The sequence below is a fragment of the Solenopsis invicta genome, chromosome 16 (assembly GCF_016802725.1).
Source record: "Solenopsis invicta isolate M01_SB chromosome 16, UNIL_Sinv_3.0, whole genome shotgun sequence".
In the NCBI taxonomy this organism is placed as follows: domain Eukaryota; kingdom Metazoa; phylum Arthropoda; class Insecta; order Hymenoptera; family Formicidae; genus Solenopsis; species Solenopsis invicta.
The window spans coordinates 8796204-8940382 of NC_052679.1; the positions used below are offsets into that span (position 1 = coordinate 8796204).

Here is a 144179-nt window from a genome sequence, read left to right on the forward strand (position 1 = left end):
TCGTCGCGAGGAACCATCGGTGGTTCCGCGTGATGTGTGCCGGCCAATGCATTGACGTCGCAATGCAAAATTTGCACATTTCCGCCAACCAATCACAGAGTCGGTCACATGACCCCAGTTGGCGATTCTCTCTCCTAGACTGCGTTCAGATTCTCCACCCGGTGAGTGATCTCTGGGTGACTGGGTAAATGGGCGGAGCTAATGAAAAGCTCCCTAGTGGTTTATGGAATCTGAACGCACTCTCAAACATTGGGTGTGTTTAGCAAATAACGCTGAGAAATAATAACATAAATATCTCAGATTCAGAATAAATTACATAATAAATTAAGATAAACGATAAAGATAATACATAAATATTTTACTATGAATATTTTTATCAATATAACTAAAGTAGATGAAAATTAAATGTTAGTAGAATAGGACGAATCAATTTAAACAATGAAAATAAATTTTTATTTTAACAAATTAGATGAAGATATATATTGCGCATATCATCTATTATATGTATAGGCTTGTTTTCTATTCCTGCACTAGACTGCACTGGAACGTTCCTTCTTGTTTTCACTAACTTTCAAATATATATCTATTTCACTTTAAGTGCACACTAATTCAGGGAGTTCAGGAACAGAAAACAAACAGTATATTTTATTAGTATCAGAAAATATTTAATAATACTAAAAATCTTTAACATACTAATCTCAAATATAAATATTTATATAACAGTTTTGTGAGACTGTAGACCAAGAAACCTTACGTTAATAGAATAAAAGATTAATATTTATTAATCTGTAATTACATAAACAGAATAATAAACAAAACTTTACTTGGTTATTAACGTTTTTCTTTATTATATTTATATATTTTAATTTTTATTTACTATAATATTTTAAATTAAATTTATTTTTTTATTTTAAATTTGTTTTAAATATACGAGCTTTATCACAAATATATAGAAATTTTTATAGCGATACATTTTGGAACGCACCTTTACGTCACCCACCCGTTTCACCCGGCTCAAGGACCCATGTGGTTTTTCCACTCTCTCGGGATAGACAGAGTGATAAAGTGAACGACCCACCTAATGTCCGGTAGGGGCACTCTAAAGGAATCTGAACGCTCTTTAGGTGCCTGGGTGCACTCGGGTGGGGAATCTGAACACAGCTAGGGGTTCTCTAGACCACGCATAACGAAACCGTGCCGAGCCGTCGCACGCGCAAGTCGGCGCGCACGTGCACATGAGAGAGCGCACGTTTGTCCCACTCCGGCGACTTCGCCGTCAAGCGCCGAAAATGACGGAGGCAAACGGAGTCGCCGGGTTTAAATAGGACCGCGTGCCATGATAAAGATGCCTTTTTCCCATCAGCCAGCATCACCGCCTGATCCGCTGCGCCTGACATCTCGGAAAACAAAGTTGTCGAAGGTTCTTGGTCACGGCGAAGGTACTTTGCCTTTTCCGTCCCGCTCCTTCCTCCCACGCATCCTCGCGAGCGCGAGCACCAGACTCTCGTCAAGGTTCTTGGCGAGAGGAAGGCTCGCGACCAGCTCCCGAGCGGCGGGCATCTCCGCTCCTCCGCAGTACGCAAGACATCGGAATCGCCGTCTCGAGGTTTTGGTCGAGATACTCGACGCGGCCTACAGACTGTCATCGCTCCCTGCACGCACGCGGTACATTACACATTTAAGAAAATCGATGTGACCTTGACCTAGGCTTAACGACGCCATCCAAAGTCAAACCAATAGTACCTTTTTATCTCCCCCTTTGAACCTTACAACTTTTGTCTAAGTTATTTTCTTTGAAAATCACTTCCTTTGAAATTATTTGGGGTGCTTCATTAAAATGGGACACCCTGTATACTTTGAAAGCATCTTTTCATGATTCATACAAAATTGTAGTTTAAATGCTTCTTTTTTATGATTTTGTATCTTATCCTGGTACATCATAGTCTTCAAACGGCCAGATCAAAATCAAAAGAACTGATGTTTGGGACTCCGGAAGCCAATTTAGAAATCGAGATTGCTGATTCAACCGACGCATGTGAATAAAAGTGGTGCCTTGTTTTTTTGCTGAAAATGTACTGACAGTTTTCCAGTAAAATCTCTGCTCAGCAAAAACAATACAATTTTCTATTACAAATCTATAAACCCAGATAGCACAAAATATTTATAAAATATTTACTAAATATTTATAATATTTATTTTAATATTTTATAAACATTTATCAAAACATTTAATAAATGTTTTTATGGCCGTAGATTGGACTGATCATAAATATTTATCATAAATGTTTTAAAAATATTTATGATTTATGATAATTATATGAAAATGTTCAAAATATCCGCATAAATATTATATTACACCACATAATCCCAATGAGTAAAACAATATTTCTATATTTTAAAAAACAATTTTTGCAAAAAAAAATTCCATTCTTAAGAATTTTTTGTCGGAAATTCCGAAGCGGTCACTCATCCAAGTCGCAATCAATATTTTAAAAAATATTTTAACAATATTTAAAGTTTTTTATAATCTTTTTCCGTCATATATATAAAATATGTATAAAATATTTCTATAATATTTATAAAAAATATTTATATATTTATTAATATTTATCGTAAATATTGTGTGCTATCTGGGAAGTAATTTATTAAATTATTCCTCACATATAGAAACATTTCTTCTCACCTTTACAGCGAGAGAAGAAATTGAGTTAATTGAAACGCGTGTTTTTTGAGGTCGATTCAAAATCGTCAAAGTTATTAGTTATAAGGATACTCCTCAAAAAAATTTTATTAGTTTCAAACAAAGATGGCAAAAGCGCCGCTTGAGTTCCAGTTAAATCACATAGCGCCTTTTTCAAATTGGAACCTTTGGTGAGCGGGAAAGGAGACAAAACGACGAGTATCAAAATATAATCGTTTAATTGCAATTTTACTAACTTTCAGTATAAAGATCTAGAGTACAAGGTTGTCGCCCGTAGGATCATGGACGCTCAAGCAGAACAACAATTCATGATGTGTCAAAGTGACATTAAAATAAATTGTGATTGATCAAAGAGTGATTTTTAATGATCATACGGGGTGATTCGGAATCATTTTCACATCATTTTGATATCATAATTTTTTGTTCTACTCAAGCAGCGTGTCACCAAGACACGAAATTTTCACAATTAAAAGGTACTCTAACCTCTAAAGGTACGCATCACAGTTTTTCGCGACACATTGTGCAGTCACGTCATCTCCATTGTCGCATAAACACACGCGTGCACGTACACGTGCGCGTAACATATATGTATATATTCATTCGGATCGTATGTTAATCGTACGACGAACATTTAATAACATAGTACGAGTACTTTAACGATCTCGCATCTACCAAAGTGCATATGCCAGCCAACGATGTGCAAAAGGTCCAAGAAGTGCAATCAAGATTCGCTTGCCATCCTGGCAATGATGACACTGTTGACGCGACGAAATTAGATGGCAGTGGAAAAAACGGCTTGAAAATCCGCGGTGCGACGTCTCGAACGAAACACCAGCCGAGTATTCTTCCTTTCGTATTGTTACACATGTTGCGACTACGGTAGCACGTTACTTTGTAACTTTTCTCTTAGGTGTACGGAAACGGCTGCTGCCCAGAGCTCAAACGGTCGAGAGTACAAATTTTAACTCTGGATAAAATTTGAAAAAATTTTTAGAACTTATACACTACTTAAGTTAAAGCTCCTTCTATAAAGTTCTCTTGAACATTTTTAGGCTCATTTGTACACAGTAAAAAATAAAATGTAATTTTAACATTTTTGCATGTCCCAAAAAGTCCACTCTAAATTTTAAGTTAAAATAACTCAAAAGTTAAGTTAAAATAACTTAAAATAAGAGTTATTTTAACTTAACTTTTGAGTTATTTTAACTTAAAATTTAGAGTGGACTTTCTGGGACATTTTATTTTTTACTGTGTATTAACTTAGTTTAACTTTAATATTTCTCGGTTTAACTTATTTTCAATCTTTTTTAATTTTTAAAGCTAAAAAGAGATAAAAAGTTAAATTTAAGTTTAAAGTTAATCTACACGGGAGCAAATGGGCCTTAAAGTTTCGCATTGTTCGAGAACTATTGCCTAGAACAAACTCAGGCTTCATTAAAATTGACATTCAAGCGCGCTTCTTGCGCAAAAAATTCATGTCTTCTAAAATATTGTAAAATATATGTAAAATATACATCGGCCAAGTTCTAGGCAGCCCCCAAGTCTTCTTCGATTCAAAAGAAGAAAGTTAACATACAACTGCCTCGACAATATCAGGACAGGATTATACGCTATATTTCAGTGCGTTTGCTTCACTTCTAACAATTGCGGATAATTTTCCACGATGTTTAATAATATCCCATCAATGTACGTTCTCAATTGCGTGTTTACTTCTTGCTGCTCCTTCAAAGCTTGTTTTAACTGTAATATATATAATGTAAAAATTAATCGAATCATTCTCAAAATGTCGGATGTGTTCTATTCATAAAATTTCGAATTAACTTTAATACGTACTTCAGCCATCGTGCACAGTTCATTAAGCTCCCCTTGACCGTCTATCTGTAAGGCAATAACAAAAATAAATCCATGTTAATATAAGTTATTCGCTCACATTCACATTGTTATCTTAAAATAATAAATAATAAAAAATATTTAAGTAATCAAAATAATTTGTTATTTAAAAATATTTTCTTTATAAAATTAATTAATATTGATGTGGAAGAAAAAGAATTGTTTATAATAATGATTTAATCAGCAACATTTTGCTAGTAGGTATATCATCATATTTATAGAGAATTGTATAATTTATAAATGTTTCGTATTTTTATATAAAAATACGGTAAAATTTACTTTTTTAATTTTAGAATATTCTTTAAACTTTAATCTTATGATTATAATTCTCTCAAATTCTTATATTTTGTTTGCAAATTATATTACTTAAAAACTCAATATTTTAGAAAGTTGTTTCCAGAAAATTACACCCCAGACAGCAATTAACACGCAATATTTGTAACAAATTTACAAAATATTTATAATAATTATTTGAATCTATTTTATAAATATTTACCAAAATATATTTCATAAATATTTTTGTGATCTTAAATTGAACAAATCATAAAGATTTATTATAAATATCACACACATAACATATACATAACATATACAAATATTTATAAAATATGTATAAAATAATTATATATTTTTCACAAATAAATAACAATAAATACTTATGAATATTTATTATAAATATCGTGTGCCATCTAAGAAGGTTAAAAAAATTGAAAAAATTTAGAAACGCCTATGTGTTAATCATTTATTTTCAAAATGTTATCATCTCTCTTATATGAAAATTCCTTTAATTCATCAGTCTGTATATCTTAAGAAAATATACCTGATCTGGATTCATGCCGGCTAACAATTCCGCAGCGAGACTGGGGCCTTTCTCAGCGTTATTGTTACAAGGATTCAGCATTAAAAGTTCACGGCCTGCCTGCAACGCCGCAGCCGCTTGTAATTCGTCCCGAGATTCTTCCAAGTCTACAAATCGTCGAATGTCATTACAGTCTGGATAACAAGTTCATTTTAGGAAACAATTTTACATATACTGCAAGAGAATATTTTATCATTTTATTCTTATTAGAGGGTATCAACACTAATATCCCAGTGAGAAATGATAATGGAATCGATATCGAATCAACATCGAAGCGACATCAAAATGATGATTCGACATCAAAATGATGATTCGACGTCAAATTGATGTCGAAATCATCATTTTGATGTCGATTCGATATCGATTCCCTTATCATTTCTCGCTGGGATCTGTATTAACATACTTTTATTGCGAGCTTGAAGTTGAGCCACCTGCTGCACCAGTTCTTCAATCCTCTGCTGATCCTCGCTTCGTAATGAAAGTTCCTCTCTCATGGCGTCGAGCATGTGATGAGCCTCGTTAGCTCGGCTCATCGCATGACGTTCACTTTCGCGCGCGGCGTCCGCTTCCCTCCTAACCTCCCGAAGATCATTCTCCAGCCGCGTCTTATCCGCCCTCGCTCTCTCAAGCTGTTCACGAACTCGCGCGATCTCTTCTCGCAAACTGGAGCTGTCTACTTCCGCCGCTTGTAGTTTGATAGCATAATTCTCCAGCTGCAGTTGACGTTCGCGCTCCAAACGGCCCGCCCATTCCCGATGTCTCCGTTGCTCTGTCTGTGACGCAGAAAAAAAATTTTTTTTAATAAAATATAATAAGTTTATAGCGATAAGAAGAAAAAAATGTAACGTAAACAGAAATTCTATCTTTGGAAACATTTTTATCTTATCAAAGAAAACCTTTAAAAAAGAAAATAAAAATCATACTTTTCAATAGTTTTGAGTTGAGTTTAAAAATGTTTTAAAAAAAACAAATTATTAAAATTATTTCATATCTTATAAAAATAAAAAGAAAGCATTATTTCATTATGTAAAGTTATATGCGTTACGCAAGTGTATAATATTAAATATACAATTATAGTATATAATGATCGAAAATAACATTCAAATTAGTTAAATACTAAAAAAACAATTATTGAAAAAATAATTCGTATTTATAATGAACAAATTGTAAACTTTCCATTTGTCGTCCTAAATTGTTCAATTAGGAATAATTTTAGTCGATTTATATCAAGCTACTTACTTGAAGCCTCTCTTCGGCCCTTGTTTCCGCATCTTTGGCTGCTTCCTCAAGCATCAATATGCGCGCCTGTAACGTTGCATTTTCTTGCTTCGCCCGAGCGTACCTCTCCTCGCCGACCGACTTAGTATCCGCTAAGGCATCCATTTGCTCTTGGATCATTTGAACCTGTGGCATTTAAAAGGAGTTTGATGTTTTACGAAATCAAGCCAAGATAATCGCATTCACATTTCATCCCAGAGACTCTCTAGAACGAATTCCTAATCCGTTGCAATAAATTAATCTGAACAATGTGAAGCATGTTCGCATTTTAACGTTGCCCAACGATAAACTTTTCGTCACGCGGAAGATTTTATGGGAATAATACAAGTGTATTTTATAAGGCAGAGAAAATGCTGAGAAAAAATTAAGAGGGGAAAAGGATTAATATTTAATAATACGTGATATTACTTAATCTTATTCAATTTAGAACTGTGTTATGACTGAAAGTTAATTCGGTATACAGTTCATTGAAATTGAGGAAAAATATAAAATCACACGAACAATACAAGAACGAAGACCTAGCTACGACCGTAGAAGGCATTCTTGTTCAATTTGTATTGATACAGCAACGGTCAAAATATCACTCTACTACTTTAAAAGTTACACTGCCTTGGAAAGCGTTCTAACTCATAGTCGATTATTGCGAGAAATATCATCACAGCCTCAGTGGTCGAGGTGGCTAAGACACCACCCGTACCGGAGATTCGGGAGATCTCAGGTTCGAACCCTGACTGAGGTGATATTTTTCGCAATAATTTCTTTACAGTTTTTTCAGGAGGGAAAAGAGTTAATATTCAATAATACGTGATATTACTTAATCTTCAATTCAATAATTCAATTTAGAACTGTGTTAGGACTGAAAATTAATTCGGCATTCAGTTCATTGAAATTAAGGAAAGTATATAAAATCACACAGATAATACAAGCACGAAGACTTAGCTGCAACCGTAGAAAGCATTCTTGTTCAATTTGTATTAAAATATAGATTCAATAAAAATATTTATTTAAAGGATGTATTTATAAAAAATACTATTTAAAATAAGTATTGTGTGTAAAAAATAATTTAAAAAACAAATAATATTTTTAATATTCATTTAAATTTGTTAATATTTATGTTTATAGAAAAATGAGTTATTACATATATACAAATATAGATAAATTCTTTTTATTTTTATTTTCTTGTGCTTTTAAAAAATAGAAAATATTAAACAAATAATAAAAATCTATTTATCTATAGTATATCAAAATTTTAAATAAATATCTTATTTGAAATTAATGTAAATACAAATACAACTTGTTTTTTTATATTTTCTATACAAAATATTTATTTCAAATATTTTTATTTTTAAGTGTTTTTTATAGACAGATTTTAGGTAGATTTCTGGTTTAAAGAACTCATTAAGTCAGAAATCAAAGGAAATTTTCACGAAAAGTTGTGTGTTATAGAAGATTTAACAAAAGATGCATAAATTCTTCTATAGAATGAGAGAAATAAAATGTCTTTTCTTGGAGACAATATCAAAAATATGCATATAGATGAGTTCCAGAGATTTTTACAATTCATAAGAAACTGGAAATGTATTTTATCGGTTTGAATTTAAAAACATAGGAATTTATAATAAACGTGATACGTTTGTAATTTATAAATCTATTTTAAATAGGAATTTATAAATGGTAATAAAGATTTATCATTTATTTTATTTGGCAATAGACAACAAATAGATGTTTATTTCAAATCTTGTATAAAAGCAGTTCTCAAGAATTCCTGTATTTTTTTGAGTATTTTTATTAAAAATTTTAGATAAAATTAGAGGGTTTTTTATTCCAACTTTAAAACAAATTAAAGTGCAAGCAATGCGAGCAAATTATATATAGCAAAAGTAAATTAATGAAAGATAAGTTTTAAAAGATAATATCTAACGTTTTCTACAGTTTGAGTCGTAAAATTTGTAACATAGTACAGGAAAAATGCACTAACTTCTTAAATATACTATCAGTTTTATATTGTACTCTCTTTTAATGTATTGTCGTTTTAATTCCCTTTTAATAAAAACTTGTAAATCTGAAAAGAAAGAAAAAGAATATAATGCGAATATATATTAGAGGTACAAATAATTTAAATTCAAATCAAATTGAATTTGAATCACAATAGATTTGTTCTGAGTTCTCTCACGTTCGAATTCGAATAGTTCGAATCATCGATGATTCGATTTCAAATCACCAATCGTCTAATTTGATTAATTCGTCTTTTGCGTAACCTCATTATCTTTAGTGTATACTATTATTTTCATGTATGATTGTTTGTCAATTTCCAAAACTTTTCTATTGTTTCTAAATCTTATAAATTATAAAAAAATTTGGATACTCAATAGACAATCGTCTTCAAAAATATGTTACAATATTTCATAAGTTTGTATCACTGTTTTATCAAATTTAAAACAAATTCTTCATTATATTTCTGTAATGAAATGCATTAAAATATTTTCACTTTGAACACATTGTAATTGGTATGAGACATTATATATATATCCAATATTTATAATATAGTATAAGCAAAAATGGAGTTTAAACATCATTGGTGGTTTACATAAAAATCTATTTTTCAAATAATTTTATTATTTTTCAGACATTCTTTACATATACTTACTTAGTGTTTATTTAAATATGTTTTTGCATATGTAAATATGTATATTATAATAGTTGCTCATATATTGTCTAGTATCTATAATTATTAACTTTTATTTAACACATAATATTTTCGTGATTGTTTTCTAAAATTCTTGCAATAATTAATTTTAGTATTTATTTAAAAAAAAGATTTGCTACGTCATTAAAAATATTTTATTATATTTAAATTTGTATGTAATATAAATCCGTACAAGTTTTATGCAAATTCGATTCAATTCAGTTTAACATGAAGATTTGATTTTGAATATATTATTAAAAAAGATTTGACATCGCAAATACTTTACACACCTCTAATGTATGCTACATTTATTACCAATTCAACATTTTGCGTAGTCAAGAAAAAATCATTCAAAACAACTTTTTTCAAAAGAAATAGATACTAAATTTACATTTAAAAGTTAAATTCTAAAAACTTCCCAGAGTACAAATTATAAGCAGAATTCTAAGGAAAATTTTCACTGATGTAAAACATTTTCATAATATTTCATATTTTTAAAACTTTTTCATATGTTAAGTTTATAAAAATTTCTAAAAATCATCTTAAATCTCAACAGATTTTATAATTTTTTGTTTGGTATTATAAAATAAGAAATTTAAAATATTCCCTGAAAATTCCAGATTTTCCAGATTTTTCTAGATAGAGAATACCCTGGACAATAAGTAATTAAAATATCAATTATATTTTGATTAATCAGATATAAGAGAATGGCACGTTGAAGATCAACGATCCAATGGATGGCGTTAATCATAGAAAGACGTAGAGCCATCGATAGAGAGTAGATCGCTGAATCGACATTAGCAATCCACAAGTAACGCAATACGTGGGCGCGGAATGGCTCGGAGAAAGTAGTGTTGAAGAAAAACGTGTATTCCCTTTGGTAGCGCGCCCACATTGCCGCGACTATCAATGGTGCGACTATCAATGGAAATGGACTACTTACGGTCTTCTTGTCTCTTTTTAACGGGAGTGTCGCTAAAGTCCAAGAAAGTGTGATAAAGCCTCGCCTTCGCGCCTCGTAACCCGATTACATATACTAATATTTTGCAGTTATGTCGCGCGTACATAACAGCGGTGCGTTTACGATTGGAAATACTGGTTGCTACCTTGGATCGTTAGAAAGAAATATCGCTTGCGATAACGATAATCAGACTGATACGCCTATAAGGCGTTTACAATCAGAAAATATACAATATCGCATAGGTTTGTTACTATAATTTCGATTATCTGTATGTGACATTTTTTGACGTACACTGAGAAAAAAGTCTGTAATAATATTGTATTTTGCTTAGCACATTGGTATAATGTTTAATAAATATTGTCAAACATAATTAATAATAGTATCTAACCGTTTGATAATAATTAAAAAAGTAAAATCAGCATTAGTCGGTTTTGGTTACATTAATCGAGCACACGATTAAAATTATTTCACCAAAGCGTTATTAACTGTCACAGGAAAATAAAATTAGTGCCTTCAATAAAAGATATAAAAAAGACATGTTTTAACAACAAATATTTTGTTTTATATTTTAAAAAATTTAGTTGTTTCTACGTAAAATATATAAATAAGTTTTATCTATACTAACTAAATAGTTTTCTTCGGTACATTTCAACAAAATTATTTGTTGTTACGACAAGACATTTTGTCTTGTCGTAAGCGTACTAAAAAAAAAAAAAATATAGTGAAGGCAACTATTCAAGTGACGACTGTACAAGTATCGGTAAAATTAATATATAGATAAATATATTATTATTTTAATTAGTACAACTAAAGCTCTAGTAAAACAAGTTTCTTCATTGTGTTTATTAATTCCATATATAAAATTTGTACAGCTCTTTTTACACTATAATGTTTATAACCACACTGAAGAAAAGTTTAGTAATAATCAATCTTTATTTGTATTATATACAAAACGCGGTCTCGATTCAATCAATAATTATTAAATGAATAATCAAGTTTAGACGTAATAATAAAACTTTGGTGAAATAATTTTAATTACATGTTTTATTAATATAACCAAATATTTAGTAATATTTTATAATTACTTTAATAATAACCAAACATAATAATAATAACCAATTGATTACTAAATGGTTATCAAACGGTTACTAAATATTATTAAATAATTGGTTATACTAACATTTAATTAAAATTATTTCATTAAAGCTAAAGAATAACTATCACTTAAGCTTGATTATTATTACTATTATTTTAGTGTACTACCACTAGTAGTCTTTTTCTCTGAGAGTAAGCTTGATTATTATCACCGAGCTTTTTTTAGTGTATCCAAGAATGCAGCGCGAAACGTTAGGTTAGGGTTAGGTAATTGAATAATGTAGACAGATCAAATTTGAAAATCGAACGTCAAATAATTCGAAACTTTCGAATTGAAAGTTTAAACACATTTCAGTTTCGAAAAATCAAAATTATTATAATTAAAATCTAAATTCTTTTGACATATCTATTAAGGCTGCGTTCCGAAATTCACTGCGAGTATTGAAAATCTATAATATATGTAACGTGAACTACAATTTTTAATATTAGCAGTGTAATAGCAAAGAAAATTCGTGAAAAATTGCTCTTTTATTTTCAATGCATACTGTATTTCCAATCTTTCTTACTGTCCAAATTTCAGGCATAACCAATTAATATTACAGACCACTCCTTAAGTTCGAACTGTCAGAATTGTCCGAAATATTCGAACCAGATGCTTTTTTTCTTACTTCGAACTTTTCTATACAGCACAGCATAGAAAAGGCATTTCAAAATATTGCTGCAATGTTTCAACAATATTGCAGCATTGGTACAATGCCTGCTCCAGAATTATTGATACATAATGTTACAGCAACATATATAACATTGCACTAGCGTAGTTGCAACATTATATATCAATATTTCTGAAGCGGACATTTTATCATTGCTGCAATATTGCTCAAACATTGTAGCAATATTTTCTACTGTTTTTTTTTTTGCTATTCTGTCCTGTCCGAGATTCGAATATATATTCAAATATTTTATCCGAATTCTACTTGAATTCGGATGCGTCGCTAATACGCGAAATGAGATGGATATATCTGCCCGATTGGATATACGTGCCGATGATGAAGCCGCACGAGAATAGCTTCTGCGTTTGTCGGCAAGAACGGATACGCAATAATAGTCTATGATACGTAATAAGGTATGTATGTACACTGATCCGCGCGGCAGTCCAATTCGAATTCGGTGAATAAATTCGAATTGGGATTCGCGGTGAATTCGAAAATCACGGACGATCGCACGGGGCGGAAACTTCCCGTCGCGCAGGGGACTCTCTCTCTCTCTCTCTCTCTCTCTCTCGCAGTCTTCTTACTTGCTCGCTGAGCCGGTGCCCACGGCGACGAGGTGGCTGTCGATCGCTGCGTGGCGACGACAACGACGGCGGCGGAAGCGGCAGCGGCGGCGGCGGCGGCGGTGGCGCCAAGTGTTGTCCCACGAATTGGAATTGGCCTTCCCACAGGTCGTACTCGAGACCGGCGCCGGGCCCGGACGACGGCCCCTCTCCGGAGAACGATGACGCGCGACCGTCCTGGATCGTCTCCTCGCAAAAGTTGAGCTCCATCGCGGCGCGCCGCGTCGCTCTCTTTCGCTAGGGCCCCGCACGGTCCGCTCCGTGTTTATCGCGTCACGTCATCGCCTGTATCGCGAGCGCACTTCGTCATCCCCGCGCGAGCTCCTTCTTCGTCCTCGTCGTCGCCACCTTCGTCGCCGTCACCGTCACCGTCACCGTCACCGTCGCCGTCGCCCGCGTCGCGACGTGCGGCCACGCCGCGCTAACACACATCGAAAATGCGGCTACGGGCTTTCTTCCGCGCGGTCGAGCCTCGTCACGCGCACTTCCACCGCGTCCTGGGCGACTCTACGTGCCAGGAATATACTCCGAGTCCCCTATTCGTTCGCACGTATCTCTCTCTCTCTATCTCTGTCTCTCTCACTTTCTCTCTCTTTTTCTCGCTCTCTTTCTCTCTCTTTCTCGCCGCCTCTATCTGATCGCCCACTTCGTGTCGGGAGTCTGGGAAGTAGTTGGGAGTAGTCACCGCCGAGGCTATTTGCGCGCTCCATGCCGCGTGCCGGCTAACTCCACGCTAGACGGACTCGTGGCGTTAAGCCGAACGGAACCTAGCCGTCCTCTCCTCGCACTTCCTCTCCTCGCGAGGAGGAAAGCGACCAGCAAAGTATTGCCGGCACGGCAAGTCTCTGTCGGGACGGAAATCGATGTGGTGCCAATTATGTTCCGACATCGTGGACGGGAAAAAAAATATCTATATTTGCGATGACTATAATCGTCACGCGGCTCATTCTCTAGTAGCATAAACTCGTAGAAATTACACCGAGTTTGAAAAATTTACAGGCAACACAATTTACAAGCGTTTTTTTCCCTAACGAACATGATTCTTAGAACTTTTCACATAATTATTTAGACAATTTATAGTCATTTTCGATACCAACTATATATTTATAATTGTTTATCCATGCAAATTATAGTTATTATTATGTAAATAGTAAGCAAATGTTTAAAAAATATTTATATTCATTACAGTTGTAATTGCAGTTACTACATAAAAATGGTTATTTTTTTATCTTGATATTTTACTATATTAATATATAAAATGATGATAATTTACAGTAAAACTTTTTCGTAGAACTATGAAACACAAGATAATTATTACTAATATTATAGCAGTAACAAATACAAAAATGGAATTTCTAACAATAATTCATTTACCAATTATAATCACAAATATCAAAAATTCAGTATATATAAATTTCACAATTAGCATAATTTAATTATATACTAATTTTATAACTTTATAGAGAAAACTTTTCATATTTTTTTATACGAAATAAAGGGAAATTTTTCAGAAAAGTCTACGTCTCTTCCATAATTCTTTATATGTGAATTCTCTTTGAAAAATGTATTCTAAGATTGTTTCAATTTCTTGAATTTTATAACTTCCAAAAAAACAAATCTGAATAGAGAGAGAAAGAAAGGGAGATTAAGATATTCTTTTAGACATTTTCACAAATTTAAAATTTGAAAAATTTTTGGATATCTTATTATGAAAATGTTTTCACCAGAATAATAAAAACTTTTGTTAGGAGTCTCTCCACACAATATAATTTTTCAAAAGTTCTGTATAATTTTAGAATTTTTCAACAAATTTTAAAGAGCTTTAATAAATTTCTCAAATTTTTTTATTGGAACATTATTTTAATGCTGTGGTCTATATTTTTTTTTCTAGAATTCTTTATAAAGTGTGTTATAAAAAATACCACATTTAAATCTTTTCTCTAGAATAACTTTATCGTATAAAATTAAATTACGAAAAATTAATATATTTCTATTTTTCTTTTATAGTCATAGCTTCTCAACACTCTAGCGCACACTTATTATAATTAAAATAGCTATATAATTCCGAATTTATGAAGTTTGGACTTATAGGAGATTATATTTAATTTACAAAACTGTAATTAAAAGTGAAGCTTTTTCCTCAAATTGACATCTTCCCTCGATTTTTTTTGTAACATAAATTCTAAAATATTTTTAAATTTTTCGTGTTCCATAAATTCCGAAAAAAAATTTATAAAATGTAAAACAGTTTAAGGTGTTTTTTTAGACACTTTCGCCAATTTAAGATATTACAAATTTTTAAAAATATTGTGAGATAGTTTGAAATGTTTGTCATCAGAATTCTTTCTCTTTTAACAGGTTTCGTGCCGGTAATTCACGTTAAACTTTCCATTCAGACCGCATTTAATATTTTGAATATAAGCGTCATCATAAAATATTCCATAATATTGATTGATACATTACATACATTATTTACATGTGCAGAGTAGGTATTACATCGAGTGCCTTCGATGGTAAATATATATTGCGGTTTTTAATCGAAAGTCACGTAAAAACGGCGCAAACGTTCAACATTGAAACTTTTAAAACAATTTTAATATTTTTCTCTTTCCACTTTTTATCTTCTATTATTATGCCGCAACATGGTTCCTCAGTTGGACTCGTCGCGTTTGCGGAACGCGGACGCCGCGATATCACCCCGATAAGCGCGCTCACCGATAAAAAAAAAAGAAAAAAAAACGCACGTCTCTAACTGCACCGGGCGTATGTACATTCGACTCCGATTCGTGTTTCACGATGGTCATCGGCATCGATGGAAAAACCGTCCTCCGCACCAACGCGCGCTCGAGTCAACGATAACTCGTTCCGCCGCCCGTTGCATCACCGTAAGTGTGTCAGCGCGCTCGCGAGCGTGTTACACCGTCAAAGTTATACCACCGACCAACCGCCTGTGTTTCATCCTGCATTTAATATGAGAACGCGATTACGCGCGCACGCGCATACACGCACGGGGACACGTGCACTTGCAAAGGGCGCGCGTCATCGGAGGTCATCCCCCAGAGAGTTTCCACCTACTATAGATACGTTACATTCAATTGTTAAAGGAAAGTCACCAATTACTGGTAAACCGGCCATTTCGTTTTCGAATATTTCTTAAAAGCTAAAAATTTAAAAACGTGCAATGAATACAAATTAGAAAGTGTCTTTTATCAGATACTATATCTAGCAGTTTTTATAAAACTATTTCGTAATTTGTAATAATTCTTTTCGCAACATAACCTAAAAAAAGGCATCTGAGAAATTAAGCTCCAAAACTGACACAATAATAAGCAATAGTGGAACAATTCAGACACAGTTATCCAGCGAGAAATGATAATGGAATCGACATCGAATCGACATCAACATATTGATAATATCTAAGTAAATATAAAATATATTTTTATGTATTAAACAACAAATTTTATAAAATTAAAAGGTCAGAATTGAACCCTCCTACTTTATATACGTTTTTTAATATCTTATTCTTATTGGTGGACCTGTCGATTTTATGTTCCAAACCGCATTAGAAAGAGAATATAAAAGAGAATAATACAAACAAAAATTTTACAAACATGTAAAATAATCTAATATTATTAGTAATGTATTTGTTATTATTGTTTACACTATCCAAACTATAAAAGAAAAGCGTGCAAATTTTATTCTCGCTTTTCCAAAATTTTGTTTTTAGCAGATATTATATAGAAAAAAGCCATGAATGTATGAACTAGGAATTTTTATTTCTTTATTTAAGCAAATCATATTTTTATCAGTATTAATACAGTGCAATGTTTAGTTTCCGAAAAATAAAAGGGTGCCGTTTTAAAAGATGCATATATACCAATATTGATGACTGTTCTCTACGAATACAATTAATAAAGAAATATAAATTTCAAACAGATTACAAACAGTTAGCAAATATAGTATTAGCAATAAACATTCAATAATGGGAACCAAATGTACGCGCATTTATAACATTTAAATTATTTGAAATAGAGATAATTTTGTTTCATAATTTTTTCTCTATAAATATTTAATAAATAAATACTTGATTATAACTTCGATTTTAAGTTATATTTGTAAATTAAAATCGCTAGTGCGATTTAAATTCACATATAATTTCGATTTGCGATTAATAATCCAATTGTATATCGCGATTTTAGAAAAAAAATCATGATGCCAGCGATAAATCTCAAAATCGTACATCTCTAATTTTAAATTTATGAAGATGAAAGACACCTTAATTTTTTCAGATGTTATAAATTGTCTTCGAAAATTATAGAATGAGAAGTGGAGAACCAACCTTTGACTTTACACTAAATTCTTTCGCTAAATATTATACTTTTTTAGAAAACTACAATGTACAAGCTTACAAGCACACAAAAAATTACTATTTTATTAGATGCCCAAAATATGTAAAATGCATAGAAAAACATTTGATTACTACTTGCCCCAGGAAACAGAAATTTAGTGAAGTAAAATGCTGCAACTATGAAAGCGAGCATCCCGCGTGCTACAAAGGTCAAATCCGTAAGCAATCGCAATAAAAATGTTTCTAAATTAAGGGAAAAAACTACTGAAGAACAAAACATAACATCAGATCAAAAGAAAATTTAAACAAAACCGTGACAAGGACAACTTAGGCAGACTAACTTGAGTTATGCCTAGCCATAAATATTAAGAGAAAGTGCAATAACACACCAACATTACTCTGAAAATAATAATGTAAACAATAACAAACAATCTGCAAAAGTGTTTATCATTTCTGGACAACAAACTAAGATGGATATGATAATGTAGCTGATGGGAAAAATAGACGTATTGTTAAACTTGTTGACAGCAGTAATTACAAAGTTGAAATAATAATTAGTTATTACAGTTAAAATCGGAGTGCGCAACGCTAATAGTTTGGCCTAAAGAAGTAAAGAACTTGAGTATTCTTTTATCGAGTATAACATAATACCTATCTCAAAAAAACATTTTACAAAAAAGTCGCTTAAACATTTCAAGATACATCACTTACGATAACAACATCCTGATGGCACCGAGCACAGTGGTTTAGCCACAATTAAAACAGCCATAAAACAGTACAAAAACGAAAAATATGCTCTCAAGAGCAGAATCATGTTTTAATTTATCATCGAATCACTTTCTAATATTATTTATATTTAATGCGACTATAATGAAACAAATGAAACCTTCAATTTTGTATAATAGAAAAATAAATTGGAAATTATTTAAAGAATTTTTGAATGAGCAGATAACTTGTGAGATATGTATTTCTAACAACTAATGAAGAACTAAGGTTAGCAATAGATAATTTTAACACCTTAATTCAAAAAACAGCTTAAGAATCAACTCCAGAAGAACCAAACTTTGAGAATACAATGCACTGTCTTTCAAATTACAAAAAACCCAGAATTGCAGGAAAAAGAACTTCGGAAAGATTGGTAAAATTCAAGATCATCACATGACAAAGCCAAGTTAAATAAAGTGGCGAAGCAACTAACCTAATTAATAGTAAATAGAACAAAACAATAAAAGAATTTCTGACAAATCTCACACCTACAGACTATTCACTTTGTTTAATATTTTTATTTTATTTATTTATATTTATAAATTATTTATATTTATATTTATATTTATATTTAAAAAGTATTATACTCTTGATAGTCTCATATTAGGATTTATTTTTTAGGTCAAGAACGTCATTAAAACTTCGGTTACGAGTTGTGAGACGCCTTGTATATCAGACTTACATACGTAAAAATAAATTAAACTTAATCCCTAATTAATTGTAATTCATTTAATATAACTCGGAATATTTTGTGACATCATTTATTTTTTTCTTTTTTCGAAATTTTCTATTTCTTATTAAATTAATTCATATACTATACATCGATAGATCAGATCTTGTTTCTATTGGTATAAAATTAACAATGAAACATCAAAGAGATTGCATTCTAAATACCGTTCCCATAATATTTGTAAGAATTTCTCACAATTTTATTGTACACTTTTATTATAAATTTTACTATAAAATGGAAATTTCTGGAAAAATACTTTAATCTTCTTCAGATTTTATAAAATTATGTCGTATCAAATTTTAATGTAATATCGCAAAGAGTTACAAGTGTAACAAAAGTACAACTGTTACAAGTAATACTGTTATTCATTACCGTTATTTTTCATAATAATAATTTGGTGATGACGTTACAATTTTCCATAACAATAATGGTAAGACCAAAATTGAAGTAGTTACTTTTGACAATCAATTCGTTTTTTTTTTCTATTTGTTCCAACTCTGACATTACCATTATCATTATAAAAAATTGTAACGTCATCATTACCAAATCATTAGTATAAAAAAAAATAAAAGTAACGGTAACTCGTTACTTGTACGCGTTACTTCCCATCCCTAATTAATTCCATATGATTGTTATAATTAAAATTGATTATAACTTACTATTTAACGCGTCTTTTACATCCGATTTTTTATTAACTAAAATTAGTCCAAATCTGTCCAGTAGCAGTCTGATCGTTCGGCGAACTTTTCGGATCGTATTTTTGAACCAGGAATTATTTCTTTCTACGAACTGGAGATCGTCGAGTTGTGTGTGCGCGTGTGTGTGTTCACGGAAGAGATCACCTTGTTTCGAATGTCGTCCACTTCTGATATATTTTATACACCAGATAAGTGATCCATCCCGCGATCAACAGGAAGCTCACGAAAGGCCATCCTGTCCAGGCGAGTACACCCGCTTCCCGCATCAGACGGGCCATATGTGTACCACTTTTGCGTTACGTAAAACTAGGATAAATAACCCAGTTATTGACGGTGTCCTAAATATTAAAAATGCGATCTTTCATGCTTTCTTTAAGCAGGAGATTAAAATTTTACTTTAAATGAAATATTATAACAATAAGTAGAATCTTTAAGGATGTATCACATCTGTTATTATGAATGTATAAATATAAGTCTCAAATAAAAATAAAATGCTGAATACAAATAAAACCGGTGAATGTAAAGGAATATTTTTCTCTGTGAAATTTTCTTAAAACAATCTATAATTTTTTCATATCTTTTTCATTATTTTAAAAATACGTATAATACATTCTTAAAAATCCAAGTAAAATTAAATAGAATCACGTAATAATTCTATTATATTATATATTTAATTTATATATTTTTAAAAAGTATTTGAGATCGAATCTTCAGTGTTTGGAACGTTGTTGTCAGGGCCATTACCTTATATGTCGCGACAATTTGAAACGGAGAACTCGTACGCGAGGTCCGCGTTTGAAGCGTAGTTCACTTTCCACGCGATAAAATTTTGTCGGGCCTCGCGACAAAGGGCCTGCCTCCATCAAATCAGGTCGAGTTTCGAGTCTCTGCCATGCAAGCTGCACGTACGTATATTACGTGGACGGGCACGTATCTCTTGTTACGATCTGTTTCACGTTGGCACACACGCGAACTTGCCAATTTAATTGACGACTCATCGCGACAACGTCACCAATTTACGTGATGAACAACATTCTGCCAGCATGAAATTATCTGTGGAGTAAATACGTGTACGTAGAACTTTGCGTGTAGTAAAGCTATGCATCTCAGAATTAATCAGGAATTGGCACATCAGATGTCAGAATCGGTGTAATTTCGATGATATCGGCTCGAACACGCGCGAAGAAATGACCGCCGCGTTTATGTAGATCCAACGATTAACCTAGGTTCCTTCATTCACTTCTATTTTTTACATAATTATTCAGAATTTTTATGTAAATTTTACAGTGTTTTACAATTTCTACACAAGATAAAGAAAATGCATAAAATTGATAAAATATCTCGAAATTGTAACATTTGAACAAAGAATGTTTCATTTTAAAAGTTGTAGTATAGTTCTAATAAATACATCACAAAGTGCTCATTTAAGTGCAAATACGGAAAAACGCTCAAAGTCAATTTTAAAATTTTAAATAAAAATTCCAATTTTTTAATTAATATTCTTGTAGCTAACATCCATCTTTTCGAAACACTACAATGAAATTCTTTTTGGTTAAATACTTTTTGAGATATGAGTTCAAATACCATCGGATATCTGAAGGTTTGAAATCATTAAATGTTATGAGAGTGACAAATTGCATAAAATAAAATGATGTGAAGTAAAGTGAGACGGGTTTTTTGTTTGCCTTCATAAAAGTGTCAAAAAATTGAATTTTTGAACAATCACTAGAGAGCGAAAAAAACTAACTTTCTATAATTGCAGATTTTCAAAGTTTTGATTTTAAGTTGTATTTTTAGCTATTTTTTCAAAAACGAAAAATTTGAGCTTTTGAAAAATGATGGGGTGAAGTGGGACACTAAAAAAGTTCAGTCAAAACAGCCATAAAACCAACCATAAAACCAACTTAAATCGACTTCTATGTTTAATCACTTCTAGATAATAATTGAAAATAAAACAATAAAATCTTTCCCTCTTTCTATAATGACTATAGCATTTAAACTTATAATTCTTTGATGGTTCCCAGTTACTGTCACATTATAGTAATATTTAATATTAAATTTTCTCTGTGTATAAGTATAACATTCGAAATAATTAATAAAATCACTTGATTTGCACTAATTCTTCAAAAAAACATGAAAAACCCACTTTACCTCACAACGTTAATTTACACGCAATCATTCATTACCGAAATTAAATTAAGTTTCTACAACATTTTCTTTTTTATTTAGAAAAATAATAGAAAAACGATAACTGCACATAACTTTCCTTTGTTGAACACTTAAGAAACTTGCTTAAATCACGAATATTATGAACACAAGAAAAACTTTATGAAAATAACTTTTAAGATTGGTCTCGTACAGAACAAAATATTTGTACACAAACTCCAATAGCTAATTGAAACATGAGCTGTCATGATAAGCAACAGATGACAATTTTTTGTTTTGCTCTAAACTCACTTACTGCATAGAAATACCACTTTACCCCACATCTACTTATTTCTGCCGATACACACACACACACAAACGCGCGCGCGCGCGCACATAAGTCTAACCAAGCTACTTCCACACGGTATCTTATGCTAATGGTATCTGAACTTTGTCAATTCATATACGTGTCTGAGAAATTACTTAATCAAAAAAATTTTATTGTAGTGTTTTGAAAAGAACTTGATACTAAGGTACTTGAGCCGAATAAGGCCCAGTACTAAATAAGGCCCACTTTTCAATTTACCATTTAAAAACCCGTTTTATGTTTAAAATATGTGCTTAAAAGATATGTCATAGGAATAAAGGCTAAAGAATAGGAAATTAATACCGGAGGCAACACGTTTATTCAGTGCAACGAAAGCTTGTAACAAAGTGGGTAAATCAGTCGTTTTTATAAAAATGTGTTGTAAATTTAATAAGTATACATTATTTTATGGTTTATTACAACATATTATAATATTATTCAATTTTCTAACTATAGGAAAAAACAAATATGTATATCAATTTTTTGGAATAAATATATTTTTATAAATAATGTATTAGTAAATAAGGCCCACTTGTACATTTATTGTTATAGCCATTGTCATTTGTTTATTATGTATGTGACTTGCAAAAGAGAATAACAATTTTCAATGATACTAACTTTCCATAAGCTAAAATTGCACTAAAATAACCAGAATTTCTTAAAGTTAAAATATTAATTATAGACAAAATTAAAAATTCTGATGTTTTACTAGTAAAATAGATCTTAAAAGATTTCGTATTTGTGATTAATAATTATTTTAACAGTGAGTTGGAAAATAATACTTAATTTCTTTGTTATTTTCAATTTATTTTTAATTCAGGCCTTATTAAAAGCACAAGAATTTAATAAGGCTCAATGTCAGAGTTTAAAAACATTTCTTTTTTGTTTACTTAAAAATGTTTTATATAGAAAATAATTTTATTTTGGCGAGTGGTTGAAATAAACATTTTATTCTCATTTAGTTTATTTCAATATCTTTGTAAATAGAATTTATAAAAAATAAAATAAGTTAGATGGGCCTTATTCGGCTCGGGTACCTTACATGAATATCGAATAAAAATTGAAATTTTTATTATAAATTTTGAAGTTTACTTTGAGAGCTTTTCTATACTTGCATTCATGCTCAAATGAGTATCGCCTTTTGATGCATTTGTTTAAATCCTACAACTTTTATATGAAACATGTTATTCCTAAATATATTGATTTCGAGATACTTCACCGGTCTTTTCCTTGCCCTCTATAATTTTATAACTTTTAAGAAAATGTCTTAGATTTTTTTATATCAATTGAAACATTTACCAGAAATACTGTCTACATTTTTTTCAAAATTCTTTACCTACAAAAAGTCCCATTTTAATTTCTCACCTCAAATATCTCGAAAGAAATGTATAAAAAAAAATGTTTCAAAGAAAAGTTGTCCAAGGGGAACAAATAATAGTAAAAGAAATTATTAAAAGCAATTATTAAAAAAATTGACTTTGTTAAGACTTTTTGATTAATTATCGCAATTGTTATTAATGTCAAAAAGTCTTTGTTTAAGTAAAATTATATGATTTTTTTACACAAATGTGATTCTGCTGTCTTGCATGAAAAAAAGTATTCAAGTACTTTGAGTACCTTGAGTTATTAAAAAATTAATAGTTTACACGAGATATTTTATATTTTATACAAAATATGTTGATATTAAGAAAATATCTATAATTTTTTTATAACCGCACCACAATATTTTTATGTTTAGCTATAAAAATTAATCAAGATAAATCAATTAATATAAAGACCAAAACATGTACATATAATTACAATTAATTCTTAAAATATTCTTGAAATAAACTATAATGGACACCTTATACATATATAAAATCTGTGTGGAGAATATTCTAAGAATTTCAATTTTATAATTTTCCACAGAAAAACTTATTAGATTTTAAACAGTTAAAAATATTTTTTTTAAATTAATTCAGAATACAAAAAAATTCTTGAAAATATTATAAAATGAGAATTTCTTTAGTAGAATGGTGTTAACTCTGTATTATTATTTAATTAAAACTTATTAAAAGTTTACTATAATTGTAATAAATATTAAATTACTAAAAAATTATAATATTATAAAAGAATCATTGAATTATTTATAAAATATAACGTAAAGACTTTATTAAAACGTTAATTTATATCTTCGTGTGATAATTATGCTTGCGTTATTTAATTTTATTAATATTTAATTAATATTATTTTATTTATACTGTTGCAAGCTTTTATGATTTTTAGACTTCATTTGCAAAAAATTAACTCATCGAAATTGCACCGATTCAATAATCTTACAATACGAAGAAAATAGAATTTTTTTTGTCGATAAAATTATTACTTGCTCTTGCTAATTGCTCGTTATTTATTCAATCACGTCTCTCTCTCTTTGTTTTTCTTAATCTTGCTGCAGTCCTTTACCTACTTCTCAGATTTTCACTTTGCTAGGTGTCCCTCGTTATTAGCGATCACTTTTCGAAATGGAAATATCGGTGGACCGATCGAAAATATCTCTCGGTATCTCCTGCGATCTCGTTCCGCACGTTCCTACTCTCCTCACTTTCGCTCTCGTCTCGATCGTCGTCCGCGTAGACGGGATTCACGAACGTCTTCGTTACTGTATCTGTTAACGAGGAGGATTCGCCACGATCCTCGCGAGAAAGATCGTGATCTTCGTTCCGCTCGATGCTCCGGGGAAATTCCGCGAGACAATTCTGAGTTGCGTTCCGCGTCGTTCCCGTCCCTGCGGTCTGCACGAGCCGAGAAAGATGGACAGAATCAGGGCATAGGGTTCCTCGGGAAGGGATCGATCTCTTTACGGAACTCAATCCCCGCGATTATAGCTCTGCGTAATAAGGGCGAAGAAAGTACATACGACATTATGTATTATCTACTACACGAAGAGAATTTTCTCCTAAAATTTACCCTCAAAATTAGAGTCTTTATTATACCTTTAGTAAAATTTGAAGACTATTTTCGAACCACTCTACAATATAAAAATCCCTCCCCCTCTCTCTCTCTCTCTTTCTCTCTCAAGGAAAGTTCTTCATGGACTGAAGATCGTGACCTCTATTTAATGCATGCTCATGCGTACTCCATGGTGACTGTCTTGACAAGGTCTTGATAATTTACTATTGCCTTTCGAGAAGTAATCAATCAAAAAACTTATGTTGTTCTAGGTGAATTAAAATCTGGATTTTTAGCAGAGAGAGCAGACGTACAACTCTTATGCCACGATTATCACGTGTAATATATAAAATATATTATATAAAAATGGTTTGTTCGAATTTTAATCAAATTTCACTAAACTTATAGTAAAAGTCTTTGGAGTCCGTGTTGTCCCACAACTACTATAATTTTGAAGGTAAAATCTAAGAAAGAACTCTATCTTTCTGTTGAGTGGTCTCTTGGTTATCAGTAAAAGCATAGTCCTAAAAGCGTAGACTCATTACGTCTAAATAGATAAAAGCATTAGCGAGATTGTTTCGTTTCTTTTTTTCTTTACAGGGGTTCGGATTCGTATTATCGTGAAAATTATCGGTGAAACTTAAAATTCCTGGATTTGTCACCGCGGTCACTGAGTAATGATGTCAGAAACGAGAGATCTCGTGATTCATTCCCATAACATTGAAATAAGTCAACTTTTCATACGTCATCTCACTGAAATAAAAACCATTCTTGCTTTTTTAAGAACATCTTTCCTTTCGAAATATTGAAATATTGAAATAATAAAATTTAATATTGAAATGAGATTATATAGCGTTGAAAAGACATAATTTACTGACGAAGAAATTTTTATAGTATTATCAAAAAAATTATTCACTAATATTCATGTAAAGCGAAAGGAAAAAATATTGGACAGAAAATAACAATGTCTTCAATAAATTTTTTAATATTAATATTATCAAATCAATTACATTGTGCTCTTGAGACAATTATTATAATATTGAAATAAAAATATATAATTTTGCTGAAATTTATAATTATCAAATTCTTTAAAGAAAATTAAACTATATGTAAGCAAGATTCATAAATCATTTTCATAGAATTAATTCTTTGCTTACATATATGAAACAATAATTGTTAAACAAAATATATCAATTTTAATTCGATACTATTTTTCTTGTGCAGTAAAATTGTATTATTTGAAAATTGCCTATCTTTTAGAAATTGTTGTACATGATACAACTGTATTCAATTCTACAGAAAAAATATTAGCATCAAATTAAACTTAATACAGTCTAAAGGAGTATTTAAAAGATTAAAAAAAAATCGATTTTTATTTAATATTTAATTTTAACATTTAAAGCTTTTAAATACAATTCTTACCAAGTCAGTCTGTCAAATTTGGGTAGTTTCATTTAATTCTAGTTCCATCCATAGCCACACTTCTCTTAAATAAGGAAAGCTTTGATTTTTTGTTTTAGATGTCAAAAAAGCTATTGTCTATCCCATCTTTTTGCAGGCTATTAATGATCAATGTATAACACACGAGAAAGTAGCATTTTTTTAATTTAAAAAAATATTTTAATAATATTAAAATATTAAAATAACCTTTAGAGTGAAAAAAAATGTTTTCAAAATTTTTTTTTGACAGACCTAAAAACCAAATAATGTCAAACTTTGCATCTTATTTTTTTACTATAAAAAAAAATAAATACTTTAATTGTTAAACTCATAGTAAAAGAGTACGCACAATTTGACATTAATTGGTTTTTAGGTCTTTCCAAAAAAAAGTGTCTGAAAAACACTTTTTCCAGCCATTCAAACGAGAATACCTCCTTAATAATCATTGTTTCATAAGCAAGAAATTATATTCTAACAATGATGATGACTGATACGATGATATTCTTGTATACATAATTTTATATATTTTTTTTTTAATTGTATAATTTTAAATTTCAGTAAAATATATTTTTATTTCAATGTTATAATAGTCACTTAAAGAAAACAATATAATTGCTTTGATAATAATATTTAAAAAATTGTAATTCTTAGTTTGAAAATATCGTTAATGTCTATCAAATATTTTTTTCCTTTTAACTCGGAAAAATTATTATTAAAAAATGAAAACATATCTTTCTTGATGACAAATATGAAAAATATATAAAATTTTTTCATCTGTTTAACGCTGTATAATCTCATTTCAGAAATAAATATGTTGTCAAAACAAGAATGTATTTTCTATTTCTGTGCAGATAATCGAAAGCATCCTATCGTTCACAGCAGGCGGAACAATCACGTAAGATAATTGAACTGAGAGGTCAACCGCGAGCGGTCTAAATCCGCAATAGCGTGTCTTTTAATCCGATCGAATTAATTCCACGAGACCACCGCGGCTACAAAATGAAATCGAGTCACTCGATTAGGATTACCTGTGGCGTAAGCCTGGGCGAGCGCAGCCAGGCGATGATCTTTCGGCGAGTTTCGCGGGAGAAGCTACGGTAAACAATCACGATCAAACCGATGACGAGAAGGGTGAGGAGGACGACGGTAGACCAGGACCAAACCGAGGGCTCTTCCTTGGTAACTTGGTCGTAGTGTGTGCAATAGGGCGTCGGATAAAAGGAGCTCGGACAGTGGTACGCCGCGTGCGGATCGTACGGGGGGCAACGTGAATAAGACGGAGGAGGAAGGTAGTATGAATAAGGAACAGGATGAGGAGCCGCAGGATGTGGATGATGATCCCGGTCGGAATCTCGATGTGCACTGCCGTAGGATTGCCGTGAACGCGTCGCGCACATTGGCAACGCTCCTACGACAATGTTCTGAGACTCGGGGGGATACCTCGCATCCTCGATACAATAGAGATGAGGTTGCTCCTACGGGATAATTTTGATCGTTGAGAATAAACTTTCCAAATTGGGTTAGACGAGGAACTAACTGGCGGTTCTGCCGCTCGATAATTGACGAGCGGATTTTCACGTTCGTGCTGTGGCTCCGTTCGCGTCGCACCGCTTTTTTCGTATATACATACATACATTTTAAATGAGAATGATTTAACGGTGAAACGATGAAAAAATAGAAAGGCGGAAGTTTATTAACGTTCGAGCGAGCTTCTGATTTAAGGAGGTTCTAGTGTTTAATGAAATATTATAAGACAAATCTATAAGACATGCTCCTTAAATTTCATAAAGTAAAAGATTTCAAAAATTGTACAAGCTTAAGTTCTAGAGGAATGAATTTTCACTTTATAGGCATGAATTTTCACCCTATACGAGTGAATTTTGACTTTTATTAGAATGGCAAATCATTTAAAAAGCTGCACAAGCTCAATTTTCACTCTTTTAGAATGACGTTTTAGTCTACGGGATTTAGGGAATATATAAGATGGAAATTAATTATATTTATAATCTCTAGAACAAATTTCATTAACCCTTTACCGTACTCTTTTGACGATATTTAATTTTAAAAATATGAAACTTTACATTACAAAGATATGTAAAACCTTAGCCTATATTTTCTCTTAATTTGAGAGATTTGCATAAGACAGAAAATTGAAAATCAATTACAAAGCACTTAAATATTTAAGTTCATTCTGGTAAAGTTTCGTCTAAATTGACGATTAAGAGAAACGTATATTCTTTTTGTTGAAGAAAAAAAATGAATATTTGCTAAATGGGACAACGCATGTATAATGATATTGCAAGGTTGTATGACTGTCAGTTAGCTGTCAAATTTAAAATACAATTTTGATACATTAATTTTTTGTGAAACTAAAATGTTTCAAAGCAATCGAAATGGAATCAAAATCATTTATATATTAAATGCATATATTATTTATTTATATTTTGTCGTGTGCACTAGATTTTGAGAACAAAAGATATGTATGACTTGAAACAATCCTATTATTTTTTTTTAATATTAATTTAAAATTAATTGAGGAAAGGCTCCGAAGTGAATCAAAACATAAGAAAAAATGATATGAGAGCCAATACTGGAAGTTAGTATGTAATTAAATGTATATGTATATTGATAATCAATTCTTAACACTTACATTAATTTATTTAATAATAATTTTAATATGTTCAATATTAATTTTCAATATTTTTGTTATTAACGCTTAAATAATGACGTTGCAAAATTTTACAGAAACTAAAACAAAGTACATTTAATAATAAATAAAGATTTAATAAATTTATAATGAAAAATGTTAATTTATACAGAGGTTGGACAAAATAATATGAACACCTATTCTGACTCCGAAAAATAGGCGTAATTCAAGAGAGTGTAACTTTGTCAAAAATGATCGTAAAAAAATTTTAAAAAAAGCATTTTAAAGTTTGAAATCTCTAGTTTTGAAATTGATAAGTCATTAAACGATTTACAGATTGTTTACGAAGTTACGCAAATTTAAATATGGATACGTCAAATCTCAAAAAATTTTACTAACTTTGCGAAGCCCCACGACGCGAAATAAAAATTGCATCCAAATGCGGTTTACAGCATTCGAAAGCATGGATCTTTACCTTTAATTTGCATTTTTGATGAGCGGTGTACGATTTTTTTCACTGAGTTAAACAACACTGAAGCAAAAATGGCCTCTTTTGCTTCAATGTTGTATAATTCAGTGAATAAAAATCGTACGACGCTCAATAAAAACTCAAATTAAAGATAAAGATTTACACTTTCAAATACTATAAACGCATTTGTGTGTAATTTTTAATTCACGTCAAATAAACTCGCAAAATACATAATAAATTTTACCGCATTTTAATTTTTACCCGTATAGCTCCGTAAATAATCAGTATACGTTTTCAAAGTCGATATTAAAATTGTATGTAAAAACATTAAGCTATAAAATGCGTTTTAAAACATTTGATTTATCATTTTTTTATCATGTTACACATTTTTTTTAAGAATAACTGTAGGTGATCTTTTAATTTTGCTGTTGAACGCTCACTTAATCTTTGCTGAAGTCGATATTTGAACTTCATAACAAAAAAAAAAATAAAACGATCTTCCAGGGCTTATTTTAAAGGGCAAAACCTTTCGATTGTTTAAGTTAATTTTTCTCGAAGATTCTTTTGCACTTGGAAGTGAAGGAAGAAATTCCAGAAAAAGAGGTCACTTCAGTGTTGCCTAACTCATTGTCAGTAAAAAAGAATCGTACAACGCTCATTAAAAACGCAAATTAAAAGTAAAGATTCCCACTTTCGAATGTTGTAAACCGCATTTGCGTGCAATTTTTATTTCGCGTCGTGGAGATTTGCAAAGTTTGTAAAATATTTTGAGATGTGACTCATCCCCATTTAAATCCGCGTAACTTCGTAAACAATCTGTAAATCGTTTAATGACTTATCAATTTTAAAACTGATAATCAAAACTAGAGATTTCAAACTTTAAAATGCTTTTTTTAAAATTTCTTTACGATCATTTTTGACAAAGTTACACTCTCTTGAATTACGCCTATTTTTCGAAGTCAGAATAGGTGTTCATGTTATTTTGTCCAACCCCTGTATATTTTTAAAATTCCAATTATATATTATTCTTTATTTTCGAAAATATAATAGTAAATATTTTTTTTTTTTTTCTATCGGTACTTACATCAAATAAACGTTCTATAATTTTAATTTTATCATTTTTATCATATTTAATAACATGAAATTAATAATTATTATCCAGAAAGCAAAACCTGCAGCGCAGATTTTGAACAGAACATATAACATGTTACCAATTTTGGATGGTAAAAAGGAAATAAATTACAGACAGAGTCTAAAATATCTGATGATATCGGCAACCTGCCGTTAAAAATAAGACGAAGTCTATTGGCATATGCATATGTCAACAGAATGACGACAGAAATTGAGCAGAATTTGTAGCTCGTGCTTTTTTTCTACTACTAGTCTGCCGACGTCATATTGCTCGCACGCGCAGTTTCTGCCACCAATCTGCTGACATAACATGTCAGCTCAGCAAGCTTTGTCGACAGATCTGAGCTTAATGCAGACACAGATGGCTATGCTGTTAGACCTAATAAAATTTGCTGCCAATCTGCATGCAGACTACGCGCAGTTTGTCATCCGTTTATTTACAATCACATTAGTGAATTAGATATTGTTGTGATTATGTTTTTATATTTTATATTTTAATCGTTTTACATAATTTTAAGAAGAAACTGTTAAAAATAAGTTTAATGAGTCTTTTATAGCATAACCAAGTTTAAACTATTTGCAAAATAGTTTTTTATTATCTTTATTTATATATTGACTAGGACTCACTAGGACTCACTAGGACTCACTAGGAAGTAGTGTGGAATTTCCTAAATAACGAATAACGCCCGCTCGCACCAATGTATATTAATTTCAATTTTAATTTGCCTTACTTAACTTATAGCAAATTCGATTGAAAGTGCATATTAAAGCCGTCGTCGTATACAAGTGAAGATGTGATGTCACTTGTTACTTTTGAAAAAATAGATAATACCTTAGAAAGAGATAGAAGAATGCGAATTAAACCAAGTTTAAAATTAATCCACATTAGTGCAAACGGGCTTTAAAAATAGCTATGACGTAAAATATCGTGGTCAATTCTTACTCACTTTGTGGCTGAGATCCATGACGTCCTCCAAAGATACGTCGCTGTACACATCATCCGTAGCATCGTAATTTGAGCCCATTCCCGAACTGTTGAAGCTGCCGCTGCGATAAAGCTGACTGCAAATATACATCAAAAAAACTCTTTGAGCATTCCACGAAAGAATGATTAACTTCGTAGCGATATTGTTTACAAGCGTAAATATTAATCAGTAATAAGCTAAATACTAAACCGATTCATGAAAATATTAATATTACGTACGATAAAGGTTCTTTCAAAAGTTACGAATAATAAAAATGTGTAGGAAGAGAAAAAGATGTCCTCCATTAAAAAATAATTAATTACCGGCGATTATTAAGCGAATGTGACTTGTGAAAGTTTCCCCAATTAAAAGATAGATTGTGAAAGTTCTGCCGATTGAAAGATAAAGTTTTTAGATCATATTAAAAAAAAATAGCTATTTTTCAATCGCGACATTTTTTCAAAGCGACAATACGTTTCTTCTTCTCTTCGACACATCGTACGTGAGCGTTGAACGTTTCCTCCCCTCCCACCCCCGCATTTTGGCGAACGGATAAGACACGGTTGGAAGTAACGAGAGACGGTAGCGTGGAAGGAAACGCGCGAATATCGAGGTAAATCGCGGGTACGGAACATGAGTAACGTAACACAGAAGCACGCCTACGCTTTAGAAAGTCCGTCGATTCGAGTTCCGTGAAAGGAGTGACTTCGGGAATTATTAGCCTTGATGCAAAGGCATCGTCCTACAACAGCCGGCAAACTCTTTTGTCCGAGATATTCATTTCCTCTTGCACGCGTGGGTAAATCGAGAAAGAAAAAACGCGCGAGAAGACAGCGGAAAGGAGATCACGGAACAAGTATAAAAATTCCGATGTCAATTGGAAAGCCGATAATTAACATCGATGAAACGTGCGCACGGTGCGTGTTTTTTCGCTTACCTCGCTAAAGCGTTGGTGCTGAGTCTCTTTCTGGCCGAACTGCAAGCATAAGCATACGAAAATATTTTCCTTAGCGTTCGTATACATTTACGTTTCATTACAGGACGCTTATTTATAGATTACTCTCTTTCGAGCGCAAGTTACATTACGTTTCTATCCCTTGATCACGCGGTGCCAAATTTCACGGCCAAACGTAGTTTTGATCACAAGCCAAATTCATAGCTTCTATAAAGGGATCCGCGAGTGCAATTGCGCTAAATACATATAGATAAATTACCATCAGTTTTGCTCAGTGGCAATTTGCTTACTATCAAATTTAACAAAGCATTTATACAAATGACACATAAATTCTAGATATGTATACACAGTAAGTATGTATATTATAAATCTAGATTTGTATATTTATTATACTTTAAAGTATATGAGCTGAATAAAGGCTTAATTTATTTTATTTTTTTTAAAAACTGATGGACTTTTTAAAAATGTATTAATAGAATTTTTTAAATTTTATTTTTAAAAGCTTTAAAAAAGTTTTAATCAAAGATACGTGTGGCCGTGAAATAAAATGTTGAGTCGTACTCTCTAAATCTCATAGAGTGAAACGTTACTCTAAACGAGTGAAAATTGAACCAGTTGCATTTTTTTCGAGTAATTTTTTATTCTACGAAATTTATAGAGTAAAAAGAACATTTTTCTGATATAATGTACCCGCGCATATTTATTATTTATTTATTTTTTAATTCTATAAAGCAGAATTAAAAGGTTTATAAAATAAAATTAATGTATGTAAAATATAATTTTCAAAAGTAGAGAATTTTGAAAACTTTACACAGTTTTCAAAATTAATAGAGTTTTAAAGCTATTGAACAGAATTTTTAAACATTTTTTTTTTTAACTATTAGAGTTTTCAAATTCCATTTGTAAAGTCTTTTTTGTATATGTATAATTCTTTTAATTCTATTCCATAGAGTTTTTAAAACATAAAATAAGTGAACTTTATTCAGCCCAGGTATACTATATTAAAAAAATATCTTCTTTATGACTCAATGTTTCATTCCGGTGTTTTGAATAGATTAAAATTATAGAAACCAAATCAACCATAATTCTACTATTAAGCAAGTATAGTCGAAAGTAATAAGTAATTAAATCGTTCTCTTTGCTTCGATACTTCAGCTGCGATTAACAAGCGACGAGAGAGAGAGAGAGAGAGAGAGAGAGAGCGAGAAGCGATTCTTTGGGAAACACGACATTTCGTCGGTTCCGTATGTGCTCGCTTCCGTCATTCCGCATAGATGGTCGCAGATACGCAGGCGCTTCTCAAGAAATTTAACAGGCCTCTTATCTCGGTCGTTGCATTAACGACGTTATTTAACATCGACAATCAGTGGCTTTCCCACGGGGTTCTTTTCGCACGCCGCGCCACCGAGACACGCCACGACAGAATCGTCATTGTCTCACCGTTGCGCTTCTTGTGAGCGGAAAAATTCTCTCTCTCTCTCTCTCTCTCTCTCTCTCTCTCTCTCTCTCCCTCGAACACAAAATTACCGTGCGTGTACGTTGTACCTACGTGTGTACGTTGTACCATGCGTGCAACGCAGGCAGAACGCAATGCTTTAGTCTAGTGTTTTATTTTCGGAAAAAATACAAGTACAACCGAGGGAAATAAGAGGTTTTTTTCCGTTTTTCGAAAATTTCAGAAAATAGAAACTATAGTAACGATACGAATAAATAGGAATAATTAAGCACGAGGTTTTTAAAATTCCCAAAAAATGTAAAGAATCAGAAAAGTACTGACAAACTCTTGAAACTTTCAAATCATTGACATAGAGGACAATAATAGTGACATTATCTCAACCACACTTCCAAATAATAATATAACGGTCACATGGGATTCACTCGACCCCCTGCACAAAATCAGTCACTATTTGTCAGCTCTTTAATATTTCGTCGCAAAAATTTTACTGGACATACTTTGAGGTCTGTTCTTTATCATCCAATATTTTTTTTTAATTGGAATTTAACATGATGAAAAAATTCAAATTAAAAAAACTACAAAATTTAACTTTTTTACAAAAATATTCATGAAATTTTTAATTTTTAAGATAATTCAGCAAAAATTTAGGGGTGTATTTTCAAAATAGTATACTTTTAGATAAAAATTAGTTTCATAAAAGATTTCGATTTTAAATGGTTTGTGTACCCTTTGGACCCCTAGTGACTTCAATGAGTTGAAAGAAAAAAATTCACAAAAATACAATATGAGAAAAAAACCTTTTTTTCCCAAAATTTTCCAATTTTTTCGAGTCAACATTACTAACTATATTACAGACGTTTGCTTTTTTTCTTACCAAGGAGGTGTTCTCCGCAGCGAAGTGCGCAGCCAGGAATGTCTTCCGACGGTAGAGTTCGGACTCCTCGGATTTCTACAAAGTCACAAAACACAATGACGGTGATTGTGAGCGAGCACGCGTCCTGCAGAGTCAGCAGAAATTTTTCCGTGATACAAATGAGTTCGTGATTCAGAGAAAAATTCATTTCGTATTGATAATCGGCGTATGAGACATTAAGAACATTTTAAATATTTTATCCACACGAAGAAAATTTTCTCTTAAAATCATAATAGTCATGGAGCATACTGGGCTTGAAAAAATGTTACTATACTTTTAATAAAATTTAATAAAATTTTAGGGAATTTGGTTGAGGGATTATAGGACTTTAGTACATTGAAAGATAGAATATTTTTCGTGCCTATATAAAATTTTTACATATAGAGATGGATAAATAACGTTTTCTTGCTTCAGAAGTTGATATAAAAAATTAAGGCCAAATTACAACAAATATGCAAATAAATAAATAATAATGACGTTCTTTAAATATGCATACTTGCATAGTAACGTATCAACCTTGCTAAATTATCTGAAATCAAAAGATTAAGCAATTCTTTTTTTTTTCACTTGTCATTGCCTGACCACAGAAGTTTAAAAAAATTTTGTTTCTTTATTGTATGTAACTTAAGAAAGATTCAAAAGTGTCAATAATCTGAGATTGAATATTATTAAAAGGATTATTTTAAAATGTTTAATTAATATCGAGTAAACCATGTTTGAATTATTGTAACTGTCGCTTAGAAATATAATATTTTGAGAAAAATGCCTTCAAAATTTAACAACGCTTTGTAATGTAATTTCGCGTCTATTTCAAGTTGTTTCACGACTACCAATAATTTTTTAATTCAAAGACAAAATTCTCTCCATGCATATTAAGGGATCTAATTAAGACTTTGTTACGACATTTTTATTAAGACAAAACACTCGGATTAAAATTGTTTTAGAAATATATTGGAAATATCTATGATTTGTTGGAACTTTCAGTTTTCGATATTAAACATATTAACTGAATTTTACATTATACTCGTATTTACACGCGATTGCGCACGCATGGTAACAAAACCGATTCCTTTATAGGAACAAATGCCTTTTTATCTTATATCAATTTTGCATAATAAACAGTTTTTTTTCCTTAGGTGATGTATTTTAAAATAGTGGACACAAAATCCGCACGTCAATCAAAAAACAGTTTCGCATTGTACGTTAAAGGTCGCGCCATGTTAACGTATTGGTTTTTACACGAAAAGAAGTGTAGCGCGATTAAAAGGAAATCACGTCACTATCGAGAATACTTTAACGCAACACGTTGGTACAGCAAAGCGACTTTTAAAAATACATTTCCATTATTATGTAACCCGTGTGACTTGCGCATACAGACAGCAAGTCGGTATTGTTCCAAGGTGATAGACATTGTATGCAGCGCTTTGTTCTTACGTAAACTCATCCAGCGTAAAAATGCACAGGCATACACGCTCTTCAGATTATACTGCATTTTAACGTTTTAACATTTGCGCTGTATATTAAGCTTCGGAAATAACCTGCTATATTCTACGATTGATGTTACGTATCGAGCGAATAACGGCAGGAAGCAATTGACATAATAGAAGACCCAGTTCGCTTTTGCTCTCTTCTTGCCTAGCTCAGAATTGTGAAGCGATTCCAAATACTGCGGTGCTCGAATATGCATCGTAGCGAGGCAATTTCCGATAATCAAGTTAATTCTTGTAGAATACAAAGTACTAGTAACAAAAGATTTCTGGAAAAAACTGTAAATCTTTTCAAAATTTCAAAAACAATCTCTCCTTTTTATAAACAAATACCTATTATAATATCTTCAAATTATAAAATTTAAAAACATTTCTTTTAAATCTCTTAATATTCGTAATTAATGAGATAACATTCTTATAATGAGATAACTTTACAGAGAAATAAATTAGAATTAATTAATATCTTTGATTAATTTTAATTCAACATTTATAAAAAACCGGATTGGTTTATAATCGTTTATTCTTTCTTTTTTCACGAAATTTCATTCATTATTAGATTGATTCATATAAACCGACAAACCCTATTAAGTCTTGCCGATTATTTTCATGAAACTATTTATAACGATAAAACTTCAAATAGTATTATATAATCCAAAAAGAATCTTCTCTTACAATTAGTATTTATCCCTGAAATCATGCTAATCGTGAAACAACACGGATTTGGAAAAATTTTATTATTTATTTAGTAAAATTTAACCTAATTATTTTATAAAATTGTTAGATATTATTAAAGTGAAATGAGGAAGTTTATACTTTTTCTAAAATTTTTTAAATATGCACTGAGAGAAAAGTGTTTAATATTTGTGACCATAATTATAAGTACTTTGAAAATAATTATGGGATTAAGATATTTATAGATATTACTACTATAATATTAATAATAATAATCTCCCACACAACACACTTTTTCCAAAAAAATGTCCAAGCAACATTCTTAGAATGCATAGATATCTTTTAAACATCCATAGACTCTCTAGAAGATCTGTGCTTTGTTTATAGTTCTACAAAGTATGAAAACAAATTTACTATAAATTAAATTACAATGTCACATATTAATAAAGAAGAAGAAGATAATTTGGCACCCATTTTCATTTTATTGAATAACTTTGTGTATAATCAAAATTTTATATTGAAACTCTTAAACGATTACATTCGTCAAAGTAATGTTTAACAGATTCTAGAGTCAAAGTAATAAAGTATTTATTATTTAAGAAGCAATTTATAAAAATGTAATGCACTGCATAATCAATGGAAGAAAAAAAATGTGGTGGTAATATAGCTAGCCCAAAAATAATTATAAACAATTGGTCTAATTTAAAAGAACACACAGTATTTTGTACAAAATTACATCTTTTTAATTTTCCTGATTAAGAATTTTCCTGCATTCAGAAACTTTAGAGATATCATTAGAAATATCGTTTTATTCCCATTGAACATTAAATATCAACTATAAACAAAAATAAATATTTAAAAAAATGATTCATCCTATCGTAAAGTAATCTCGAGTGACGGTATCTTCCACGAGTAAAAATCGCATCGGGCTCTCGGGCTCACCTGTGCGAGTTGGTACCGGTCGGCGAGGGTGCGGAACTGCTACCGCCCGGTGACTCCGGTCCGTCGTCCACCAAGTCGCCCTCGACGGAACCGAAGCCCTCGTAGCTCTCTTCTTCGTCGTGGCAACCGATTTTGATCGCGTTGGCGGTGCTGTCCGACGTGGCCTGATGGTCGTCCGGGCTCGTGGAGAACCGTCCCGAATCCGTGAGAGTCGAGCTGACGAGATTGTGCAGGTCGACCGACATCGAGAGCGAGGGCGGCCCGCTCTGGTTCCACTCCCGAGGGCCGATCACGCCGTTCGCCGCGCGGCCCTCGTCCTCGCGCGACGCGTTTCCCGCGCCGCCGTCGGCCACCACGGCGGCGTTACCGTTAACGGTGACGTTCACGCTGGACGTGCGGGAGCTCACCATCCTTGGACCCCGCGGCGGGCTACGTCAGAGTGTCAGCGCGATGCAACGTGGTGCACGCGCCGACGAAGGACGCTCTCATTCGCCGCCGCCGCCGCCGCCGTTGCCGTTGCCGTTGTCGCCTGACGACCCGTCGTTGCTGAAACACCACGTCCGTGAGTCAGACTCGAGGTATGCCAGGAGCGCGTCCGCTTCGGGAGTAACTAGCGGTGTGGCAGACGAGAGAGAAAGGGAGAGAGACAAAGAGAGATGCGAGTCAAGTCGAGTCGTTGCCCGCGAGAACCTCTTTCTCTCTCTCTCTCTCTCTCTCTCTCTTGCCTCATGCTCCGACCGAGAAGTCGGGGTCGAGGTAAACCTGTATGTATGTGCGCGACGCTTTTCACATATTATGATTTACATCGGTCTCGAGGAAGAGAACGTCGGTCGCTACCTTTTATTCGAGATAATGAGGGATAGAGAAGCGCGAGACGTATGTACAACAACACTCCGACGTCGAGTTTGGAGTGCAAGTCTTATCTTGCGTTTCGCTGCGTTCATTGTATTAATCACATTACGTCAGTTCCTGGCGAGATTGTGTAACGCAAAGGCAACATATATAATATTCCACAATGCCGATTCTATGTTAACGAGATAATATATAACCGTGTAGAACGCGATGCGATAGCGAAATCTCTCCGCGAATCTTGCGTTAACAACGTGCAAATTAAATTCAAAATTAAGATACTGTAAAGATAATGTAGAGGTGCGAGGTAGAGGTCCAATAACCGTTTTCCAAAATTTTGGATTTGGATAATTGCTTATTGTAAGCAATGAAACTACCAAATGTCTTTATTTAACTATATGGCGAGAATTTTCTCTTAGAATTTACCTTTAAAAATCACAATAATCGTGAGACCCACATGGATTTCGAAGAATTGTATTACTTATTTAATTAAAGTAGAGAGATATTCGACCGATAATGTGACAACACAAATTAAACAAGAACGCATTTTTAACGGTCGTAGCTAGATCTTAATGTTAGTGCTTATATTTATTCGTGTGATTTTATATCCTTCTTCAAATTCAGTAAACTGCGCGCCGAATTACTTTTAAAATATCACCTCAGCCAGGGTTTTTCGCAAGAAATTCTTTACAGTTTTTTCAGAGAGGGGAGGGGGGTTAATATTTAGATGCTAGTTAGCATCAAAAGTATTATTAAATTAATTTTAATTTAATAAAAACGTGATATTACTAATTTATGTTCAATTTAGAGCTGTGACGACCGAAAAAAGATCTAGATACAAGCGTCAAAAAAGCGTTCTTGTTTAATTTGTTTTACAAGTTAATTAAATTTTAGTAAAATTTAAATCAACTAAATTAATTTTATAATATTATATAAAAAAGTTTAGTTTGAAGTAAAAATTTTATTAAATTATAACCAAATTCTTCCAACATTGAGAGAAAAAATAATCCCAATTACTATAATTTAATTTAACCATATTAATTAATTTATAATTATTTTCGGTACCAAGTATTTTTATTAATAGTTATAGCCATTTTAAGCACGTTAGAGCTACTAGTTTTACTGTGTAAATAAAAAGTAAATGTTAAAATAAGTTATATTCATTATAATTATGATTGCATTTATTACAAATGTTTCTTTTTGCCATGTACCTTGATAGTTTTTTATTTTAATTTATTTGAAATAATCATAATTTATAATAAAATTTTTGTATAGTTAGTAAAACTATAATCATAAGGTTATATTATTAACATAGCACTTTGTTCCAAAATTCACTACGAGTGCCGAAAATCTACATTGAGAAGAAAAATTGTTAAATTGATTAAATTTTTCAATTTCACTAAATTTTTTCAAGTATTGCTTTTCACTTAATTTTCAGGTATTTATAATATGTCCTTAATTTATATACATAAAATACTTGAACTTTAATTTAGGCATTTATATAATTAGCTTATTTATATAAATACTTGAATTGAAAAGATTTTAATAAAGTTAACAACTTTTTTTCTTAGTATACGGTATACGTAACGTGAACTATAGATTTTTAGTCCTGGCAATGCATATCGGAATGCAGCTTTATAATAACTATAAAAAATAGAGCTTCAAACTATAATTATTTCACCATGCAATTATGGTCACAAATGCCAAAAACTTTTTTCTCAGTAAAGGCAATGTTGTCCCACGACTATCATAATTTTTTCCAAAATTAAATTATAAAAGAAAATTCTTTAATTTTGATAATATTTAAACAACTTTATTTTACAAAATAGTTTGGTAAAATTTTATTGAAATTATAGCAAATTTTACTAAATTCAAAATTTTATTAAATTTACAGTACAATTCTTTCAAGTCTTGGTCTCATAACTATCATGATTTTGAAAGTAAATTCCAAAAGAGAGAAATTTTTCTCCCTCTATATGCTAGAAATTTCCCAACAAAATTAACACAATCCGATTGCAAAAAATGCAAGGCGCCGCCGCCCGTTCAAATTCATGCGAAGGAATCTGGTCCCCTTTCCTTCGCCTTTATCTTGCACAACGCGTTCTGACATCGACTGGTAAGCGGCTCGCAATCATTATGCTAATGACATAAATACAGACATTGCCTACCTAGGTACGGAACAACGGCGAGATCGCGCGATATCTTTCAGTTTTATTAAACGTATGCATTCTCAGGACGCGAAGTAGGGGAAAAAAGCGTGAGAACTGGCGGGTAAGTCACGGTATGGTGAGTACCGAAGCCGCGAGAATCGTCGAAGGAGAGAAGGACTCGCCCGACGATGAATTATTTACGATACACACGAGGTTACATAGTTGAAAGCTGTTTAGTCTTATCTCCCCATCATTCCCCATGTGATTCACGGTTTCATTGAGCCTCGAAGCCCCTTCGAGGGCTTCCGGCTTTCGGGCGCGCCGAGATTTTCGGCAGGTGCGTGGCACACGCGCACCTGAATCTTCGACGCGCGCTTGAATGTAAATAGCGAGAGTGAAAGCGTCTTATCGGGCTTATCGAGAAATCCGGATGCACCGCCGTTTGTTCTGTTTTGAGACACTGTTAGTCATCCGGGAGAGAAGCAAGGCGGTTCTTGCTAGTTCTTACTGTTTTAACATCATGAAACCGCTGTCAGTGAATCAGCGCGATGCGAAAGTATGAAGGAAGGACTTTGTTGAGTAAAACGAGCGTGTGATTAAAGATCAAACATATAATTTAAGACGTTCTGCAAGTTTGACGAATCAGGTTTATCTAATAATAGATTCTTTCATTAACTCGAAAAACTTTATTTCTTGAGATCGATCATTTTTACATTACGAAATTACGAGAACGGATATTTTTAGAAAATTGAACCTGCGGTGAGCATTCGAATGATAAAATCTTTTCGTTCGCTTAAAGTGGGATTTTTGTTCTCTCGAAAATTTATATTAAATTTAAAAAAAGCAACGTAATATTAAAAGTTAAATATTAAAATATAAATAAAGGAACATGTACTAACTAAATCGATCCTTTGTGCTCATATAAAGTTTCAAACAATTGTTACAAACCAGAAGACTAGACAACATTATGACGTCTTAAAGTTGACTGAAAAAACGATGTTTTAAATTAAGACATCTTTAGGACATCTTTTTGTAATTAATACATCTTAAGGTTATTCTTTTGAACGTCATCTTTTTAGACATACGTGTTGTTTAGGTAACTCGTACACAAAGAAATATTCTTATTTTGAAAATTATATGACGTTAAATAAACATAACTTGCTTACATAAAGGAGTTTTGTCGATAAAAATATGTTCTCATTATTCAATAATAATTGTCACAAAGACTTCGTAAACTGAGAGGAAACAGTATTCGTTGGAAAATAACAAGCCAAGAATTAGAATCTCTTAATATTATTATTACTAAAAACAGTAAATAACCTATTATGACCGGAGAAGTCATATCAACACACTTATATTGAGAAAAACAGTTAACCGGTCAAAAGCGGATCATAGTGCTCAATAATAATTTTCAAGGTAAATTTATATACATTCACAAGTTCCCCAAAACAATCATATTGTGCGCTTTAGATATTACAATATTGAAATAAAAATAATACAATATGAAATTTTAATATAATCATCGAATCCATTAAAGGTTTTCTATTCTTTATAATAAAACAATAATTACATTAAATAGAATATATGTACAACTTTTAAGTACTTAATAATACTAATTATTTTCTCTATACGTATATTCCTTTATTTATATCTGATTTTTACTTACTTTAGCCTTCGAATTGTTATTTAATTTTACTTTAATTTTAAATGTCAATATTAAATCAAATAAAAGACACAAAATTAAATGTTAGGAAAGTGTAGCGATAATAATGGTCTTTCCATAAATCCTGCTTGAGGGAAAGTTAAGTGTAATTCTACCAAAGAAGTTGTCATTAAAACTGCGGTTCTGGAGCAGTCTGTGGAACGTTAAAGATAGCAAATTCTAATGTGCGCTCTGGCAACGGTATAACGACATGGATGTAATAGTGTGTGGCATCGACAGATCATTTTATCGATCGGTCAAACGGTACCGTTCATGCACGTGACTCACGTGATGGCATGTGCCGCGTGTACCATGTGCCGTAAAAGCCGTCTGTCAAGTTCAAAAGAGCTTTTAAACGTGCGATAATCGTCTTATCGTAATACGATAACTGTTAACTGGAGCGCTGGCAAACGTTCCTCCTGTCTCCCTTTATCGTTCTTGCCTATATTTATCGCTATTACAGAAATATAGCGACATTTAAACACATTTAGAGAAAGACAATTACCACGCGAGAAATCGAGTTTAAACTTGATTGTGCATCCTGATTATATAATAAAAATTAAATTATATAATATTATCTTTAGCGAAGAAAGAATGAGAAAAATCATTATTTCTTTACGCTGAAAATCTAATACAATAATAGCTTACAATTTTAGATGATTATTACTAAACTTCTGCAAAACAATTACAATTAAATATTCGGTTAATATTAATATTCTTATTCCGGAAAATTTTCGGAAATTTTGTTAGAAGAAAAAAATATTTTTTTCCAATTTTTTTGCCGTATTTTTTTTTTCCAAGATGATATCACTTTTATTATGATGATATCGTTTATATCAACAATAGTAAGATTTTGAGGTTTTTTTCTAAGTTTCATCTTTTTCAATCTGATTTTTCCTCAATTTGATTGTACTGATTAAAAAAGCAATATACATGTATAATAATAAAATTAGTAAACGGTTTAATTAATATAATCAAAATTAGTAATTACGACTAAATGACAATTTAATAATAATAAAATTGAAATTCGGACCTATGAAAATGTCAAACATAAATGTGAAATAGTTACATTAGTCACAGAGGATCTTAGTGCTGAATAATTTTTATAATCTCCGACTTATGAAAACTGCACGTCGCATTTTCGTCAGACTTATATGATGCCAGAACACATAACATTATTAAATTGAGTAATTTAATAATTTCAATGCTCAGAAGTATCTATAAAATCTACTCCTCCTCAATAAAACTTACAGAATTTTATTGCGAAAAAATAACGCCTCATCCAGAATTTGAATCTGAATCTTCCTACATTTTGAGGGTGTCCTACAAATTCGACTACCGTGGCATATTAGTAATTTAATTACTACATAGAAAGAATGATTTAAAACACACCATGTACTTGAATCAAGGATCAATCATTTTGAAATTTAAACAACAAAAGAATCAAATAAAGGCTAATGAGAGTACAGCACAGATAATTGATGCGCAAGATAAAATTATTAATTATTAACAATGTTTATTCATCTTTAATCTGATTAAATTTAGTCAGATTAAACCAATTTTTCGTGTACTTTTGGCTATATTAAATAAACCGTTTAACAATAATTACTTTTAATTAATTTTGTTACATTAATCGAATATTTATAACTAATTCAATAAAACTTATACTACCAAGGCTTGATCATTATTGTCAGACTTTGTCATAGCAACTTTCCTTCTCTCTAATTAAAAATTGCATAAATTTCCTACAAAATAGAGGCTTCTTAATGCTTTGTTCAAATATACGAGAATAAAATGCTAAACTTGTAATAAATATTGATCAATTTGACGTCGAAAGCGGTGTCCCCAATTGAGGACATGGCATTGGCGCTCGAGGAACGAGGATAATCAAGAGGATCAAAGCTTGACTGATATTAATCGTACAATTACATCTCACAAAAAAATATTATTTTAAATAATTTAATAAAATTTTAGTCTGTCATGCACAAGAGAATTAATTAGCGGCGAGTTTTTATTTTACAACGAATTGGAAATCGAAATCGGATCAAAGAGGTTCACGTGCACAATGTATAACATACCACGTATTATGCAGTACAGTATCATATATACTTCCACATAAATATCACAAGTTACTGACTTTGAACCGATAATTGCGCGCCAATAACTACGCGTTCGCTTTCTTTTTAAATATTGGTTAAAATCTTATCTGCAATCCGAAAAAAAGAAATTGATAGTAGCTACAAAACGTTAAGTGAAGTAATACTAATTAAATATTTAACTAATATAACAAAAAAATAATTTTGCTTTACTAATTTATATTTATAGTAAAGTATAGTAAATACTAGCAAGTTTGATTTGATTCGTTAAATATTTAGAAAGGTAAAATTATTTTTGATTTTATTAAATATTTAATTATTTCAAACGTTCACTACAAATTGTTAATCTCAAAGGTTTGTTGTTACATTAATTTAATTTCTCAATAAATATGCATTGATTTCTTTACTATCTTAATTTGCTCATTTCAAGACCTGTTTAGTTACCTTCTTATCGTTGTTAACTCACACGAACTTGACATTGTTACATTAATTATTTCACTTAATATTTTGTAATTATTACCAAACTTTTTATTCAGTGTACACAAATAAAATTTTCTCCTAGAATTTAAAACAAAATCACGGAAGTCTTAGCTTAACATAAATTTCGAACAATTTTATAATTTTTAAGAATTTAGTAAAATTTTAAATAAATTTAATCAAACACTATTTTATATCGTTAAATTATAAAATAATATTATAAAAAAGTTTGATTAAAATATAGTAAAATTTAACCACACTTTTAGTTTAGGAATAGACTTAAAAATTTTGAGTTATTTAAAATAATACTTTTATAAAACAATTGCATAATTAATAACAGCCAATTTCGATCTTTGCAATTAAGTTTTAATCAAATTTTTCTAACATTTTACTAAACTTTGCTAAAAATATATCAAAATCCACGTTGTTTTACGACTACTATGATTTTAAGAGGATAAATTCTGGAAGAAAATTTTGTCTGTATATTTACAACAGATGATTTGCAAACTCCTACTCAAACGCAAAAATAAATCGCAATGTCAAATTCTGAATCTTAAATTTAGCTTATGAAAAAGTTAACAAATTAATATTCGTTTGCAAATTAAGTTGAGAAACTTTATTCAAATGTAAGGACAATATACTCCTATACACCTATAAAATTAAAAAAAAATTATAACAGACTGAAAGAAATTCTAAATATTTACTGACAAATTTCTTACGAGAATTCTGAATATCACATGGTCCGATTTCATGGTCCGATTTCAAGTTGCTAAGAAGAAGTAGAAAAAGGAATATTGTGGAGAAAGTCAAGCTAAGAAAATGGAGATGGATTGGAGCACGTATTTAGGAGAGAAAACAGAAACGTGCTAGGGAAGCATTAGAATGGAAGTCACAAAGAAGACAGAATTCGCAGAGGTACACCAGCGATTACCTGAAGGACTGTTTTCGAGTGATAGAATAGGAGCGGAAAATCGTAAAATAACAAAATAGAACATTTCGCCAAAAAGACAGGATCAAATAATCTATTGCAATTTTCCCGTGGTCTTATAATGCTTCAGTAAGGAAGAAAAAGAATTGTATATAAATTCTTGAGTTAACGGATCAATTAATTATTTAATTTGTCAACTTTTATTTAAAACTTTGAGCATAATTGACATAAATACGCAGAAAGAGGAATAAATGTTCGTTGTACGCGTACCTTTGAGAACAATTAGTCGAAGCTACACGGAGAGAATTTTCTTTCACACTAAAAAAAGTATTTGTAATTATAATTAGATTGTAAAAGATTATGGTAAGAAGCTCGATTTTTATAGTTATTACTGCTATAATGTTGGTAATAATAATCTTGTGTTTATAGTTTCAACCAACGATGAAAAAGTTTACTATAAATTACAATAATTTCAAATATTAATATAGTAAAATATTACGAATGGTAAAAATAAACATTTTTTTAATAATGCAATCACAATTGTAGTGAATATAACTATTTTTTAAACATTTGCTTACTATTTGCATAGTAATAATTACTAATAATTAGAATTTGAGTAGTTAAGACAACTGTATAAATATACAGTTCGCACCGAACATAACTATGAATTACAATTAAATTATAGTAATTGCAACTACTCTTTTCTCTCAGTAAAATTGTTTCCACTCAAGATCATCGAACAACATAAACTTTAAAGAATTTTATAAGTTTAGTAAACTTTTTGTAAAATTTAATCAAATTATTTTATATTATAAATTAGTTCCATTATAAAATAGTTAAAATGATTAATTACATTATAAAATTTGATTAAATCTTACAACTATCTAACTTTACTGAAATTTTATTAAAATTATAGTAAAATTCTTCGAAGTCCATGTTTCACGATTACTATTTTGAGAATAAATACTAAAAGGAAATTTTCTCCATGTACTTTTGCGTGTTGCAGTTTATTAGCGTGAAGCTGGTTTTTCTAACACTGCATTTTAACGACCAGCCGATTTGCTCGCGTTATAACACGCGTTTTTTGCGCAGCCGACGAATACGACACGCGGTCGAGATCGTGCCGTAATCTCGCTTTAGCATTTATTATGTGTCACGCTTGGACTGTTTACTAAGCGCGCCGTACGATAGGACCGACGCGATTCGGTCTCCAGGCACTTGTCACTCGGAACGGAATGCGTAGATGCGTTTCGAATCTCGTTTCAAGCCGAGATTCCAGTCCGCCTATTTAGAGCGGGCTCGAAAGCACGGACAGGGGAGGGGAGGGTGGGGGGAGGATATATTTAACACGCACGAGAGTTTCCGATATCTAATCTTCGTTTTCCAACGGCAGCATACGGATAATGCCAGCATCCCGCCTAGTCATGTCCTGTTTATCATCCTTACCTGGAGTAAATCATTCGTCAATGAGCCGACCGATCTTCCAGCAATTTCCGACCTTCTTCAGACCAATCATTCTCTCGAAGAATTCTCTAATTACTTTCAAACATTGTTTGCCTATATAAAATTATCTAGATAATCATTTAAATAACTAGAAGAATCTAGATAAAGAAACAGCTTTACTTTGTCTCTATCTACATTATTATAATATAGATTATCTTCATCTTTATCTTAGATAAAACAAGGGTTATCTTTTTCAAATTATCTAAATTATCTAATGAGAGCAGTAATGCGAATATAGTATTATCTTTAGCCTCAATCTTCAAGTTAACATGTATCCTAAGAGGAAAATTTTTCAAAATGATTACTGATTTGCGTTCCAAAATTTATTGCAAACACTGAAAATCTATAGTACACGTAACGTGAACTATAGGTTTTCAGTACTGGGAATATATATTGGAATCAGATTGCACAGATCAGTCATAGTACAATATAAAAATTGCCCTCAATCTATAAATTCGATAACTTTTACAAGAAAGAATTTTATTCAGTCGTTATATAATGTGAATTTTATTTATATATTTTTTCTATATTTTAATTATAATTTTTATTTGCGCATTGATTCAAATTCAAAGAGAAATTTTTTGTCAAATTAAATTTTTCAAAGAACTATTGTTAAAAAATAAAATTTAGAGATAAAAATATGAAAGTGTTATTTTCGTATCCTAAATAATTTTGCTCAATAGTGATGATATGTAAAAATTATCTAAAATCATATACATTCTTATCTTTTGTCTGGATAAATTAAAATTAAATTATCTGTATCCTATCTAAGATACATTTATATGTAACTCTTTATCTAGATAATTTTAAGTTACCTAAGTGCAACACTACTTACGAAGATATTTTATTCGCTTTTATTTTAATATTCAGCATACGATCCGACAGTTTTTTGCTATTCGCGATGGACGTAAGGTGAAGCATCTCGCTTCTTATTTGCTACACGTCTGACGTTTATAAGAATAATTCTCACCGATTATAGACTAAACAGAACAAAAATTTGTAGCAAATCAACAATCATTATCTTATACATATAAATAAGAATATAATATCTTATAAAGAATTTAATAATCTTGAATTTCAGTAAAATATTACATATACTTTTTATTTCAATATATATTACAATAATTGCTTTGATAATAATAATATTTAAAAATTTTAATTCTTAGTTTAAAGATACTGTTATTTCTATTCGATATTTTTTTCTCAACTCCTCAGGGAGAAATAATAATGGAATTGACGTAGAATCGACATCAAAATGATGATTTCGACATCGACTCGATGTCGAAGTCATCATTTTGATATTGATTCGACGTCGATTCCATTATCATTTCTCCCTGAATCATAAATGATTATTAGTGAATAAAAATGAACATATTTTTCTTGATAAAACTATACAAAATTTCTTTATGTAAACAAGTTACGTGTATTTAAGATTATCAAATTCTCTGTAGATTTTATATTCTTGTTTACACGTGAAAGTAATTGTTAATTTGATAGAAAAAAAATTACCAATACTGACATACCCCTCGTTTTAACGGCACCTCCTTGTTTCTTGAAAACTAAACATTGTACTGTATTAATATTGATAAAAATAGCTTAGATAATTAAAGAAATAAAAACCCATAATTCATACATTCATGGCTTTATTTTATATAACATCAGCTAAAAACGAATTCTTGAAAAGCAAGAATAAAATTTCCACAATTTTTTTCATGCAAATTGCGTTTAAACAATAGTAAGTATATTATTGACAATATTAGATCATTATACGTGCTTCTTAAAACTGTTTCTTATCTCTTTCATATTTTCCTCAAAGTATGGTTTGAAAATCACTGTGCAGCATAAACCGGTAGACTTCTCCGTGAGAACAGACAACAGGTCTCGCTGCGTCAGGTTTGGATTGACGTCGACAACTCTTGACGATCGAAAAAAAAGCTTGTCGGTTAAAAATAAACAGTAAACCGTTGTTAACCTGTAGAACAACGTAATCAAAGTAAGGTATCTAAATATCGACAGAAAGAGCATTAATCCTTTGTGTATCGATATTTAAAGGTTAAGGTTATCATAGATGAGGTTACTCATTAGTACACAAACCATAGTCTGTTCTCACGGAGAAATATATTATACTAATGCACTACTCCGTTTATAATGCATAGCGATTTTAAGTTTCAACTTTTTAATTTCATGAACTTCGTTGTTTAATACATAAAATTACATTTTATTACTTAGATATTATCAATTTATTTTACAGTTAACTCTTTTTGTACGGGGCCGTGACTGAATTGTGCCATGAACTGCCTACTGTGCCAGTTTTGGAGCTCAACTTCTCAAACGCTCTTTTTAGGCTATATTGCGAAAACAATTATTATAAAATATGAAACAGTTTTATAAAACTGCCATTCTATCTAATAAAAAAACACTTTTTAATTTATATTCTAATTTCTTTTTAAAGTTTTATTTCTAGCTTTTGTTTAAAAAATATTGTTTTGCCAAAAACAAAATGGCATGTCAGTTTTGGTTACTTTGGTCTAATCTTTTTGCGTGTAATATTTCAAAATCTTTTACTACACACTGGATAACTAATTAATTAATCGTCTATTATTCTTGAATAAGTCTCATATTATGAAGTTATTGCGACTCGCTTTTTTATTTTTATATTGATCACCGTTTCAATATTTTTTTACGTTATTCATACTTGACCTAAGGTGAAGCACCTTGTTTCTCAGTCGCTCTTCTAACACTCTTCTAACACTCAAGAATTATGTGTAAGAATAACTCTGTTGCCGATTAGAGACAGTACATTGCAATATTTCTGATTTCACATTCGTGGCTAATCCACTTAATTATTCTCCGTTTAATGACGAAATGTCGCAACAATAATGCAACAAAATTAGATAACGAAGTAAGATGTAATAAAAAAGTTTTTTTATTTTAATAAAATAATATCTTTTCAACATATTCGGTTTTTTCTTCCCAGGCGATTTCACAATCGAGAAATGAGCACAGGTTAAAGGATTGAACGCTAGACTAGACCGAGTGAACACGCTCCATTTTCAAACTGGTCACGCTTGAATTGCACACACGTCAAAATTAACAACTCTTCGCGGCCTGGGAAGAGGGGAGGGGCAGAGTTACATATGTATACATATGTTACAAAAAGTGTTGTCGGTTATGAGGACGATCGAAGGTCTGTACAGTGGAATTTACAGCAACAGTGCGAAGCGGCGCGGCGTGTTAAACATCCGATCACGCATTCACGCGACGTACACCCAAGGACTTTGATTCTGTCCATGGGGAAATTTTCCAAACTGAGAAGTCGCTATCTTTCTACATACTTACAGTTCATGATTAACGTAACGACCAATAAGCTCTAGTCGTTTCATTAACCATGAACTGCGAGTATGTAGAAAGTGGTGACTTCTCAGTTTGGAAAATTTCCCCATGGACAGAATCAAAGTCCTTGGGTGTACGTCAACAGGAGGCAATGAATCTCTGAGAGAGTCCATTGCCCGCTTCCCGGTAGACTGAGAAAAACAAATTATTAATTTGGCTAAACCTTGTCAACGCGATTAAATTCTTCATTTCAAGTATTTATGCATTCAAGTTAAATATCGAATTCAAATATTTAAGTTCAAATATAATACTTCACACACATTTAAGTTAAAATACTGAAGTTCAAGTATTTAAGTTCAAGTATAATATTTTATTCGCATTCAAGTTAAATGTAAAATACTAAAGTTTAAATGTTTTACGTACTCAAGCTAAATACATAAATACTGAAATTCACACAAGTATAATATTTTATACACATTTAAGGTAAATATAAAATGATGAAGATTAAGTATCAAGTACTTAAGTTAAACATATAATTACTCAAACTGAAGAAATTTAATCAAGTTGAAAAATTTAGCAAGTTAACTTTTTTCCTCAGTGTAGTTCGCTTTTTAAATATACAAAAAGACCAGTGGATTCCGCGATCAATTCGGAGTGGCGAGAGTTTCTATCAATAAATTAAGAATATTCAGGTAACGGAAGGTAATTTTCGAGTAATCCATGATCGAGAAAACAATGTCTCCTTTCTTTTTACGAATTACATTTTGTGAAAGGCAAATATCAAATATCTTCGTCAACTAATCGTAAAAATATGTTATGTTAAAAACTAGCGATCGTCATTTTTTGTCGATCGTTCGGAGCGAACCGTCAGCTCCGAATTGACCGGAAGGAGTATTCCGGAACACACTTAGGGGTCCACGCAAAGGTTGGTCCGCGCGTTACCCCGGAGGCAGACTCACCCGACACGGAAGCGAACGGGCGAGATTCCTGAAACTTGACTCACCTCGCGTCGTTCTCGATGCAGCAGAAACCAACGCGGCGTCAGGTACGGGGACTCACGTTTCACTTCGCTCAGAGCAGCGCCGACGTGTATCTGTCCCGTGTCCACCGACTTTAAACACCTGTGCTCGCGCAACGTGTCGCGACGTGCGGGATGCGACGCTATTCGGGAATACCGGGGTTGGGGGGAGAGGGGGTTCAAAACGACCAAAGGGATCAAAAAAAGGGGGAGCACACAAGCGAAGGTGCGCGCGAATAGTCCACGGAGGACGCGCGCGCGCGCGACCAGGATAACGGTGCGATCGGCGGCAAACTGAGGGCCGTGGACGCGGACGCGGAGTCGCGACGCGAAAGCGACGGGAACGCTCTCGTCGCTCTCGGTGCTCGGGGGACCCGATTGTGAAGCCCCACCGAGAGAGACGGCGAAGGCGCATGCGCTCGCTCGATCGCGAGAGGCTACTGTGCACCGGAGCACCGGTGGTCGAGGTGATGTGTGTGTGTGTGTGTGTGTGTGTGTGTGTGTGTGTGTGTGTGTGTGTGTGTGCGTGCGCGCGCGCGCGCGCGGACGTGCACCGACTGCGGGAAGCGCACAGGTGTGCGTCATGGCCGTGTATATCCGCCAGGTACGAGAAAGCACCAGTGTCGCTCAACCGTGTCGCCGCGTCGCCGGTACAGTCGAAACGGCCACGTATTCTAACGCTGGGGCGACCCGGTTGATGACCTACCTAGAGCTGTACGTTGAATTCTACATATGTATATGTTATATGTATGTATATGTTATATATACATATGTAATACTGGTGATCTGTGCACATGGAGAAAATTTACTCTTAACATTATAGTAATTATGGGATAACATAGACATCAAAGAATTTTAGTAGAAATATGGTCTAATTTTCCCATATATATTGTATAATAATTTTTAATATATTATAGTAAAAGTTACTATAATTAATTTTAGTAAAATTAATAAAATTGTATTGAGATATTGTAAAAAGTATAGTAAAATTTTTATTAAGTATATTAAATATACTTAATAAAGTAAAATATAATAAATTTTTTATAATATAGTTTAATAAAATTTAACTATGATGATTATATGAGTTGACTTAATTTTAATTGGACTTACACATACGTTTAGTAAATTTTAATAATTTATCATAAGTTTGAAAAAATTAGTAAACTTTTATTAAATTTTATTAAAATTATAAAATGATTCAATGTCCATATTGTCCAACAATTACTATAATTTCAAGGATAAATTTTAAGAGAAAATTCTCTCTGTGCAGACACACTCTTGACATTGTATCAGTATAGACAAAAACTACCCTTTTTAAAATTCTTTTATCCGGAAGAAAGAGTCTGTTGGTTCTTTTGTTTTTTTTTTTAAACCTCGATCGTGTGACCAACAATTACGTTTCAATCCGTGAATACAAGGAGGAATTCAGTCATTTATTCAATGACTTTAAATTCTACTTTCAACTGCGGTTTCTGTTATAGCTTGCGTCGATCGATGTTGCATGGAAGGAATAAATAATAAAATATTCTTGCTTCTTAAAATTAGTGGTTGTCCTTTGAGAAATAAAGATTTTTCATTTGTACAGAATGTTTCGGAAATAGATGACCAACCTTAAGCAGCGTATTCTATTTATATTATCAATGAGGATAGAAAAAATTATATACGTCGATTTCTTTCCGAAATTTTTTGTTTATGGCAGAATTTTTAAATATTGTAATAATTAATAATATTGTTTTAAAAAAATGTACAGAAACAAAGACATTCGTTTCCCGTAGTATTTTGGATACAATTCTCTTTACTAATAAATTGCTCTATCACACGAGTCACAATTTAATTGGAAAAATTTGCGGTTGCAATAAAGATCTATTTTAGATTTTAGCATATAATTACAATATGTGATGTATTAGAGAAATTTTGTTGCAATCAAAATTAAGTATAAGTACTGTTGGGATTTTTAATTCTTAAAAAAAAAAATTTTTTTAGGACTGGCAATTTTAACAACATAATTTTGACTGCAATAAAATTTTACCAGTACGTCATATATCCTAATTACAATATGCCAAAGTATACTAAATTTTTGCAATTGTGACATAATAATTTGATAAACGAAATCAATACCCAACGTTCATATACTAAAAAAAAGATCTTTTTTTTGTTAAACAGTGTAGCTATATCGATTGACGGATTAATAATAATCCAGTATAAACTAACTAATAGTAACTTAACGTTAATACTATAATTTTCCATGCAGTAATATAAATATAACACATGTACGTAACAGTTATATTGTTGAGCAGGAAATTATAATATTGATATTATGTCACTTGGTGTTTTTACTGTTACTAGATGTTTATTCTGGAAAAGATAAATTTTGAGTCACATTTTTTTCTATATTTAAATGAAATCGCTTGTATTATCGCTTTATGTAACAAAATTTGAAACAGTTCTATTTAGAACTATTTTATTCAGAATTATTTTTTAACATTTTTAATAGTCCAGGACGTCAACGCGAAACGTGCAATTCTGCGAAAGAAAATCAATTTCCTTAACGACAATTTCTTGGCAATTTCTGTCATGAGTAAAAAGTATTTATAACTCGGCAAGGAAGCGTTTCCGGATCCATTTCACTTTTTTCCATCCTTATTGTGAATAGATCGAATACTCTCTTAAAATTCACCTATTTCTTTTGAATCATACAAATGTATAATCCTATATAATCATTATAAATGATTCTTTATTTCTCGAGGACGATTGTGAATACTCCGAAGCTCTCGCTTCCTCCGTGCAGTCACGAGCTGAATTATAGCATATGAAACAAACCAATTTACTTCGACGTATAGCACAAATTTGTATGATTTCTCGTTTCCGACGTCCCGCGACACTATATGATTGCAACGGGAGAAGAGGAGTCTCAAGAGCCGGCCTGATGCGGTGACGCGGCAGTTAAGTCTTTGCCGTCTGCTCGCCATCGGCAGCCTTCTTGTAGACCTCCTTGTAAACGAGTTCCTGCATTTGCATTCTGAGCAGCATCCTACGGTCGGCCGGTAGGGTGCGGATGTGCGGCAGCAAGCTCATCAGGAAATAGTAGTTGTCGTCGAAGCGACAGCTGCCGTCGAGCGGGTCGACGCCGGCAAGACCGCCGTCGCTGTCACTCATTAGGACCTGCTCGGGCGAGATGTTTTGCAGCATCATCTCGTTCTCCGCCAAGTTATCGCTGACATTTTGGAATTCCAGGTTATCAAAGCCCTCCTCGGGCTCGCGTTTCACATCGACTGTGCCACGCCGACCATCGCCACCCGTACCATCTAGCTTGTGTTGATGGTGATGATGATGATGATGGTGGTGATGATGGTGGCCAACGTTACCGTCGCCGGCCATCGACAATAGATGATCGGCGATCGCGTCCCGATCGTCCAGGCCACCATCAATACCGGAAGTCGGAATGCCATTCTCGCCCTCGCCTTCGCTCGGTTGCAGATCGTCTTCCGTTTTCGGAACGCTGCGCTCCCAGATCGGCGGCCGTGGCAGCATTTGTTCCTTGAGGAACTGTAGGCTCTTAAAATGAATCCATACCGGCCGGTTCCGATGGAATTTACTCTTGCGGTATACCTGGTCCTTTTTCAGCTCAGCGCGGAATGTATCACGCAGACCCTTCCACTTCGCTTTCAGCATCGGTTCTGTAAACAGACAGAGGAGGCTCGCTTTGTAAATGGCGATTTGATAGATCGTCAGCATTCAAAGATCAGTTAATTCACGTCTCTTTCCGTTACCCACAAATTCTGTTTTGCAGAAAATGCTACTGCAGAGTTTAATAACGCGTTTGTGTATAAATACATTCTACTTATTGTTAGTTCTAATGTAAATAAACATCCATTCTCTTTTGTATTGGTTGCATTCAACAGAAAAAAAACAGCTTTGCAAGTTGCAAGTTCTTTGTAAAATTTTTGTAATATATGATTAGTTCTTGCTCTTAGTTCCTGTTAGATCTAAACCAATCGTACTAAAGAATTTTACAACAATTACAATGATACTTTTTTCTAACACATTTCCAGATCTACAAATCAGGCTTGACAATCGTGGAGACGCATATTTCTGCAAAAAGCAATTTTAATTTTTGAATACGCAATTTATTTAACGCATTTCATGTCGGTAACCAACGCAGTGCACGGAAAAAAGAACATTCTCATTGCGAGAATATTTTTACTTGGAAAATATAAATATTGAAGTGAGATTACATAGCATTAACTTGCTTACGTGAAGAAGTTTTGAATAGTTTTATCAAGAAAAATATATTCTTGTTATTTCAAGTAATAACAATACATTTTTCAGGTTTTTTCTCTAAATTATATAGAATAAAAAATTTTAGAATATTTCAAAATTCATATTGTATGTATACGAGAAAGTTACCAATACAGACATATTACTTTGTTTTTCTTATTTCTTAGACAAGAACTAAAATAAAACTTAAAAAAAGAACACGGGCACAAACTAGAAAATATTTTCTATTAATGGTATAGTAGCAATTTTTATAATACTGTTTTGTATTTTCTATTAATTATAATGTTTCGCTATATAATCCAAAAAAACGTCTAAAGAATTGAGTATGGCAGGCAGCAACGGCAAAGTTCAGACAAGGGCCTGTAAGGAAAAACTTAACTATAAAATAAATTGATACACGAAATAAAGTAGCAACATATGTTTTTATGTATTAGACAACAAAGTTTATAAAATAATAGATTAAAATTGAACTTTGTTCACGTTTTTTTTTTTTTACATCTTATTATAGTGTATATGTATATAGATCCGACGCTATATTTTTCTTACTTTAAGATATTAAAGAAAATGTGAATAAATTCATAAAATATCTGTCAACATTGTAGTTGAAAATTTCACAGTTATTGTGTAGGTATTATTACAAAGAAACGTACCAGATTTACGCTGCAGAACGATTTTATATTTCAAATCGCACTACAAGAAAAATATAAAAGAGAAAAAAATAGACCAAACAGTTTTAGGAAACTACAAACCTAAAAAATGACCTAATATATCAATAATATACTAACTCTTATTTAAACTATGAAATTTAGAAAGAATATAAATTATTTTATTCTCGCTTTTTAGCGGACGTTATAGAAGAAAAGCTATAAATAAATAATATGAATTATGAGATTTCACTTCTTTAATTATCTAACAATAAACAGATCATATTTTTATCAGTATTAATACAATGCAATATTTAGTTTTCGAGAAATATGGAGGCCACTAAGGTCTATACCAACATTGGCGACTTTCTTCTATAAATTATTATAAAAGAATATACTTCATGCAAATTTTTCATGCTTGAGAAAAGAAATATCGCATGCGCACGGATAGGAAATAAAACATCTTCAAATTACAAATTAAAATTTTTAACAGAAAAAAAAGATGATATATCACCCATTTATATTTTATACAATAGATTAATAATCAATATATTAAATTGACAACACAACGATTATACTATTCATCAAATTGTTTTTTAATTATAAATTCTAGATACAAAATTATATATTTATTACATTGAATATGCAATCTGTGCACAGATTGGTAACAAATTCGATTCAGATTTGACAAAATCATAGCCATTTGATCTGCGTTAAGCTCAGGATCTGTCGACAAAGTGCTAATATGTCAGCAGATTGGGCAAGATCCGTGCGTGTAAGCAATCTGACGATAGACTATAGCAGTAGAAAACGAACGCGAGCTGCAAATCTTGCTCGATTTCTGTCGCTAATCTGATAACATGCCAAGGTTTTGTCTTATTTTGACGACAATTTGCCAACATCATCAGCTATTTCAGACTTTGTATGCGATTTATTTCCTTTTTCTCATCAAAAATTGGTAACATGTTTTGTTTAAAATCAACATAGATTTTTTTAACTGAGAATTATAGAACTCTAACAAATAAAAAACAATATTTTTCAATAGAATATTAAGTAAAACTTTTATTTAATCACAATTATCACTTTGAAACATTTTTTTGAAGAAAACCATTCAAAGTTTAATAACTTTTTTCCAATACAATTTTGCATCTTAATTTTTTTAATAAATCCACACATTGTGTTTCTGTTTTGAAAAAATGTATATTTGTTAAAAAAATTAAGATGCAAAATTACATTGGAAAAGTGTTATTAAACTTTAAATAGTTTTTTTTTCAAAAGATTTTTTAAAATAATAGTCGTGATGACATAAACATGGTTTATCCGATTAATTTGAAATTTTAAAGCAATATTTTAAAAATAATATTCGAATTACAGAGACCCGTAAAAAGATTTCTCATGTATAATTATATATAATTAAATATCAAATATATAGATATATAAATGTGTATATAATATATAAGCAAATATATATAGTATATTAAAAACACGTACACAATGTATATGATATATATTTTATTACATATTATATATATTTAGATGGATATATTTGATAGATACATTGCATATAATTATATTTAAAAAGTTTTTTCTCGATAATTTTTTCCGAAATTATAACAAAATTTTCAAAAAAACGTAATTTTTAAAATGAAATGTATGCAGTTTCACGAAAAATAAAATTTTTTAAAATTTCTCTCCATTGTCCTAAAATAACAAATGTAAAAAAAATAATTGCTTACCTTTTATTTTCAAATATTATATCACGTTTAAATCGTGGCTATTATGTAGTACTTGTCAGGTATACATATTTATTTAGAGTGAACGCTATTTATTTATGCTCATATTATGCATATTTTTAATTTTGTGTCATAGGCCGGTATTCATAATCAATTCTTATATTTAAGATCGTCTTAAGTATCACTTTAAGATGCCATCAACCAATCAGAAAACTGTATTAGCATCTTAAGACGTTACTTAAGACGACCTTGAAAGAAGAATCGACTATAAATACCGGCCTTATTTTTTTTAAGTATAAATACATATTTTCAAAACAAAAATGTATTATTTATCTATCTCTTTAAATAAAAGTTCTACAATTGAAAAGTATCGCATTTTTCAATTTACTAAAATCTTACAACTTTGTAAAATTTTTGTTTCAGAAAAAATTTATAATATAAAAAGCTTCTAAAAATATTATAAAATATTATGAGAATTTTTTTTCACCAAGGTATATGTTTTCTCTCACGTGAAAATACTGCAATATCTGGCACTTGTGTCATCGGAAATTTGATAATACATACGATACGATGGAACCGCAATATTGACTACATTTGACTACATTCGCGCGCGCGCGCGCATCTCCGCAATCTCCATACATCTCTGCGCATGCGATCTCAGCCGGACAATTCGTGCCACTTGGTGCCACTTCATGCCGCTCGTATGTATCCGTTTGTGGGTTTACGGCTCGTGATTCAATTAGGATTACGATAGGGACACGACGGAGGATTTCATTCGATCATCGTGCACCAGGTTATCTGCAGGTAAAATGCATTTTCGCAATATGGAGTGGCACCGATGCGAAGTTGCCGCTGTCGACGTACTTCGCACCGGTTTGCACAGCAAAGGTTGAGGTTAGGTCGTAACGCGCGTTATGTCAAAGCATCAAACGATTCGCGTCGTATCGAGTCAAGAATGTAAAAGCTCAAGTAATGTTAAATTAAGAACGTAATTACGATTTTATATATTTCAAAAAACAATTGGGTAATTTTGACAATAAATGTGAATTGATCACCATTTGTTTCGTTTATCATTTTCATTAGTTCGTATTTTAAACACCAACGTGATACGTAAGAAACACTTTTTCATCATATGATATTTATATAAATTAGAGATGTAAATAGAAAAAACCAAATTTTTTTTTCATAAAATACGGTTGTTTTATTTCGAAAAAAAAAAGAAATCTTTCAAAATATTTTTTCGGATATTTATAATGATATTTATATAGTTAATTTTTTATTTTTTAAATGGTAGATTTGAATTACTATTATTTTAAATGTAGATTACATTAAAATTGACACTATATTGTTACGTAATTACAATTTTTAATTAGGTAAACTTTTCATAAAAAGAATTTAATAAATTTTATAAACATTCTATATATGTTTTAACATGGAACCAGTGAAAATTAATGGAATCAATGTCGAATCAACATTCGACGTTAAAATCATCAAACTGATATCGTTTCAATGTCGATTCAATAAATCATTTTTCATTGAATCTTACGCGAGCCATTATTTACAAATTCTTTACTACAAAAAATACATTTAACTTGAGATTTTTTCCAGTACTTCAAATATATTTGAATAAACAACTAACTTCTACGGGCTTTCGTCCCGAACTTTACATTTCAGCATTCTAAAATATGAGACGAGTTTTTTAATTCATCAAATTGATCAATCACATTATACAACGTTGCTTTGTAAAAAAACTGCATTTGTGCATAATGCAATTAATTAATCGATAAATTAAAAAAAACTTGCTATATTGAAATATGTTACTTAAGACACTAAAGTATAAAAAAAAAGTTAGATTGGATAAGTAGCTCTATTAATAGTACAGATTTTCGTTTAAAACAATTGAGTATTGTTTACGACTTATTCATGACTTGTCTTATCATGTCACCATAAGTACTTACCAAAAAAAAAAAACCAAATTTGTATTTTTTTTCTATGAAAAAAACGTGTTTTCCGCCAATATTCTTTTCTACTAAAAGTAAAAAAACTATTTTATATCTTTAATATAAATACATGAAAAAATTAGATAAACATTTTTTTAATTTAGAAGATAGAAAACATTACAGACTTGCGTATTTCAGAAAGTTTTTACCTTTTGCACACGTAAAACATTTCAGAGATCGTCTCAAACAAGCATCCAAAATCTCCCACTTCTGAATTTGTAAGCGAGGGAAGAATAAAGAAGTCGATTTGAACTCGGGATCTTCCGTTTCGCTAGCATTTATCGCAACCCCACAACTGCGTCATTCTTCCGATCATTTCGCTCACTTATCAATATCTAATTAACCTTACGACTCTAAATATTCTATACTATAATATGGAAATATCTGTCGAAGATGAATTTTTGTTCACCCAAATTTCAGATAAAACAAAAAAAATCGCATTTATTATTGCAATATTCTTAATTAGGAGAATCTCGTGCAACTTACTACTTACTGTAAAGTGATTTTTGAAAAAAAAGAAACAAAAATTTATTCTAATATCTCACTCGAACTGTATTATAATGCAATGGAGATAATTTTATTTATTGTAATGTTTTAAGAGAATCAAATTGCAAGATTCAGCTAGCGAGTTTCACAGTTTCATACAACATAAGCAAAAAAGAGACTTACAGCAAAATGCGAGACAAAACATGATAGAGATTAGAGATATGTATTTGCATCACGAATGAGGTGCAAACGAGGTATAAACGAGTTGACCCGTCACTTCAGTCGATCCTTGATGTTGAAGGAAGGATGCATTACTTGAACGCGTGCGCGATAATTTTTCTCTGTATTTTCTCGGCAAACTTGAGTATAAAACTTTGAAAAATTACATCGAAGGACTTTTCTAGATATTAAAGCGACTATATGGGTACTTATGGTATCTTTTATGTCTTCGGTAATTTTTTTAATATAAATTCTCTCTATCTTAAAGAAAGGATTATCGAAAACGCTGAAGATGAATCCATCTTTTATAAATATTTTTACGCGAATGAGAAAGACATTATTTATTTGTTACGAGCGTGCGTGTATTTGCGTATCGTTTAAAACAAAAGTACGGATTTTAACATTACATTTCCCGGAGACAACTGATTTATATAGAATAGGCGATTTCAAGTTTTTATAAATCATCTATTAGAAATGAGAGCTATCTCAAGTTTTTTGATCAAATCGAATCTGATCGAATTTCATTTTTCTTTATTCGAAACCAAATCGAACTATGTAGAATCGTTAAAACATAACTTTTAATTAACATTATTATTATTATTACTATTATTAGATTAAATTTTACTATATAGATAATAAAAAATTTCTGTGTAAGAAAAACATCGATTATATGTTAGAAAATCATTTTAAATAAGAAAATGTCAATATGTGTGACTCCAAGATCTCTTGGATTTGAAATTTTCGAATAGTTCAAATTTGGTTCGTAGAAATTGAAGTCCAAACGATTCGATTCGAATAGTTCGCACATCTCTATCATTAATGAGAAGACAAGCGATCGCCACGTTCTTCCCGACCTGGCGACTCGCCGTCGGACTCGGTATTATCGCGGTCGCGACGCTCTCGATCCTCGTCGGAGGAGAGAAACGATTGCGCGAGTAGAGACGACGCATGGGCGAAGGACGGCGGGGCACCTGGCGGGCAACGCGTTGCGTCGCAGCGAGCATGCGAGCGATTTCATGGGGCCTCGGTCCCGCGGTACCACCGCGGCGCCGGGTCACGGGGGTTGTTTATTACGACACGTACTGGGCAGATTGAATATCGCCGCGATCTCCATCCAGACGCGGTTGGTCACCTCGCGATTGTGATAAGAGATGTGCCTCTGATTCCAGAGCGCTGGCCGCTTGTAAACCTCGGCGATTAGCCGATTCGCGTCCATTTTCACTTCGTCCCTCATGCTTCTCTCGTCTCCTCGTCGTTGTCTTCTTCTTCTTCTTCTTCTCGCCAACTCGCACCACCCCCACAAATGGGGAAGCTCTCGCAACAGCTCGGCGAGTGGCAGACCGACGGGAACAAAGTACGGGCGAATACTAGCGCCGGGATAGCGATTAGCGCGCAGGACGCTGGCGGGTGACGATCGATTCGCGTTTCGCCCTCGTCTCGCCTCGCTAGCGCTAGCGGCCACGCTCTCCCGAGTACCTTACCTCCTCGCCGCCCTCGTCCTCGGCCTCTCCGCCCGCGGCCTCGCCCTTAACGTTTCGCCTCGCCTCTCGCGCAAGCGAATCGGACAACCGAAGGGCCGATATCTCTCATTCGCCCCTTGTCCTTCCGCGTGTTTACATACGAACGAGGATAAAACCTGCTAGCGCGAATCAGTGATGAAATATCTACACGTTTAATTTCTTCGATACGCGCATGTACCTCGCTTTAAGACAGGACAATCTTTTATTCGCGGATCCTCGAGACTCGGTCTGTAGATCGTCATAAGTACCTACATCTATTTTCGCGAATGTAACGCGCGAATGCAATATTTGCGCATCCAATTGATTGGACATGCGCGTACACGTTACCCGCTATCGTTTCGCGATAACGAAGAATTTCGCGAAGTAAGAACCTCCCTCCCTTAAACTCACAGTAAACGTATTCAAGTGGGTACACTTCGGTTTCATTTAAATTTAGCACAAATGTAGAACTACGAAAAATATGTCACCTGCTTTTTCATCTTTTCCTATTATGAGTGCGGTTTTATTAAAGGCAGTTACTGTTATATCGCCTTCACTCTTTATCTTTACATCATAAGTAGGACAGTAATACATAAAGAACAATTCTGATTTCACATGCGTAATTAGCAATGCAAAAACTCCTATTTGCTGATATTAATTTCATTTTTTACATATTACTGTTCTTGTAAATGTACTTGTAAATGTAAGAGTGAAAATTAAAGGAATAGTAACTGCCCCTGAAACCTTATGTGGGCAAAAATGAAAAGATGTAGGTGAAATATTTTTCATAGTTCTACCCAGATAGCAAAGCGCGTCTCAGCCAAGCTGCTCAAATCTGTGATCGTTGATGCTGGCAACTCGTCATACATTTTGTCTGCAACGATTTTGAATTCAAGCAACACGCAGACAACAATACATATATACATATTGCCAGCCGTTTAATAGCAAGACAGCAGTATGAAAATTACCTCGTGTTATTGACAATATGGCAGACATTGTATGAACTCTATAGTTATGGCAACAAAATGGTAAATTTTGACGATAACAATTTCAAACTTGCCGACAAATCGCTGACAAGTTGCTATCAAAAGTTATGTGTCATATCGTAGTGACAATTTGTTAACAAATGCGGATTCAGTCGCCGCAATTTTACTGGCAAATGTATATTATTATGATGCAAGCAGCATGCCAGCAACAATACAGACATATTGCTATCTGGGTACATTTATACCAAGTTCGCAAAAAATCAGAATGCACCCACTTCGATAGGTGTAGTTGTTTTTTCTCTCATGTAGGATTCGTTGTAGCGATGCAAATAGAAGCGAAACATTTACCAACACAATATTCGTGTAGTATTCCAGTCGCTTCAGTCAACGCAGCGTATTCCTGGTAATAATAATGAAGGATTCGGAGCTGATAGCACAAGGCGCAGAGGCGCGTCTCTATAAAGGACTCTATCTAGGAAAGGCGTGCCTGATGAAGGAGAGATTCGTAAAGAACTACCGACACCCGGAGTTGGACACTCACATCACCAAAGATCGCATCAGAGCCGAGGCTCGCGCCATTATTCGAGCAAAATCCGCAGGTAAAAACACGCATCCGAGTACACGGAAGGAATATGGACTCGTATTCGTTGATTTCATTCGCGTAATATATATTTATGACTGTTAAGTATTCTAAAAAATTTAAAGAAATGATTCTTCACATTAATTCAAGGTAAAAACTTTATATGACCATATATCTGAAACGGTTGAATTTTAAAGATACAGAGTAAAGTTGAAGAACAAACTTAGATTTTTTTTCTAAAGATGTCGAAAACCAATTGGATTATTTTGATGAAACTTTGTATATGTTTCAAAAATAAGGCTTTTTATACATTATTCATATATTATTTTTTATTCAATCAGGAGTGAACTTAAGAATGATTTTTTCAAGTTTGAAATTTTTTTATGATAAACAAAACAATTCGGCACAAAAAAGTTTCTTTATCATTTAAAAAAAAAGTCATAAATCAAAGATTTTTCTTTTGAAGACTGTAACATCCTATATCTTTAAAGATAATTATTTCGGACAGTACAGTTATTTGAAGTTTTCGTCTTGAATGTGAAAAATTACACTTTAAAATCTTTTAGAACTTAAAAATCATCCTGTGCATAATGTGTCCCTTTCTATTCCCAAGGAGTAGCGACGCCAACCTTGTACTTGGTAGACCTGGAACGACGCAGAATCTATATGGAATATGTGGAGAACGCCACAATACTGAAAACCTTTATAGACGAAAACATCTCAGGAAAGACAAACGTGGATCACTTGCTAAACTTCATAGGACGCGGGCTAGGCACGCTAATAGCTAGACTGCACTTAAGGCACATTATCCACGGCGATCTGACCACGTCGAATGTATTGCTGAAGAACAATTCGAACGAACCAGCCTACAACGATCAATCTGAAGGTAGTGAACGTAACGACATTCCACATAAATACGGGGTCGATTCTGTAACCTTAACAATGTTGTTATGGTATCATAGGCGCAGCTATTACGTGATACAAACAATCTGGACAACAATACCATGACGACATCGTTAAGGTTACAGAATCGATCCCTAAATCACGAATGCGACAAATGAATAAACTTTACCATAATTATCGGCATATGTCCAAAACAAAGTATAACCGATGATATTGTTCTACGCAATCTAAAAGTAAAATTCCAACATTTGTTTGCAATAGCCTAAGAGGGATCTGCTCCGGGCGCCGTATTAGCAAGGACATCAATTTAGCAGTACAATACTACTTCCTCTTTACAGATAAAAATGTTGAATCGAAAATTTGTTTATAAAGACAAAAAACTATAAACTGTATATACTATCTCGACTGCCCGGGCGAAAAACAAAAGAGGAACAATTAAAGTGGTGAAACTTTTATAGTCAACATTTTTTGCTACAGTAGAAATAGGTTTAAACGCGAAAAATTGTATTGCTTGTAAAAGCAAGTAAACACATTATTTACGTTTATTAAGTAAATAAACGCATTTTTAATTAATTAAAAAAGCTATCTGATAATTAATCTGTTAGTGGTTGCTATCAATAGTAGTAAAGATGTCGGGGGAGGGGAGGGGGGGGGGCACTTGAGATACTAACTTTCCTTGGATGCGTTCTATTTCATACATGATGCATCATGTATTCTTGTTTCATATTCAGTAAAATTTACTTTCAAAATTATTCGACATGGTTTTCAAAAAATTGTACTATACTTTTAGTAAAATTTTAATAAAATTTAGTTAAATAGTTACATTTTACCAAAATTTTACTAGATTTGATTAATATTTTAGTAAATTATAACTTAACTATAAAGTATAACTATAATTTTAGTAAAATATATAAATATACTAAAATTCTTTTAAATCTATTCATAACTACCATGATAAATTCAGATAAGATAAAAAAATTTCTCTTCGTGTAAAATATCTATTTACAGACGATTCTGTTGTTATCTCGTTATATCATAATATCATTCCTCCACAGCCGAGACACAATTCGTAATGATAGACTTCGGACTAGCTCGAGTGGATTCTACGCTGGAGGATAAAGCCGTCGATCTATATGTTCTCGAGCGATCTCTGCTTAGTGCACATTCCGAAGTACCAACGTTGTTCTCCCGCATTTTTCATCATTATCAACGGCATTATCAAAATAAAAACCAATGCGAGCAAGTGCTCGCTAAATACAAGCAAGTGCAAGCGCGAGGACGCAAGCGCTTGATGATAGGTTAAGCAGCGAAAGCAAATCGACAATTCTGTGAAATTCTGAAGAAAATACGAAGCGTATTTTTATAGCATTATGAGCCTTACGCCGAGTTTTGTTAAATATAAGTTGTAAATAAACACGCGCGAGTGCGAACAAAACAAACTTGTAAGTTTGATTGCGATTCAAGTAGTTAGAATTGAGATGCATAGCCCAGTATTTACACGATCCAATCTTGTTTGAAATTGTCTTAAGTCTGATCAGAGGCGATCTTGAGATTCCAATGAAATAATATCGAGATCATCTGAAATGCAAGATTGGATTATGAATACCGGCCGTAGTTTAAGAAAGTAAAAAGATATTCTTTATACAGATAAATCATATTTATATGTAACAATATATAACAGTATATGAGAAGTTAGTATACGATATCTATTGCGAAGGAATGACTATTGCATACGTTAATGAATTTGGCAGCGACAATGATTCGTATGAAAAAGCTATTGCTCTTTATCATGTTTTTATCATATCTGTCATATAAATCAGTCGAAATGCAATCCCGAGTATATAATAATCCAAGTCACCTGTTAACAAACAACAGAAATAAAGTACAGTGTGAAAGAGTAAAAAAAAAAACAAAGATCCATTAACACTAATTGGTATTTGCTTCAAAATTTTCTCAACTGATATTTGTGAATCCAGTGTACCCAACAATGTTTTAAAAATTAATGTATCTTTGTTTAAAGTTAACGTGATTGAACGATTTATTTATTTTGAAGGCCAAAATTTGAAAAATAAGATTATATAACTTAAAATTGTGTACAATTGTAAAAAAAAATACATTTACTACAAGTTTTTACAGTACTCTAGAGTTTTGGTATATAATCGAAAAAAATGCGAATATCAATTGTTTTAAAAAATTAAATCTTGTTACACTCACCAAAAAACCAGCAAAAGAGGTCATAAATCCCTCTTTCGTCAATTCCCACATACCACCATATTCTTCCTCGTCAATTTGTTGGAAACTGCTAAAGTATAAATATGTAATTCCCGCATTGACTACTACGAATCTGAAACACAAACATCAATTGTGACTATAATCAATTATGATATTTTTACAATTTGGAATGCACGTATCGCAAAATTGATTTAAAAAAAATTATAACAAATAAGCAAAATGTCGATTGGTGTCTACTTACAATAATAGAGCTATAAAACCTTTCAATGGTATAAGGCCCCATCCTATGCCGACAATAATACCGATTGCCTGTCTTGCCCAGTATATCACGTCAAGAAATTCTTCCTGTGATATGACAAAGTAAGAAAAAGATAAAAGGTTTGTGCTTTATAGCTGAATTAATGTATATTTGTGCTTCAAATGAAATAAATATAATATACATACACAGAGTATAAGCAAAATAATATGAACATCTAGAAAATGTACTTATTAATACAATATTGGCTCGTTATCTTTAATACAGATTTTACTCTTGTTGGAATAAAGTTATACAATATTGGAATAATCAATAGTACAATGTTATATCATTCTTCCAGCAGAATAATTTTAATATTGAAAGATACTTAAGTTTTGAGCAAACATTTTAGGGATGTTGAAAATACTCCAATGTAAGCTAAATCTAAGGAATATTCCACAATCAAATTGACAACACCAGAATAGATTTGATAATAGCAAGTGACAGCAATTTAACAACAAATTCTGAGCAGATCTATTTATTATAAAACATCTTTCAAGTTCATACCAAATGCAGATCAGATCTGTCATTAAATACACTGACAAAATGGTGTCAAATGCAAACCAAATTTATCTTTAAAAGTGAAGATAAATTAATACCAAGTCCTTATATTAATTTTTGCAGAATTAAAAAATTGTATAAAAATTGCATCTCATTTATGTTTATCTTTGAACCCAATTTTGAATACTTACCTTCAAAATCATTTCATTAATAAGTAAAAAATCTGTTATGTCTTTATTACATTGTGTACAATTTTTTTTATTTATGAAATGTAAACAGTGCTACATATTCGTCGTATATACGTAATGTTAATGAAGATATCTTTTGAATTTTGGTATCAATCTGTCATTAATACATTCAATAGATTTGTTCATTGTACAATGCCAGTCTCATATATTTTGATCATCAGATGCTAATCAGTAACACTATTTACAATAGCAAAATTGCTTGGAATTTTTCATCATTATTTTCAATATCTGTTTACTGTTAATTACCACTCTATTTTATATTTTGCCAACATTGATTGTTGCATATGCTATAGAAATATGCTACAAAAGTGGCAATAATAAGCTGCTTCCCACTAATTTGTGATTACACAATCTGTTGTCAACATTTGTAATTGCAGAAAATGTTATAGAAATAGATGTTCACATTAATATGATTCAATGCATTAGCAAAGAAGAAGGCTACAGAAACGTCGCTACAAAAAAGATAATTCCCTTAATTTCTCTCCCCCGATAGGACAAAATAGTATAGTGTGACTCGAAGGTTATGTTTACCTTATCCGGCCATTCGGAGTTTGCAGTGATCGCACGTGTCCATACGCTAACCTCGCACTTGGCCCCATTCCCGTTTCTCTCCGTCCTCGTGCGTGACATATTGGAAGGCTGCAGTTTCAACGTGATCATCGATTACGCCGATTACGCGAGCATCGCCGCATCAGTACGCGAGAAGCCTGTTGTTGATACAATGCGTATACAACATACAACTGATACAACGTGTATCCGGAGCAAAGGGTATCCCCCATTCCCCCAGGGCCAGCCAGAGAGCCAGCAAATTCAAGGGTGTGTTCAGACAGAGAGGAATCTGAGAGCGATCACTGGCGGTCACGCTTCGATTTTAGGTGAGACGCTCCAAGGTCCATTTTTACGTTGGTAGGTCCTTTTTTTTATGGTTCTCAGCGGTGCTATGCGTTAATTAGATAAAGATAGACAATAGCCGTTTTTATCTAACTAACGCATAGTACCGCTGAGAACCACGAAAAAATGGATCTTACCGATGTAAAAATAGACCTTGAAGCGTCTCACCTAAAATCGAAGCGTGATTGGCCAGGTTCCTCTCTGATTCAGATTTCTCACCCAGCGAATGAGTATACAGACGATAGAGTATGATGTAGCGGGATTCTGTAAAGCCCGTATCAAACTACGCATTAAAGATTGAGATTGAAGATTAAAGATTGAAATTTGACCAATCAAAACAAGGAAATTTTAACTCCTTTTATTTTGATTGGCCAAAGCTCAATCTTTAATCTTCAATCTTTTCAATGCATAGTCTGATATAGAGTCCTATATAAAGAGAGAAGCGACATTGATGTCCGAAGCTCTGATTGGTAATCTAATTGATACTTGATTGGCTAAGCGAGCAGCCATATTGTGACCACAGCTGTTTGCAGAATGATACGATTGCACGGGGGTGACACTGCTAAAATTGAGGCTCAATGCACACAGGACGCGTCAACGCGTTACGCGTGGCGAATAGCCAATCATTCTTTTGCTTTCTTATTTCTTGTCATAAAAACGAAAAAATGATTGGCTATTTGCCACGCGTAACGCGTTGACGCGTCCTGTGTGCATTGAGCCTTACGCATCTAGATTTTGTCTCACGGGAACATTAAGCCGCTTGGTGGCGCATAAGTTGACCTGCATCCTTACAACGCTTACAACCGATTTGAAAGTTATTGTTTTACTAGAAAATGCGGGTTCAAAAAACACAATTTAATCTTATAAGACCGAATAAAGCTTTCTAACAGTTTTAATCGTTTTAATGTTTAGCAGGTCTATAGCTCAAAGCACACAGGACGCGTCAACGCGTTACGCGTGGCGAATAGCCAATCATTCTTTTGCTTTCTTATTTCTTGTCATAAAAACGAAAAAATGATTGGCTATTTGCCACGCGTAACGCGTTGACGCGTCCTGTGTGCATTGAGTCTATGCGTCAGCCAAATCGGTCAAATCAAAGGCTCAATGCACACAGGACGCGTCAACGCGTTACGCGTGGCGAATAGCCAATCATTTTTTTGTTTTTATGACAAAAAATAAGAAAGCAAAAGAATGATTGGCTATTCGCCATGCGTAACGCGTTGACGCGTCCTGTGTGCATTGAGCCAAAGGATGCAGGTAGGAACTAGTGCCTCTTGCGGATTTTTTGATCGTAGGGAGACATTCGAGGGACGCGTAAAAGCATAACGAAGTAAAAGCAGTGTCACCCCCGTGCACCCTGGGTGCCGTCACATGGGGCGTAACTTGTGTAAGCGTAACTTGCCTTGAAAGATGCATAATGAAATCAGGATAAATTAAGAAACAGTTTTATATCAAATTTATTATTTATAATAGCTATTCTGTAATAACATTCTGTCATATCTAACCTTCTTGCGATATATTGATACAAAATTTTAAGGTTATAGTTGTACACCCAAGGACTTTGATTCTGTCCATGGGAAAATTTTTCAAACTGAGAAGTCACCACTTTCTACATACTCGCAGTTCATGATTAATAAAACGACTAGAGCTTATTGGTCGTTACGTTAATTATGAACTGTAAGTATGTAGAAAGATAGCGACTTCTCAGTTTGGAAAATTTCCCCATGGACAGAATCAAAGTCCTTGGGTGTACATTAATAGATATGTCCGTGTTGCTTGAATTTCTTGCATGTAAAATGTTTTCTTTTTCTTAAATGCTTAACATATATTTATTTCGTTCTAAATACATAAATTTTTAAAAATTACAATTAACAGGAATGTATGCCCGCACAGGTTAGATTCGCACATAGATGATTCACACATACTAGTGTGCAGAGTATCAGTTCCACACATGGTGGAAGTAACATGGTGTGTGCAGTTTGCAAGCATCTCTCTCTAATTCTTTGCCCTCTCGCTTGTTTTCTGACCGTTCAGACCCCAGGTGTACCAATCTTATTTAACTCCACAAAGTTGTTACAACTGAATGTAGTTGTCTTCATTGCACGCACATCATGTTGTATTCTCTCGGTCTTTTTTTATCGCATACGTGAATATCGTACGAGAGCCTCGAACAGAAGGAAGAGTGTGATTTGCATGTAAGTAATATTTTTTAATATTTTACAATAATTGAAGAAGTTTGTTCATATATTAACATAAATTAAACTGGAAAGGCTTCAAATAAAATTACATAAAATGCAATAAAATGACTCTTTGAAGGTCTCTTTCAATATATAAAAAGAAAAAACAAATACAAAAATTTAATTTTAAAGAATTCTCAGTTAATTATCTCCCAAATTAGTTCGATCCGCCATAAGGCCGCGAACTGCACTATATATAGTGCTTTTCCTAGATCGCTCCGTTTGAAAAGTCGCGATTTTTTTACTCAATCCGCATAAAATGCCGCGAGTAATGTATAAAATTCTTAAGATCGTTCCGCTTCAAAAGCCGCGATCGTTTTACTCGATCTGCACAAAATGCCGCGAGTAAATGTAAAATTGATATTTTATAAACTTTGATTAATTTTTGTGGAAGTTTGACTTGTATAGGTTGCTCATCTACCACGAAAGTCGATGCAGTCTTGTTGAGATAATAACACTCTAAAGGAAGCAGGATCAGTCTTTCTTTAAAAATTTTCGCAAATCGTTAACTAAGTCACCAAAAGTTGGTCTATGTTTATTTTTTGTTGCAAAAATTATGTTTTTGTTGGAAATAATTTTTTCATTTTTTTATTTTTTCTCCTTTCATCATTTTTTAAGTATTGCTTCTTATTTATTTTACAATGCACCGACGCACCATCTTCACTAAATTTCACATAAAATCTCTCGAATTACGTACGTCTTTCGAAATCACGCGTACTACAAACGGTACAAACTGCAATTCTTTCAGAGAAAAGGACACAACGAACATATAGCAGAGTGGGACAAAGATGCAATCATAACAGTTGTAGTAACCTGATATTATCAAACATTTAATTTTTCGAAGTTGGTATACCTGGGGTCTGAGCGGTATCCGAAGCGAAAAAGGGGCGTGGTTTGCGGATTTTGCACACACCATGTAATACTTCCACCATGGTTCCACATGAAACATAAGGCTTGTTTTCTATTCCTGCACTAGACTGCACTGGAACGTTCCTTCTTGCTTTCGCTAACTTTGAAACATCTATCTATTTCATTTTAAGTGTACACTTATTTAGAGAGTTCAGGAACAGAAAACAAACGGATACACTCATGGAATTTGATTCTGTCCATGGGGAAATTTTCTAAACTGAGAAGTCACCACTTTCTACATACTCGCAGGTTATGATTAAGCCTGTCGCACATGAAATGCATAACAAAGCATAAGCGTAGCATAAGGTCTCTGGACCAATGGGAATCTTATGTAAATCAAAATGGCGATTTTATGCTGGATGCTCATTGGCCCATTGGTTTTATGTTGTGCTTATGTTATGTTATGTATTTCATGGGCGAGGCCCGTTAATGTAACGACTAGAGCTTATTGGTCGTTACGTTAATCATAAATTGTAAATATGTAGAAAGATAGCGACTTCTCAGTTTAGAAAATTTCCCCATGGACAGAATCAAAGTCCTTGGGTGTATGTACTTTCCGAGACACGTAAATTACAAAAACCAATCGTAAATTTGTTTAGCATTTCTGTTAGAGACTACAAGAAAAATCCTAATCAGCAATTGGTTGCATTAGATACGCATTTCTTGAAAATCCGCGAAATACACTTCATGTGAAAGAAGGCTTTTAATGGCGTAACGTATTTTAGAAGTTACTAGAATACGCAAATTACGTTACGCAAGTTACGCCCCATGTGACGGCACCCTGATTGGTTACTTATTAGCTCGCGCATGTGCAGTTCAATTTCATACACGCTGAAATCGGTAGAGTTGTGCTACTGTATATACTGTGCTTATAGTGTGTCGCACTTGTGCGAGTTGTGCACGATTGTCAGTGATCGCACGATGTGATTTGATTTTAACTTATCGAGTCTCGAAAGTATCCGATGCGATAAAAATTACTCGTGTAACCCGTTAATTGAACGTCGCGCATCGTTGCGCAAATCTCGCGTTGAAGCCGGCGTTACTCTTGGCAGCCTTCGTCAATTATGACATTGTCAGATTCGTCGTAGTCAAGAGTGGCGAGCAATGACGAGTGAATTTGCATAACAAATTAATTCCGCATACCCGATGTTACTTCCACTGCGTAGGCCACATTAATTATCGCGACAGTATCATCGACAGAGCGTAAGTTGTAATTTGATTGTGCTCATCGTGCATTTCTGATTTTATCTCGTTTCTCTTGATCATTGCCCTCAGCATCTCCAAAAATATTGAGCGTCGATGTTTACGCAGTACTTTATTGTGATATTAAACGAACTTGTATATTATCACAAAACTGCATTATTGTATCTTTAAAAAAAAAAGAGATTCTGCTATTGTTATATTTAATTTTTAACCCTGCAGTGCTGCTCGTATTTTTCTTACACATTGATATTACTCTAGATGAAAATTTACTAATAAAGTTAAGAATTTTTAAAATACTTTTTTCTACTTTACAATTTTCTACTTTGCAAGGAATTAGAACAATTGAACTAATAGTGTTTTAATGTAAAAATGTACCTATAGCATACCAGACTTAAGGGAACTTTCTAATTTAATATATGAAAAAGTAATCTATTTCTAGAATTTTTAAAAAATTGAATTATTACATAATCTTTTACATTTTTATATATATTAACAAATTCTTGTAATAAATATAAGGCTAAACATTTGTTATATAATATTCTACTATGACCAGCAAATATATCAACACATTTAAATTAAGAAAGTCTGTATCAGTCAAAAACAGATTTTAGTGCTAATAACATTTCTTAGGTGAATTTATAGATTTACAAGTTCTCCTATACTGCGTGCTACATGTCTCCTAGACTTTAAAATGCAGTGATAGAACCAGAAATAGAGAAATAGAACCAAAAATGTAATATCAAAATTAAATTGCTATTAACCCTTAAACACATAAGTGGGTCTGGGAGACCTTCCCGAAAAAACTTTACTTTTGTGCCATTTTATTTTTGTTAAGCAATAAAGTTGGTCAATTGTAGCAGTCGATAGAGGAGACTTCAAATTTTTTTTCCACCTAGCCCGAATCTTTTTTCTCAATCCGTCTTCACACAGTAAGCGATCAAAAATCTAGGGGAATTTTCAATATGTGTTTAAGGGTTAATTTAATAATTTTGATATCAACAAGTGTTTCTATGAGCTCTTACTATCCTGAGAACTGTATAGAATATTTATTAGGTTTTATGTCATTTAAATTTAAAAATAAGATAGATTGATAAATAGAAGGATAATTTTCATATTATTTTATTATTTAATAAACAATGAAAGAGGAAATAAGAAAATATTGTCCACATATAATCATAATTTATAAAGCTGTATATGTAACTATATATAGGATATTATACAATATTATTTCAATTTTACTTTTTGTAAAAAGAATGCAAAAGTTATTTTTTAAATTATTTTTTAAATTATTTTTATTCTTATGGAAAAATATTTACTATTGGACTTGCATAAAAACTGTTGGAAACTATTGAATGTAAATAGTTTTTCCTAATAACTTTCAGTAGTAGAAATTATTGGATGCAAATAGTTTTTCAATAGTTTTCAATAGTTTTTTTCATGAGTCCAATAGTATTTTTCCATAAGAATATATACATAAATATAGGTTATAGATAGCATTACCCTTTACGCTTCTTTTGCTGGCAATTTGTGGCATTTGAGGCTCATCACACTATCATAATTATTAATTACTTTGATAATTGTCCCTCGTGAAAGAAACAAGTGTCAGTAGCTCTGCTATTTAAAATCGCTGAAAGAAAGAGAGAGAGAGAGAGATATGCTATTCTTTAATTTTTGAATTTAAAGAAAGTTTCTGGTTTAAAAAAGTAGAGAGAAGTTAACGTGACTTTTCATTCATATATATTTTTCAACACAGAAGTTTTTGGCTTTGTCTTCTTTAAAATAATAAATAATGAGTAAAATATAAGTAATAAGAAATCATAATATATCGTAATATATTATTGATAATTTGTTATTTAAAAATATTTTTTTATAATTTTTTGATAAATATTGATGTGGAAAAAAATTGAAAGAGATTTATATATAATAACAAACAACATTGCCATATTTTTAATAGTATGATGCCATATCTAAAAAAATTGTCTAATGGATAAATATTTTATATTTTTATGTGAAAATAATGCTGTAAAATTTAATATTTTTCAATTCCAAAATGATCTTTATACTCCATTTTTTCATGTGAATATAGTTAAATTTTCAAAATTTTTATATTTTATTTTCAATTATAATAAATTACTTAAAATTCCTTTGTCTATAGACTCAATGCTATTTTAGAAAATTATATTTATTTAAAAAAAATATGAATGAGAGAGAGAGAGAGTGAGAGAGAGATTAAAAAATATATAATCAAAAATACTATACAATCAAAAAATTTGAAAAAATTCAGAAATAAATAATTCTGTAAATCTCGTAGAGTGAAATGTTAATCTAAAAGAATAAAAATTGAACTTATGCAATTTTTGAGTGATTTATTAGTTTAATAAAAGTAAAAATTCACCCTTATAGAATGAACATTTATTTCTATAGCAAGTGAAAATGGAACTTGTGCGAATGATTTTTTATTCCACAAAATTTAAAAAGTATATATCACTTGAATTGCACAAGCTCAATTTTTAATTTAATATGAATAATCCGAGGAATAATCCTTTACAAAATTAACTTTTAATTTAACTTAAATTAATTTAATTTTCACATAACCTTTAAATTAATTATTATTCAATTTAACTTAAATTAATTTAATTTTTACATAATCTTTAAACTAATTATTATTTGTTTATGTAACTTCGAATAAAACTGAATTAATTTTATAAGCCATAACTTTAACTTAATTTAGTTAAAAATATATACATAGGTATTAACTTATGGAACTCTGTCAATAGAAAAAAGTAATCGATAATATATTTCAGAAATGAGACAATATCTTGCAGACATACTGAGTTCTCTTTTCATTCATGAATTTTTTCACATTTCTTAATACTTCTGGTAAAAAAAAAAAAAAAACATCTTCGGATGCGATACATCTACGTATTCTAATAAAATGTGAAAAAAATATACAGTGAGAATGTCCAATTCTAATCTTTTAACTATTCTATAAACTTTGTTGTGTAATACATAAAAATATATTTTATTACTTGGTTTATTAATTTATTTTGTAGTTAATTCCTACTCTCTCTCTCTCTCTCTCTCTCTCTCTCTCTCTCTCTCTCTCTCTACATATATATACGAGGCCATGTCTGAATTCTGTTATTATTGCCTCATATTGTCCTGGTTTTGGGACTCAATTTCTCAAACGTTTATTTTGGATTATGTTGTGAAAACATTAATTACAAAATACGAAATAATAATATAAAAACTGCTATATCATCTAATAGAAGACATTTTCTAGTTTGTATTCATGTTTATAAACTTTTATTTTTATTTATTATTAAAAAATATTACTTGAAAATAGAGTAATAGGTCAGTTTGCAACTTTTCTTTATTATTTTTAATAAAATTTAAATTTTAAACGGAAAATGTATGATCTTTAGACTGGAGTAAATATATCTTATTTATTTATCTCTTTCCATTTTGTTTTAAATTCACAAAATTATGTCTCGTCTTGATCCGTCTAGGTGTTCGTGCTCCATTAATCATAAAATTATTCACAAAATTTTATGAAGTAAAATTTCATTTTTCTATTACATGAAAAGACTGAAGAGCCTTTTTAATGCTTTATATTTGTCTCATTTCTGAAATATATTATCGATTATTTTTTTCTATTGACAGAGTTCCATAAGTTAATACCTAAATATATATATTTTTAACTAAATTTAAGTTAAAGTTAATGGCTTATAAAATTAATTCAGTTTCATTAAAAGTTACATAAACAAATAATAATTAGTTTAAAAGTTATGTGAAAATTAAATTAATTTAAGTTAAATTGAAAGTTGATTTTGTAAAGGATTATTCCTCGGATTATTCATATTAAATTAAAAATTGACTAGTTTTTAAAAATAGATATACTTAAAACAATTATATGGACCATGAAACAAATTTAATATTTTATTTGTAAATTAAAATATTGTTAAAAAAATATTGTTTTTTATGTGAAATGTATTTTTTTATATTTTTTTCTTTTTCATAAATAAATTTTTTACTTGGGGAAGAAGTTAACAGATTGAAGTTTATATATTTCAAAAATAATTAGTTAAAGTTAAAAATTAAATTATTTAACATCAAGTTAAAAGTTATTAACTCTTTAACTTTATTATTTAACTTTTTACTACTCAACCTTGTCTATTGATAAGAAAAGAAAAAAAGAAAAGCCGTATCGCTGAGCTGTATTAAAAACATGAATCATGTAATGACGGAATATCTCTGGAAGCTTGCAACCGTGTGCAGAAAATATAAATGTTGCATATTTCGCGGAAATGATTAGTAACGATGCTAATAATCGCGAGGCTTAATCTTCATGCGAATAATTTTATGTAATCGAATGTAAGAAGCTTCGTGAAGCAAGGAAAAAACTTACGACCTGTCGCCAGTTTTGTCGTATAAAAATATTATTGAAATAAGAAATCGTTCTTTGACATTGACAATGAGATGAGAGTAGCGAAACGTGAGTTTCTTTAACGGAAATAACTAGACGACTTGTTATTCGTGTCAGTATCAGTATTTGTTTAAGCGTCTGTTTGTAAATTAGCGATTTCAAGCGGATATTAACCGTCTTAAAATAAATTGAACAGGATATAGTTATTGTTTAAAAAATCATCAATAATGAGCTTTATGATCTTTTTGTAAAATTTTGAATCTGATAGGGCAAAAACGCCCTGTCAACCATTTCTATAATTGTCCCTCTCTCTTTTTTGTTAACTTAAATCATTTTTTCCTTTCCAATTTGTAAGATACTATGTATGTAGTATACTGTAGTTATAGGGAGATCAAGCCTCTTTTCTGTCTAAATACACGGTAGGAAAGTTGCACTTCAGATCCGGCAAACCGTTAGTGACTCACAATCAGCCACATATCGGATTGACGATGGCCAGATAATTAATTGTGGTTAGAAATATGCATATTATTTGAAATTTGTCATGCTGATGATGACTCTAAAGAGAGTCGAAACGTTCAAACATTATCGGAATGAATAAAGGAATTTTTGTCTATGACTGATTAATTCATTTTGTTCGAAAATAACCGCGCGGTACTCTCTTTAATTTCCTAATCATTCTTATTGTGTTAAATTTTTACTAAATTGTTTTAATTCTTTATCTTGCAGACATACAGAGTTCTCTAAAAAGAAAAAGATTATCAGATTTAACCCTTCTTATAATATCGGAGATATCGCTATCCTACTGGAAATCGGTTATTCAAATAGTCTGCTTTTTTTTACAGTGTTTTCTAAAAAAAAGGATTATCAAAATTTTAAAGAGATTAATCGGAGAAACGGAGAATCGTTATCAAAATCTCTAACCAAAAATCGAAGAATCATGATTGTGCCGACGTTATAGCATGTTAGCTAATAAATATTTCTTGTGAACTCAATGAGATTCATTTGGATTATTTTAATTTTTACAAATATTTGGAATCAGAATAAATTATTTATTGCAATGTTGAATAAAATGGCGATCAACTATGAACGATTTTATAACATTTTTTAGATTTTTCCAAACTGTGAAGTAAAATTTTAAGATATCAAAAAAATTCTAATTTTAATTATCACTAGTATTACGAATTATTTTATTTCAATGTAGAAATTGAAGAAATTTGACTAGTTAGTTTTAGAAGTTTTTGAGAAAAGTCTGAGACAAGGTTGAAAATTAAAAAAAAACATTCTCCGATAGTACATTTTGCAAATAATAGTATTATAAATTGATGAAAATAATTGTGCTAAATGTATAATACAACAGTTTTGTTGGAATATGTTTGAATATTTCTAACAAAAAATAGATGTTTAAATTTAAAGTATATAAATATTTTTTAAATGCCGTTATTTCAAATACCATTTAATTTTTTTTAATTAAAATTTTGCCATGATAAATAGTATATTTTATATTGCAATATTTCTACGTTATAATTTAAAAATAATTGTGCCTTTTTTATAAACATGTAGATTAAGGAAAAGAGGGTAAAATGACGAAGTGGATAAGATAAATTTTCAATTTTTCTAAGTTAATAACAAATGACGGACCAATGATTATTTCATTATAACTTTAGAGAATAATAAATAATCTCTGGTAGTTTGATTTCAATCTATCCACAAAAGTAACTAATATAATAAGAAATGTGTTTTGGATGCACTTATATGTAATTTTTTTGTTCATTAGGAATATATAATTAGAAAATATTTTCATTTTCTTTATAACATTATAATATTGTACGACTAAAAACGTATATAAACGTATTATTTTTTTATTTTTTTATATTGTAATAGTTATATTCAATAAATACATAAATAAATATAACAACTGTGGTAAGTTGACAAATGTCATGCGTGGACAAGATGATGCAATTGTGCATTAATTATTTCAATCATAATAGCATTCTGTCTATATATAAACACAGTTTTAATCGCAATATATATATATATATATATATATATCGCAATTAAAAAATTTTATTTTTACATAAATTACATAAGTATTTTTGTTTCATGTACATTTTTTTTTAACTATACTGTAATATCAAAACAATATAAGTCTAATATATTATAATGAACCTTTTTTTATTTATAAGATATTTTTAACTTTATTTGAATGTTCATTATCTTAACCACTAATATCCATCTTACCTGTATATGGGAGCAAGATGATGCAAATGATGTCTTTAAAAAATCTAAATTTTATAAAATTTTAATTTATTTAACAGACTTTAATTTTTATAAATGATAAACGACGCTTTAAAACTTGAATGAGGTAAAATCTAAAAAAAATAGACTATTATTTTCACAATATCATAGAAATTAGGAAAAATTAATAAACTTCAAAATCATCATTTTACCGCCCTTTCTTCTAATTATGTTTTTAAGTGTTTTATACATAGTGCAGTTAAAATATTTTTCTCAATTATTGAACAATTTATTTCCAAATTTAATTTTGTAAATATACTAAGATGATTTGCCAAATTATTATAATAGTTTTGCTGAAATACTATTTTAAAATTAATTAAGCAACTAGTTATTAATATTGTGTAAAAAATCAATATTTCTACATCTATTTTTATAAATATACATATATAATTGCAGATTATAATTTTTATGCAAGATCTTGCATCTAAGTTATTAAGGGGAGATATACGAGGTGTGTTCAAAAAGTATCGCGAATTTTGTGTTTTTTCAAAAATTATTTATTTATTCATGAATATCTATTTTGTCCCCTTCAAAGTAATCCCCATGAGATATTATACACTTGTGCCAACGGTTTTTCCAATCTTCGAAGCACTTCAAAAAATCATTTTTTTTTTATCTTGTTCAGCTCCTCCTTCGATCCCGTCTTTATCTCGTCAAGCGTAGCGTAACGTCGTCCTTTCATGGGCCTCTTCAGTTTAGGGAACAAGAAAAAGTCACAGGGGGCCAGATCTGGGGAATACGGTGGCTGCGGCATCATTAGTGTGTTGTTTTTGGCCAAAAAGTCGCGCACAAGCAACGATGTGTGAGCAGGGGCGTTATCGTGGTGCAAAAGCCAATTTTTGTTCTTCCACAAATCCGGGCGTTTCTGGCGGATTGCTTCGCGCAAATTGCGCATAACTTAGCGCAGGTAATATTCCTTATTGACCGTTCTACCCTGTGGCAAGAACTCATGATGCACCACGCCCCTGCAATCGAAGAAAACTGTCAGCAAAACTTTCACATTCGACCGAACTTGGCGCGCTTTTTTCGGTCTTGGTTCGTGCGGCAGCTTCCATTGAGATGATTGAGCTTTGGTTTCCACGTCATAACCATAAACCCACGATTCGTCACCAGTTATGACCCTCTGGAGCAAATTTGGGTCGTCGCGGACAGAGTCCAACATCTCATTAGCAATGTTCATGCGATGCTGTTTTTGGTCGCAATTGAGCAATTTTGGTACGAATTTCGCGGCGACCCGTCTCATGCCCAAATCATTGATAAAAATCGAATGGCACGAGCCAATCGATATGTTTAGGTCCTCAGCAACTTCTCTAACGGTGATTCGACGATTGGCCAATATCATTTTCTCCACTTCATTAATTTTTTCGTCTGTTGTTGAAGTGCTCGGTCGTCCGGCACGCTCTTCGTCGTTCACATCTTCTCGGCCTTCTGAGAACATTTTGTACCACCGATAAACGTTGCTTCGGTCCAAGGTAGCTTCTCCGTATGCCACAGTCAACATTCGGAATGCATCCGCGCACTTAATTTCGTTTTTCACACAAAATTTGATACAGGTTCTTTGATCCATTTTTTTGAATAGGTAAAAATCGAAGACGATCCAAAACACGTGCAAGCAAAGCAGCTGTCAACAATTAAGTGAACATTCAAAATGGCCGAGCTTGTCGGCATAAGTGAGAGACATGAGTACCAACATAACGCCACAAAAAGATCGAAATTCGAATATACGTAACCCGCGAAAATTCAAAATTCGCGATACTTTTTGAACACACCTCGTACACCTAGCATGGTCGAAAAAATCGATTTTTTTTTTGCATTTTCTTGATGCATGAGGTCTCTCAAGAATATCTGATTCAAATTGCAAGTCAATATCTCGATAAATAACGAAGTTACAGCCGAGAGAGTGAACCGTCTCGGAGAGCGCGCCGTACCGCCTGTTTTGCGGCCGAGCCGAGAGGCAGGTAGCGGCAAGCGACCCTTCGAAATGACCTGTTTTACGATTCTATTGTGTTTTCGGGTGTGCTCGGGTCCAGGTATAACGGAAATATCCCATGACCGTTATTCTTAGCCAGAAATTGGATGCGTTTCGTCAGTAGCTTGCCGTTCGTGCAACTGTGCGTTACAGTGAGTTTTCGCCTGTGAATACATATTCTGAGGAAAATGTATAACAGAAATAAAGGTTCTCGGGAAGCTCATCAATCCGGATCTTTTCGCAAAGATCGAAGCAAGAAGAAGATACCGCCCAAAAATCGATATACTGCCGAAAAAGTAGAACTTTCCGACGAGAATATTAGTTCGAGTGCCAAAAAATTGAAGACTGATCGTGAGATATCTGCACCAGAAGATCCAAACATCGGGTATCGAATTTTGAATTTTCTGGCAGTGTTTTCTGCCTTATCGGAATGTGTAAAATGCAAAAAGTGTGATAGTGATGTTCGATTCTCAATAAAAAGCACTCGAGGGCTCGGTTTTAAAATTGTAGTTTCGTGTTCATCCTGCAAACCGACTTTCATGCCTTTGTGCCCGTACATCAAGACTGCTTACGAAATAAATACACGATTCTTTTTTGTTATGCGTTTATTTGGGATTGGTTTGCGTGGAGCTATGAAATTTTGTGGTCTCATGGATTTACCGCCTCCGGTTCAACAAACGACGTATGATATGATAATTGAGAACATTCATTCTGCTGCTTCAAGTATTGTTCAATTGGTGTTAAAACAAGCTGTAAAAGAAGAACAACAGGAAATAACAAATCAAAATTCGAGTGATGATATCAAAAAACTGACCGTTTCAGGAGATGGTACGTGGCGAAAACGTGGTTTTACCTCATTATATGGAGTTGCGGTTCTCATTGGTCACTTGACAGGAAAAGTCGTTGATTTTATTGTAAAGTCTGCTTATTGTGCTGAATGCAACTATTGGAATAAACACGTCAATACCGAGCAATATCAGGAATGGAAATCTAATCACGAAGAAAATTGCCAGGCAAATCATGTCGGATCGGCAGGCAAAATGGAAGTAGACGCCATGAAGGAATTATTTTCAAGATCTGTCGAAAAACATGGAGTTATGTACATTAATTACGTTGGGGATGGCGACTCTAAGACGTACACGGCAACGTACACGGGATTAGTAAATGCGAAACCGTATGGTGAGATTGAGATTAAAAAGAATGCGTGGGACACGTTCAAAAGCGAATGGGAACCGTCTTCACAAATGCAAAAAAAAAATTCTGGAATCGGCGGCAAAAACAAATTGACGGCAAAGTTTATAGACAAACTGAGTATTTACTATGGCTTAGCCATTCGAAGAAACAGTAACTCCAAGGATGACATGAAAAAAGCGATATGGGCAACATTCTACCATTACGGCTCAATAGACAGCAAGCCTGAACATCATTTTTGTCCCGAAGGCCCCGAATCGTGGTGCAAGTGGCAACAAGCGAAAGCTAAAGGAGGACTAAGGAATTTCCGTCACGATTATTCAGCATTGCCAAAAACGGTGTTAGATGCCATCAAACCAATTTACGAAGACCTCAGCAATGACAAATTGTTGGAACGTTGTGTTGGCGGATACACACAAAACAGCAATGAGAGCTTCAACCAACTTATTTGGAAAATAGCTCCAAAATCGATGCACAGCGGGGCCAAAATTGTTAACATTGCTGCATTTCTTGCAACATGCACGTTCAACAATGGTGTCACGTCATTGTTAGAAATCATGAACGTGTTAGGAATATCGGTCGGATCGGGCGCGCACTTGTACGCTGCGCAAGAAGACGAAACTCGCATAGCGAAAGCCGAGCTGCAAGCGCAAGAACAGACGAAAGAAGGTCGAATACGGCGCCGACAACAAAATTTAGAAAATATGAACATTCCGTCAACCGTAGAAGACTTACACTATGGGCCTGGTATCGATGATTCCATGTAAGTTGACAAATTTAATGATTTATTCATTCACAAATTTTCAAACGCGTTTTTCTCAAAACCACGTTTTTCAAATCGGTACCCAAAATTTCTCGAAAACCATTGAACCGATTGCTTTGAATTTTTTTGTGGTTATTCTATACATCATTATCTAGTACTTGTCATAGGATTTTTTTTTGTTGCTTAGTTTTTGTTTTATAGGTAAAATAATAACTAATTTTTGGTCGAAAAATCGCTGTTATGTTCAAACGTCCGCCATTTTGTCATAAATCAATATTTTCAAAATCGGCTATGACAAGTACTAGATTATAGTATCTAATTTAATAATCTTTTTGGTTTTTTGTTTCAGATGATTTTTGAGGAAACGCTAGTGGGTACCGTTTTTCATGTATGTGAAGTTAGCATATCAATTGTCAGCATATCAAAAAAAAAGTGGAGTTCTCTTTGCATACAACTGAGTTCTATAGTTCCTGATAAGTTATAACAATAGTTCTGGTCATTTAGCATAAATAAACGGAAGTTAAGTAATGATATGCTAACTTCGCGCGAAGTCAGCATATCATATAATATTTTCAAAATTTAAACCAATGAATTTTATAGTTTTTGACGAGTTCTATAGTTCTAAAACATAGTTCTGACCATTAACTATCTCTAAATAATTAATAACAATTATTATCAGCATATCGCCCGTGCTAGAGTGATATGCTACGCTCCTGCGACAAGTTCTCGGCTCGTTCGAGATTTTAAACAATAGTTCTAAATCCCCTGACGATAGTTCCGTACAGTTCTGACAATTAACAATCTCCAAATAATTATTAATAATTATTATCAGCATATCGCCCGTGCTAGAGTGATATGCTACGCTCCTGCGACAAGTTCTCGGCTCGTTCGAGATTTTAAACAATAGTTCTAAATCCCCTGACGATAGTTCCGTACAGTTCTGACAATTAACAATCTCCAAATAATTATTAATAATTATTGTCAGCATATCGCCCGTGCTAGAGTGATATGCTATGCTCCTGCGACAAGTTCTCGGCTCGTTCGAGATTTTAAAAAATAGTTCTAAATCCCCTGACGATAGTTCCGTACAGTTCTGACAATTAACAATCTCCAAATAATTATTAATAATAAATTTAAAATTTCGAGCGATATGCTGATAATAATTATTAATAATTATTTGGAGATTGTTAATTGTCAGAACTGTACGGAACTATCGTCAGGGGATTTAGAACTATTGTTTAAAATCTCGAACGAGCCGAGAACTTGTCGCTTCTGCATAGCATATCACTGTAGCACGAGCGATATGCTGATAATAATTATTAATAATTATTTGGAGATTGTTAATTGTCAGAACTGTACGGAACTATCGTCAGGGGATGTAGAACTATTGTTTAAAATCTCGAACGAGCCGAGAACTTGTCGCAGGAGCGTAGCATATCACTCTAGCACGGGCGATATGCTGATAATAATTATTAATAATTATTTGGAGATTGTTAATTGTCAGAACTGTACGGAACTATCGTCAGGGGATTTAGAACTATTGTTTAAAATCTCGAACGAGCCGAGAACTTGTCGCAGGAGCGTAGCATATCACTCTAGCACGGGCGATATGCTGATAATAATTGTTATTAATTATTTAGAGATAGTTAATGGTCAGAACTATGTTTTAGAACTATAGAACTCGTCAAAAACTATAAAATTCATTGGTTTAAATTTTGAAAATATTATATGATATGCTGACTTCGCGCGAAGTTAGCATATCATTACTTAACTTCCGTTTATTTATGCTAAATGACCAGAACTATTGTTATAACTTATCAGGAACTATAGAACTCAGTTGTATGCAAAGAGAACTCCACTTTTTTTTTGATATGCTGACAATTGATATGCTAACTTCACATACATCCGTTTTTCCGGATTTTTTTACGGCGCTGTAAAGATTATACTACAACTTCGTCAATTTTTGATTTTTTTTAATAAAAAAAATTGGACATATTCCTGAATGTGTATACTTTTAGATAGAAAAACTCCCAACACGAAATTTCAAATAGTTTTCCTTAAAAAAATTCACAAAAATGACCTTTTTTTCCGGCTGCTAGGTGTATATCTCCCCTTAAATATCCTTCAAGAATGGTTAAAAATACCATTTAAAGTTTTACAAAAGGTTTACGTATAGAAAAAGAATGGTTACAAGAATTATCTTACTCTGCTGTACTGATAAAATATATCTTTGTCTTTCTCGAAGAACGGTTTTTCAGTTTCGTGATTTTCATGATTTTTTGATGAGCATTAGTAAATTCACCAGACGCTCGGCAAGTCTCGATTGTATACACTTTCGCATTGACTACAGTAATTTCCATCACTTGTAGGATGGTTTAAAATCTTTTGTTGAAGATAAACAAATAGAGAGAAACGTAGTAGTTTCTACTGTTATTGTTCCGCAATGCATATCTTTTAAGGCAAACGTTCATATAAGTGAATGTAAATTTCGTTGCCACTTTGCGTAAATGACATCGTTCTAATAAAGCATCTGTAATTAAATCTTCATATATTTGTTTTATTTTTATTATCATTGCGTTATCCTATTGTGTTTTGTACATAAATATAACATTCGACTCATACGCTGCGTTTTTCAAAACGTGAAATATTGATAATCTATTCGAATTTCGTTAAATTACTAATTGTAAGAAAAATAGTTTTTTAATCAATCATTTAGATTAAGACTTTATTTTTTAACTATAAATGTTCAAATATTTATGTAAAAGTGCCTGAAGTACAGGAAGATTTAAAGGTAACGAATAAACAAAATCTCCGAATTTTGTTTGTCTTGATTTCGTAATTCTGAATATTTATACATGCCTAAACCATATAAATATTTAAATATTTATAATTAAAAAATTAATCTTTAATCGCCATTTTGATATTCTTAATTTTTACATCTTATTTTTCCTTAAATCGCTCCTTGAATTTTCTCCCACCTGTTGCTGAGTACCTTGTATTTTGTAAAACATTATTATACACGTGACTTGTGTATCAGAAATCAAAACGATAATATTATCGTTTTGATTTCTGATACATACAAGAGATAACGGTCTGTGCAAGCAACTAACACGTATTTCCGAAGCTTTCCAAAACGTTTTTTTTTCTTGTTTTTTTTTATATCTATTATCGGAGTGATATATGTAGGTACTCCTGCTATTCTATACACCAGAAAACATCAATTCTATCGTCAAGAAAAGAAAAGCAATTACTTAATTTTACTTTTCTTCGTTTAAATAAGTCTCTTTAATAAAAAATATTTTCTTGATAATAATCTTAAAATATAATATTTATCACACAAATTTATTACAAATATTATTATTTATAAAAATAGAATTTATATTCTTTTGAAGAATATTATAAAATTTTATCGATGATATGTCAGAATAAAACACAAATCGAATTTTTGTTTTAACTTATTCTCGATTTTAGAGCTTATTGATAATGAAGACTTTTACATAAAAATGATTTGATTTATTGTTTGTTGAGAGTCTTTGTTCGAATATTTTCTCGATTGAAATATTAAACATACTAGGATTTAGAATATATTTTGAGTAAATTTAATGCGTATGATGAACTTATGATAGAATTGCAGATATATGAACTCATGATATACTTGAAATAAGCAATATTTACTTTATTCGAATAATTTACAGTATATATTTTTCTGTACGTACAAATGTTACCTTTATTTATCAGAAATTTTCGGTCTATCGCTAAGTCAAAGCATCCTTGTTGCAGACTGCCGTTCGAGCCGGCTCAGAAATCTTTTCTCCCTCCCAGAATATCTCACCGATTAGCATAGAGTATACATAAAGTGAACATCCGGGAAGTGTGACCCCAAAGACCTAGTGATCGAATCCGACGACCAGGTATTTTTTACAGTTCGGTTGTTCTCGTCAGCAGCTGTGCAAACGAGGAATCGATATGGATCAGGTCTACATAGACAGAGAGACTGGTGAGGATCTGATTCACTCGTTTTACGATTGTGATATTTGTCGTGCGATCGATTCCATGACGGTAAACGATGCGGAAACTGGAGAGCCAGAAATTAGCCTTGCGGATCACGCGACGATCGGATGTCATCTTAGGAAAGTGCCATTTCAGGTACAAAAAGGATGTTATATCTGCTGTTTCGCAATCTCACACATACACGCGCGCGCGCACACGCACGCACGCGCACACGCACGCACGCGCACACACACATACACACACACACGACACGCACGCGCACACACACACACACTCACGACGAATCTTAACTAGGTTTTTAAGTTATAAGAAAAATTATTAATTACACCAACATTATTTTGGCTTTAAACGAAACTTGAACAAGTGTCTGTCTTTATCTTTTTTTTTTTCTAAAGAATTACATACAAACACATATTTAAGCCTCGCTTAAAGCCAAAAGAACATCGGTATAATCAGGACTAAATCGATTAGATGTGCAGTTAGTAATTTCTGTCATAAAAATCTGGTTCAACCATTAAGATTTACTGTATATGAAATATATTTTGACTGTAACTTTGCGCTTAATAAATAAAATTAATGGATTATCTGCAGATACCAAAAGAAGTAAAGGAAAAGACGTCCAAGAAACGCTATATGGAACTGGAGCCAGTTCCAACGGGCGCTTCTTTCGGTCAGATCAATCCCGTCTGTTTGTTTTTACCAGCAATCATCTACTTCCGTTGGTTCCTTGCTCTGTTGATGCTCTTCGAGGTATTATAGATATTAAAATTTAAAAATTTTTTCTGTAAAAACCGCTTAAATCTAACGCTTTATATCGCTTTCACATTAAGGTTATTCTGCACGTGTGGGCGCATCACAAGAACAAGACCCTGAAAAATGCTAACGTGTACTTTCGCTCGCCGTTTCATGATATCTCCGCCGAATTCTGCGCTCTTTGTCAGAACGAAACGTGCATGAATCGCGTCGGAAAGATGCATCAAATTCGAATGCACAAGTTTCTGCGGCAGTGCAACTACATGAAAAGAGTTGTAACGTGATTGGAGCAAAACGAGCGCGATTTCCAGCAATATCTATCGAGAACTATAGTGTAATTTCAAAACGATGACAATAATTGTAATTCGTTATTTTGAACTTGCCTAAAGTTGTTTTATGTGAAATAGCTATTATATTTTATATACCCTAGTTATATATATATATATATATATATATATATATATTTTGTTGCATATTATATATAATGTTATATGTATTATGGCTGTTATATTTGTATTCTTTATGGTGATATTTGTCGACGAGCAAAAAATCTATTTTTGTGTTAAATTTTATATCTTCTATATAATATAGGTATATATGTATATAAAAGTCGAGAGAAATTGTTGCATGTATTTCCTTGAAAAACCCATATAAAACAATCGAGAACATAACATACCTAATGAAGAAAAACATACTATTCTTTTTTTGTATTACAATCTTCTAAAAACGTTTACATTAAAATTCTTTTAAGTTAAGATATAGTAATACAAGATAAATTATTAAAATATTAAAGTTTTTGCTTTCTTGCAGCAAAATCAAATTATGATACAAACGGTAAATTGTATTAACTTATGCCTTGCGTTATATATACAGGGTATCCCAAAAAAAATCATATTTCTTAAGAGCAGATTCTTTAAAACATTTAAGAAAAAAACCCTAATACGAAAGTGTCGAGGATATAATGGTTTTCAAATTATTTGTGAAATATCAGCTCTGTGATTCGTAAATTTTAAGGCTCCTGAGTACTCGCCGCGGCCATATTGAAGTCGTGACGTCAGAAGCGAGAAATTGCGTGAAATGACACGTAATTTTGTCCGACATGCCATTTGTAAATAAAGCCAATTTGGATAAAACAAACTAAGCAGATGACTTTAAAACACTTCTAAATATCGGTCACGACTATCCTTTTTCCGCCTAACAATCAGTAAATAGTTGTAAAAAGCATGTAAAGTGAAGCAATTGAAACAGGAAAACACATGGGCACATAATTTTGTCCGACGTGCCATTTCTAAATAATGCCAATTTGGATAAAACAGACTAATCAGATGGCTTTAAAACACTTCTAAATATCGGTCACGACTATCCTTTTTTCGCCTAGCAGTCAGTAAATAGTCGTAAAAAGCACGTAAAGTGACGTCTATTCAGACAGGAAAACACACGGATAGCTATTAAAAAGAGTGAAAAATGTACTTTTATGTATAAAATTCAAAGAAACTTTACTCGCGGTCCATTTTTACGAATTTGGTAAATACGAGACAAGTCATGTTTTTACAATGAAACACATAATAACAGAATGACATGCACGATAACATTTCATCGTCAATCTGTCACGTTTCACGTGTATTAGTTCTAATTTTGTCCGCGACGAAATGTCGCTACCGTCAACGCGGGGTTCTCGGCTGAGGAGTCAGGAGCCTTAATCGCGAATAATTTGAAAATTATTATACTCTCGACATTTTTATATTAGGATTTTTTTCTTCTTTTTGGGACACCCTGTGTATATATTATATATAGAAGAGAGTGAGGTAAATCAAACCATATTCAAGTAAGATTTTTTTAATTTTAATGCATACAGTTAAGCAGATTTTTACATGCCTTTTATAATATAATGTAAAGTCTTTATAAAACATCGAACATGTGACAGCAGTTTGACAATTCTTTGTCATAACATTCATAGAATAGACGCAAATGTATTTTCAGCCATCAAAATAAAAAAAAAAAATATTTTAAAAAATCATTTAAAAGATGCTAAAATTTTGAAAACTTATTGATTTAAGAGGGGAAATCCAATTAGAACGAGGAAAAATAAGCTATTTTCAAGAATTTTTTTGTAGGAAAAAGAATTTTTCTATATTTTTCGAACTTACATTTATTTATATATGATTTGGACTGTCCATACGTATTTTTTTTTCCAAAAATATTTAAAAATGGCGGACATATGAAGCATCCCATTTGGCAGGTCCGCGTGCGAGTTGCTCAGCTGCTGGACAAATGGCGTGATATTGATCCTATAACAAGCAGCGAAAAAATTCTTATTATTTATACCCATAATTCGTAATTGAACCTAAAAAAAATGAAAAAAGTCAAAAATTTTGAATATGAAACGCTTATGAAAATAAATTTTTATTTTTTGACGTTTTCTCTGCACAATTTTTGCAATAAATAAGTCATTTTTTATTATAATTTTCACAAACATTTAGGTTCACCGACATTGTACTGATGTCACGAAGTTGTGTGCGAAAGTTCAGCGCGATCGGTTGAATAGTTTTTAAATGAGAGTTCCAGCAGTGCAGAAAAATACAGTTTTGAGAAAAACGTGTTTAAAGTTTTGACAAGTAAAAGATACAAGATATCTATAATTTACCTCTTAGTCAGCAATCCCGGCGCCATAGAACAATCCTTCTGCTTCCTCGAAGAACTCGTTCTGCTCCAATAACTGCTCTCTTCGGGCCTTTCGAGCTTCTTTAGAGTTGAAAGAGTTGCGCCGCTCCTGTCGAGATACCCGGCGCCCGTCGACGTTCTCAGCATAGTTCTTGGTCTGGCTCCCAATAATTATTTGTAACTCCATCATAATTTGTAGAATGGAAGAATATCCTTCATTGAAGACTCCAGCAGCGATGTAGGATGCAATTTCAACTATTTTCAGCCCAGAATTAAGATGTTTTGGAGCTAAACGCCAAATCGTAGAATTGAAACTTTCGTTTGAATTCTGCGTATGACTGCCCAAGCATCTCTGAAGTAATTCTTCCTTAGATAAATCTTCATAAATTGGAAGAATGTGTTTTGCGACTGTTGGATCGAGTGGAGGAGGGTGCTCGAAAGAATCCAAATTTGCTCCAATAGCTTTTTCTTTCTGTCACTTACACCAGCTGTCTTCGCCGGGCGGGCAGTATTCGTGCTGTGGCTTCTCATCCGTAGAGATCAAATGGTAATAAGTGGCTATAATACTTTTTTTCATTCCCTCAATACTATTCGCATTTCTTCTAATTGCCAGACCGTAGTACGTTGTGAGCTTTTTAATTAAAGCATCCGTTAGTTTGCCTTTACCACCGAGTTTTTGTGTTTTTTTTATATTTCGGAGCCGAGTGCCCATTCTTTTCGCTACGTGGCCAATGCATTCGCTTTTTGCAACTTGAAATTCATCACCGTAAGGATTCTTATCTAGAATGGCCTTGAAAGTTTTGGAGTCTCCGTCTCCAATATAATTACCATATTTAACGCCATACTTTTCCTCTGATCTTAAAAAGATTTCTGTAATCGCATCGACCTCCATTTTTCCGGCTGAGCCCTCGTGATTTTTTGTACACTCTTCCTCGTGATTTATATACCACTCTTCGTATTCTGGAGTGTTCACCTTCTTTTTCCAAAATGTGCATGCATGGCAATAGCTACTTTTGATAACTAAATCGATGACTGCCCGAATAGTAGCCTATGACCGTTACAACTCCGTACAGCGATTTGAATCCACGTTTTTTCCACGAGCCATCTCCAGAGACTTTCAAATCTAAAATAGACCTCTCATGTTCTTCATTGAATTTTTTTTCTTCTTCGATAGCTTTCTTGCAGAGACTTTCAAAAACAGATTTTGTACAGGAGTGAATATACGTGATAATATTATTATACGTGCTCTCATTCATTCCTTTACAAATGTCCATGAGGTTGCAGAATAAATTAATACCCTCTCTGCCAACACCTAAGAGTCGCATAACAAACACCATCCGACGATTCACTTCGTATTCAGTGTTGATTAGTGGTCCTGAATTGATGTTTCTCTGACCACAGCGACAAAGTAAAACTATCTTGAAACCGAGGCCTCGATTCCCAGCTTCTTCAAACTTTACATTCTGTTTACAAACACGACAAACAAGGAGCTCTGTCAAGGCTGTAAAAACGGTGAATATTTCAATCAAACGATAGCCATGCAATGGATTCCAGTGAATATCTTCAGCACTAGCATTGGAGTTTTCTTGCACTCGTACTTTCACATCCTTCTTCATCTGCACTCTTTTTATTTGAAAACTGATTACCATGGAACTTTCTTTTGCGTGGTTTCGATTGTTTCGGTTCGGCGTGTGTGCCTTTCGGATAGGACATTTCGAATTTGCACTGTCGTTTTGTACAGGCCGAACTTCGGAGCTAAACTGAGAACCGGTTCTGCTCGATGCCAGCGCCAACGGACCCAACGGTTTCGACTAAACGTAACAACAGAAATAAAAGCCGTCTACCAGGGGTGCGTTCCAAATCCTACAGTAAAACTCTAGTTACATCTCTATACGTTTTGGATCGCAGCCCTGAAAGGTAAAATCCCCGCTCCGGGTGAATATACCTGCTGCGTGCTATTAGAGCTTCGACGCTGCTCAAGAGATTTGTTGCGCTCGGAGGCCATAACTTCCGAATGGCTGCGAATTTCGATTTAAAACGTTGGGAACATATTCTTACAATGTTAAATAAACATTTTATGCAAAAAAAAAAATTCGATTTTTTGAAAGTTCTAATTGAATTTCCCCCCTTAAGATAATTAAAGAGTGTAAAATTCAAAAATATCAAACGTTTTGTGATCACTTTTATTCACGATTTGTTGAAAAACTTATTCTAAAGTTCAAATGGATTCGTGTCTAAATCAGACCTCTACATCGGAATTGCAACCTGATCGTAGCACTGGTAATCGGCCGACCATATCTAGTCCTAGAAATGTTAAATTAGTGAAATATTAAATCAGATACGGAATAATTAAATTTTATTGATTTCTCTAATTACATAAACTATCACTAACTTTTTTCTGAATAAAATTTTTATTTTTGTTTATGAAATTCCTCTTTCGGCAGAAAGACCCGCTAAAAAGCAACTAATGCGGCAGATCTCCTAACAAGGATAATTGTTACTCAGAGCTACCCCGAGGTGTTTATCGATGAGCAGTTGGCACTTCTGAGGAGAGCAGTCAGTAAGGAGATTGATGAGATCCAGACTTCATCGCACCTTTCTTGACAGGGGGAGAGGGGCTGCTGTGATTAAATGCGCGGATGAGGCATCTCTGAGTTGGCTCCAAGAATGGATCAGAGACATCTCGCCGTGGGAAAACGCCAAACTCAAGATAGTGTGATTAGTGGAGTTTCAAAGACAGTACAGAAGGGCGCAGAATCCGGATCTCAACACCGCAGGTTGGAAAATGTTTGTCGAGGGCTACCAGCAATGGTAGGAACCTTATTTTGGAGATAAGAGTAGGATCTAGATAAGGGAGGCAAGGAGGAAACTTTTAGGAAACCTACATAGGGGCTGGATCGGAGTGATCTTTGAATTAACTTGTATCACAGCAAAAGAAGCCTCAGCAGTTCTGACGAGGAAACAAGCCGGTGCATACAGCTACGTCACTAATGATTCCGGAAGAAGAAGGAAAGTGGTATGCTCGATATACTTCCTCTATGATGAGGAATTGTCGCCGGAGCCGCTAATTAAGCTGGTGAAATCTGCCAAAAAAGCAGCTTCCCCTGATAATGGGTTGTGACACCAATACGTGCCATATAACCACATTTCAATTGATTACATTAAAAAAAGTTAACAATATAAACGTGTATTTCTGTGAAGTATTAAGTTCATCTAGATGATCTCCACAGGAAGGCGAAACCCGAAAGGTGAACCGCCCTGTTTACACAAAGAAACAATTGTATACAAATTTCCATTTCTCCATATACAACTATACACACACACACACAAACACACACGCTCACGCGCGCACACACACACACACACACCCCCACACACACACACACACACAAAATACACACAATAAAAGTTATAAAAATTAACTCTATAATTTCAACTTTCTTATAAAGTCAATTTTTGTAACTTTTTGTAACCTTTTAATGAATAACGAGCGACGGCTAAAAGCTCTTGAAGTCACTCAGGATCATGACCTTGACAACATATATCAAGGTCATTGACTTTTAAAAGTCAATTAAGTGACTTTTTGTGAATATTTACTCATGAATTGCGTTCTGAAATTTACTAAGAATACTGAAAATCCATAGTATATGTAACATAAACTATAGATTTTCAGTACACTGATTGTGAATGAATAACGAAACGCACCTATGATCATATGCGATCATATGTGATCGTGTGTATAAAGCGAACGTGTATGTATGTACACAATATGGTTGTATATGCGAAGCATATTATGCAATATTATCGGGTATTCAATGCAATGTGCTTAATAAATTGTGTATGCAATATGTTATATGCAATGCAATCGTATGTGCAAAACGCTGTGCGCAATATTGTCGTGTATGCAATACTGTGCAATGTGCTATGTGCAATATTGTCGTATACGCAATGTATTGTGTGTAATATAGTCGTGTGTGCAATGCGCTGTGTACAATAATGTCCAAATAAAGCTGTAGGCAATTGTTTTGTCGGCAAACGGAGCTTCCTCGAAAGATTTATATGATTTCTCGCTTCTCATTTGAGAACTGACGTCTTGTATATGAAGAAAGTGTGTATAAATATGCAGGGGAAAACAAGAATCTTGATTCTACATAATTATTTTTTTACATAACACTTTACCTTTTTCTTTATTAAAATCCAATATCACAATATTCAAATTGTAAATTAAATTACTACGTTTCTTTTTAAATATGATATAATTCATTGTTCCAATAAATTTCAATGAATTAATATTTAATAAAATGTTGAAAGCAAGAAAACAAATTATTCTTTAAGAGAAATTCGAAACTTTTCGTCAAGTCAATTCATTTCGATGAATTATAAGAGTTTATATTACGACACAAAAATTAAAACTCAATATTAAATTAAACTCAGATTAAATATAATGCGTTAATTCTATTATTATTCAGTCAAAAATCAAATTCGTTATCGTAACGCTAGAATTTCTTTGGTCGCGATTTTGCAAATTGTGTTAAAATCCGAAGCGATATGAACTCTCCAAAAACGACATCTATTCCAAATTATTGCAGGATAATTCGGACTTTGTATTCCATGAAAGATACGAGCCACGGCACGACCAGTAAACTTCGTATCCTTGTAATGTATTATCAAACTGCGAACATCTGTTGCAATCTGCTGCTCGTTCGTCACTTCATTCTGTAGAAAAAGAAAATATATTTCCAATTTCAAATGTTTTTACTCAAGATCTGAGATTTTTTATTATGGAATTGAATTTCATTACTTTCTAATTCGAATTGAATCGTTGACACATAACTTTCAAATAACATAATTATTGTTAAAATTTAATACATAGATTAAAAAAACTTTTATATAAGAAGAATAATATTGATAAGCCCGCTCCGATTCAATGTACATCTCAATATATAAAATCACCAATATTAGCACATTATTTTGTTTTCAGATAAATTTCTTAAACAAAAGTTAAAAATAAAATCTTATAAACATGAATGCAAAGTGTGTCTTTTATTAAATGGTATAACACTTTTCATAATACTGTTTCATATTTTGTAATAATTAATGTTTTCGCAATAAAGTCGTCTAAGAAATGGGATTCTAAAACTGGCACAATAGGTAATAATAGCAGAATTCAGACACGGTCCCATGAGAAAGAGTTAATTATAAAATAAATTGATAAACTAAAAGTAATAAAATATATTTTTATGCATTAAACAATAAAATTTATAAAATTAAAGAGCTAGAATTAAATTCTGTCACTTTATACGATTTTTTGTGTATACTGTATATTGGATCCATCATTATTTTTCCTATCTTAAGGTATTAAAAAAAATGTGAAAATTCATAAAATATACATTAACATTGTAATTGAAAATTTAGAGTTATTGTCTATTCTTACGGAAAAAGTGTACCGGTTTACGGTGCATTGCGATTTTATTTCAAACAACGAACAATGAAAAAGAAAAATATAAATAAAACAGTTCCAGGAAGCTACAAATATGTAAAATAATTCGATATTAATAGTAACTTACTATTATTTAAACTATTACAAGAGAAAATTGTGCAAATTTCATTCTTACTTTTTATTCGTTTTTTCTCTTTATCTCTCTTTATTCGTTATTTCTCAGATTTTATATAAAAAAAAAAATTAAAAATATATGGACTATAGGTTTTTATTTCTTTAATTATTTAAACACATTATATTTTTATTAGTAAAATTAATATAGTGCAATATTTAATTTCCGAAAAATAAAGGTATCGCTTTAGGTGAACTATGCCAATATTAGCGATTGTTTTCTATAATTCTTTATAAGTATGACATTTTAACAGTACAGCCAACTGAATAATGCGATTAGTCAATTCTCTCAGGCCAAAATCTCGGACTGATTTTTAACATTGTTAGCACAAAGCTTAAAATTCTTATTCGAATAATTCCTTAATGGAAAAATTTTAATGAAATTTTATCATTTCTATATTTTGTTTATTTTAGAATATTTTAACCAGTGGTTTGAAACTATTTTATTAGCTTCATAAAAGGTTATTAATTCATTATTAAGAAGTATATGGGGCATTTCACGTGAAAGGGGTCCACCTAAAAATAAAACTGTTTGGGATTTTTTAAATGATAATGAAAACATGTTAGTAGACGTATTGTACAAGGTTAATGATAAAAAAAATAAGCATTATTTAATAAGCCTTGCATCAAAGATATTGAAGGCTATCGTAAAAAAGGGGGGGGGGGGGCTTTGTTTTTAACATTTGTAGCTAAAATTAAAAAATTTTTTAAGACATGATTTTTTTAGGATTTTTTCCGTACTTTTATATAAAAATATTAATTTTAGTGATAAAAATTTAATAGTATCGAAAAAGTAATTTTTCAATTTTAAATAAAAAAATAAACAATTTATCCATTTTTAAAAATCTGCAAAAATTCTCAAAAATACTTTAATACATGTAGAATATTGCATCATAAAACAAATTTTGGGATCGCAATGGGATCTTCTTGAAAACAAATTTTTTCCAATACAAAATTATAATTTCAACCAAAAGCTAAATAATATCAATTTTTATTGGCCAATTATTTAATACTACGTAAATAACATATTTCTAACAAATAACTATAAAATAAAAAATAATTGTGACGTCTGCATTATACATTATTTAGACTTATTTATTTATTGTTTTTATTTTTTTAGAAAAGTCTCGTTTCTCATAAAAAATGAATTATTTTTTAATTAATTGATCTTCTCTCGCAGGAATAATCGCATGATATTTTAATGTACCCGGCGTCGTTTTCGTTAATGCGAATCTTGGTTCTAAAAACTTGTTATTTGTCTTCGAACTAAATAAAATTATTCTTTTTCATTTTTATCATTTTTAGCTAACGTGTACAATAACTCAGCGTTGAGGATTATATTTTCTTGTTAAGTAGCTTTTCTTACTAATCGTTTAAAATTTCCACCAATACCATCACAGAAACCTTTTCCATGTGCTGTAGCAAAGAAGTGCAATTCGGCCGTGATACCAAAAAAATCACGCACATGGTAAAGTAAATTATAAATTAGTAATTATAATTTAAGAATTATAATTTGCTTTACATATTTTTTATTTTATTGTTATTTGTTAAAAATATGTTATTTACGTAGTATTAAATAATGGGCCAATAAAAATTGAAGTATTTTTGAGAATTTTTTCAGATTTATAAAAATGGATAAAATTGTTCATTTTTTTATTTCAAACTAAAAAATTACTTTTTTTGATACTATGAAATTTTTGTCACTAAAATTAATATTTTTATCTGACAGTATTATAAAAAATCCTAAAAAAATCATATCTAAAAATTTTTTAATTTTAGCTACAAATGTTAAAAAAAGAAAAAAAATTTTTTTTAATTTAAACGATAGCTTTCAATATCTTTGATGCAAGGCATATAATGGTTACTTTTTTTATCATTAACCTTATACAATACGTCCACTAACATGTTTTCATTATCATTAAAAAAATCCCAAACAGTTTATTTTTAGGTGGACCTCTTTCACGTGGAATGCCCCATATGTGGTTTTTTGTTGTAATTTTATGAAAAAATTTATTAATTTTAATAAAATTTCTCTATTTTTTCATTAAATATTGATGATTTTTCGTTAAAATTCCATTTAATAAAAATTATTACATTTTTATTAAATTGTTATTAAAATGTCACCTGTTTTTCATTGAATGCAAAAATTAATCTTTTTAACAAAATATAATTAAAACTTTGTTGTATATTCATTGAAATTTCATCATATTTAATGAAACATCAAGTTCATCAAATTTTTGTTTAAATTTCATTGCAATTTTTCTACCAGGGTGCTATACCAACATCTATATCTTTTTATACCTAAGATTTTAAACTTCATGATTGAGAAGCATACCTGAAAATTGATGTCGAGATTATTTAAAGAATCCAATTGAAAGTATTCTCTGATAGTATGTTTGAGCTCCTCTGATCTCTTCATCATATCATCATCTAGGTTCGAGCAATATTTGATCGATGGCACGCTGATTTTATCAAGCGCAGAGAATATAAGTTCCAGTTGCTGTAGACACAAGGACTCTTGCGTTTGAGTACGCACAATTAGTGCGTCGAGTGCCTCGTCCAATTCAAGGTCCGTGAGATCGCCTGGTGCTTTCACTCGTAAACCAAGTTTGTCATACTGTACGGATATAGCCGAACGTTTTATTTTTCCGTCAACTATAAAAACAGATTTATATATAGTTCATGTAAATGAAATAAATAGTCACTGCATCACATCAATCGTTGAACGATCACTAATAAGCTGTTAAAAAAAATATAAAAAGGAGACTTCAAATAAGATTAATAAATTACAAATTCGTTGATACTAAATAATATATAATAATATATAATAATAAATAATATATAATAATAAATGATATATAAAAAGACCAGATAAAACGAACAAATTAGATGTTAAAATAATAATGTCTTTAATCTTTAACAATAAGTGAATGTTCCTACTTCATAGAATACTTTTCAACACAGATATTCCGCGTTCTTCACACACACAAAATAATATTCAATAAATTTAAAGTTATAACGATGAAATTTAAAAATAAAATGGTTTACTTGATGTATTTTAAGGTCAGCATACATTAACAAATTTAATAGAATAACAATCAAAACGTTGACTTATCGTTAAAGATTAAAGACATTATTATTTCAACACCGAATTGTTTGCTCATTTTATTTGACCTTTTTATATATCGTTTATTGTATGATTTTCTTGAAATTCATAGCTGTTATCCTATTAAATTTGTTCATTGATACTTTTTAGATCTAATTTTTATATAGATTTGATTGAAACATTTTTTTACTTGAAAATATATTAATTATAATAATTATACAATTATAACAATTGTGTTTTTATTTGTTCCTTGAGAGATTGGTGTGATGACCCTACATTTTAAAAAGTTGGAAATTCTCTGAAATAAAAAAAATGTAGAACTCTTACTTGTTTTGTATTCTAAACTTTTAAGATGACTCTTTACTACGCCACTGTCCCATCCGATGGCTGATGCAACATCAATTACTGAAAATTCTATAATGTTACTATTTTCATGTGAAATTCCGTTTTTCATATCCAACGCTATTGCCATTGCAAGCGGCGGAGACTGAAATCAAAATTGTTACCGATACTTTTTTTATTTATATATGCATTTTATTCTTTTTTATGCATCATAATAATACATAATAACACAATAAAAATATACAGGGTAACAAGTGAAAAAAAATTTAAAGAGTAATTCTAGATAAAATAAGACAAAATTACAATTAAAACTTTGTTTTTTTAATTATAAATGTTTAAATATTAAAAAGTGTTAAAAGCACATAAATATTTAAATATTTATAATTATAAAACAAAGCCTTGATCGCAATTTTGTTACTATTAATTTTCATCTCCTTAAATTTTCCCTCCTATTGCACTAAATTACTAAAACATGTTTTATTATATAATAAAATTTTGTTATTCTTTGTATTGCACTACTGCTCTTAGAAAAGCAGAAGTAAAATCTGTAGAAATTCTGTAGAATTTAGAGAAAAATAAAATGCTGTTATTAGTATTATTATTATTTTGAAGATCTTACAGATTGTGCAGCTTGTTTAAGAGCTTTTGGTCCTTCATAGCTTGAAACTCTCGCTCGAATGTACACAGATGATAATACAGTAACGAATCTTTTTGGATGTAGCTCAAGATAGCATAATAACGTCGAAATAGTTTCTTGCGTAATGTCAAGAGCTTGAACGGTTTCATCAATTGGAAGAGCAACTTCGTGACCAGGACATCTTTGGCCCGAATCCTTCTCGATCTTTGCACAGGAACAAGGAATGAAAATCCTTTGAAGTAGATGTCTAATCGTATGCCTGTCGATACCATTCGCGTGTATGTGTCTGCGCAATTCCCACTTATCGCTGTCTTGCTGTTTTAGGAATGATGCATGGAAAAAACATTAATGTCAATTTGAAACTAATGTTTTGTTTAAGACTGTTTCATATATACGAAAGATTATATTGTATAAAACAGTGATATTGCTCATATATAATTTAATCTTTGTTAAAGAATTTGATAATTTCAATAAAACATTTTACTTAATACTATAATAATAATCATTTAAAGAGCACAATATGATTGTTTTGATAATAATAATAATAAAATTCTTTAATATAATAATAATAATTAAAAAATTCTAATTCGTTATTTGAAAATGTTATTTTTTCTAGCTGATATTTTTTTCTTTAGACTTTTCATGAAAAAACTATTGAATGATAAGAACTTATTTTTCTGAATGATAAAGGTATATAAAATTTTTTCATGTAAGGGAGTTATGTCTGTTTAACGCTATCTAATTTCACTTCAACATTTCAAAAATTTCATAAAATAAAAATATTTTTTTTCTATGGATTCGATTAATAAAGGAATCCAAGACAAACAAGAAACAGAGCTTTCATAGGACAATCTTGGATTTTTAATAAGATACAATACCGTAGGGTTCAAGAATAAATGGCAGTGTGAAGTGGTACTGTCTCTTCCAGCACGACCGACTTCTTGTACGTATCCTTCAAAGGTGCCAGGAACATTGTAATGAATGACGGCTCGAATGTCTGGTTTATTGATACCCATCCCGAATGCAATAGTGGCAACCACAATTTTAATCTTCCCATTCATAAATCCTTTTTGCACAATTTTACGTCTATAAGACGTCATACCAGCGTGGTAAGCCTCAGCTATTGTAGATATCTTCAAATTTGGTCTCTCAGGATTTTGTGGATCCTATTAGTGGTACATTTATTACAAATCTTTAGTTATAAAAAAATTATAAGCTTTTTTATCAGCAATTTATCTCATCTAATACTGACAAAAAAGTTAATTAAATTTTTCAACCTAATTTTTCAATTTTTAATTTTTTCAGTTTAAGTATTTATGTATTTAAGTTAAATATATATAAAAATGTAGACTGAAAAAATTTGATCAATTAACTTTATTTTCAGTGTACGTAAAAAGATTTACATTTCTTATAATACTTCTATCATTGTGATATAATGTAATTGAGACAAAGGATATCAGCTAGAAATTTTAATGCTTACCTGCAGCGATATTCTTAACAGCCCTGCGATTCTCGTGCATTCCTCTCTACGAAGACAGTAAACTATCACAGAATCGCATTCGCGGAACCTTTCGCTTTTCAACAGCGCGATCAGAGCCTGGTCTTTGTTCTCATCCTTGGACACCGTTAGGACGAGGTTTCTGGGTAGAGGCATATCCGATATAACACCAGCCATACCGTCATCTATGTCCAAATGTCTTATTATACTTTCTGCCGTCGTTCTCGTTGCGGTTGCTGTGAGTCCCAATACAGTTTTCACTCCAAACTTCTTCTTAAGCACCCGACAAACCATCAGATAAGAAGGTCGGAAGTTATGCGACCACTGAGAGATGCAATGAGCTTCATCGATGCAGGCAAATGCGATTAGCGGTAGTTGCCCGAGGAGAGCGCCGAAACCGGTAGATTTCTCGCCGGCCACCACCGCCTCTGGTGACACTAGCAGAATGTTCACCTTGCCATCTTTTACCGACTGTATCACCTGCTGCTTTACTTTGTCCGACTGACCAGTATGCAGGCACGCGGCAGACAGAAACGAAGGTACGCCCGTTACTTGATCATCCATCAAGGACACCAGAGGCGAAATCACCAAAGTGATACAATTAGAACGTCGAGCATATAAATACGCTGGTAATTGATAGCACAAAGATTTTCCAGAGCCCGTTGATAACGTTACCAGGGTAGACCGGCCGGACAAGATTCTCATCACTGCCTTTTCCTGGCCAGCTCTAAAATTCTCATGACCAAACATGTGTAACGCCTCAAAGACTTCCACGGGAGTCTTAATAAGACTACCATCCTCATTCATATCATACAATGGATCGATTGCTTCCATTTGGAGCGGCAATAATCTGGCAACCAATTCTTGTGGTACTTTGTGCCCGCAAGTTGATGTTTCGCTCCTCTCGTCGAGGTCCGGAAAATCATCGCTGAATAATTCCATCATGTCTTCTTTGCAGGATAGGGTAGTAACTAGTTGAAAAGATATAAGGTAAATAATAAAGTTAAAAAGTTAATAACTTTTCGCATAACCTAATCAATTTCAAATAAATTAATTTTTAATTTTAATCAGTTCTTTTTAAAACATAAATAAACTTATTTTTTTTCTTAAGTTATAATATGTAAGAAAAAAAATACGTTCCTATGTAAAAACAATATTTTTGGTATTTCATAAAAAAAAAAAATATTAAATTTATTTTACGATTCATATTGTTTTGTTATTTAGAGCAGGGTTTGATAAAGTAAGGCTAACTCAATAAAATTCACTCAAAAAACTTGTCTGCAAAAATCTACTAAAAGAAATCATTTTCTTTTTTTTCAATTTTTTGGTAAATTTAAAAAATATTTGTGTCATAGTTTTTAATTCTTTTCATATATTAATCATAATTAAAACTACATATATCATTTCATGCCAAATCGATCAATCTTTGGATCCGACTATTTTTTATTCAATTCATATATCGACAAAAATTAAAAGTTAATTTTGAAAAGTGTTATTAATATTAAATTAGAACATTATTTTTCATAATTATTGTGTAAAATATTTTATTTTCAGTACTTACGTAAAGGTACTTTAGGAAAAAAATACAGAGGTATAGATATTGGGAACAACAAAATACCTAAATACAGGTACCTCTAATGTATTTTAATGTATCTAGGTACACGTATTTTTATTTATTAACATAAAATTTCAGAATAAATAAGAATTTATGATTTCATAAATCCACACAAAATATTTATGTATTATACATACTTATTTTATATTGTACATAAATATTCTATGTGGTTATGGTTAAAAGCAAGAACTCTTGACAAAATTATAGAAAGCTTTAGAACTATGGCGGAACTATCGAAAAAGGTCAAGAACTCGTCCAGAACTCTCAACAAGATGGTACTTTACTCTTGTAGTGCGGTGCCAGTGCGGGTTTAAAAATTGTTTAAATATATATATGGGTTAAAACTGTTAATATAACCTATTGAGAATTTTAAAACTCTTCGAGAACTATAGAATTCCATAATCAAAAACAATTTTTTTTGAAATTTGAGATGCGGACAAAAAAATTAAAAAATTTTTTTAAAATATTTAATGACCAGAACTACAGTTTAAACTTATTGGGAACTCTAGAACTCTTCGAGAACTATAGAATTCCATTGTCAAAGTTAATTTTTTCGAAACTTGAGGTACCATGCAAAGTTGGCACCTCATATTTTCAAATTATCATTTTTTATGTTATTTCGGTGGAACTATTGTTATAAATTATCAGAAACTCTAGAACTATTGAGAGTGCAAATAGAACTTGCATAAAAACTTGCAATGCAGAAAAATGAGATGCTAACTTCACAGAGACCTGGATTAGTCTTTAAAAAAATGCCAGGTTTTTTTAACTCTGGTTTACAATAATCTAATTTTTTAAAGACTGCTAATATTCTATTTTAATATAAACAACACTTTTCAAGATTAACTTTTAATATAACTTAATATAACTTAATTCAATCTTAACACACTTTTTAACTGAACTAATTTTTCATTCATTTAATTGTGTACTTGTAAACCAAATTAATTTTATGAACCATTAATTTTAACTTAATTTAAAAAAAATATTAACTCACCCAACTCTGCTTTTTCGTCTCGTGAAGTTTTCATAGCAGAATAGGATGGTCTTTCAGGAAGTCGCTCGATTTTGTGGCTGTGAGCGACAACGGCAGTCTTGCTCGCCATCTTTTCGGCTTCTTCTAAAGTCGGGAAGTTTGACGAATCGTCGATTTCCTCTAAAGGTAGAAGAGCGTTGCCCTTGAAAGTCGAACAGTTCTTAGCAAAGTGCCCGGACTCGCCGCATTTGAGGCACGTCATACCGTTCTTGTCAATAAAGTCAGCCGCATCCAAATTACTCTCGCTAGACGCCAAATCCTTCTTTCTTTGTTTCCATTGATTCTTTTTATATTTGCTAAAATTGAAGTTCTTCTTACCCCGCACAAATACCTTTTTCTTCAAATTTATCCTAACAAAATTATCATTCATCGTTCCAGCAGTCATTTTCTTCTCCAGCTTCTCTTTCGCGGTCAATTTTGTGCTCGAGGATGTCGATGTGTTTCTCTCCACCGTATCATTGGAAACCGATTCAAAAAACTGTGCGATGAGATTGTCAGATCCAGATGATTTAATTTCAGCGGAAGTCAACTTGAATGTATCACTATCGGTTATATTAGAATCAATTTGAATACATTGTCGTTTTGTGGGACGACCATCCTGGTCGTTCAAACACTTCTTGAAGTTTCTGACGCGTTTATTCGTACGCTCCTCTTCAGACTCGCTGTTACATATAAATTCCTCCTCGTCGGAAACTTGGAGCGACGACGCGGAGTGCACCGTAGACACTAAACCTTCTTTCGGGGAATAAATGCTGGATTCCATGGATTCTACACCGGAATCACTGGTGCCTGACAGCCTCTGCGGGTTAATCGTCGTCATTTCCAAAGTGCTGTCCTTCGCGCATCGATCTAGCCAACCTGGATTCAAATTACGGCTCACGCCGGTCACACGGCCGTCGGCCAAATGTTGGACGGCGTTGACGGAATGCGATGTGACAGATTGGCTCTTGTCAAACGTCACTTTCATCAAGGTTGAGTGATAACTAGTTAAAAAGTTATAAGTATAAATATTAAAATTAAAAAATTAATTTTTAACTTACAAGGAAACCTTCGGAAATGTCCGCCTCAAATTTAAACGAGTTTTTAATATGTTGCAATATGGATAAAAATAAGGGACACGTATTTTTTATACGTGCCCAATCTCACTTTTAGGGAGTGAAACACGCCTTTGAAGAAAATTGGTTTTTTTTCTTTCAAAACGGTATATCGTCGAAACTATAAGATAGAGAAAAATGTTCTAAATGAAAGTTGAATAGCTCGAAGAGCACTTTATAACAACAAAAAAACAACAAATTTTTGTTTAATACTTTTTCCCATCACTTACTTATTTTTTTCAAAATTTTTATTTTCTTTTGTAAACAAAATAAAGCTAATTTTATTACAAATTCAACGGTATATGATAAAGTTGTGATGCGACATTTCTATTTTCCAAAAATAATTAAAAATTACCCTATAACGCATGGTACGCGCATCTGTCCGTGTACTATGGAAGTGTCCTTCGATTTTTGACGAGCGTTTAATACGTTGTAGTACTGATCAAAATAAGGAACACGTATTTTTTTATACGTGCCTTAATTTCAAGGATAAAACATCCCTTTGAAAAAAATCGGTGTTTTTCTTTCGAAGCGTGTATCGTAGAAACTATAAAAGAAATAGAGAAAAATGTTCTAATTGAAAGTTAAATGGTTTGAAGAGTAAGGGAAACCGGAGCTATTCGTTAGATCTTTTTTTCTTTTGTGTCTCCTGAGTTCTATACTCATTATATATATATATATAAACGGAACGGTTTGAAAGGTTGAACCTTTCCCTTCACAATGCCGGTATAGATAGAACATGAAAGTGTACTTGCTTTGAAGTACATATAAAAATATGGACTAATGCCAAAAATTACGAATAGCCCCAAACCCGGGGTAATTCGTAACTAGTCCGGGAATATCCCGAAATTTGTGTTTTAAGTTGAAAGATTGTAAAAAAATTGTTGTTAAGACTTTTTTATTTAAAAAAAATATAGGTATACAAAAAACAAATGCAAACATACACATTCGTATGTCTTTTTATGCCATCGGTGTAACAGATTTCCTAACCTCACAAGTGTCAATCTTTATCGCTTTTACTTGCTTATGAGCGACGATTTTATATTCATATTTATGTTTTATCTACTAAAATACACAATATTATCAAGTTTGAACTAAATCAATGAAGAACTTCAGTTTACCTTAATGCTTAACTCTGCGTAGCGTAGACGTTCGTAACGCAGTCAACGTAAGGTTAGGGTTACCCGTAGGCGCTGCAATCAGCTATTAACAAATCGCCCCGGTGCTTGGTATTACAAATAGCCCCAACATGAACTGTGCGCATTATTGCGTATGATCGACAAAAATAGACATCACACAGCAAAAAGTAAACACAAAATGTTTGAAATACACTCAACTAGACACGATACATTCAAAGTTTTCAAAAAAACCTTATTATCTTACTTAAATTTCGATGAAATGCTGACTATCAGAAATTACTTTGACTCTCGCAAAACACATTTTTCATTACTACGACTTCAATATGACGCTGTTGCCAACCAAATTTTGTTAGTACACCGTAATTGTTGTTATTTTTCAGTGTGGTATTATTTTATTTTGAAGTAACCAAAAGAAATATTTGCAATTAACAAATTATGAATAAATAATAATTTCTTTACTCATAATTCGTTTTCCGTACATACTGTGATATATTATCAAAAAAATTTGACTAATTTTAGCGGTTTAAAAGAAGTCACTATTATTTTATTATAACTATTAGTATTATTATAAAACTCTTATTTCAATATTTATTGTATTGTATTGATTTATCTTGCTCTTTCGCGTAGTCAATATCAAATAAGACAAATCCGTTTTATTGGGCAGTAATATCGAACGCACCGATGGGTAGGCGTACCTATCCGTGCATTAGGAAGTGGTTTTTAATCACTTTTAGAAAATGGAAAGGTCGCATCATAATTTTGTTATATATCATTAAATTTGTAATAAAATAAACTTTATTTTGCTTATAAAAAGAAATACAAATTTTGAAAAAATAAATAAGTGGTGGGAAAAAATGTAAAAAAAAATGTAAAAAAATGTTTTAAATTACTGTTATAAAGTACTCTTCAAGCCATTTAACTTTCAATTTTTCTCTATTCCTTATAGTTTCTACGATACATCCTTCGAAAAGAAACACCAATTTTTTCAGAGGGGTGTTTTACGGGTTTTACCCTTAAAAGTGCATTAGAGCACGTATAGAAAAATACGTGTCCCTTATTTTGATCTGTACTACAACGTATTAAACGCTCATCAAAATCGAAGGAGGACACTTCCATAGTATACAGATGGGTGCGCGTACCATGCGTTATGGGGTAATTTTTAATAATTTTTGGAAAATAGAAATGTCGCATCACAACTTCATCATATATCGTTGAATTCGTAATAAAATAAGCTTTATTTTGCTTATAAAAAAATAAAAATTATGAACAAAATAGGTAAGTGGTGAAAGAAAATATTTAAAAAAATTTTTTTAATTGTTTTTTTTTGCTGTTATAAAGTACTCTTCAAGCCATTCAACTTTCATTTAGAACATTTTTCTCTATCTTGTATAGTTTCGACAATATACGCTAAAAAAAAAAAAATTCAAAAGGGTGTTTTACCCCCTAGGAGTAAAATTAAACACGTATAAAAAAATACGTGTCCCTTATTTTTATCTGTATTACAACATATTAAAAACTTGTTTAAATCTGAGGCGGACACTTTTGAAGGTTTCCTTGTTAATTTCGATATAATAATTTAATTTTTAACTCTTCACCTAATTATTAAAAAAAATATATAAACTATACTATTAACTCGTCCTAAGTAAAAAATTTACCTATACAAAAAAGTTGTAAAAAAAAAGAAGTACATTTTCATATAAAAAAACTAATATTTCTTCGCTATTTCATATAAATTGAATTTATAAATAAAATATTAAATTTGATTAACTTGTAATTATTTTGTTGTTTAGAATAATATATTTTAAAAATTTACGATATTTTAATAAGAGAATATAGACCAACATGTAAAACACAACTAATTAAAGATCATATTCGGTCATAATTAAATCTTTATGCTAATATTTCTTTTGTGATTTTGTATATTTCTTTCAAGTTCATCAAACTGTAAGACAAATAAATTTAGGGTCTTGAAATATATTTATAAAATAAACAAGAATAGTAATATTACGATAGTTAATTGATAATCAATTTAATACACTTGGAAAAAAATGCATAATAGCGCAACTATAAAGTTAAAATAAAGTGACAACTATATAAATTTTATATACATATAGAATTAATGTACATATGTAGTTCCATAAACTTTTTTATAATTATTGCAACTAAAACTTTAATTTTAATTTGCAACTATTAATTTATAATGAAACAGCACCTCAATTATAATTATAGATAATTATAGATATATGACTTTACTATAAATAAAATCTCGGTGGTCAAACTGGCTAAGGTTCCAAACTCTAGCGAGGTAATATTTCTCGCAATAAATTTCTCTACACTTTTCGGAATAAAGAGGGGAACATAGAGAGACGTGTAAGCATCAAAATTATTAAATTGATTAGCAATTTAATTTTTGTAATATTATATTTCTAATTCTTAAAAAATTGCGTTTTAAATCTGACAAATATACGGCGCGCAATTCGGGGAATCTTATAAATGTTTGTAAATTCGCTTAGAAAATATTGAACACTAAAATTTGATTTCAACCAGTATAGCCATGTCTCTGTGAAGTTAGCACCTCATTTTTCTGCACTGCAAATTTTTATGCAAGTTCTATTTGCACCCTCTTCTAGAGTTCCTGATAGTTTATAACAATAGTTCCACCGAAATAACATTAAAAATGATAATTTGAAAATATGAGGTGCCAACTTCGCGTGGCACCTCAAGTTTTGAAAAAATTGATTTTGACATTAGAATTCTATAGTTCTCAAAGAGTTCTAGAGTTCCCAATAAGTTTAAACTATAGTTCTGGTCATTAAATATTTTTAAAAAATTTTTTAATTTTTTGTCCGCACCTCAAATTTCAAAAAAATTGTTTTTGACTATGGAATTTTATAGTTCTTAAAAAGTTCTAGAGTTCTCAATAGGTTATATTACCAGTTCCAACCTATATACAGGGTGAGCCATTTGAATCTATCACCCCAAATATTTCCGTTCTCTTGCATTTTACAAGAAAATGTTTCAGACAAAAGTTATATGGTTTCGAAGGGGACATAAGATGGTGTAATTAATGACCTTGAATAGTTGCTTGAAGGTCACGTGAAGGTCACCTTCAATTTTTTAAATGGGACTTTTTATTACACATTCTTGTAGCTTATCTCGAGACCTTTTCAAAACACTACAAGAAAGGTCATTTTCGTTGAGTACTTTCTGAGTTGTGAGGCTTCAAAGTTACGTTGTACTGTAACTTTCAAGCGTCATAATTGGGAAAATCCTTAACAAAAATAAACTTATTTATAGTGTTTTGGAAAGCTCTCGAAATTGACTACAAGAAAATGCAATAAAAAAATTAGAATGTTAGGGAAGTACCGATATCCTTTAATTAGGGAATTATCGGTACTCTAACATTGTATTTCTTATTGCATATTTTTGTAGATTATTTCGAGTTTTTTCCAAAGTACTACAAAAAAGTTTATTTTTGTTAAGTACTTTCCGAGTTGTAACGCTTAAAAGTTACAGTACACCGTAGCTTTCAAGACTCACAACTCAAAAAGTACTGAACGAAAATAAACTTTCTTGTAGTGTTTTGGAAAGGTCTCGAGATAAACTACAAGAATATGTAATAAAAAGAAGGTAGTCCCATTAAAAAAATTGGAGGTGTCCTTCACGTGACCTTCAAGCAACTATTCAAGGTCAAATTAATGACATCATCTTATGACCCCCTTGAAACCATACAACTTTTGTCTGAAACATTTTCTTGTAAAATGCAAGGGAACGGAAATATTTGGGGTGATAGATTCAAATGGCTCACCCTGTATATATTTAAACAATTGTTAAACCCGCGGGCTGGCACCGCACTACAGGAGTAAAGTATCATCTTGTTCACAGTTCTGGACGAGTTCTTGGCATTTTTCGATAGTACCGCAGTAGTTCTAAAGTGTTCTGTAGTTTCGTCAAGAGTTCTCGCCTCTAACCATTTTTTTACTAATTTTTAAATCGCGAGCTGGCACCGCATTACAAGAGTACAGTACCATCTTGTTGAGAGTTCTGGACGAGTTCTTGGCATTTTCGATAGTTCACCAATAGTTCACCAAATAGTTCACCAAGAGTAAAGACTCTTGCAGTGCGGAGCCAGCTCGCGGTTTAAAAATTAATAAAAAACTAGTTAGAGGCGAGAACTCTTGACGAAACTGTAGAAAGCTTGAAAACTATTGGTAAGCTATCGTAAAATGCTAAGAACTCGTCCAAAATTCTCAACAAGGTAGTACTTTACTCTTGCAGTGCGGTGCCAGCTCGCGGTTTAAAAATTAGTAAAAAAATGGTTAGAAACGAGACCTCTTGACGAAACTACAGAACACTTGTGAACTATTGCGGAACTATTGAAAAATGCCAAGAACTCGTCCAGAACTGTGAACAAGATGATACTTTACTCTTGTAGTACGGTGCCAGCCCGCGGGTTTAACAATTGTTTAAATATATATATAGGTCGGAACTGGTAATATAACCTATTGAGAATTTTAAAACTCTTCGAGAACTATAGAATTCCATAATCAAAAACAATTTTTTTTAAAATTTGAGATGCGGACAAAAAAATTAAAAAATTTTTTTAAAATATTTAATGACCAGAACTATAGTTTAAACTTATTGGGAACTCTAGAACTCTTCGAGAACTATAGAATTCTAATGTCAAAATCAATTTTTTTCGAAACTTGAGGTGCCACGCGAAGTTGGCACCTCATATTTTCAAATTATCATTTTCAATGTTATTTCAGCGGAACTATTGTTATAAACTATTAGGAACTCTAGAACTATTGAGGGTGCAAATAGAACTTGCATAAAAACTTGCGGTGCAAAAAAATGAGGTACTAACTTCACAGAGACTATAGCCATTCTCGTTATTCAAATATGTTGATATGCTTTCCGGTCTTACTTATTAGGATTTCGTGTATATTGTGTTTATAATACGAATAAATTATGATAATTGCGTATTTCCAGTTTATTTACAATTAGCTGATAAATATATGACCGGAATAACTATGATAGCAATGGATCAATGGTGTAGAATCTTAAATGCTATAAATATGAACGAGAGATTCTGAGTTCAAATCTGAGTTCTATTTTTCCGCCACTTACATTTACATTACTATTTTTCTCTAATTTATTTCCAACAATTTTATTACAAATGGTTTATTATTGTATTTTTTTAATTGCACATGACTTATTGTTTTTATTACAACTTTGTAATACGTAGTTGAAGAAGTACTATTTGTTCACAAATTTATAATTGATACAATTTTCTTTGAGTATAAAAATGATGCTACATGCATCTGTTCCCTCTCTTCCCCCAATACTATAAAAACTTTTTTGTTGCAAAAATAACAACTCGGTGAGAATTTAAACTTGGGACCTCCTGATTTTCGGAACAAATGTTTTAGCAACTTCAACCATTGAGGCATGTAGTGATATTTTAATTTTGTACTAATCAATTTATATCGCAATATTGCTTTTTTTATCTTTTTAAGTGTTTCAAGATCATAAATTTATTCGGTACGTAATTTGGTAAACTTGAGAAAATATATAAAATATTAACACACAAGAAATATTATAATAGCACAAAGATCCAGCTATGACTGAATAAACTTATCTTTTATTAGTTACATTTTAAATTAACATACTTTTCAAAATTAAGTTTTAATTTAACATAAATTAATAATTATATTAAGATTGCTCAAGTCTAACTGATAATTGAGTTAGTTTTCCATTCATGCAAATTTATCTAAATTAAATTTATAAGCCATTAATTTTAATTTTATTTAAAAAATATTAACTTACCCAACCGCGTCTTTCATCGATTCGTCGAATACAGTATTGGTCTCGTCAAGCGTCACATCAAAGCCATCCTTACTGTTGTCTGCATCCAAACGATCAACGCTCGAGCTATTCAGGATATTATTCTCAGATCTGTTTCTTATTTTGGCCGATGATAGCGACTTCCTCGGATTACGTTTAGTAAATGTTGAACTCTCAAATTTATTTCTGGACAGTTGAAAAGAAGAAGATCTACCAATCAACAGGGCCTCTTTCTTCTTTGGCGCTTGTTCTTTATTTCTGTTCAGATGGTCACCCCAAACTCCTTCAACGTTTGCCGAATCCCTCAGCTGATTAAAGGAGCCTTTAAGTTCCGCCGAACGTTTACAATCGTAAGGATCTATGTTTTCCGCGCCTTTTGCAGCTTTCTCTGGAGTCTTGTTCGGTTTTGGACTATTTATTAACTTACGCGGTGATTCATTCGAGATATTGTCTCGCACGTCGTCGCAGAAAGTAATATCCGTGAGACTTTCCTCGAGTGCTCGTGTTTTTAATTTCCAATACATCTTGTACGCTTCCTTAATAGCTACGTCCGCTTCCTTTATATCGTTCTAGAATGTACAAAAAAACATGAGATAATACATTTAAAAAATATTTTCCAAAAACCAAATAAGTCTATTTTTTTAAATAAATTTGGATTACGACGCCAAATCATTCTATATCAGTAGCTTTACATTGTAAAGAATCTTGCTACATGAATCATGTAGAAAATACAAATAGATAGTAAATATAAAATTTTCGTAAAATCTAAATAAACGTTCAAAGATTTTATCTTTTTTTTTTAATGGATCCTTAAAATATTAATCAAAACCTTTTTTGTTCTTATACTTATATGTCCGGATAAAAAGTGTTACATATTTATATAAAGAGAAATATAAAAGGATCTGTTTGATAAAAGAAAATTTTGTAAACAAAAAGTTCAAAAATCAGTTATTTTATACTTTAAGTAATATGTTCTTCTTTGCTTTTATCAATATCAATGTTACAAAAAAAGTTAAATATAAAATATTATGGAATAGGTATTATAAATAGAAAATAGAAAATTTTGCAATCAATTACATGTCAAGAGGTTTCTTATCCTTTTAAATTGACTCTTAAAATATTAATCAAAGTTTAAAATTTTGTTCTAATATCTATTATATGTTCGTAAAAAAATTTTCAATTATTTATAATCAATTATTTACAATATACGGTTTGAAAATATTTTTTCTTAATAAGTTTAATTTAAATAAGTTTTTTTCCTGAAAATTTAACTATTTAAATTTGTTTAGTTTTTTGTATGATGTCGTTCAATTCAATTGGGAACATAAATAATACATATAGAAAAGTATCAGTTCTACTGCTGAGAAAAGCGATTATTCAATTTATTTTCCTTCTTTCAATCGAAACTTGTCTTTAATAAGGAATATTTCCTTGATAATAATTTTCTAATATACTCTAATTTCTAATATACTCTATTTTCTAATATACATAAATTTAAAAAAACTCATTATATGATCAAAAAAGGGAATTTAGACTCTTGCAAAAATATACAATTTTATCGAAAAAAATTATAAGAATAGGTAAATTTAATTGTTTTAACTTAACATTCTTGATTAAAGTATTAATTTACTATGATTTGGAATACATTTTGAATAAAGTTGATGCTAATGATAAACTTACAATAAATTTACAAACATATAAACATAAAAAAATATTTGAAATAAAAAAATATTTATTTAATTAAAGTAATTTAAAGTATGTAGTTTTCTGTATACATACATCTGTGTATCAGAAATGCTTGATAATTAAGTAACGCATATTCTTATTTTTCAACAAAAATTTTAAAAACCTTAATTTTTTTTGTTTTTATGTAAAATATAAAAAAAATAACTAATAAAAGATAGGACTATAATAAATGTTCCAATTATTGCTTCTATTTTCAACTATAATATTAAAATAAAAGGAATAAGAATAAGAATGTATTAAAAATATTTTAATGTTGAACTAAATTTATTATATAAACAAAATAATATAAAATATGATATAAAATATAAGCAGAATAATATAAAATTTTCAATAAGTTTTATATTTATAAAATAATTAAAAAAGTTATACATCTAAGAATATGGAGTCATCATTTTCTAAATAAAAGTAAAGTAGAACTACATGCTTTGCAAATACAAGAATAAATGATATTTGATGATTATTTTGATCTTTTTATATCTATTAAATATATGATAGTGTTTAAAATGATAATGTTTATAATATGATAATGTTTAAATAACGTTTAAATAAAATAAGTATAAAAATAAAATTTTTATAATTTATTTTATTAAGAAGGCAGATTAAAAACAATCATTTAGGGCTTGTCTGTATTAGTGCAGACAGCATTAGAAACAATCATTTAAAGCTTGCCTGCATGAGTGCTGGCAATAAATTAGACCTGTTATATACATAAATATACATGCAGCAGTAAACAGAGGACAATATTTAGGACATTGAGTGGCAGTAATAAGAAGTACAATAAGATTTTCATTTATTTCATTACATTTAAACAATCAATTTTTAAACTTGTTGCTTTTATTTTGTATATATTAAAGTTGTTACTTAATTGAATAACCATAAAAAAGAATATTTATTATAATACTTAAAATATTATTTAAAATAAACATGTCAACCATTATTATGTGGCAATAAGTGGAAATTACTTTAAAGTTCTTAATTTGCTAGAAAAATACAATTAAGAAAATACTCATTTTTTTCAAAAACTGGAAATATACAACTAACAGTAACAGCAGATTTTATTGATAATTTACTTATCAGAGTTCTTAAATATGAATAAAATCTTAAAACAATTGATGTATAAAAAACAATAAAGGTAACATTTAAAAATAATATATATATGGAAAGAAAAAATTGAAACAAAACCATGTTTTCAAATTTCCAAAAATTTTTTCGAGTTAAGAACTCTAATTGTATGACAAATTATTTTCATTGATGTAATGAACCAGAGTTGGGCAAAATGTAATCGGAAAAATGACTAATGATTATAACTTCAATCATTTGTGTAATGATGACTAATAATTAAAAAATATTAGTTGTAGTTAGAATTCTTTGTGACTAATGATTAGTAGTTATGTATCAATGCCATAACTAAATAATGATTAATAATTATTAGTTATTTATAAAAATCTGATTAAATTAGTCATTATAGTCACTAATATAATCATTAGTTATTAGTCTATATTACTTGATTAAACTTGATTAAAAATAAATATTAAGTATAATCATTCTTTAAAATTATTAATAAAAGGTATATATAAATTACACAGTACATGTAAACGCCAAATGATTTTATTTGTATATTAAGGAAATTAACAGAAATTATTATATTTCATATAAACATAATGGAATAATAATAAATTTATTCATACATTTTAATTGTTTTAAGTGAAATTAGACAAAAACTATTAAATAAATAAATGAGAATTCGTCCTCTACCAGTCATAGTCTTTATATGTATAAACATTAACTTACATTATTCTACCATCGCGTCCGCGGAACTATCAATATCGAAACGCGCAATACCGAGCGACAAAATCGGCGAGGATATAACACTACATTTTATGGGTTTTTTTTTTTTTTTGATAGATGATTCTTTTAAAAACATATGTATGGATTGTAACTTTTTTTCTACCATTATTATTAGGAATGAATGACTAATGATTAACCATTAAGCATGGCTAATGACTAATGATTATTCGGTAATCGTAATTAACAATATGTAATTGTAACAAAAGTAAAATATATTTTAAAATTACTTGTCAATTGCAATTACTTTTGACAAAACATTTGTGACTAATGACTAATTATTCCGACTAATGATCAATCAAAATTGTAGTCATTGTAGTCATTGTTCAATTTTAACTAAATGTGCCTAACTTTGTAATAAACATATGTAAAGACATTCAAGGTTTGATGGTTGCAACTTTTTTCATATACATTTTTAAAACGAAAAAATTATATAATTCCAAGTATGATTTAATATATTAAATAGTATAATCTAATATATTAGTTCATGCTAGGTTGAATGCAAGATGAATCAATTGCACTTAATACTGATTATGATGGGAAGTTATAGATAGCACAAGACCAACATACCTTATTAGGTTTGCGTCCGTATTTTTCCATGAATTCGCTCTCCCATCGTTTTACGCGTATCTTATTCTTCAAGTACTTGGTTTTAAAAACGGGATCTTCAAAAAGCTCCATGTTACCGACAAAAAAAGAAAATTTGTACCAGGAGCGATTATTGCGTCCGAAGATCGGGCGCGCGTATTTGAGGTTAGGTTAGGTTAATCGACCTGCTGATTTCTCTCCCGCGTAAACATTTGGGGTGCTTTCCAACAAACAACACAGGTGATATAGTATCCATTAGTGTGAGTGAGATAACTAAAATCTTCTCTCACACTGGTTGCGTTCAGCAGACTCAACAGTTAAGTGAGCGCTCGCTGTTATTGGTGTAATCTTCTAAATCTGAAAATCTGATTGATGATCTAGAAGAAAGGCCCTTAAAGGGCCTTGCACATGAAATGTATAACATAACATAAGCATAACATAAGACCGATGGAACAATAAAAATATTATGTAAATCAATATGGCGACTTTATGCTGGATGTTCATTGATCCATTGGTCTTATGTTATGCTTATGTTATGTTATGCATTTTATGTGTGAGGCCCTTTTAAGCCTGTTCTACAATAGCATAAACACAAGACCGTAAGGTTGTAAGGCATGGTTTTAAGAGCTCGTAAGCGAATGAAAAATTTTCATTTCTTACGTTACAACCTTACGGTCTTGTGTTTACTGCTATTGTAGAACAGGCTTTAAAGGGCGTCGCACATGAAATACATAACATAAGCACAACATAAGACCGATCGACCAATGAGTATCCAGCATAAAGTCGCCATATTGATTTACATAATATTCCCATTGGTCCAGAGGCCTTAAGGGCCTCGCACATGAAATGCATAACAGAGCATAAGCGTAGCATAAGGCCTCTGGACCAATGGGAATCTTATGTAAATCAATATGGCGACTTTATGCTGGATGCTCATTGGCCCATCGGTCTTATGTTGTGCTTGTGTTACGTTATGCATTTCATGTGCGAGGCCCTTAAGGGCTTTGCACATGAAATGCATAACAGAGCATAAGGCCTTTGGACCAATGGGAATCATATGTAAATCAATATGGCGACTTTATGCTGGATGCTTATTGGTTCATCGGTCTTATGCTGTGCTAATGTTATGTTATGCATTTCATGTGCGAGACCCTTAAAGCCTGTGTCGCGGCCTATAGGCTTTAATGAATACCGGCCTATGAATACCGGCTTTATGATCGGGGCACGAACAAGTACGAGCACACGCGTCCGGTGGCGTCGCGCAGCGACGCAATGATGTACTTTAGTGGTGCGCAAGATGGCCGAACGCTGGTGACGGGTTGTAGTATGCACCGCTGGTGGATTCGCGATCACGGCGCAGCGCGAATGGCCTAGCGATGGCCGAGTACAACATCGACGTCGGCAAACTCCCGGAGGATGTACGGGAGAAACTTGCCGAGTTGGACCTTGAACTGTCCGAAGGTGAGTGACGGTTTTTTTCTCTTGACTTTAAACGCGATGCCGATCGTCCGCCGCCCCTCGCGGCGAACTTCGCTCTCCCCGTCTCATTCTCTCTCTCTCTTTCTCTCACTCTTTTGCGTTCGCTCTTTTAACGCATCTCTCTCGCTCTTTCTGACTCACCCCGTGTTACGAGATAGAATCCCCTAGAAGCCCCCCGTTTGTTGATAAAATCGATAACACCTTACGGCCGTTGCCGTCTCCGTTCCCTGCGGCAAGGAGTCCAAAACTTTATTTTTATTTTTTTTCAGAGATATTCGACAATTTGCATTACTATTCTTATTAATTGAATAATGACACAAGTGTTAATTATTTAAATTTGTTAAACAACACACCAAAAACAACGCGAAAATGAAGTGTGCGAGGGAGCAAGGAAAATAATATTTTTAAGTTTAAGCTTTATGATGATAAATGATATCGATGAGTAATCTGTTATGTAAAATTGAGCACTTATTTACATTTTCCTCGTTTACTATTTCGAAAAATCATAATGGCCGTCCATGCCTTTCAATTAACAGAGAAAACCTTTACCCTCCGTCATGTCCGCACTTTGATTTCAATCGCTATTTTATTCGTTGACAATGTTACGAATTAACGGGGCTTGGCTGTTTCACTTGAAGCGATGCCGTTCGAAGTAGATAAAACGACCAATTTTCGAATATGAACTCGAATAATGTGTAAAAGTAAATAATTTTTAATTAAATATACACCTTTTAATAATTAGTAGAATATAACTTTTTATATTGGAATATGAAAAAATTTGTTTAAATATAACGTCACACAGAGAGAAGCATTTGATGTTTGCGGCTATAGTTGCACGGTAAAATAATCATGAATAGGAGCGCTAATTTATAGTTGATACTTCTATAATGTTAGTGATAAAAATCTTATATTTATAGTTCTACTATACGAAAATTTTACTGTAAATTAAGATAGAAATTATGATTCAAATAATATAATGAAATATCAAAATGTGATTGGTAAAAACAATAAATTTTATAAATGTTTTTATAAATTTTTGTGCAGTAAATGTAATCATAATGGTATAATTATTTTTTTGTTGGTATATTTCGTTGGTTTTTTTAATTATTTTTTAATACTTGCGTACTATTTATGAGAAACGTCTGTTACATTTTAATGCTTGATAAAATCTTGCTCTAAGGTGTGAAAGGAAATTTCTCCGATTTACTCGCAGATTTCTCGATTCCGAGTTTTATTCGATAAACATTGCGTAAGGTCTGTACACCCAAGGACTTAGATTCTATCCATGGGGAAATTTTCCAAACTGAGAAGTCACCACTTTCTACATACTCGCAGTTCATGATTAATGAAACAACTAGAGCTTATTGGTTGTTACGTTAATCATGAACTGTAAGTATGTAGAAAGATAGCGACTTTTCAGTTTGAAAAATTTCTCCATGGACAGAATCTAAGTCCTTGGGTGTACATGGGTTTTTTCGCACGTTTTCGCACGTTATCAGAAAATTTTGTCTTCCGTTGATACAAACGTTTCATTGCGTTGCGTTATGTCGTAAAGAATTGTACTGACTACAAAATTAGATACAACACGGACGTTGCAGGTATCCGAGGCTTTTCCCGTCAGTGAGCTGTAACTCATCCGAGAACGCGGTTATTTGCATTCGTACTTAGGACTGTTGTAAGGAGGAAGCGACCGGTTTCTCCCAGTTGCTTCCCCTCCGAACGGCAGGTGTCCCTTGGAAAATTTTGTCGTTTGCACGCGCCGATTCGATGACGTAATAGCTAATGGGAAGGGCTGGTCATGAGTTCAGAAGTGTCGCGTGTTCTGTAAAATTAATTCGATTAGATCTACATGGATTATTAGCAGAGCGCCAGTTTGACAATCAGTCAATTAGTTGGGGTACATGGTCTAATTACTGACAGTGTCCCAAATACTAGCAGTGCATTTGAAGTTTTTGTATATATTAAGAGACACGGTAGCCTCGCGTAAAATATAATCTTGATTATTAGAATAAGAATGTACAGAATTTGTATAATTAATTGTAATATTATATTAGAATATACGCAGAATTGTATTTAATTTTACGTGAATTCTTAAGAATTCTTATTATTTATAACATTAAAAATATAAAAGTTAAATTTCCTAATTAATAAAAAAATACTTGAACTGTGAAACTCAATTGTTGTCTGAGCAATGCTCATTCTTATTAAAAAATGCAAGAAAAGATAGTTAATGAAATAGGTAATGAAATTGTTTAAATATAAAGTTGAAAATAATAAAAAAATATTAAATAAATTATGTGTAGGTACAATATAATTATTGATGTCGGTAATACATTTATGATTTTTTTTGTTTTCTTGATACAATCAATATTCTAGATCGCACAAACTCCAAAATTAGATTATGAGACATCTTAAAGAGTTTGCAATATCCGTTTTCATCAATGTAGATTAACTTCGATCTCGGTTTAATTTACTCTTTATCCTTATCTAATTCTAAAAATTAGAAAAAAATAAAGCGTAAGTTAATCTTAGATCAAAGTTAATCTACATTATTGATGGGAATGAACATAAGACGTCTTATGACCTAATTTTGAACCTTGTATTGTTTGGATTGTTTGTGTTATATGGGTTACGAGATGAAAAAGTGGATATAACGTTAACATGATACTTCAACCTCCTCACTGTTTATCAATTTGTAATCACTTATCGTTCAAGTACATTTAGAGAAAAAAACCGTATCAGCAACTATAAATATACGAACAAATATAATAGCTTGAACTATGTATTACAAAGTTGTAACAAAAACAATAATAAATTAGATGAACTGAGAAAATGCTGTAATATTAATCATCTGTAGCAAAGTTGTTAGATAAACTATAGATAAATAGTAATGCAAATGTAGGTGACGGAAAAATGGAATCGGCTGAGATTTGAACTTGGGATCCCTGGTTTTCATTTCTAATACTTAGGTCTTTGCACCACTATTTTATTGCTATTAATTTAGTTGTATACTTAAGGGGATTATTCAATGTTTTGTTCGAGCGTGTTGAGAATTTTTATATGATTTTTTAAAACTTTATTCTCTTTGCTATTATCGAAACGCAATCTTGATAGTTGACAAATCTTTGAATTTGAAAGTTCTTTCATATTTACGATATTTTCGAACAACCGTCAATTAATCATTAAGGTCATTACGACCTCGCCAGCAAGCCTCAAGCTGAGCCACTTGTAAGGCAAAGACAAGTTCGATGATTGAACGGACGGGGAAAATGCAATTTCTTGGTCAACTGCTTGACTAAGCTAGCACGTGGTACGGGTGTAACGTAAGCGGCTTACGTCGTCCAGCTGTAAATAAGACTTAAGAGTCTACGTCAGCGGTGTCGTACATCCGCATTAATAAAGAAGAAACGACTTTATAACGCGCATTGCGGAGCTTAACCTCATGTTACGCCATGATCTTTATTACAGCATCACGCGTATTTCTGATAATGCATTATTCACTTAGATATTTATTTATCGATAAGATTAATCTTTGGCAAAAAAATGAGCAATGATTGCAATAATGTTTTGTTAGACATAATTAAGGCAAAGAAAAAATCAAGATAAGTGTATCCTATATGGCCTAGAACTTAACATGGCTTACTTGCTGTTTCTAAGTGTAGTTGTTATATGATGAATTAAACAAATAACGCTAGTATGTTGTTCAAGCTGTCAACATGCCTTGTTAACAGTTGACTGTTCAGTTTGTGTATTCTGTTGTTGAAGTCAAAAGTAGAATTTTCTTGATTATGTTTTTTATGATTCAATTGTTAGGGTAATATTTTGGAAAGTTATTGCTTTCTATAACTATCAAGTGATGATTATTAATCTTTGCAGTTTATATTGTAGCTCTATATATATACTTTACAATGTTGTATTTAATTTATATTTTTGTTATAGCATCCTGTTTACAGTTAAAGAAAAAAAACTTTATATGGTACAATCAATATGACCTATACCAATAATGAGTACACACGCATACACGCACACACATTGAGTGTAATGTTTTTTTAGTACTTTTATTACTTCAGATTATAAATTTTAATCCACCTACTAAAATCCGATAAGGGGAGACAGTTAAGATAAGTCAATTATTTATTTAATAGACTGTTGACGAAAATAGTTCTTTACTCTCTATATTCTTTGGAGTGGAATCCCACTCTAAAAGTATGAAAATTCTGCCAATCTTGGTAAAAAGCAGGATTTTTACTTTTAGAGTGGAATTCTACTCTTTTAGATGAAATTCCACTCTAAAGAATTTAAATAGTATGTAAATACTCTTTTGTTAATATGTCAATAAACTTAGAATTATAATGTCATATCACTTTATTATCTATTTTTCTAACACTTTTTGTAAAAAAAGAAGAAAACATATAATTAAGTCATATTGAGTATGTGTATTCAGTACGACCTAAACGACACTTTGTCTAAAAATCTTTACTGCATCCACGTAAATATTTGAAACTGTTCCATATTTTTAATTAATGTTTAAAAATGTTTCCTACTTTGAATCTGTTATCAATTTTTAATTTTAGACTCAGCATTTTTAATTTAGATAGGTCATATAGGATATAGTTATTTTATAATTTACTAGTTTTCATAAGTGGTGATTGTGGCATAGAGTTGCGCGTTTACTCTTTGTGCCAAAGATCCAGATTCAAATTCACTCAGGACAGAGAATTTTTTTTTAATTGATTTTCATCTTTTGCGGAAGGCAATAGTAAACCACCGAGAGAATTTTTGCCAAGATCACTGTACATATATTGTTCGAAAGCTATGCCATGAAAACCTGGAACTGTATCAGGCCTCAAGAGAATACTAAGGCTGTATTAAGGTCTAAAGAACTAGGGCTGCATAAGCTTAAGAACCTGAGGGTTATATCAAGGGTTATATCTTAAAAGAAACTTGTTTATTAAATTTATTAAATTTAGGGATTAGGCTCTCTGTGTTGAACTTAATGAAAAAAAGGTCTTAGCAGTTGTCATAGAGGAACTCTTAGATTTGTAACATTTAGGAATTAATATAGTTTTATCCGTTTCTATTATTAGTACTAGTTTTTGAAATCAGAGTGGCACGTGAATTTGTGTGACAATGGTCACAATCAGTGGATCCCGAGTTTGATCCTGACTATTACTTTGTGTGTTTGTGTATATATATTGTGTGTGTGCATATATATATATACATATACATATATAGGGAAGACCGGGGCTATTCGTTAGATCTTTTTTTCTTTTGTGTCTTCTGAGTCCTATATTTATTTAAAAAAAAAACATGGGACGGTTTGAAAGGTTGAATCTTTTTCTTTACAATGCCAGTATAGATGGAAATGTACTTGCTTTGAAATACATATAAAAATGTCGACCAATGCCAAAAATTACGAATAGCCCCAAGCCCGGGGTAATTCGTAACTAGTCCGGGAATATTCCGAAATTTGTATTTTAAGTTGAAAGTCTGTAAAAAAACTGTTGTTAAGACTTTCTTTTATTTAAAAAAGGATGTAGGTATACAAAAAACAAATGCAAACATACACATTCGCATGTCCTTTTATACCATTGATGTAACAGATTTCCTAACCTCACAAGTGTCAATCTTTAACGCTTTATAACTTTTTAGCTGCTTAAGAGCGACGATTTTATATTCATATTTATGTTCATTGTACTAAAATACACAATATTATCAAGTTTGAACTAAATCAATGAAGAACTTCAGTTTACCTCAATGTTTAACTTTGCGTAGCGTAGACGTTTTTAATGCAGCCAACGTAAGGTTAGGATTATCCATAAGCGCTGCAATCAGTATTAACGAATCGCCCCGGTGCTCGGTATTACGAATAGCCCTAACATCAACTGTGCGCATTATTGCGTATGATCGACAAAAATAGACATCACACAGCAAAAAATAAACACGAAATGTTTCAAATACATTTAACTGGACACGATACATTCAAAGTTTTCAAAAAAAATTATCTTACTTAAATTTCGAAGAAATGCTGACTATCAGAAATTACTTTGGCTCTCACAAAACACATTTTTCACTATTACGATTTCAATATGACGTTGCCAACAAAACTTTATTATCATAGCAACATCATTACATTAGGACGTGTTTATTTATTATAGTATTTATTATAGTATGGTTTATTATAGTATTTATTTAGTATAGTTTATTATAGTATTTAAAGTAAATTTTTAATATGTACCCATAAAAAGATATTTTCAATTATCGAATTACCCCGTCTAACGATTTGCCTCCTATATACAATATATATATATATATTTTTTTTTCCAAGATTATGTTACATCTTAACGATCTGGAGCAGTACCAATCCTAAGGGACTACAGCTACAGTATTAAGATCTATAGCTGGGATATAAGTCTAAGAAAGTGTAAGAATCTACAGCCATTGACAAAATTATTAGGCACCCTATTTATTTAACAATTTTTTCAATTTATAAAGAAATACATAACACTATCTTTATAAATGTTAGCATTTATTTTTTAAATAACTACATAAACTAATGTTTGCTTGGTCCACCGCATTGTTTTTTATAACTTATTTTTTAGCTTACGCAATTTAGTTATAAAAAATTTAGAAAAAGCAAGGGTGCCTAATAATTTTGTCAATGGCTGTAGGGCTGTGCCAAGCCCTAAAGAAACATAGAGACTCAGCTCAGGGCTCCTATTAAGACTGATATTAAGTTTAAAGAAACAAGAAGTTGAGCAATAATTTTGTACATAGCAAAGTTGAGCTGAGACTGACAACTTAGCGAGAGTGATATAGTCCCACGCTTTTATTACTATTATTACTACTACTACTAGCTCTTGAGATCACAGGTTTTTAGTGAGAAGTTCTGGTGTAAAAAGAATGGAGTCCGCGGTCTTTATATTATTACCAAGAAAATGACTAATTCGTTTCGAAAGCATTACCCACAAATAATATACATTCATCAGGCATAAAACGCTACGACAGATAAATGAAACAAAGTATAAGAATGCATGCTTTGCATTCTTGATGTTTAGCCTTTCAATAGGTAGGTGATCAAAAGTTACGAAAGTAAGTGCCAACAACATCCCACAGAAATTTGTTATATTTTTTATTAATATATTATGTTATATTTAAATTCACATTAGTTAAACTTTTAGAAGATAAAGAAATGTAAAAAAAAATAAACTTTAAGACTTATAGATTTTATTTTACTTTTCTAAAACAAGATTTCTAATCCTTTACATTTCTTTATTGTCTAGGATGCTGTAGCTATCCCACCTATCTATTTAAAGATTAAAACAAGATGAAAGACTGAACTCTTAGAGACAATTTATTATTTTATAAATGGCATTAATGGAATAGTCGCTTAATTTCTCTTGACATAAACGATTGTCAGGGGTGCTTTTATGCATTTTAATTAAAAATCGTTATTATTCTAAAATAGAATAATACATTATAATTGCTGAATATTTTTTTAATTTTCTTTAGAAAATTTGATAATCTTAAATTTTAGTAAAATATTTTATATTTATTTTAATATTATGATAGCCATCTAAAGAATATAATATAATTATGTTGATAATAGTATTAAAAATTCTAATTCTTGATTTGAGAATATTGTCATTTTATATTCAATTTTTGTTTTAAGACTCTGCGCACAATAGAGAATAATATTAGATATTAGAAATAGGAATTAAAATTTTAGTACTTTTTTTAATGAATATTTAATGTAACGCGTAATGGATACGAATAAAACATAAGATATAAATGTGTCGTTCAATATAACTTATTATTTATCTATAATGTTTATTCATTATAGATATTCATCAAGAAATTCATTATAAAATTTTAATTTCTATTCCTAATATCTAATAATTCTTTATTGTACGCAGAGCCTAACTCATGAAAATTATTATTAAATAATGAAATTTATTTGTTTTATTTGTTGAAAGTATACCAAATTTTTTCACATAAGGAGGTTTATAAAAACCCTTTCACATAATAGGTTTATATAAAATAAGATTATATAGCAGGATGCTATATAATCTTATTTTAATATTTACATATTAAAAATAAAAATATTTTGAAAACAAGATTGTTCTTCCTTACTGTGTACCAGAAGTTTTTTTTTTTTGAAAATTGGCACATGTCTATAAATTTGATGATTTTTTAATCTATATTTGATAGATTTGAACACATTAGAATACTCTTTTTCTTCGATATAAAAAATAGTATTAATCATCTTGAAACAATTCAAATTAAATAACGATTAAAGTTCATGCTGGCCATATTTATTTTCTTCAAATTCAAATTTATGTCTGTTAAGTTAGCACCCCCATCACAAAAAACCGAAACGCCACCTATGCCAAAATTAAGTGCTTTTTATGTGCTAATTATGTACCCAATTTGAAATTTTTGTGCTCGAACAGTTTAGCAGGAAAATGAGATTGAAGGTGGGGGTGCCAGCTTAACGTTAAGCCAGCACCCACTCATATAAATAATTAATAAAATAAAAAAATAAATACACTAGAATTAAGTGCTTTTTATGTGCTTTTCAACGATATATAAATAAATGTTCGTACTCAATCTCTTCGACTAGAAAATCGTTCAGAAAGTACAAATACACACTAATGGAATAAGAGTAAACTACCAGAAAGAAAGCAATTCTGAAATTGGTTGTAGGCTTAAAATATTCTCCTATTTATGTGCTTTCAAAATATGTAAGACAGGATTTTTGTGCTCAACCCCTTGATCGAAAAACCGACCCTGAAGTGAGCACCCCACTGTTCATCTACAAGAGTAAACTACCAGAAAGAAAGCAATTCTGAAATTCGTTGTAGGCTTAAAATATTCTCCTATTTATGTGCTTTCAAAATATGCAAGACAGGATTTTTGTGCTCAACCCCTTCATCGAAAAACCGACCCTGAAGTGAGCACCCCACCGTTCAGCTACAAGAGTAAACTACCAGAAAGAAAGCAATTCTGAAATTCGTTGTAGGCTTAAAATATTCTCCTATTTATGTGCTTTCAAAATATGCAACACAGGATTTTTGTGCTCAACCCCTTGATCGAAAAACCGACCCTGAAATGAGCACCCCACTGTTCATCTACAAGAGTAAACTACCAGAAAGAAAGCAATTCTGAAATCGGTTGTAGGCTTAAAATATTCTTCTATTTATGTGCTTTCGAAATATGCAAGACAGGATTTTTGTGCTCAACCCCTTCATCGAAAAACCGACCCTCAAGTGAGCACCCCACCGTTCACCTACAAGAGTAAACTACCAGAAAGAAAGCAATTCTGAAATTGGTTGTAGGCTTAAAATATTCTTCTATTTATGTGCTTTCAAAATATGCAAGACAGGATTTTTGTACTCAACCCCTTGATCGAAAAACCGACCCTGAAGTGAGTTCCTTCAAAGCTCCTGGGACACAAACAAGACGTTCATCAGACGCTATTGGACATTATGCAGCTATATGTTACAGAAAAAATAATAAATGGATGAAATATGATGACTGTAAGGACACAGAACAGATTTTAAATGCAAATTACGCTGTTTGTCCACAGCTTATATTATATGCAACATAATTATGCATTTAATAAAAATAATATAATTTCAAAAATCAATTCATAATTAAGCAACTTATACAAGTACATATATATTTTGTTAAAATGAAACAATTTTAGGAATATGTCACAAATCTTTAACTAAGTTAATAAAAAATGTTATGGAGAAAGCTACATAATAAGCATTGATAATATTTGTAAGCTATCAGTGATCATGTTATACTTCGTATATTATTATTTTCAAAATTATTAATGTGACTAAATATCTTTCAAATATTAGTCGCGTGCAAGAGCGTGAACTGCTACTTATGTTGTGTAGCGTAATGTTATCAGAATTTGCATAAAAAGCATTGATTATATCTGCAGGTTAACGCGTATTTTTACTTTTAACTAAGATACTCTGCAGATATAAGTCGCGCCAATGCGTGAACTGCTTATATTATAAATAAGAAAAACAAGTACACTATATTACATTGTTACGTAACGTGCATCGATAATAAATGAAGGATATTTAAAAATTATATATGTCATTTAAAAATATAAAATCATAACATTAATATTTTAATTCAAATTTTTTATATACAAAACATTTTTAAAATAACCACAATTTTAAGTATTTTAACCTATTACATGCACGCATATAACATCCAAATACACTCTAGATACTAAATAAAACATCAAATTAATTCATCCTTCAAGTATTAGTCGCGCAATTATAGCGTGAACTGCACTATTATATATGTAACATTGCACTAGAACGTAACGTAAAGGACTAGAAAGAAAAGGGCTTGCAATCATGTAAACACACACACACACACACACACACACGCACGCACGCATGCACACAACCGTATGTATGTATATATGTATATATGTATGAATACGTTGTGTGTGTGTGCGTGCGTACGTGCGTGCGTGCGTGCGTGCGTGCGTGCGTGCGTGCGTGCGTGCGTGCGTGCGTGCGTGCGTGCGTGCGTGCGTGCGTGCGTGCGTGCGTGCGTGCGTGCGTGCGTGCGTGCGTGCGTGCGTGCGTGCGTGCGTGCGTGCGTGCGTGCGTGCGTGCGTGCGTGCGTGCGTGCGTGCGTGCGTGCGTGCGTGCGTGCGTGCGTGCGTGCGTGCGTGCGTGCGTGCGTGCGTGCGTGCGTGCGTGCGTGCGTGCGTGCGTGCGTGCGTGCGTGCGTGCGTGCGTGCGTGCGTGCGTGCGTGCGTGCGTGCGTGCGTGCGTGCGTGCGTGCGTGCGTGCGTGCGTGCGTGCGTGCGTGCGTGCGTGCGTGTGTGTGTGTAAACGTATGCATATAAATGTCCTACAGTAACGTAATAATTCTCCATAAAAATTAGACTTTGCAAATTTTTCAATGTTACATCAAGTAAAAAAATTGAAACAATATTCATAAATGTATCAATACAAAATGTGATTTAATATATTTAAATTAATTATATTCAAAACATTTTTAAGTCTTATTTAATTTCCTTACTATTCCCTCAATTTACTGATTTACCTATAAGTATATAATTAATACTTAAAACGTCAAATTAAATACCGCATATATGCAAAATTTAAACAAAAAAAATCTAGATCGTAAGCTTAACACAATGTCTGCGTTTCCACTGAAACTTTACTCTTGTACCGGAATGATAGGGTGCTCACTTCAGGGTCGGTTTTTCGATGAAGGGGTTGAGCACAAAAATCCTGTCTTGCATATTTCGAAAGCACATTAATAGAAGAATATTTTAAGTCTACAACCAATTTCAGGATTGCTTTCTTTCTGGTAGTTTACTCTTGTAGCTGAACGGTGGGGTGCTCACTTCGGGGTCGGTTTTTCGATCAAGGGGTTGAGCACAAAAATCTTGTCTTGCATATTGCGAAAGCACATAAATAGAAGAATATTTTAAGCCTACAACCGATTTCAGAATTGCTTTCTTTCTGGTAGTTTACTCTTGTAAATGAACGGTGGGGTGCTCACTTTAGGGTCGGTTTTTCGATCAAGGGGTTGAGCACAAAAATCCTGTCTTGCATATTTTGAAAGCACATAAATAGGAGAATATTTTAAGCCTACAACCAATTTCAGAATTGCTTTCTTTCTGGTAGTTTACTTTTGTTCCATTAGTGTGTATTTGTACTTTCTGAACGATTTTCTGGTCGAAGAGATTGAGTACGAACATTTATTTATATATCGTTAAAAAGCACATAAAAAGCACTTAATTCTAGTGTATTTATTTTTTTATTTTATTAATTATTTATATGAGTGGGTGCTGGCTTAACGTTAAGCTGGCACCCCCACCTTCAATCTCATTTTCCTGCTAAACCGCTCGAGCACAAAAATTTCAAATTGGGTACATAATTAGCACATAAAAAGCACTTAATTTTGGCATAGGTGGCGTTTCGGTTTTTTGTGGTGGGGGTGCTAACTTAACAGACATTTCAAATTTTATAGTTTTAAGAACATTATTTAAGAAGCCTTTTATTTTAATTTTTTTAACAAATTTTTGAAAAATAATTAAAAATTTTTTAATTATTGTGATTGATGTTTAAAGATTGATTCCTGATTTACTTTCTTAATAATTTCAATTGAACGTATTATTATTTAATGATTATTTGAAAGTATTAGATATATTTTAATAAATACATAAATAAATTATAATTTGTGGACAATGTATAAGAAAAACAGAATTATACATGGTTTTATAAGTTTTGCAATTCTTAAATTTAATTTACCGGTAAGAGTTAATTGGGGATGCATGGAAAAAAATGTGAAATAATATATGCACTAGAATTCTAGTAAATTTTATGCTACTGTATTGAAGAAATGTACATAAATCTGAATTATCATATATCTCAATAGAATTTTATCGACAAGTACACTGAGAGCTGAAAAACACTAACGATTATTGTGTATTTTTGCTCTTTCTAAACTTTTAGTTTTTTTTATACTAACTATTACATACTGCAGTAAACCATTCTTTCAGTACAGATTTCGCAATTACTATTATGAATTCTACAGTAACGAATATAGATAATCAGATTTAGTTTTATTTCCTTTAATCCGTTGAACTGGATCAGTATTGTATCGTTCCATAATTATTACGATAAAGACCAGTAACGATTCTGGTGCAATATTTAAACAAAAAAAAGATTAAAAAAAATTTTTTTAAACAGTTCTTATTTTTTTTTTAATATTTTTATAGCTTAATGTTATTTATCTGTATTTTGCATATATTCTACAATATTTTATTAATTATATTTACGCATTGTTTTACAAATTTTTGAAAATGCATCGGAGGGATTAAAAAAACTAAGATTCCAGAATGGTAACCTAATATGCTAACGATGAGCTAAATCGTACGCTGAATGAACGAAAATTCAGAGACTATTACTGTTTTTCGATTCTCAATGTATTTTTTGCTTTAGCGCTGACAAATGCGCAGTAAAAAATACAAAGTGTGTAATGTTATTAGTAGTCAAGTTTTGAGAATCGTATGAGTTATTTTTACTATAAAGTAATAATCATTTGAATAAATTTATTATAATCGTAATGTACTTTTTATCTTACGTCTTTGATATTTTTACTTTCGAGTAAGTCTTTGTCATAAGTTTGACAAAAGCAACCAGAATATTTTTACTAGTTTCATAAGGTAAAGATTATTCAACTATTTTTTTTGTGTAATGAGATCTATCCTAAATGTATCAGTTTAATTTAAAAAAGGAAATGATGTACATTCATTTTAAAATTTAATGAAATTGGACTTTTATTCAGATTCCTTTTAATTAGAATGAATATTTTATTCTTTTTATAATTTAATAAATATTTCTATTTATTATAGAAACGTATTATGGAAAAATAATGTCCTTTTTCAGATTCTCTTGTAAATATCGATGAGTTATATTAAAAATAATATTTAATCTTGAGGTCTTTCTACAATAAGTTGTTAGTAACATAAGTCATAAACCATAAAAGAGGACCAATCACAGTCAAATGTGAAAAGAATATTTGACTGCGATTGATCAATTCTTATGGCTTACGACTTATGATACCGACTAATAGCTTATTGTAGAAAGGCCTTTAGATATTAAAATGTTTTTTAGGGGGGAATGAGTATATAGATGCAAATCAGCATCAAGTATTATATTAAATTAATTAATTTAATATAAATAGTGATATTACTAATTCTTACTCGACATGCTGTGTTATGACCGAAAATTAATTCGCCGCACATTCTGGTTGAGTTCGGAAAAGTATATAAAATCACATAAATAAAAATAAAAGCACTAAGACCTAGCTACGACCAATGAAGGCTTTCTTACTATTATTGTGTTGTTATACTATCGATCCAATAACATATTTGTAAAATGTTTTTTGTTTTTGTGTTTTAAATATTCAAAAATGTTTTACTTCAGACAAAATATTAAAGATCTGTTTCTATCGGTTAATTTTGGTCGATTGAAATTAAAAATTGTTAAACCGAGAACTGATCGTATTGCTAATTTTGTTTTTCTTAGAAAATGGATAAGGACCAAATAATATGATTAGTTTTAAGTTGCAAAGTTAATAATTTTTAAATTTAATTGGTCGATTAAGCTAATTGAAGATTGTGAAACTAGCCTGAAAATAGTTTAAAGCTATTAAAGATTTCAGTTTTAAACGTTTCAATATAAATCTAAACATGGTTTAAAACTAAAATATTTTCAAATATTTTTAAATATTTAAAGTTTAAATATTAAATTTTATATTGAAATGTTTAAATTTTAAACAATAGAAATAAAATATTTTAATATCTTAAAATTAAACACTTCTTTATTGAGTGTAAGATTGTTTAAAAAGTATCGTTTTTACCGCGATATTTCTTTAACTACACATATTTATTGCGCGACACGTTGTTAAGTCATTAATTCTCGATGCAGAAACACGAGCGGACGCTTCACCTAGTAAAATAATAGAAAGCGATCTTAACCTACAATTTCATAATTGCCGTATCATTAGATCACAATTATTTAGAAACGACGCATATTTATCTTGGCGATTACCGTGGGCTTGCAGGTGGTCGCATCGCGATATTGCTTAATCTTAAACCTTAATTATCGTTAATTTTATACAAACATCTACTGAAATCGATAGAAAGCGTCGCTTATACTTACAATTTTTCTTGAGCTCTTTTATTTTATTTTTTATTCTTTGTTTCTTTATTCTTTACCAATTCACTCGCACTGCTATACCGCTACCTCACATGTGTGTGATCTCACAGGATATATTAGCATTTATAAATTTATTTCTTTTTTTTTGTCGTATAATTGTCTAATGTCAGTTTTATTCTAAAGTCAGCATGAGACTCTCAAACGTGCGCAACGCAACAAATTTTAATATCGAACACTCGATTAATTTTCCGATAATAAAATATTTTTTATCGAACGTTTTGCTTCTCTCGATAGTAAGAATCGAGGAGAACAGGGTTGATTAGCAGCAACTTTGTCGCACGCGATGCAGGTGCAGCTGAAGCATTACCAGCCGCTCCTTCGTGGATCATTTGTAAGATCAAGGTCGTCGGTTTTGTGGGTAAATGTCCTCGACTCGCCTTGCGAGTCAGTGTGCTCCGTAGACACTCCTCGCGCTTATCGGCTATTATAATGTCTCTCTCCGCACTATTCTGACAATATTATATCTATATACGGTTTAATGATTCATACTGCCACATGGCACCTTGGCGGCTTGGTGATATTGAATATTTTCCGTGTGCGAGATTATGATTACGTGGATTCATGGTGCTTGTAGAATTCTGATATTCTCGAGAAACGTGTCTTGCCAACAGAGCAACATCCTGTAAATTTCTTTAATTATGTAAGCGCAGATATCCGTGCGATATCTGTCAAATAGTTCAAAGTATAGTATTCATTGTTCATACACTGAGAAAAATATATTTAAAAAATAAATACATTTTTCTTAATTTTAATAAACCATATATTTACAACTCTGAACGTGTTTTCTTCAAATAAGGGATCGTGTTTATTTGTTTCATAACATAGAATTTAATTTTTTTATAAATCATTTATTAAATTATAAAATCTATTTCATAATTTATCCAATACAATCAAATTTTTTATTGAAATATAAATTTTATTTTTTCGTAAATTTGTGATTTTTTAATGTTAATTTACTTTTAAGAAATAATTTTGCTATTAAATTATTTATAATTATTTATAATTTATAGAAAGTATTTTTTACTATATAGTAAATGTTTACTTAAGGTCTTAGAATTATTATTTATTAAAGATTATAGAAGTTGTATTAGTGTACAATGATTTTATTTGAAATTAAATATTTAAATTGATGTTATAGAAGAACTCAGGGCCACGGGCATAGCTATTTTAAACTAGTTTTAAATATATTAAAAGTAAATAAATCAATTTTTTACTAAAATATTCTTTGGAATATCTATTTAAAAGAAAACAAATTTTATTGCAAAAGAGTAAATTAAAAGGACAAAATTATTATTTTATTGAAAACGTACATTAATCTTATTATGTCCCATTATGTGGGGCACTTCATCATAAAACTTGCTTGTTTTTCAAAAATGAATATGCAAAAATTTTTTAAAGTAACTTAGAACACCTAATATACGTATAGGAATGCATTATTAGACTTTCAATTAATAATATATATATTTTATTAATAATTTTTTTGATACATTATTGTTATTAAAAAATTAAAATCTTGTAACATCTGTGATTATGTTTTATATAAAATTTAATGCAAAACATAACGTATACAGCCACTAATGTATGCGGCCGGTGCATAGTAGCATGGCGCTTATGTACATGCACTATATTGCCCCGTGTTTTAGTGCCCCATTATACCCCAAAGTATATAAATTTACTTGAATAAAACGTCAAAGAGAATAAATATATTTGCATAAATATTTTATTAAAGAAAAGATATTTAATAACATCAATGTACTTACGGTAATAAAAAATAGAATTTTATTATTGCTTACTTTATGCAAAGTTGTCTCAGAAACTTCAACTCAGTTGCGGAGAGCACAGCGAATACATTAAATAATTTCTAACAACTTTAAACTAAAAATAATACAAAAACTGAAAACAGCATATGGTAAGATTCATCTAATAGTAATTATTGCAAAAGAAATTACTAAATTTCAATAAATATTTGTTTGTATATTCTAAAGAAAATATTTACTTGTAGTACGTAATTATTTAGTTAATTAAAGAAAACTGATAATTAAGTTTAATTAGGCGTCTTTTTATTAAATAAATATATGTTTATATTTAGTAAATATTTTCTTATAAATATACAAACAAATATTGATTGAAATTTAGTAATTTTTTTTTAGTGTGCATAACATTTCATTACATAGTAGCATTTCTGTAAAAAGTTATCGACTACACCTCATTATACTTCATGGATTTATTATGTCTCAGGTTCCCCTATATATTACCTTGAACACATGCTTACTCTAATAGGATTTGAATCTATAAACTTTGGATCATGAGTCTCTTATGTACTATGCCCATTTCTTTCACTAAGAGATATGTTATATATTGTACATGTCTTTATAGAGTAAACAGCTATTACTACAAATAAAAAATTCTTTTTTTTTTTTTTGGTCGAATATATTTACTCTATTCAGGTATACATTTTCTCAAATGTATTAGTAAATTGTTTTAAAAAACGTATTTATCTCTTGTGAGTAACTTGTTTATTATGTTTGTAACTTTGTAAACGTAATTATGCATAAATATTTATAAAAATATTAGTTTTTCTTAATTAATATGCAAATGTTAACTGTTTAATTATTATTATACAGAACGACTTACAATCTTCATTACATTGGCAAATGTTAATTATAATATTATTCGATTGAGATTTATAAAATAATTGATTCTTTCTTACGCTCTTTTTTAAGTATTTTATTGTAAGTGTAAAATCTATGGTTTTAGAAGGTAAATATATTCTGAAAATAAGTGTCCTTTTTCTCGAGCAATAGAATGAGAAAGTTCGAAAAATATTACCGTGAAATCATTCTGTATCGCCCACTCGTTCGTAATCGCAAGCGAAACCGAAGCATTTGACTTCATAAAACGGTTGGGCGTAGGCGTGCCTCGAATTTTACTCGTATAAAAGTGACTTTGTCGCTATATTGGTATTGGTAAGACTCAAAGAATAGGCGATTTATAAATCAAAGTTTTTTTCTCGAATGAAGTGATGCCAGGGTGTTTACTATTGGGGGAAAAAAAACTTGAAATTTTTAGAAAATTTATTTTTACCTTTAAAAAGCAGCGATTTTTATAGAATTTTAGCTGTACTTAGAAGAACTTTTAGGAAACTTTACTTTTAAATTTAAATTTTATCTTTTTCTGACAAAATTGTTTTTTCGATTATTTTTTTTTCTTGATAATGCAAAATTAATTAATAATATGATATACATATTCATAATCTGAGAAAACATTGTACAAATGTAATTCTAACAACTAGAAATTTGAGGACGAATAGCATGTCAATTATATATTATAAAATTGTAATAGGAATACTAAATTATATGAACTAAAAAGTTACAGTAATCATTTGTTGTATAACTACAGAAAAATATTAACACAAATGTTGGCGATAGAAAAATTGTGTCAACTGAGAATTTTGAACTCGGAATCTTTTGTTTTTGCTCCTAACACATAGGATGCTACACCACGACAGTTTCATCACCATTTTCATAATTATTCCGGTTGTACAGTATATGAATACTTAATCGGCTTTACCGCCATATATATGTACACAAAATAGTCTGAACAAAAAATATATTATTGATGCAAAAGGTGTGTTTCAGTAATGATTAATTAGTTATTATGACATTATACTTCATTTAAAAAAAAAGTTGTCAAAACTGGAAAAATGCAATTATTATATTTTTGTGTGAAATCCATATAACTGTAATGTAATTGAGTTACTGTTTTATTATTAATTAATAGTGTACATAAATTGTTGCTGTGACTATATATTTTTTTTTAGTCTTTAGTACTACTTTGTTTCTTATTACTATGTAAAATTAGCGACAAGTATTTAAATTTTAGACTTATCAAATTATAGTTGACAGATCTAATTTGTTTGTTTTTTGTTGTTTTATTTTCATAAAATGCAATCGCTAGTTTTTTGTAAAAATATTTCTCTTTATATTACGTCACTTTTTTTACATCATATGAGATTTAATAATTATTAATTATTAAACAAACTATTTTAAAAACAAATGTAATTCTAGCAACTGAAGACTAATTTAAGTTAATATTTATATCAAGTATTTTGTAAAGAATATTGAATATTAGCAATTGTCAAGAGGCATATGTTTTATATTTTTTTATTTAAAATATATATTAAGTCTGTTTTTATTCATTTTTGTGTGGTTTGCTTTTTGTTTTACTCATATTTAACATTATCATATCTAAATAGAAAAAAAAACTTTAAGGACATAAACTTAACGTCAGAGACTAACATTAGTCAAACTTTATACGGACTATTCTGTAGTTATTTCTCATTAACACAGATTTTTAACTTTAGTTTGTTATACTCCGGTGACCTACTGAAATGTAGTCTCGTTTTATAGTTTTTTTATTCCTGCATATTTTCTTATAAATTTAATTATTTTAAATTTAAATCTTTTTCTCGCTATTATCTTGCTATTATCTTATGAATATGGTATTTAAACTATATATTTTTAATTGTTACAATACAAGCATAAAAATACTAACGATAAGTAATTAGAATGAAATTGACAAGACGAAAAATTAAGCTGTCTCACGAACCGGAGTATGGCAAACTACGGACTCGAAAAATAAGTGTGGCGAGCTAGGATTAAGAAATCGTGTCATAAAACAGGTAACTTAAATACTGGTGAGGTATCACCATAGTAAAACATTTTTTTTAATTTTTTCAATGAATTTTTCTACCCTTGGGAAAAAAACTGTAAAAATTCGCGAAAAAATGAAAAAAAAAATGGGTTTTTTTCCTGAGTTTTTAAAACTATGGTCACATTTCGTATTTATGTATTAATACGATCTTACCCCATCACTATATGCAGAATTTATTACCAAATAATTTATTATATAATAAATTAGATTTAAAGACTCATCTTAACAAAATTCAACAACATTCTATTTTACATCTTTCTCGATGACCACTTATGATCGAATAATGAATTTTCTATATAGATTTCACTCCAACAGTAATAAGTTTATAATAGAACCAATCATATACGCTTATTAGTTTAGCAGAAACTCTACTATTTCATATTAGGAATCTATTTCATAATAGACGACTTTATCCAATTGAAAAATTTAATCTTATCTAGAATAAAATTACTGGAAAATCAGGAATTATCAGCGAATACTTTTCCAAAATTTGTACACAAATACTCTGAAAATCGATTCTTAATACACAATGATGCTATTCTGAACGCATACTACGTGATGAGGCGCCGCGAAGCACGTCTGGTGATTACAATTGGCGTGAAATGTGCAATGAAAGCTTGCTTTGTATGGAACCGGATCTGTGGAAATGAGGCATGATAGAAGCAAAGTTTTGTGGGATCGAGGATTCGCGAGTGAATTAGATAAAGAAATTACAATTTGACGATAATTATTTATCGACATATTTGCGCAACATCACGCGGCTTTTAACACCGCGGTCTGTAACAATCTCATGAGGGGCCGAAACTCCGGTCGACCCTCGTAATCCCACCTTAAGAATCTTTCTTAGGAAGGAGGCAGGGAACGGAGAGTTGAGGTCTCGAGTGAAGCCCGAGCGGCGCCCGAGCGAGAGGCCGCGTTAGCTCAGCGAAGAGTGCCGAGCGAGATGGAGCGAGGGAGAGTGGGATGCTGCGAGCGAAGAAGGCAGGCGAGAGTGGACGGACGGCATGCCACCACCACTCCCATATCCTTCTGTCTCCCTCTCACCTCTTCTTCGTTCGCTCGTTCCTGCGCGTTCAATCCTCTCACCTACTCTTCCGTCTGGCGACTTTTACACGCGCGAGCCGGCTTCCCACCCGTAGGTTTCTCTCCACCTCTGTCTCTTTCTTTCTTCTGAGCTCTCCCCGCGCACAAGAGAATCGCCGCGAGTCGCGGAGAGCGCGCAAAATGCCAGTGATTCGACGCGACTTGGAGTACGCGCCTCGACGGCGAGACGAAGCGGGCGCCGCGCGAATTCGAACGCGCGGACGCGCGTCGAGCCGTCGTACGCCACGCGATCTCGAAGCGTGCTTGATTTGCGCGTGAACTCTCTTCTCAACCTCTGTCGAAGAGTTATTTTTTTCAAAGTGATCATGTGTACGCGACGCGCAGTCGAGTAAGTTATCTCGCGTGTCTTACGCAGCGAGTTAGAGGTTTTTACTCGCCGATTGAAAGCGAGTAGAGAAGGTGTCCGCGGATATGCACGACAATAATGATTGTGATTTTCTGAGACAACCTCCAGAGATTCGTGAGTGTTTGAACGGAGTACTCCATTTCCGACAAGTGAAAAGTTAATCACTTTAGTGAATACTTGCCAAGATTTCGTAGAAATCTGGTGGTGTTAAGTATATCTTTAGTGTATAAACGACGAATCGCTCGTTCAAGCAAAGAAAAAAGAGCATTTGTGTTTTTATATCGCGTATTGTTAAATGCCGATTTAATTTTATCTATTGGATGATAGTGTCTTGGTTTTAATATATAATTTAATATATCTCTTTACTGACTAATCGTAAGCAGAAAATAAAATTAAACACAGTGAAAATCTCTCCTACACGAAACACGGATTTGATGTAGAAAATTGCACTTGGATCATCGAGAGTTCGCGTGAAGAACGTCAGAGGAGGAGAGGAAAGGGGGGTGAGACAACCTCGTAATCGTCCGAGGGCGGAGAAAGTATCCGACGAAGTTTCAAATTACTTTCGTGGCAGTTAAGCTATTGAGCGAGATATTCGAAGGAAATACACAATTGAAAAATTGAAATAAGATTCGATTAATGATAAAGTAATAGCGTGATCTGAAAAAATATTTGATTAGTTTGCTGATGAACGATTACATCAATAATACATTGATATTAGGGAGGCAAGTAGTATAAATAGATATGCCAGTTACGAAGGTATATCAATTGCCACCTTAAATCTGGAGTCATCAATTCGAGAAAATCATTTAAATTTGGTAACAATTATTATAATAAGCAAAAATAGTGATTGTTGAACACGTCGTGCTTGAGAATAAATCATTTTCTCGATACCGAGTGCATTGACTTTAAAGACGCTCGTGCAATTCGCGTTGAATCTTTTCGTATAAAATGATTATTCCGGTCGAACCCAGGGCACCGAAGAAAAGGGAAGAGGAGGGCAATGAGGAAAAGGGAGGAGGAGCGGTGGTGGTGGCGGCGCAGCAGCACGGCGTCGAAAAAGGAAAGCCACGCTGATCATCCACGACTGGAAGACCTCGGCGTTGCACCTTAGCGGACCTTAGCGCAACGGAGAAGAAGGACGAAAGAGAGAAAGGGAGAGGAAGGACGAAGAGAAGGATACACAGATAGCGAAAGGGCAAGGAGGGCAAGAAGACAAGAGAAACAAAGAGTAAAGGGATTGAGAAGGAGAAACAGAGAGAGAGGAAGAGCAACGCGAAAGAGGAGAAAGGAATCCATAAATTTTTGTTTTCACAAATACTCCCTTTCGTAAAATTAGGATTACCGAGATTCCTATTTACTTCGTAAACTCCGTGGATTCTCGATCGTGCAGGATATTTTTGCATTTGTAGCACGTATATGTTTCATATAGATCTTTGTGATTCACGAATACATTCATTAATCTTTGCTACATAAATGTATGTATCTGATACTACTTAGAGATAGTATAAATCTGTAGCGATTCTACTTCCGTGAGTCGAGGTTGCGCTGCCTCATGAGGCCCCTTACCTTCGAGAATCTGAGAAGGCTCGTGAGCCGCAAGAAGGACCGCAATGAGCCCTCCTTCAAGCGCAGCGAGTCCTTCAAGAGAATTTCTATTAGGAAAAGTTATCTAGATCGAGGCAAACGACGGAATCGTCTCCAGAAAAATTTAGAGCCCGTCGTTAATACTCCTCCTCCGCAACCAACGGCGAATGATAAAATTGTTTCTCAACAAATTAAAGAGCAAGAATTCAAGAAGGATCGCTCCCTTAGTCGCGACTCCATCACTTATGACGAGTGGCTTCAAGGAGTCAGCTCCTCTTCCCGCGAGAAGCTTCACGAGGATAATTTCGAATCTCTTCAACATTCTAAGATCAAGGCCACAAAACTTGTTAAACATACTGACACGGATTCTGTTGTCGAGGATCTGAAAATTCTTGAGCTCGATGCTTCGCCTATTTTAACGTCCAAATCTAAATCATTTGGGATTGTTACGGACGAGACGACCAATGGGCATGATACTCTTTGGAATCAAGACTCCTCTGTAGAAGGATCGCTCAGTGTCAGCATCAGTCTCGGCCGGATATGGAGGGATGCAGTGCCAGTTCCGGTTTCGGTTCCAATATCGGTTCATTCCTCTGTCTCGAATTCTTCGATTCATCATTCTCTGGACAGCGCTTTAAAGGAGAAAAAACCGCAACCAACTGTCGCGAGAACGGTTTCGGCGCCAGAGAAGCCCGTCAGCAAGGAGACGTCATCGTCATCCTTTGGCTTCTCTCTTAAGATTACCAGATTCGCCGATTTTAGACCAGGGTGATTAGTTTTTCGTTTAAAGATTGATCAGTGAAAATAATGAAATGTCTTTCTTTGATTGATTCGTCGAATTAAAATCTCTGTTGAATTAAAATTTTGAATTTTTTTCAATTTTGTATTCAAGTGATTAATTACGATACTCGAAACTTTAAAAGTTTTGATATTTTACTATTTTAAACAGCTAAAGAATAAGTAAATAGAATCTATATTTGAGCTGAATAAAAGATAAAATGAAATTATTATAGTCTTACATTGATGAGATTTTTCTTGGGTTGAATATGTTTATAGTAAGACAAAAATCTATATGTCGCTCGAATTTTTGCTATTAATTTTACTGATCGATCGAGTTAAATATTGCGCAGTTCAAAGATCAATCGATTGCAATCGATACTGCTTGGCTTCAGGGTAACGCGAAACGGTCTCTTTCGTCGGAAGACACCAAAGCCATCCCCAAGCGTGAGCACGGAGGGCTACTTCAAACGAACGAGTGCGTCTAGACATTCCAGTTCTCGTCGCCAAAGTGGTAAGAGGACTTCTCAACGCGCTAGCAAGAAGAACCAACAACCTGCGGCTCGCACAAGCAGTCCGGTATGGTTTGTCCCGCCCGAGAGACGTCGTTCGAGGCGTCAGCGACGAGTTTGGCGGGAGATCAGATACTTCCCTGATGATGAAGGTTCAATTCTGGAGAGGCTTAACGACTGGTCGTCGAACGTGTCAGATGACCAGTTCGACGATCAGAAGCTACTGCTGTCAGGTGATTTCAATGAGCGTCGGGAAGATGACGCCTTGAATTCGATTATTTCGTCATCCTTGGGTTCTTTCTCGGCGACATCATCCTCATCATCAGCTTGTCCAGTTCCAAAAATCAGCGACTTTAACGAAGATAAGCTATTCTCAGAAGAGCTGAGGACCAACGGTCTTCTGTTACGCGGGACCACTTGGAAGCTCTCAACGACAACGACGACTACGGCGACAGCAACAACGACGATAATGTCGACAGCGACGCCGACGAGAACGATTCTTTCGGGAAATTATTTTGCCAGCAGTCAATTTCTCACCTTTCTAGCCAAGGACGTTGTCAAGGAAAGATCGAAAAATGAAAGCTGTAACTACCGATGTCTCTCATCAACTGACAGCGAGGACGATGATGTTGATCGTTTCAATGAGCGCAGAAAAAACCTTCCGCAGCAACGACAACAGTATTTAAAAAGGCAAAAATCAGGACTTAAGAGGAGACCTTTGCGCCGGAAGTCGCAATTGAGAAGAGCGTCCGGTCAACCGGTATTCCTCGTGCGCAAGTGCTCGTCCTTGAGGAAACGTCCTAGTAAGATTTGAATTATAGTTCTGCGGGTCATTTAGGAAATGATAGTAATAGTAGGAATAATAACAAAATGATATCAGATAAATATTTATTTACTTCATGCTTTTCAGCTTTGAAAGATTTATTCCAACAATATTCTTAACCGAGATCC

The 144179-nt window shown here is 31.9% G+C and overlaps 7 protein-coding genes across 17 annotated transcripts in view; 3 read left to right on the forward strand and 4 right to left on the reverse strand.

Annotated features, from left to right (window-relative positions):
- Positions 1-4264: 4264 nt before the first annotated feature.
- Positions 4265-52876, reverse strand: LOC105204910 (rab11 family-interacting protein 4A). Its single transcript, XM_026138961.2, has 10 exons — positions 51902-52876; positions 37861-38406; positions 34721-34795; positions 32373-32411; positions 31418-31532; positions 6689-6853; positions 5853-6222; positions 5411-5556; positions 4534-4578; positions 4265-4440 (listed from the first exon to the last, which is right to left on the reverse strand). Exons 2-10 carry the CDS (start codon positions 38268-38270, stop codon positions 4318-4320), a joined length of 1488 nt encoding a protein of 495 aa, XP_025994746.1. The 5' UTR covers positions 38271-38406; positions 51902-52876; the 3' UTR covers positions 4265-4317.
- A 350-nt stretch (positions 52877-53226) lies between these two features.
- LOC105204907 lies at positions 53227-62577 on the reverse strand. Its single transcript, XM_011174185.3, has 2 exons — positions 62360-62577; positions 53227-55593 (listed from the first exon to the last, which is right to left on the reverse strand). Exons 1-2 carry the CDS (start codon positions 62508-62510, stop codon positions 54860-54862), a joined length of 885 nt encoding a protein of 294 aa, XP_011172487.1. The 5' UTR covers positions 62511-62577; the 3' UTR covers positions 53227-54859.
- Positions 59097-66683, forward strand: LOC105204908 (EKC/KEOPS complex subunit Tp53rk). 2 transcript variants are annotated; one of them, XM_011174186.3, is made up of 4 exons: positions 59097-59375; positions 64129-64360; positions 64955-65227; positions 66300-66683. In XM_011174186.3, the coding sequence occupies exons 2-4, from the start codon at positions 64174-64176 to the stop codon at positions 66545-66547; spliced, it is 708 nt and encodes a 235-aa protein (XP_011172488.1). In that variant the 5' UTR covers positions 59097-59375; positions 64129-64173; the 3' UTR covers positions 66548-66683. The 2 variants fall into 2 exon arrangements, with proteins under 2 accessions (XP_011172488.1, XP_025994744.1); XM_026138959.2 differs by lacking the exon at positions 59097-59375 and adding an exon at positions 63036-63159.
- Positions 66684-66859: 176 nt separating this feature from the next.
- Positions 66860-69475, reverse strand: LOC105204909 (respirasome Complex Assembly Factor 1). Its single transcript, XM_011174187.3, has 4 exons — positions 69052-69475; positions 67718-67821; positions 67459-67588; positions 66860-67102 (listed from the first exon to the last, which is right to left on the reverse strand). Exons 1-4 carry the CDS (start codon positions 69178-69180, stop codon positions 67061-67063), a joined length of 405 nt encoding a protein of 134 aa, XP_011172489.1. The 5' UTR covers positions 69181-69475; the 3' UTR covers positions 66860-67060.
- Positions 69476-73414: 3939 nt separating this feature from the next.
- LOC105193680 lies at positions 73415-89839 on the forward strand. Of its 2 annotated transcripts, none has more exons than XM_039458205.1 (4): positions 73415-73760; positions 88185-88550; positions 89007-89165; positions 89246-89839. In XM_039458205.1, exons 2-4 carry the CDS (start codon positions 88371-88373, stop codon positions 89450-89452), a joined length of 546 nt encoding a protein of 181 aa, XP_039314139.1. In that variant the 5' UTR covers positions 73415-73760; positions 88185-88370; the 3' UTR covers positions 89453-89839. The 2 variants fall into 2 exon arrangements, with proteins under 2 accessions (XP_039314139.1, XP_039314140.1); XM_039458206.1 differs by having other exon boundaries at positions 88329-88550.
- A 1362-nt stretch (positions 89840-91201) lies between these two features.
- Positions 91202-118333, reverse strand: LOC105193681 (ATP-dependent DNA helicase Q4). The gene is made up of 10 exons (XM_039458204.1): positions 117913-118333; positions 113734-114320; positions 105633-106654; positions 103006-103994; positions 102404-102691; positions 101508-101840; positions 100874-101033; positions 99776-100095; positions 91813-96545; positions 91202-91456 (listed from the first exon to the last, which is right to left on the reverse strand). The coding sequence occupies exons 1-9, from the start codon at positions 118021-118023 to the stop codon at positions 96315-96317; spliced, it is 4041 nt and encodes a 1346-aa protein (XP_039314138.1). The 5' UTR covers positions 118024-118333; the 3' UTR covers positions 91202-91456; positions 91813-96314.
- Positions 118334-119199: 866 nt separating this feature from the next.
- Positions 119200-144179, forward strand: part of LOC105198543 (disco-interacting protein 2) — a 71180-nt gene continuing 46200 nt past the window's right edge. For 3 of the 9 annotated variants that reach the window (XM_026138958.2, XM_039459201.1, XM_026138957.2), the window contains exon 1: positions 119200-119391. In XM_026138958.2, the coding sequence (XP_025994743.1) occupies positions 119307-119391 (85 nt within the window). In that variant the 5' untranslated portion in view covers positions 119200-119306. Of the gene's footprint in view, positions 119392-138422; positions 142708-143111; positions 144032-144179 lie in introns of those variants that run through there. The other 6 variants (XM_026138954.2, XM_026138955.2, XM_039459198.1 and 3 more) reach the window with 5 other exon arrangements.

Bases quoted from the DNA above. Each gene is read 5' to 3' on its own strand.
- LOC105204910 (XM_026138961.2), bottom strand. From the start codon at position 38,270: ATGGTGAGCTCCCGCACGTCCAGCGTGAACGTCACCGTTAACGGTAAC. The intron at 34,796-37,860 runs GTGAGCCCGAGA...GTGACTTTGTAG, and splicing joins ACCGGTACCAACTCGCACAG to AAATCCGAGGAGTCCGAACT. The intron at 31,533-32,372 runs GTAAGCGAAAAA...GTATATTTGCAG, and splicing joins AGCACCAACGCTTTAGCGAG to TCAGCTTTATCGCAGCGGCA.
- LOC105204907 (XM_011174185.3), bottom strand. From the start codon at position 62,510: ATGAGGGACGAAGTGAAAATGGACGCGAATCGGCTAATCGCCGAGGTT. The intron at 55,594-62,359 runs GTACGTGTCGTA...GTCTGTTTACAG, and splicing joins GGCGATATTCAATCTGCCCA to AACCGATGCTGAAAGCGAAG.
- LOC105204908 (XM_026138959.2), top strand. From the start codon at position 63,076: ATGCAATATTTGCGCATCCAATTGATTGGACATGCGCGTACACGTTAC. The intron at 63,160-64,128 runs GTAAGAACCTCC...ATATTCGTGTAG, and splicing joins ATAACGAAGAATTTCGCGAA to TATTCCAGTCGCTTCAGTCA. The intron at 64,361-64,954 runs GTAAAAACACGC...TCTATTCCCAAG, and splicing joins TATTCGAGCAAAATCCGCAG to GAGTAGCGACGCCAACCTTG.
- LOC105204909 (XM_011174187.3), bottom strand. From the start codon at position 69,180: ATGATCACGTTGAAACTGCAGCCTTCCAATATGTCACGCACGAGGACG. The intron at 67,822-69,051 runs GTAAACATAACC...GTCATATCACAG, and splicing joins ACTCCGAATGGCCGGATAAG to GAAGAATTTCTTGACGTGAT. The intron at 67,103-67,458 runs GTGAGTGTAACA...GTTTGTTAACAG, and splicing joins CCTCTTTTGCTGGTTTTTTG to GTGACTTGGATTATTATATA.
- LOC105193680 (XM_039458205.1), top strand. From the start codon at position 88,371: ATGGATCAGGTCTACATAGACAGAGAGACTGGTGAGGATCTGATTCAC. The intron at 88,551-89,006 runs GTACAAAAAGGA...GATTATCTGCAG, and splicing joins TTAGGAAAGTGCCATTTCAG to ATACCAAAAGAAGTAAAGGA. The intron at 89,166-89,245 runs GTATTATAGATA...TTTCACATTAAG, and splicing joins CTCTGTTGATGCTCTTCGAG to GTTATTCTGCACGTGTGGGC.
- LOC105193681 (XM_039458204.1), bottom strand. From the start codon at position 118,023: ATGGAGCTTTTTGAAGATCCCGTTTTTAAAACCAAGTACTTGAAGAAT. The intron at 103,995-105,632 runs GTGAGTTAATAT...CTTTTCAACTAG, and splicing joins AGACGAAAAAGCAGAGTTGG to TTACTACCCTATCCTGCAAA. The intron at 102,692-103,005 runs GTAAGCATTAAA...TACCACTAATAG, and splicing joins TGTTAAGAATATCGCTGCAG to GATCCACAAAATCCTGAGAG.